Genomic DNA, 121896 nt, shown 5'->3' on the forward strand with positions numbered 1-121896 from the left:
AAGTCTTAAAGTATAATACCAATTGTTTAAAATGATTAAAGGCATGAAAGACTATATAGAAACCTTAAGAAAATGATATGTGAAGAACAGGTAGATATAAAAATCTATAAAACTACTTCCATAAAGGGAAAGTCACTGGAATACATTTAATGGATTAAGCGGCAGATTAGACACAGCTGAAGAGATTGCAAAGCAAACTGGAAGATAAACCTGAGGAAACTACCCAAAATGAAGCAGAGAAAAATTTATATTCTTAATGTATTTTGAGTAGTCTGAACCTTTGATTCCTTTCCGAAGATAAAGCAGTTTAGTTGAATATTTGAGCCATGGGTGTATAAAGCGGTGCTAGACCCATTTCATGTAATATGGTAGCCATTAGCCGCAGGTCGCTACTGAGCACTTAGAATGTGGCTAATGTGACAGAGGAACTGAATTTTAAATTGTTTACTTTTAATTAACTTAATTTAGAAACATCTACCTGATTCAGTTACTAGAAAGCTCTGATATATTTGCAACAGCTCGGGCTTGGTACATCGACTTAGTGTGAAACAGGCAAAATTATCTGATGAATATTTAGTGTCTAATTGAGACATGCTGTTAATGTGTGAAATACATACCAGGTTTCAAAGACTTTAGTATGAGGAAAGTAAAATATTTATTTAAAAAATAATTGAGGGGCACCTGGGTGTCTCAGTTGGTTAAGCTTCTGACTCTTGATTTCAGCTCAGGTCATGATCTCAGAATCTTGGTATCGAGTCCCACATTAGGCTCCATGCTCGGTGGGAAGTCCGCTTGAGATTCTCCTTCCCCCTCTTCCTCTGGCCCTCCCTCCCAGCTTGCGCTAAAATAAAATAAATAAATATTTTTTAAAAAAAGATTTTATTTCCAGAGAGAGAGAGAGGGAAAGAAGGCAAGAGTACAAACAGGGGGAGTAGCAGCCAGAGGGAGAAGCAGGGGCCCTGCTGAGCAAGAGAAGTGGAGTCCCTGATGCAGGACTTGATCCCAGGACCCTGAGATCATGACCTGAGCTGAAGGCAGATGTTCACTGACTTGAGCCACCCAGGCATCCCTAAATCGATCTTTTAAAAAGATAACTGAATGTTGAACTAATACTTTGGATATATTATATTAGATGAAATGTATTATTAAAATTAATATCCCATTTTTTTAATGTGGCCATTAGAAAGTTAAAAATTGTACACATGAAAAAAAATTACACAAATGGCTCACATTTTCTATTAGCACTATCCTGGAATGTGTACTTAAAAAATGTTTGAGATTTGAGTCAGTCCCTCAGATCGCAAATGCTGAAGAGTGAAGAATAGGATGTGGGGAGCTAGAAAATTCCCCTAAAGATTGTGATTGCAGTTACAGGAAGCTGTACAGGCAGAGGAGTTTGCTCTTTCTTTGTCACTAAAACTAAAGCTCCTCTAAGGACTCTGGTTCCAAGCTGCAACTTTTTTTCCTTTAAGTTCCAGATAAAATGACAGTGTTTAGGTTGAGAAAGCTGTTTCCACAATTATTAAAATGATTACGAACATATAAATACAGAAAATGTGTATACATATCTTTACATGCATATATATACACATACCTAAATGTACACGCACACTACGCATGTATTTATGTCTGGCTAACAAAATTTCTCTTACATGTACCAAACAGTGCCATTTCTGAAATACTTAAGACAAACTCAGACTCTGCTGCACTGGTTCTCCTCCTTAGTGTGAAGGTCAACTGGGGACCTTGCTAAAGTGCTGAGTTTGACCCAGTGAATGAACATACAGCTTTTTCGGTATATTCACATTAATATACATTCAAATATATATTAATATAAATATCTTTATATTTCCCAATGGTGTTCTTTTGTTGGTTCATTTGTTTTATTTACCCATTGATCAAAGCGAGAACATTTGAGAACATGGGTGTTCTCTGCAAATCTATGGGCTCTCACGAATTTGGAGCCACATGCTGTGATAGAAACGTCTTTCTACTGGATCATCTCTTCTTCATAGGTCCCCTCGCACCTGCCTTGTTTCTACTGTATTTCATCAGTTACTGTATGATCCACTAAGAGAGAACGCTGCCAATTAAACCATGACACAGCACTGATTTTAAGACACAGCCCTATTTCAGAGATGTCAGTATGTGGAAAACATGCATCTTTGATGGCACACAGCATCGGCGTTCCCTAGGTCTCACCCTGAAACCCACATTGACTGGATGGCACTTCGCATGTGCCTTCCTCATACCTCATTTCGTGATGGCTCTTCCAACTACTCTCTCTTCTCCTCTTCTGTATCTCAGCGAGCAACACCATCATCTCTAGGTGATTCTCATGTAGAGGGTTCTCAGTCTACACTGAGACTTCAAGGAAAGCTTTCTTTTTTTTTTTTTTTTTCTTTCAAGGAAAGCTTTCTATAATCATTGGTGGTGCTGCAGGCCTTACGGCTGTCATTCAAGAGTTTAATATTTCACTGTCAATTTCCTTCTGGTAATTTATAAATATGCCAATAAGGGCATCAACCAGCCTCACAATGCTTCGTCAAAAATCACTCTATACTTATTTACTTAGAGAAGTGCCTGTTTGATACTGTTTCCTGTTCCTTATCTTAAAACTGTCTCCTCATAAGGACAAAATATTCCCAGCTTCTGCTTCAATATTTAAATATTTATTTGATTAACACTTTCAGTAAAGCATCACTTTTATGCTAACCTTTAGGAGGGAAATCTGGGTGTGATCAAAAAGCTGCAGTGAGGAAAAAGGGCCAGAAGATAACCACTTAATTCCAATAACACAATCTTGAGACTTTTTTAAGCTGGAAAAGAACCTCACTTATTTGTATACTCTGAAATGGGTGCAGTCATAACTCAGTGCCACCACTGAGTGAACAAATACGGAATGTGTTAGACTTAATCTGTGTGCTGTCAGCGCGCCGCCCCGTATTTCTGATATTAACTAGAATAAATCCACTCATATACCATATTCATATATCATCCCCACTTCTAAAAGCATTTCTCCCCATAAAATAAAAATGACCATTTAAAATCTGCAGATGGTTTAAGCTGTTGTCTCAACAGTTAAGACTAAGAATGAAAATTTTGATAACACTTTCTAGAAAAAATGCTTTATTTAAAAATACGATTTTTTTTAAAAAGAGACAACTTTTATATACAGTTACTTAGTTTAGAAACAGTCAAAAACACAATAAAATAAACCCAGATTTAGAAATTATGATTTGTAACATATACAATACTGATGCTGAACAAGATTGCTTAAATGTATGATTAATTCTTTCTGTCCCATCACAATTCAATCATTCACATTTGTTAAAACCAGTGGTTTGGGACTAAAAAAAAGGTTTTGTGTGAATTCCTTCCTCTTTGGGAAGGGCAGCCACTCTTACTGGCAGATACACAAAGGCAGAGGCCGGGCAGTGTGTTCGTATTTCTTTGAGTGTCTGTGTGCCCCAAAATAACATGTCTTACCGTTTTTTATTCTCTTTTTCTATCTTCTTTGAAATTTATTTATATGTGGCCATAGTGCCGGGTCATCTATACCGGGCCTTTTTAAAAGTTAATTTTTTGAAAATGGAAGTCCTTAAGCACAAGGAGCATGAATTGTTCTCGAGAGCCCAGTGCCCTTAGGATATCAACATTCAACATGATTTTGGTCTCTAAGTCAGCACTCTGAGCAGCTATGAACCAATGTTTTTAAGCATGGTACTGAAATATTTCAAAGCACATTCAAATATTCACATATCTTACAGAGATTTGTAACAAAACAGGAGAAATGGCTTGTCAACCAAAGTGCTGTTAGCTACTCTATTCAAGAGGCTATCCTGATTTCACAATCCAAGTTCTTAAACATTTTTTTTTTTTAAACCAACTAGTTATTGCTTCTCAAACTGGGGAATGACAGCCATTTTCCTGGAGTGTCAATTTTATTCAAAGATTCGGAGAGAAGTTAAAAATTTTTCTACTCCTAAAAAGTTCTGTTGCATATATTCATAAGCAAAATCAGAATAATTTTAAAGATCAAACACACTACTTCAAAGAAATTACAAGTTGACATTTTAGACGACGCCCTCATACCCCATCTCCTATGAGGAGTATTTCAGTAGTAACATCTATGAATCGATGACCTAGGAGACCCTGATTTCTGGAAGTGTAGCCAGGTCCTTACAGATAGTAAATACAAATAAAACTCAAAGTCTTGACTCAATTCTCTTGAGTTTCACTTTCAAAAATAACATAATTCTCTTATAACATATAGTCCTGTCTATACTGACTGGGAAGAAAGCCAAGGAAAAAAACTCTGGACTGTTTATTTTCCATTGTTTAATAGTTAAAGAAACACTGCAGTCAGAGAAGATTGCTGCCTTACAAGTAAACATACGATATATGTCATAAAAAATAGAACTCTTGAATCCAAAGATCTGAACTTGACCCACCAAAAATAATGGAAACAGTAATTGTGCATGGTTTTACCTTCTTTCAGATTCACATTAAATTACATCGTCCCTGCTCCTACTTCCCTTTTTGTTGAAAAGGTAAACATGGTGCCTTTCAGAATTATCTGCCATTAATTATATTACCTCCTTTAAAACCCCCAATCCACCAGGGATTCTTCCTCAACCCCAAAGAGATCCTTTTGGTATGTCAAGGGGGGGGTGGTTAAACCCAGACTGCCTGCCAACAACTACTACTCACCACAATGAAAGCCAATGGTCATTTCTGTATAAATAACATCTATAAAGAACAAAATAAAGTTGCCAATGAAATTGTGTGAGCCAAATTTACCAAAAAAAATTTTTAAACAATGGGTCAATTTCATAAGGCCATGTAAGGAAATCCTAATTTGTAAATCAAGTTGTCATCCAACACATTTAATAATTAAATATAGTTAAATATGATATTGGATCAAAAATGACCCTAGATAAGGATTAGTCTCATTAATCCCACAACTTAATGAGACCATCCCAACCACACGTTATGACTTTAGAGGTTTCATGAGGATGCCACACTGCCCCTATACACACTTTATCATGAGCTTTAAATCGACTGTAGAGTTTTGTGGTCTTCCAGTCCCAGATGTTCAATTTTCCATTGCCATCTCCTGAAATCACATAGCTAGAATGGGAAGAGAAATAAATTCAAATTGTTAAATTCACCTTGATTAAATTGTTAAATTCACCTTAAACTGACAAAATGGATAAGAAACAGGGAGTTTATCTTTTTCATGGTAATATAAGTCAGTGTGAACACACAATGCTCAGTGAGAATAACAGAGTAGAGCTTAAAGCAGTCTATGATTTAAACTTCTACCCAAACACTCTCCCCATCGAGCTACCAATCTGTGAGTAAAAAATGGATTAACCTGGAAGGTTGGGAAACCCAGGGGCCACAAGAGAAGCAGTATCCAATCACTCTTTAGAGAGAAACAGTGCAGGGCAACCGGCCTCACATCGCGCAGGGGACACCTGTCCTACTGTAATTGGACTCAACCACCTTCATAATTACTTTTTGGCTTCAACACTTCTGAAAATGTTTAAGACTAACTCGGAGGCAGGAGTCTACGGCACAATCCCTATCCTAAATATACAAGGTTACACAGACTTCTGGATTACTTCTCCTTATATATTTTAGTTAAGAATGAGAGAATGAATGCAGAGTTTTACTCATAGAGAGACTTTCTCTGGGTTTCACAAACAGTGCAGCCTAGAAAGACTCAAGAGCTGGATTTGAGGTCTCACCATAGAAAAGCTGCAGGAAGTTTTTAATGACAACACTGCAGTACAGAATTAATTCTGCCAGCGTTTGATCACAGCCATCTAGTGATTACAGAAAAGCAGAGAGAAAATATGGCATAGACTGTATGGACAGCAACTTATGCTGTGGTTAAAGGGCACAAGACTAAGCAAGATAAAAAGACCCACTGAAGAACTTAAAAAAGCTAAATGTAGTTTTCATAACTTGTTCTTGTCCTTCCATCAGGCGTTGTGACAATCTGCATAGTAATCATGCGATTACGTATGGGACAGTGATTTTTAAACTGTTACTATTTGTACGACATTGGTTTATGTCATCACATTTGAATACGAGAATATAAAAGAAAATTTAAACTTACCTCATGTCTGGTGAAAAGTCCACCTGACAAGCATAACCTGCTACCATATGGCCCTTAAAAATTTTTTTCTTATTCAATCTAAATCTGTTCTGTGCTCCAAAAATTAAGATTTGGTTGTCCATCGATTGGCAGGCTAACCATTTCCCTGTGAATTCAATAAATGAGACATGTTAGACCAAGACTGAAAATTCTGAAAAGACTTTTTATTTTCAGTCTGTTCAGATGTTAATATTCTTTTGTTCCCAATTGCTTTATAATAATAGGAAAATGAATTTACCATACCAGCTATAAAGTGTTACAAATTTGTCACTGACAAGAGGGATTTATATATAAAGAAGTAATGGATTTCGCTCAAATAATCCCATATCATTGAGCACTCTTCATATAAAAGCCTTTTTTGTTTGAATAAGGATATGCAGAAATTCTGAGTTTAGCATGAACAACACTAAAGAAAATTTTATGAAATGAAATTAATTTTAGGAGTAAGCACAGACAAGAGAACCACGGGGGAAAAGAGACTTATCTGTGTTAATTATGGGAAAAGGAAAGATTAATGCTAGGTAAGAAAACCTAGGATTATTAAATAAAACCATACAAAAAAGAGGTATCGGAACTGTTCCTGAAAGGCCAAACTGCTTTTATCTACCCAAGATTCACCAAAGTCTCTAGAGCCCAAACTGCAGTTATCTTCTTGCATCCGACATACTCGCACACTTATTAAAGAAGGGAATGCTCTTAACAATATTTAGTCTGAGAGGGAAGATGATCTTGTTCAAGATGGGCACAATATTTGTAACAGGGAGTGTAAAAATTACTACATAAGGTGTAGAGAGAGACAAATGTGATGGTATACAACGTGGTGGTTATCAAAATCAGACCCAGTTAGGTGGCTCTTCTCATAAAAATCATAGGGTGCTTGACAAAAATGATCACTGATCTGCCTGTGGCAGACGCCTGGATGGAAGAGCAAAGGATTTCTTGCCGCCTCTTCCTTGCTCTACACTCACAGGAGCTATGGGAATTAACAGGGGCCTCGGGGACAGTGCTGCCCAGACATCAGACCGTCTCCTCCAACACCCTCATGGACAGGGCTGAGTCAGTACACGGTCAGGATATCTGCAGTATAAATTACTTCGTACTTAGAAGGCGATGCTCTATTGAACAGAAAACAGTCGTAGCTGGATTTATCTTTTTTATTGTGCCTGAGAACATCTTTTACAGTAAATTGCTAAAGTATTCTTATTATGGGGAACAAGATCAAAATTGTCTATCCTCTGAAAGAAAAAGAGCTCACAATAAAATCACTAAATGATTGAACATGATTCTGCTGGAAGGAGAATTATTTAAAAACAACAACAACAACAAAAAAAAAACCCCTGAGTCTCAGATGGAATGTTCCGTCAGCGTTAGCTGCAGTTCATTGTTTCTCCTCCTCCTCCTTCTTCTCTTTATTATTATTTTTAAAAACAAGAGAATGGGTGAGGTGACTCACAGATGAAAACCAGTGACTATTTTTAATATCGAAAAGGTTTCCTTATACAAGTATGGCCCTGTGACAGACTTCCCCTAGGAGGAAACGGCCAAAGTTCTTTTGAATACAGAAATCACACTTTGTCTTAGAGGCTCTTTTAAAACCACTTTCTTCCTACTCACTCACCGTTTGGAGACAAAGTCACCGCAGGCATTGAGTGCATACTGGGCTCTGCTATATACTTGAAATCCACAGGGATGTCCCTAAAATTTAAAAAACAGCTTCTCAGAATTAAGTAATTTCTAAAAAAGTACCTTTGGAAGAGTTCTCTCTTAAACTAAAGAGATATTCTTGAGATTATATATTTAATTAACCTTTCATGAGACTTCCTGGGAGGAAGGAAAAAAAAAATCACAAAATGGCCCCCTGTTGCCTATTACCAGTCTTGTACTTCACATGTGCCTTTCCATGATAATTATAACAGTGTTAGTGACTTAGTTTTCCAACTCTATTTGACTTAAACTTTGGTCTTTATGTTAAAAAAAAAAAATGTCTGTGATTGAAGTTCTCTGACAATGAACTCATCCAAGAATGTACCATGGTAGGCAGCAGCAAGATGTCTGAGGCAAGCCTACAGGGAGGGAGGTGTTCTTAGTTTACCTGCCAGTCAGCCTTAACTTGTTAACTCTGCAAGCAGGTGAGAGGGTTAAAGAGGCTTCGGCAGTGCAAGGGGATAGTGGGCAAAGCTGTACAGGGATCTGCAGGCAGGCAGAGCCCATCTGGAAGTAATGAGATTTCTGAATGGGTAAGGGAGATTTCCTTCCCTGGGTACCTCGTACCCAGGCACCGGGGCATCTTCTATTATTCTACATGTATATGGTGCAGGAGAAAAGTGCATTAAAGAAATTCTTATATGAGTGACACAAAGAATAAAACAAAGACAACAAAAATCCAAAATTAGTCACCTAGAACCGTGAAAAGTTCCAAATGCCTTTTTGTTTTTAATATTCTCCATGATTTAAAAAAAAAAATTTCTTTAGTAATTCTGAAGGATCTTGGTCTTGTTGCTTTTCGTGAGTGACCAGAAATGTTTTTTCACAGAGTAACATGTGGAAATCTGCTCAATAACAGAATATCAAGCAGCACTAACAGAATATCAAGCAGCACTATCACTTTCTAACTATGGTTCAAGTTCCAAAGCTTTGATTAGTTAGAATAACAATAATTATAATAATAATTTGCCTTTACATAAGGATATTTTCTATCCATCTATCTACCCATCCAGAAGAAGCAAATGATTAGAAAAAACTTCTATGAGGCTGTTGGTTAGAACAAAGTATTTTTAGGTGTAACCTGGGGAACAGGATCATTGATCAAATTTCCAACCCTTTATTCCTCTCTAAAATACCAAAGAGAAGTGACATTCAAAATAACCCACATGTACTGAAAAGAACCTCAGTATGAAAAAGGTTCAACTGTTTTTTCCTCATATAAAATTATTTTCCAATAATAATCAATAACATAGATTAAAACAGAAGAGCATTTCTAAATTAACCAGAGTCTAGGTTCAGATCAATCAATGTTTTCCTAAAAGTAAACAAACAAACAAAAGACTATACACAGATCCCTTATTTCAAGGACTTGATACAGTGAGGTCTAGAACAAGAAATGGGTCTGAACACTCTGTGAACATTGTTAACTGCTAGTGAAAATGTCTGCTGGGCATAGTTACATTTAATAAACACAACACTATTTTCTCATTAGAAACTAATTCAGTATAATAAGCTAGTAATTTATATCTTACATATAATCTTCAATCTGGAAATGAACACTTTGAAAAAAAACCTTAATAAAAATCTGTGAAATTTTAGGGCACCAGGGTGGATCAGTGGGTTAAAGCCTCTGCCTTCGGCTCAGATCATGATCTCGGGGTCCTGGGATCGAGGCCCGCTTCAAGCTCAGTGAGGAGCCTGCTTCCCCCAACCTCTCTCTGCCTGCCTCTCTGCCTACTTGTGATCTCTCTGTCAAATAAATAAATAAGATCTTTTAAAAAAATCTATGAAACTTGAAAGATACAAGATAAACAGTAGGATCAACATCTGTCAAAATTTCTTCTAAAAATATTTTTATATAATAAATACCTTTGGGAAAAAACATGTCTATGATATCTCATGAATCCAGCCAATTAGCATACCGGGCTGTTCAATAGCTAATGTTAATCTCTCATTCTCCTTTAAAATTGTCTAATAATCTTAATAATATAGCATTGTTTATGAAAACCAGGTTTCCCTTAGTTTGTTTTCTTGTATCATTGTGCTACTCTTAGCAGGCATAGGGTGTGAAAGTTTGGCAAACATCATCCATCTGAGGGTCCTAGTAATAAGAATTTTCCTACTGTTGGGGTCAGTTTTCACTTTGAGGTGGTCAGGGCCTCCCTTTCTGTAAGCTGCCAGTAACACTAGGAATCATCTTCACGGACGGATATATGTGGTCAGCTCTAGGGATCCCGAGGTGATTTTGCTTCCTATTTGGCTCTGTAGCAAGACTGATGCTCACGTTTCCTTCTGACTCACTAAACTGGATGCAAGTTACCTTCTCTCCCCACCAGACCCTTCAACATCTAACTAACCAGCCATATGATTAAGAATGCAAGACCTGCATATTTTATGTAAGCCTCATGGTATGCATGAAGCAAAAACCTACTGATACACAAAAGAGAAACAGAAGAAAATCAAAGCATACTACTATAGAAAAATCATCAAATCACAAAGGAAGAGAGGAAGAAAGAAAGGAACAAAGGAACTACAAACAAGCAGAAAACAATGAACAAAATGGCACTAGTAGAAGTCCAGACCTCTCAGTAATTACCTCAAACGTAAATGGACTAAATTTACAAAAGACTCAAGTTAGGTGAATGGAAAAAAAAAGACCCAACTATATACTGTGTATAAGAGACTCACTTCAGTTTGAAGGACTGATAGTGAAAGGATAGAAACCATATCCCATGAAAATGGAAACTAAAAGCCAGGGTAGTTGCTATGCTTGTATCAAACAAAATAGACTTTAAGCCAAAAACTACAATAAGAGACAAAGAAGGCCATCAATTCATGAAGAAGATATAACAAATACACGTATTTATACACCCAACATCAGACCACCTAAACACATAAAGCAAATGTTAACAGATCTGAAGGGAGAAATAGATAGCCAGCAATACAATAATACCAGGGGACATCCATATTCCATTGTCAACAACAGACAGGGCATCCAGACAGAAAATCAATAAGGAAACATTGCACTTAAATGACACATTAAACCAGGTGGTCCTAACTGATGTATATAGAACATTCCACCAAACAGAGCAGAAGAGACATTCTTCTCAAGTGCGTATGAAATATTCTCCAGGATAGATCATATATGATGCCACAAGACTATCTTTAATATAGTTAAGACTGAAATCATATCAAGCATCTTTTCTGACCACAAAGGTAGGAAACTGGACATCAATTACAAGACAACTGGAAAATGTACAAGTATGTGGAGATTAACAACACACTACTAAACAAAACATGGGTCAAAGATGAAAACAAAAGGGAAATCAAAACCTATCTTGACACAAATGAAACAGAAACACAACATACCAAAACTTATGGGTGCAGCAAAAGCCAGTGGAAGTTTATACTGATAAATACTTACATTAAAGAAGAAGAATTTCAAATAAACAACTTAACTTTACACTTCAAAGAGCCAGGAAAAGAAGAACAATCTAAGACCCAAGTTAGCAGAAAGAAAAAAAATACAAATGTCAGGGAGAAAACACATGAAATAGGGACTAGAGATAATAGAAAAGATCAATGAAACTAAGAGCTGGTTTTCTGAAAAAGAAAATTAATAAACATTTAGCTAAACTAAGAAAAAAAGAGAAAAACTCAAAAACAGAAATGAAAGAGACATTATGACTGATAACAGTGAAGCACTAATGGTCACAAGAAACTACTATGAACAATTATATACCAACAAATTAGAAAACCTAGAAGAAATGAATAAATTCCTAGAAACATGCAACTTACCAAGACAGACTCATAAAGATATAGAAAATCTGAACAGACCAATGATAACTAAGGAGATTGAAACAGTAATCAAAAACCACAAAAAATGCCCAGGACCAGATGGCTTCACTGGTAAGGTACAATAAACACTTAAAGAAGAATTAACAGTAATCCTTCTCAAACTCTTCCCCCCAAAAAAACAGAAGAGGAGGGAACACTTCCAAACTCATTTTACAAGGCCAGTATTACCCTGATGCCAAAGCCAGACAAAGACACTACAAGAAAACTATAGGCCAACATCCCTAATGAATATAGGTGCAAAAATACTCAGTACAGGGGCGCCTGGGTGGCTCAGTGGGTTAGGCCTCTGCCTTCAGCTCAGGTCATGATCTTGGGCTCTTGGGATTGATCCCCGCATCGGGCTCTCCGTTCAGCGGGGAGCCTGCTTCCCCTTCTCTCTCTGCCTGCCTGTGATCTGTCAAATAAATAAAATCTTAAAAAAAAAAAAGTACTCAGTACAATTTTAGGAAACTGAATTCCACAGTACATTAGAGGAATCACATACCATGATCAAGTGGGATTTATCCCTGGGATGCAAGGATGGTTCAATATATACAAACCCATGAAATACAGATGGGAATGATAAAAAACATCATACAATAATCTCAAAAAATGGACAACATTCAATATCTTTTCATGATAAAAAGTCTCAATAAACTGGGTACAGGGGGAACGTAGCCACATGTGACAAGCCCACAGCTAACATCATACTTAAATGTGAACAGGAAGGATGTCTGCTCTAACCATTTTTAGTCAACGTAGTACTGAGTGTCCTAGCCCGAGCAATCAGGCCAGAAGAAAAAGGCATCCAAATAACAAAGAAGTAAAACTGTCTCTGTTTGCGAATGACATAGTATTATATATAGAAAACCCTAATGATTTCACACGCGCGCGCACGCGCACACACACACACACACACTGTTAGAGCCAATAAATGATTCAGTGAAGTTGCAGAATACAAACTCAGTATTAAAAAATCAGTTGCATTTCTAGACACTAACAATGAACTCTTGGAAAGAGAAATTAAGAAAACAATCCCATTTGTAATAGCCTCAAAAAAACAAGAAAATACTTGGGAATAAATTTAACCAAGGTGAAAGATCTGTACTTTTTTTTTTGCTGGTCATATTTCGCTGACCAATGTTCTAATTTCGAAAGCACACGCAGGTGTTCTTAGAGCCCTGTAACTGCTGCTTCATTTAAATATTTACCAATTTTGTTTAAACCAGTCCACGTTTTAAAATGGAGCTGAAATATCATCTGAAGATAGAAACATCTGAAAGTTTAAGTATAATCAAACTGTGTATAAACAAAACAAGTACACGGATATGTTTATGCTTCAGACTATGGTGCAAGTAATGTAAGGCGGCTCATATAAAACTTGAGGTCCGTATGGGATTCTTGGCATGTAACATCATTTCTGAAGTAAAAAAGATCTTAGTTATGAGAAAGTTTCAAATCTTGGACTTTAAGGATGACATTAAAACTGTGGATAGAGTACACAGCTGGCTGTCCACGAGTGGGGGCAGTCTGAGGAGGTTTACTGGTGGTGAGCAGGGGACAAACTGCGGTTCAATCACACGAAACCTTCAATTACCCAAATTTTCCTGACGAGGGTTAGGGACCTGCTTAGTTTCCCAGAGAGACTCAGTTTCAGAAGCAAACTCCTGGCTTCCTACTTCTTAAAGCAGAGCATCTTCCGGGGTGGGAAGTCACACTTTTTAGGCCCTGCAAGGCTGTAACCACGGCTGAGCTGTGTTTCGTAACGGACTATAAAAACGAGCTGGGTGCCATCCAAACATTCCTTTGAACAAAAAGACTCTTACATATTTCTTCATAAATAAATGAAAAAACACTATCTATGATACTTAGTGAAACCAGTTTTAGTATTTCTTTAGGAAAGTTTTCCTTTCTCTCTCAAGGAAAGCAAAACTAACCAACATATTCTACAAATAAAACATTTGATTTTTACCATTATGTGTTACGAATGGCAGGACACAATGGGTGATGGCCTGGGGCCATTTTCGGTACTGAATAATCATAATGTAGACATTTAAAAACTTAAGAGATTTTTAAGTATTCTTTCTTTTTTGGGGTTGACTCTGAGGTCAGGGTTTAATGTTTAATTCCAATGGTGAATAACAGGGTCTATACATTTGTGGGTCCTACATCTCATCAGTCATTTTGCAAAGACAAAGTACCTAATAAACAACGAAAGGCAACACAATATAAACTTTTCACCAATGCAAGAAAAATGGCTCAAAATATATAACCTGCTTGAAGACTATGAAATATAGCATGTCTAAAGTTTTATTTCCATATTCTGGGTACTTAAATGTTTAAAATAGTTTGGTTGGCAAGCCAGATATCATAGTTGTGGAAATATTCACATGGTTGCCTATTAGCAGGCTTTTCTTTGGCTACAGATTTTTAAATTGCTTGATATAATTATATAAATCAGATATTCTACTGACAAAAACTCACCATTCCCAAACTCTTAGGCTCTTATCATCGGATGTGCTCACAAATCTCCTGTTCTCGTCAACAAAAACAATGGTGTTGACGGCCCCCAAGTGCCGGTCATACTCCTGGACAATTTCCCCACTTCGAATGTCCCACTGTAGATCAAACAAGAGAAAAGGTAAAGACAGAAGTCGAGCAGATGTGAAAATAAAGATCAGAACTATGGAAAGTGAAGAAAAAGATCTCTAACATAATGACTGTTTTCTACTAAAAATAGACCATTAGCAGCAAGCACTAAACAAGTGAACACTCCTTATTCCATCCCCTTAATACAACATAAACTATAGGAATCTTAATAAAAAATATTGTAAAAAAGATTTACCTGCACAATCTTTTTATCAGACATACCAGCTACAAAAAGATTTTGCTTATCTTCATCGGGATTAAATTTGACACAATAGGGCACTTTTCGGTTTGTAAATCTTGATATACACTGTCCTAAAACCAAAGACTCAAGTTAAAGTAGGGAAGAGAAATTTGACCACTTCAAAGACAGCCTGGGGATTAAAATCTAGAGATCATTTACTTAATACATTTTGGAGAAGGCAGACTGCTTGTTCCTTACTATAAACTCTTTTCACAGATTTCTTATGATTAAAAATATTTTTTTCAAAAATAAATCTGGATCATCGACTGCAGAAGAGAGAAAGTGATTATGATGTGGAGCCGGAGTTGAGAACTACTGTGGGGTAAGCGTAGGGGCTCTGGCATCAGAGAGACGTTGGTTTAAATCAGTTCAGCCACTTATGAGCTGTGTGGCTCTGGAAAAGCTCCCCCTTTAAGCCTCAATTTCTTCATCTGTAATAATAATAGTAATTATAGGGCTATTTTAAGAATTGGATGTGATGCTGGATACAAGTGCCTACCTAGTACAATGCCTGGTAAACAGTAAGTGTTCGATAAATATTAGCTATTATCTTTACCCTTAGAACTTGGTAAGATGAAAGATGGTCCTCTAATTATGCAAAATTATAGTAGCCACAATGTACTAAAATAATTAACGTCTGTGAATACATTAAACCACCTGACCCGTGGGTCTGTAGACAGACTTACTTTGTAATTAACAGGGGCAATTAAATTAATTCTGTTTGTCAGACATTTATTGTGCTTCTACTATGTGCAATGTAGAGTCCTGGGTGGTGGAGGGGAACAAGAAGATAATTAACTCATCTACGGAAGATTTCAAATTTGCTTGCCTATCAGGATGTTCGCTTTATAAGTTGCATTTGATGGAAACAAAGGTTCAGAGTGAAAGAGCTACTTATGTAGCTGTGTTTGAACTCTATGAACATTTCATGGTATTAGCTGACAGTCGATGATACGCGAATGAGCCGCTATAGAAGCACCGTTTTGCCACAGAAGAATGCTCGATGTTCTATGATTTATACATGCTAATTTGTAAGATAAATGCATACTGGCATTAGTATAAGTGAGTTCTTACCTGTCTCTGTGTCCCAGAGCTTAAGGTACCTGTCGTAAGCTGCGCTGAGGAACTGCGTCCCTGCAGTATTAAAGCAGATGTCCCTAACGGCTTTGCTGTGGCCTAAGGCAGGGACAACAGAAATGGAGGTGAGGGGAAAGATTTTCTCTTAAAACAGAAACACCATGAGAGAAATAGCATTTGCAAGCCACCCTGTGAGTCTGAATCCCTGGAATCCTATCCTGACTTACTGACGCAGAATATGGTAGGTGTGGGCTTGGGAACGTAAGTGGTTTTTTATTTCTCCTTCAGAAAGCTCCCTAGGTGTTTCTGATGCCTAACATTTAGGTAAGAGCCAAGAGAAAAGATCTAACATTTAGATCTTTGTCAGAGAAATCTTTTAATATGCAGTATACATAATTGATGACTAAGCAGCCAAGAATTTAAGGAAACATAACAGACCAATTATTGCTAACGAAAGAGGAAGGCCTAGTGACATTTGGGAGGTTTGTTCTCTAGATTATTCACTAAGTGAAACTAAGCGACCCAATCCTAAAGTACATGGAATCAAAGTTCTTCTCCAATACCTGCGGATTTCTGTGATCAAGTTACCAGGTTTCAGAGAAGTGACTTCAGAACCTCAAGAGACTAAACCTTTTGGAATCTAACATTAATGTCTATCTTGTTTTAAGATACCATCTCGACAATAAATTAACTTAAAGGTGCTTTGCTTGAAAACCAGTCTGCCAGACCAAGCCACTCTTGAAAGTTACAGGGACGAATAAAATGTGGCTAAATCAAAGCAGAAACTTCTGTTTTTTACCACCCCTCATGACCAAGACTGACGGAATATGGGTTGCACAAATCGTCAGCCACACACAGCAGCCCTGGACCGCCATCACCAGTGAATTCTAATCGGGCTACGTGTGACAGTAATTAGGCATTCTTTTCTACAGCAAGAGTCCCCTCTTCCAAAACTGGTCATTTCGTTTTCCACTGAAAAACTATCTGCTGGTTAGATAGTTTCTCCATCTGTCCGCTATGGAGACCAAGTCCATTATGCGTACAAGATGGAGACCAAGTTCACTATACGTACAAGATGGAGACCAAGTCCACCACATGTACAAGATGGAGACCAAATCCACCATATGTACAAGATGGAGACCAAGTCCACTATATATACAAGAGGCATTTTGTTCCCATCTGCTGCTTAGAGTCTCCCTGTAGAATGCTCTGGCACCTTGGGCAGTATTCATTTGTTCAGCAAGGCCCCAAAATTCTAACAAGGCATGCAGAATGGACTCCCACTTAAATCTAAAAACAGAGCCACTACAAATCATACAAAAATTCAGTAATGTACAGTTAAATTTGGAAACGTAACTGACCTTCACAAGAAATCTCACAAAGACAGTAAACTATCCTCTATCCAAAAGGCTAGTTGGCCACAAAGCTGTTCTCTTTTTGGCCTTGTTTTCTCCTTCAAGGAGTTCACTCAGTCTTATTCTTTTGTGTGCTTTAGCTGCTGATTCCTAACCTCTTTTCGAAGCTTAACACCTGGCTAACTGCTCACTGGACATGTGCAACTCCATACTCCAAAGGCAGTTCAGGTTTAACAAGTGACACGTCGTCATTGTCTTATGTCCCCTCTCATGGCCAATGGCACCCCGTTTAGTCAACCAGCTGGGAGTCACCCTAGATTTCTGTTTCACTCTTATTACTCATATCCAGTGACTAAGTCCTGCTGATTTTAACTCTTCACGGTTCTTTTCCTCTCCATCAGCTGCTTTAGGCCAGGCTCTCATGGTCTCTAATCCAGGCCAATGACATAACCCTGACATTTGTTTCCCTGCCTGCAGGCTTGCCCTCCCAGAACATCGTTGTACTGCCACTGTGACCTCTGTAAACTTCAGATTGGACCGAGTCAATTTCCTCAAGAGCAGTTTAATGGCAGGCTTTCCAAGGCCATCTGCATAGATTCTCCACTCCTCACTGATGGCACCCAAGGTCCGTCATGCTCTGCTTCTGGTTATACTGCTGTTCCCTCTTGGCACCTCTCACCATGTCCCCCCTGGCAATTCTGCATTATACCTGGCTGTCCCAAAGAGCATGCTTTCTCAGACCACTTTCGCTTCTGCTCTGCTCTCTTGTTTTGTCTATGCGTCGATGTGGAAGGAAGGACATCCTCTTCAAGACTCAGTTCGAGTCCTTGAAGACTTCCCTTCATTAGCAGTGTAGTAACATTATGGTCAATGATGGAGTTTAAAAAGTTTTTCCAAACAGATTATAGACAGAAAGGAAAGGAGTATTACCAATAAATGTTCGCAGACAGCGTCTGTCTCCATAAACCTCCCAGAGCTGGGGAAAAAAACACACAGAAATATTAAATTGAATACAAGACTTCCATAGAATGACAAGTTTCAATCAAGAGCAACAACCATTTGCCAGCTATGTGTGTGCATGTCTGCGGGTACTGGGGATTTAACCAAAGGCATCATACATTAAACACACACACACATACACACACACACACACACACACACACACACACACACACACTCCTGAGATCTGACAAAGATACAGCAAAATATCAAGAGCACTTAGGTGGAGCTGATACAAGTGATCTTCCCTTTCTTCTTATTCTTTTCTATATTTGACATATTTTCCATGATGAAAAGTTTCTATTTATGTAATACGAGCTACTTCCAGAAGAACTAAATGTATTAAAACTACCATGTTTATAACATTTTGGTACTGAAGATTTTTTTTGAACTTTCTAAAGTAACAAAATATTATAGAAGCTATATGAAAATGATGATCTAAAGTATAATAGGCTAATAATTCTCATCACACCTAAAGTGAATTAATACATACAATAGCTTCAAAACTCCCTTTCTTCTTTCTTCTTTTTTTAAAGATTTTATTTATTTATTTGTCAGGGAGAAAGAGCACAAGCAGGGGGAGTGGCAGGCAGAGGAAGAAGCAGGCTCCTCGCTGAGCAAGGACTCCATCCCATGCAAGATTCCATCCTAGGACCCTGTGACCGTGACCTGAGCTGAAGGCAGACGCTTAGCCAGCTGAGCTAACCAGGCACTCCTAAAACTACCTTTATTCTTGCGTGCCTCAAATCTAATCCTCAATAATGTTACAAGTGTTCTAAAAGAAACAGCACTCTGGCCACCCGTGCCAGTAGGATAAAGTCTCAGTCCCCACAGCATAGCAGGCAAGGACCTCTAGCACCTGATCCTTCGCTGATGCCTGTCACCATTCTGTATCTCTCAGATTGAAGACTCAGCAGCCACAAACTCATAGTGTTCAGGCCATGTCTATCTACTACTATTACCTACGCTCCCCTCACCCCCACCACTTTTTATTTAGTTACCTTTCTGCTGAAGGACGTTTCCTCTTAGAAACCAGAGCTTTCCACCTGACTCTATAACTATCACTTACATCATAATGAAATGATCACCCTGAGGGCAGGGACAGGGCCTTGATAAGTTTTCAGTCTCAGCCCCTTGCATGTAATGGATACCTAGTAAATGTTTATACATGTGAACAAAATTGAACACTAGGCTTTTTTAAGACCTTCATCTCAACTAACATAGCTTGTATTAAGTCAAAGTTAAAGGAAACATGGGCGGGGGGTGCCTGGGTGGCTCAGTGGGCTAAAGCCTCTGTCTTCAGCTCAGGTCATGATCCCAGGGTCCTGGGATGGAGCCCAGCAACAGGCTCCCTACTCCTCTCTTCTCTCTTCTGCCTGCCTCTCTACCTACTTGTGATTTCTGTCTGTCAAATAAATAAATAAAATCTTAAAAAAAAAAAAAAAAAGAAAGGAATAAAGGTTTTCACTCTAAACAGTTTGGCCTTTGATTTTTAAGCTACTGAGTAGAGACAAATGCCTAAATGATTGCTCTCATCAAGAAAAGCTACCTTCATATATTGTTAATATCCATGAATTGTTTACAAAGAGCAAAATTTTAATGATTCAACTTTCCAAGCCTCAAGAGTATTACAGAGTTGATATTTCTTGACCATCATAACAAAGTAGACACAGAAGACACACAAAAAGATAACTATTCTTTCAGATTTACGATTTTTTAAAAAAGCTTTCCCCATGTTCAAGCTGACATGCTGTGGCAAGTAAATTTTTCCCTACATACTCTATAGCAGAAATCTAACTTAAGGTGGAGCCTCCTGAGACGAAAGAAACTGAAAGAAGAAGCTAGGAGCGTTTCTGCTACTTGGTATCTACTTGCATTTATAAGAAAAAGTGTGAATTACATTATCTACTTTCTAAAATGGGATTTCTAATGCGTGTTCTCTCTAGCTCATATGGTTCTGAGGAAAAAATGAACTCAGTTACATATCCAAAACCTCTTAAAAAATGCATTACTAGTGGTTAAATATTTGTGTATCTAAAACCAAAGTGATTGATTACATTCTAATCAGTTATCTAGGCTTACAAAAGAGCCTAGCCAACTGGACCACAGAGCCACACATGTTTGGAAGGAATTCATAAATGGCTGTATTCACGGAGCCTAAGAGAAAATAATTAGGCTCTAATTGCCTATCAAACACAAATTTCTTTATAATTAACCAAACAGACTTCACCAAAGCACTAGCTCTGCAGCATTCCTACTCTGTTACTGAAAACTCACCTTAATTTTACAGTCCATGGAACAAGACAGCAATAAATGGCCAGAGAGAGGGAATAATCTGACGGCACTGACGCCCTATAAAAAGGTATTACAGTAATCAATCAACTGAAATGAAACATAAGGAAAGGACAGTATATTTTTAGGCCATCTAATTTACTTTTTTCTTCATTCCAAAAATCATGCCCCAGAATAAGCTTTGTTAGTATTCCAAGAACAGCCTTTTTGACACTAAACTTTTGAAGATATGTTCTTTAACCTTTAATACCAACTTTCTCACCCAAGGGAATTCTTAAGTCAATCAAGTTGCTAATGCTCTCTCTCCCTTCTTTTACTCAGTTCCTTTGCTCTTTGCTAAAAGCTGGGAATTATCAGTTGGAATAGTGCAGATGACAAGGAATATCAACATCAGAAGTTTCAAGTCTCCTGCCTCTGCCTTAGTCTCAATATGATCATAGTTTATAAACCAGAAACCATCTAATCTTCTCTTAAGCATGGTAATCCCAAGAGCTAAGGTAAAATTACTGATGTTTGATGCTACTACCAACCCATTATTCACTGACATTGCACCCTAGAAAAAGCAGAATGTGGCAGGAATTTCTAGGGAAAGGCTTGGGCTACCAGAACACTGAATTCTGAATGGTATGTCATGGCCAATCCCTATGACAAACCTGCTTACCTTAGTATGTCCAGACCACACATGAATTTGCTTTTTGGGAAGGTAACACTTCTCAGGTGGCACAGTCGACCGAAGATTAACACCAACATCCTGAGGTATGTGAAGATAGGATCTACCTTGGTAGTCATACATTTCTTTAACTGAAACAAGACAAAGGAAAGCAGTGAACAAATACAAGCTAAACCAGATAAACCTGTATCCTTAAGGATACAGATAACACCTACTGTATCCTTAGGGATACAGATAACACCTGTATCCTTAAATGATAACAATTTACTCACAGGGCTATTGTTCCTTATTAAGGCTTAGGTAACAACACTCTGAAGTTAAGTCTAAGAGTCAGCTAAAATTGAGCTGTTTGAAATCCCTGCTATTATTTACAATTAGAAGTAGTATTTTGGAATTTCTAAATACCCAGAGAATATCAGTCCTTTAAATAAGATGTATAGTTCTTTTACTTAGTTACACATTTTAATGATATTTAAAGAAGATTTCACTGCAGCATAATTATATCAAGGGAAGAAGAGAAAATGCTTGGGCCTTGTGAGTCACTGGCAAAGGCCCAGAAGCAAAACAGGATAGAAAAGAAGTTAAAACAAAAATATCAACCATCCTTTTCCCCGGACTTGCTCTTTTGTGCCCTTCCAGGTTCCTTTTCCATTCTCTTTTCCACTTTGAACACAAAGTTTGCAGTGAAGTCACTAGTGGGACTTAAATTGCATAGTGTGCATAAAGCATTTAGTAACCTGCCTGCCACACAGTAAGTCCTGAGTAGCTGTTGGCTGTTAATTTGATTACGGCTGCAAGCACCCTAGTATTAAATTGCGTCCTTGGAGAGAAAACTGGAATTTGAGAAACCAAATATGGACTCATCAAACCTAAATATTTGATATTTGTGATCTAACTTTAGAATAATCAATACAATGGCACTAAATTATTCTTTACAGTTTGATAATCACTACATAATTTTCCAAATATAACTGGTTATGAATGAACCAGGAACATTCTAGAATATTTATAAATCCTTTTGGAGTACCATTTCCTGAATATGCATTTTCTTCCACACATCAAAATTAGTCTGAGAATCTGAATCTCCAGTCTATTCACATGAAAAACAAAGTTTTTCTTTTAAAGTATAACTTAGTTATGAATGATATATATATCTGGAGATAAGAGTTAAAAAATTAAAAACAAAAGGGTAAAGTGACTGAGGGAAGAGTCTGTTCTTAGGAAAGAACAGATTATGGACAATTCAGATTTCTTCTTTACTATTTTAAAAAATTCACTAGCACTTCAAAGAATCATCCGTGGTGATCATTAATCATGTTATTTTCTCTCCTTTATTAGAATATGAAGACTCTGCTGTAATTTCTTTGAGAAGCAAATTGTCAAATATAATTATTCTTAATATAGTGAAGTACAGCAGCTGATTAGTAAGGGCAGTTGATACATATGAACAGATAACAGACCGAATATATGAAAGTTTATCAAGAAAATGAAGAGGCATGGGACGCCTGGGTGGCTCAGTTGGTTGGACGACTGCCTTCGGCTCAGGTCATGATCCTGGAGTCCCGGGATCGAGTCCCGCATCAGGCTCCCAGCTCCATGGGGAGTCTGCTTCTCTCTCTGACCTCCTCGTTCATGCTCTCTCTCACTCAAGTAAATAAATAAAATCTTAAAAAAAAAAAAAAAAAAAAGAAAATGAAGAGGCATAACAAATACATTACCATGTAGGATTGTCTTCTCCTCCCCAGGTTTCTCTTCTTCCTGTTTGCCTTTTTTCTGCCTCTTTGCTGTAATTTCATCCAATTCTTTTTGTTCTTCCTAAGGAAATTAAGGAGTGAACTTTGAAATGGATGTTCTGGAACCCCACTGTGCCCAAAGCTGCTTATAAATACTTTATACTGAGCTCCAATTTTGCATGAAACAATAACTGTTACGTATGTCTCCAGGGATAATAGTCTCAACTCTCTGACTGATTACAAATGACATGAAACACATAATGGGTACCAGTTAATACTTTTAAACTCATTTTATACAAAACCCACCTTTCTGGAACACCTAGAAACAAATTTATTGTAGTATGCTAATTATGTAAGCAAAAAAAAAGAAAAAACAAAGTAGCTAGAAAATCTGGTATTGGAAAGGAAACTCAATTTTTGTACACAATGCTGTTCTCCAGTAAACAGCTTTTACTAAGTCATAAGGATCTAAGCAACCACCACAGATTTGTGACACAGCTTTTATGGGAGGAGCAGTGCAAAACAGATGGTCTAATGTAAATAAAAAGCGGCACATGTATATGACTGAGATACATGGATAAAAGATACAGCTAGAATACAAGCTTCACGAGGACAGGATTTTCTTGATCTTGTCCACTGCTATATCCCTAAGACCTAGGACAGTCACTGGCTCATAGAGACAGTAGGATTAGGAGATGGAGAAGGACAGGTAGAGTTCTATGGTTTTACCTTATAAAACTTCATAGTATTATTATTTTTTCAAATATAGATTATTCTTTGTTAAAAATTTTTTTGAAATTTTTTCAGTGTTCCAAGATTCATTGCTTATGCACCGCACCCAGTGCTCCATGCAATACATGCCCTCCTTAATACCCACCACCAGGCTCACGTATTCCCCCACTCCTTTCCTTTCCAAAACCCCCAGTCTATTTCTCAGAGTCCACAGTCTCTCATGCTTCATCTCCCCCTCCAATTTATCCCAATTCACTTTTCCTTCTCCTTCTCCTAATGTCCTCTATGTTATTCCTTATGCTCTACAGGTAAGTGAAACCATATGCTAATCGACTTTCTCTGCTTGACTTATTTCACTCAGCATAATCTCCAGTCCCGTCCATATGGATACAAAAGTTGGGTATTCATCCTTTCTGATGGCTGTGTAATACTCCATTGTATATATGGACCACATCTTCTTTATCCATTCATCTGTTGAAGGGCATCTTTGCTCTTTCCAGTTTGGCAATTGTGGACATTGCTGCTATGAACAATGGGGTACAGATGGCCCCTTTTTTTCACTACATCTGTATCTTTGGGGTAAATACCCAGTAGTGCAATTGCAGAGTCATATAGAAGCTCTATTTTTAATTTTTTGAGGAATCTCCACACTGTTTTCCAGAGTAGCTGCATCAACTTGCATTCCCACCAACAGTGTGAAAGGGTTCCCCTTTCTCCACATCCTCTCCAACACTTGCTGTTTACTGTTTTGTTAGTTTTGGCTGTTCTAACTGGTGTAAGGTGGTATCTCAATGTGGTTTTGATTTGAATCTCCCTGATGGCTAATGATAATGAACATTTTTTCATGTGTTTGTTAGCCACTTGTATGTCTTCTTTGGAGAAGTATCTAGTCATGTCTTCTGCCCATTTTTTGACATCAGCTTTTCTATAATTTTAGAATTGGTGGTGGGTTTTATTTGTTTGTTAAAATTTTCATAGCAGCTAACAAATAAAACTCACCACCAATTCTAAAACAATAGAAAGGCTGATTCTGTGGTTACTATTGGAGTACGTAGTATCAAGAGCAGCTACCAAGGTAGCTTAATAGCATTATCAATTTTTACTAAATTTAAATTATTAAAAATTGTTCAATGTTGTATTTTAATTAAAAATATAGAAGAAAATAAATCAGAAAAGGATAAATTAAAAATATTCCCAAGAAAAATAAGAAAATCTGACTCTATTTTTTCAACCACAGCAGAGAAATATTGATGAGTCCTCATTTGGTTCTCTAAAGAAATCTCAAGTTTATTAATACAGTTCTCTTTCACAGCATCTACCTGAACTGGCAATGAAAAACATCAGAACTTACTTCTGAGGGTTTGGCTACATCTTTTTCATCCACATATTTTGCCCATGGTCCCAAGAAACCATCAATATTAGATGCATCATTTTCTTTGAACTTTTTCCTCTTCTCTATCTTTTTCTGACCAGTTTCAAACACGGTTAAACCTACATTAAAAAAAAATGGATATTTTCTAAAGAAACAGTAGCATATATATAATTTTTACTTTATGTGGTTAAAGAAAAGTGATTGTTCAAGTGACCAAAGATTCCTTAAAGAACAAAAAATAAAGTCTGTATGAATCTGCCAGGTATACTAACTCATGCCATACAAAGAGAAACTCAACCTTCTGGGAAGAGAAGCTTTCTACTACTGCAATGTTTTGAGAGTCCTAATATACTTAAAGAAAAGACCTGATTATATAATCCTACAAGGTACACAATCCTTTTTAATGAATCAAGGACCTAGATCAGTGGATTTTACCACTTTCTGAAAGGAATCCAGCAACTTAGTATCACTAAATAATGATAAAACTACTTTTTTGTTGTTGTTGTTTCAAGAGAGAGTGTATATACACGGACAGAGGGAGAGGGTGAGAGAGAATCTTTAACAGGCTCCATGCTCAGCGTGCAACCCAACATAGGGCTTGATCTCACGACCCTGAGATCATGACCTGGGCTGAAATCAAGAGTGGGGTGCTCAACCGACTGAACCACCCAGGTGCCCAGATAAGGCTACTTTTGAAAGCAAGAATAAATTAAAATTTATCATTTAAAAACTGAATTATAGTAAGGAATTAGTAACTTAAAAATTAACAATATATATATTAAGCAAGGTTTCACAAGAATCTGGTATTCTTCTAAGTGATCGAAATCTAAATTGGACTTCTCATACCATAAATCTTAGATTAAAAAGAAAACAGGAAAGAGGATGTTTCTGGTTGAGATTCTGATTTGATCACTAGGAGGCCGCAAGTTGCGTGTAGTCATTAAATTGGAAAAGAAAGGTTTATGGGAGTCATAATCACAATTTAACTGTTAACAGAAAATTTAACTACATAAAGACATGGCTTGTAGACGTCTAACTTATACAAAAAAGCTTGTCTATATTAATTCAAATGAGTTTCCTTTAGGTTGTGTGCTACAACAAAAGCTTGTCAAATTCTGTTTTAACAATAATATAGCTCATACACTGAAGGTTGCTGGATGATACAGGGTCTTCTAAGTAGAAGTATCCTCGTACAAGCAGCATATTCTTTTTCTTTTTAAGATTTTATTTATTTGACAGACAGAGATCACAAGTAGGCAGAGAGGCAGGCAGAGGGGAGGGGAGGGGAGGGGAGCCTGATACAGGGCTTGATCCCAGGACCCTGAGATCATGACCTGAGCCGAAGGCAGAGGCTGAACCCAATGAGCACCCCCCAGCTGCCCAGCATATTCTTTTACTTATGAGCATATTTTATGGATAAGATTCCAGTGATGAGCTTTGTGACAAGTCAGCATTTAGAGTATGATACTTTGTCTTGTAAGTACAAAATGAATATGAGCACAGACACATATTCTAAAACATATTTGAACTTAGCCTTCAAAGCAACCCTAAGACAATCTCCATAGACAATATATAATAAAACTTGTTCACTCTGTAAAAATGTAGCTTGACATCTGTGCTGAGAAATAAACTGCAAACATTTGCTACACATTAATTATAATTTATTGAATGATTTCTACATGGTTGGCACTGTGCCCAGTACTCATAACTACACGAATGATAGGTACCAACACCTTCCCTACAAGGTTGCATTCCTCATAAGTGGCAAAAACAAGCTTTAAACTATAATAGTTCTAAACTATATTGCTCTATATTACTTGTCTCAACTTAAAAATGAAATCAATCTAATAAAATACTAGTTTTTCCTACTGTCTCAGGTCAATCTGCAAGACAGCAGTTGTATGTGTGTGTGTATATATACATATATTTGATATGAAATATTTCAAATAAATTTGAATAAATTACCTTGATTTTTTTCAGCTTCTTCTACTGAACCAATATATTTAGTAGACACTTGATGGTTATCTAATGAAGGGTCTAATGCATAACCTGTAAGGAAAAAGTCCATATTACTGATCCCATCATTGCCATTTAAAATTCATTTTCTTACATACAGATACACTCATCTCACGTTTTCCTTCCCAGATGCTGAAATGGTCTCTCAGCATCTCAGGATGGACCATGAAGGACTTCAGCTGAGTAAGAAGTATCTTCTAGAATAAATCTAGCATGCTGACCTTACATTATTAACAGTCTCTCTGGCCAAGCCAACATTAGTCTAATTTCTAAGATCTTACAAATATATGTACATCACACATTTGGAAGTTTAGAAACCATTCCTTTTTGGTTTTGATACTAGATAATACAGGGCTGTAGCTTATCAAATTATATAAACTATTAAATACTTTTAAAAAGAACAGAGTAAGAAGAATTATATAAAATCTAGCTATTATTTTGAAAATGCTATTCTCTGTAAAGACACCCGTTCCTCTCGGTTTTAAAATAATACATTTCTACTTCATAAATCATCATGTATGTTTCCTTGGTAAGAAAAGTAAGTATGAATATCAACTGGCATGTGAATAACTCCTTCAATAAGTGATGAAAGTATGTCGCTACTATCGATATAAAAGTAGTCTGCCATGGTGTCTGGGGACTTAATTAAGGAAAGAAAGTCTGTATTAACTCAAATCAATTTTTCTTAAGTGGGGGTGCTATAACATGATATATGTTTGGTAAAATTACTTCTAGTAATCAGCATATTTACAAAAGAGACCCAGTCACTAATCAGTTTATGGTCTATGACTCATGTGAATGATCACAAAATACATTAAAGTACTGGCCACTTTTTTAAGGGGTACATCCTAATGGATAAAGTTGACACTTTAATATTCCAGCTAAAGATTAAGGAGAACTTCCTTTGGGAAACAGAAAAAGATTTGTCATCGAACACACTTTCCAAATAAGCTAAGGATATAGGTAGGTATTCAACGCACCCTCATGATAGACTAGACTAGAACCAACCACCTGGCTATGAACTCAACTGCATGTAGTTTTTTTAGTATTAAAATATGTTCTTGGCCAGTGGAGAGTGCTTGATGGCAGAAAAGCAGCTTTGGAGTAAACTCTTTGAAATCACAGATCCAAATCCCATGAGTTACTTTATCTTTTGTCTCTTTGAGGTACAGAGCAGTCTTCTGTAAAGGCTTTTTTAAATGAGCTTTTATAAGGCTCATACAAAATTGAGACCAACATATCTGATGTTAAAAATCCCCATCTCAGTCATAAGAATTGATCTACAATGTAATTCTATCTTGGGAGAGATTTATGTCTATACAGATGACACTGTGTTATTTTTGTTTGGAGGGATGGATTGGGAGACAGAGAGGAAAGGGAGATCCCTGGCACTTCCTGTGATACCTACAGAAGCACCAATCCCCAGCTCATCTGGCCACAGCCTTGTTTCTGAGCACAGGAATTCATGCTCTCTTCCTTCTCCCCATCATCTACAGTAAAATAAATCTTTACTGCCAGTATCACCATGACTACTGCTACTGCCTCCCACCTCAGGTAGTTAAGGGACAGCAATATTTTCCCTTCACAAATGAGAGAAGTTAAATATTTAGCTATATGCCCTACTAGAAGTCAGCTAGACACAGAAGAAGACACAATTCTAACACTACAGAATTTTAGTCCAATTAGTTTTCTAATATCCTATGTTTCAAGAAAGTGACTATGTCTGCATTTTAGTTCTGAGGTAGCTCATCTATCTTGCTGAAGTTTATTTTCCTTACTATATTTTTAATATAGTTAATACCTACTTTCTTCCTTTGTAGTCTTATTTGAAATGGCTCTATTTCTTAAAATTTTTTATTTCAATTCAATTCAATTTTATTTAAATTCAATTCAATTCAAAGTACGCCAACAGAGTGTATTATTAGTTTCAGAGGTAGAATTCAGGTGATTCATCAGTTGCATCTACCGCCCAGCGCTCATTCCATCGTGTGCCCTCCTTAATGCCCATCCCCCAGTTACCCCATCCCCCACCCACCTCCCCATCCCAGCAACTCTCAGTTTGTTTCCTCAAGTTAAGAGTGTCCAATAATACCACTTTTATTATTAGATCTGAGAAAAACAATCCGCAAAGAATGGTCACAAATACAGGGAAAAACCTTCAACCTCACTAGTGGTCCAAATGAAACAAATTAAAGAGATTAAATATTACATATTTTTGTTATCATACAAATAAAGGAAAAACGATCAACCAGATCTTGGGTAAAGAGAAAGAGGGCTTGCGCAGGACTTGCACATGGTGGTGGCCATGTAAGGTGGGAGAATTCTTTTGACAAGATGTAACAAAACCTTCAAAAACATTTATATTCAGTTAACATGCAGGAAACCGTAACACCACCACTTGGACCATGTTTGCTGGCTCCTGCCAGCATTCCAACCCTTGCCTCTGGTGCACAAGAAAGATCCAGAACCATGACCGACTCCAAGTATTTCACAATTGATAAACATGGAGAAATCTTTGAATTTGAAGGCTGAACTCAACAATGAAAAGAGGAAGGGGGCTGTGAAGAAAGTGACTGCTACCGTGGCTGTGGGGAAGGATGTCAGCTCTCTCTTTCCAGATGGAAACTGACAACTGGAATTAAAGAAGCTTGGGTATCTCTGTTTGATGAACTATGCCATGAGTCAGCCAGACATGGCCATCATGGCTATCAACGGCTTTGTGAAGGACCGTGAAGATCCCAGTCCTCTCATTTGGGCCTTGGCCATCAGGACTGTGGGAGTGCATCTGGGTGGACAAGGTAACGGATGATCTCTGTGAACCCCTCTGCAAACGCTTGGTGGAGGAGGAAGCTATCCCTGTGTGTGGAAAACAGCAGCACTCTGTGTGGCAAAGCTCCATGATATCAATGCCCAAATGGCGGAAGATCATTTCGAGATTCTCTGTGGGATCTCAGAGCAGATTCAAACCCAACTGGCTAATGCTGTAGGAGCATGCTCTAAAATCAGCGAATCTTGCCCAAACAGCAACCTACTTAATCTGAACCAAAGAACATTAATCAGCTGCTGACAGCCCTGAATGAGTGGGCTGGATGGGCTCAGATTTTCATCTTGGACCTTCTGTCTCATTACAACCCTAAAGATGAGCGCCAGGCTCAGAGCACCTGTGAGCCTGTAACTCACTAGCGGTTTCTTGCCAACTGAACCGCGGAGCTTTCAGCAGTAAGAGTCCTAGTGAAGTTTCTAGAGTTGTTATTCAAGGACTGGGAATACTGCAATATGCTGCTGAAGGAACTGCCCCTGTGCTTGTCACTGTGCTGCCCAGGGAGCCGGAGGTATAGTATGTTACCCTGAAGAGTATCAGTGTAATTTTCCAGAAAGGCCCCAAATCTTGAAGCAGAAAATCGAAGTCTTCTTTGTGAACCACAGTGATCCCATCTATTCTAAACTAGAGCAGTTGGACATTGTGATTCGTTTGGTGTTCCGAGCCAACACCGCTCAGGTTCTGGCAGAATTAGAGGAATACACCACAGAGGTGGATGCTGGCTTTGCTTGTGAAGCTGTGCAGGCCACTGGCCGGTGAGCCATCAAAGTGAGCTATCTGCAGGGTGCCGTGTGTGCACGCTGTTTGAGCTCCTCCAGACCAGAGGAAATTATGTGATCCAAGAGGTAACTGTTGTTATCAGGGAGAGCTTTCACAAATATGCATCAAGTAGGAAAGCACCATGTCACTCGGTCTGAGAACTTAGACTCGCTGGATGCACCAGACGCTCGAGCAGCTATGATCTGGACTGGGGGAGAACATGCGGAGAGAACGGACAGTGCTTCAAGTCACTGGAGAGCTTTCTGGAGGGTTTTCCCGACGAAAGCCCAGGTGTAGCTCATTCTTCTTACTGCCTTTGTGAAACTGTTTCTCAAGAAACCATGAGAAACACAGGAGCTGCCATAGTGAGTCTTGAGTTTGGCAACACAGGATTCTGCTAATTCTGACTTTCGAGGCTGGGGCTGGATTTATTGGTTCCTTTTCTCAACAGACCCTGTCACAGCCAGAGAAGCAATCTTGTTTGAGAAGCCACTGGTGTCTGAGGAGGCAGATCTTAGTAAGATCAACTCTGCTGGAGGGACTAATCTGCCACATGGGTTCTTTGGCCTCCATGTACCATAGCCACCCAATACTTTTATAGAAGGGAGTCATGCAATCCAACACAAACACTCGCCAGTACAACATGGGAGCACTGATACAGGTGACAGCCCTTCCCACACCACCACTGCCACCAACCTAAAACAGGCTCAGGTTAGCCGCTCCCAAGGTGACCTTCTAGGAGACCTTTTAAACCATGACCTTGGCCCCCAGTCAATGTGCTACTGGCGTCCTCCATTCAGATGGGAGCAGTGGGTCTCTTGGGAGGAGGACTAGATGGTCTGGTGAGACAATCCTTTGTCCCTTCATCAGTGCCTGCAAACTTTGCTCCTTTACCTACTCCTACTGTGGTCAGCAGTGGTCTGAATGACCTGCCTGAACTCTCTATGGGGATAGGCATGGCACCTGGTGAATGTCTGGCTGCCTGTAGTAAAAGCTAAAGGCCTGGAGATCTCTGGAACATTAAGTCACTGCAAATGGCACATCTATATGGAAATGAACTTCACCAACAAAGCTCTCTAGCACATGACAGACTCTGCAGTCCAGTTTAACAAGAATAGCTTTGGGGTCACCCCAAGCACTCCTTTGACCCTCCATGCATCAGTGATGCCAAACCACAGCATTGATGTCTCCCTGATTCTCAACACCTTGGGCCCAGCCATGAATATGGAACCTATGAATAAACTGCAGATAGCTGTGAAAAGTAATACTGATGTCTTCTCATCCCACTCAATGTACTTTCTGTAGAAGATGGCAAAATGCAGCACCAGGTCTTCCTTGCAACGTGGAAGGATATTCCCGAAGAAAATGAGCTTCAGTTTCAGATTAAGAAATGTCATTTAAATGCTGACACTGTTTCTCAACAAATTGCAAAACAACAGTGTTTATAACTATTGCCAAGAGGAATGTGGAAGGGCAGGACATGCTGTACCAATCCCTGAAGCTCACTAATGGCATTTGGATTTTGGCTGAGCTATACAGACAGCCAGGAAGCCCAAATTATATGCTGTCACTAAGTGTAGAGCTCCTGAAGTCTCTCAGTACATCTATCAGGCCTACGACAGCATTTCTGAAAAATGAACAGACCGGTCTGGTGCCCTCTGGCCCCCCTGTGATTGGTACAAACCAAAAACTCTTATCTGAAAATACTAAGAAATTGTATTACTGCGTAAAATTTGAACCCCCAAAACACTGAGGCCACCCACCAAGGCAGTGACCAGTCTAACCTGTGCTAACACTAAGGCACAATCTGTTGGATAGTTTTAGCTTTCATTTTTTAAGTCTTTAACTCACTAAATAGTTCAATCTGTGTTTTAGCCCACCACTCCCTAATGGGAGAGGCAAAAACAACTGGCTATTTAAAACAAAAAACAAAACAGGCCTATTTTTGAAACCAGGTCTAAAGCCAACTGAGTAGTTTTTTCTTTTTTTCTTTTATATTTATTTGACCCACAGAGTGAGTGAGCATATGCAGGTGGGGTAGCAGACAGGAGAGGGAGAAGCAGGCTTCCTGCTGAGCAAGGAGCCTAATGCCAGGCTCTATACCAGGATCCTGGGATCATGACCTGAGCCCAAGGCAATCCCTTAACCAACTAAGCCACCCAGGAGCCCCAAACTGAGTAGTTTTAAATGCTTATTCTTACTATAGGATAATTTAAGAAAGAAAATAGATATCAGATAAACTTAAGCCTTTTCTTTTCTGTTTTGTTTTAAAGTAGTCATAGCTCTCTAAATTATTGCTTAAGTCCTTTACAAGCAAAGTCTTTAAAAGTCTGTTTCATTATAGACTAATATAACAAACTCATGATTCAATAAAGTTGATTTTTGTGTGCCTCATATATACTTGATATTTACATGTGATCCCTCTCCAAGTTACTCTGTACTATAATCATTCTATACTGAAAAATTTGTCTTACCTTTTTATTGGTGTTCTATTATAAGCATTTTCTAGTGTTAATATGTAATCTCAGTTCGTCATTTTTAAGCACTATGTCGTGACTGTACCATAATTTACATAATTATTCTTATGTTGGAAAGTTACTTTTTTTCTAATTTTTAGAGAATAATGTAAACTGATTCACTGTAAAGTAGTTTAAAGTTTTAGTACAGATAGTCTTAGTGATTTATCACAATATAGTCTTGGAAATTGGTTGTAAAGATTGTCATATTTCATTGATCATATTTCACCATGACAAAGTTATAATTGACAGTGTGCCAAAAGCTAAGACTATATACCTCTGAAATCACCTAGAAGGGTTGGACACTTCCAGTCCAAAAAATGGTTATCCTGCATTGTACGCATCACAATGCGTTATAAAGACCATCTTCTTTTAAAGGAGATTCCCAATCTTGTGTGCATGTTAACTTTCTTAAATTTTACCACTGATAGGATATGATTATTCTACACAATGAATCTGTAGCCATTCTATTTCCTGATGTCCTTTAGTGAACAAAAGAAAACATTTCAGAGATAAGATCTGAGAATAAATAAAGAATAAAGTCCATCACTAAATAACACGATAAAAAGAGTGTGCCAAAAAAACAAATAATCTGATGAAAAATGGGCAGAAGACATGAACAGACGTTTCTCCAAAGACGACATCCAGATGGCCAACAGACACATGGAGACATGCCTGACATCACTAATCAACAGGGAAATGCAAATCAAAACCACAATGAGTATCACGTCACACCTGTCAGAATGGCTAAAATCAAAAACACAAGAAACAACTGGGGTTGGCAAGGATCCAGAAAAAAAGGAACCATTATGCACCACTGGTGGGAATATAAACTGGTGCAGCGCCTATGGAAAACAGTAGGGAGGTTCCTCAAAAAGTTAAAAATAGAATTACCATAGGATCCAGTAATTCTACTACTATTTACCCAAAGAATATGAAAACAGTAATTCAAAAAGATATATGTAACCCTATGTTTATTGCAGCATTATTTACAATAGGCAAGTTACGGAAGCTGGCCAAGGTCCATTGGCGGATAATGGATAAAGAAGATGTAATACATATGCACTGGACTATTACTCAGCCATAAAAGACAATGAAATCTTCCTATATGCAGCAACGTGGATGGATCTAGGGGGTATAAAGTCAAGTGAAATAGGCCAGTCAGAGAAAGACAAATACCATATGATTTCACTCATATGCAGAATTTAAGAAATAAATGACCAAAGAAGAGACAAAGCAAAAAACAGACTCTCAACTAGAGGAAACAAACTGGTGGTTACCAGGAGGGAGGGAGGTGGGGGAATGGGAGAGATAGGTGAAGGGCATTAAGAGTACACTTATCATGATGAGCACTGAGTAATGTACAGAACTGTTGAATCACTATACTGTATATACTATACTGCAAATTAATATAACGTTGCATGTTCACCATACTGGAATTAAAAATAAAAGTAACCTCTTAACACTATCTGGTCATTTACCAACTTCAACAGCAATCTGCATATGATGGGCATTCAATAACAAGTGTTCATTATCAAGTACAACAGAGAATATTCTGTTTTTAAGGCCATAGAATATTTCTAGTACTCAGAAATAACAGCATATTTAGAATGATAGCTAAAAACATGAGTTCATCTTCCCATTTGTATAAATATAGATGCATTTAAGGAAATACACTACCTTAAAAGGAAACTGGATTAGTAAATTTAAAAAGAAGATAAAACAGATTATTCACACAAAAGTGTGTCAAACTGGAAACTGTAAATCTTAATCACCTTACCGTATGTGGCAAACGTTCTTCTTTGCTGTTCAAACATAAAGTCATTGATATGAGCTGGTTCAGCATATCCAGAAAGCATATTCCTAGGGGCAGCCATTTGCTGTGTCCTAAAGGGATTTTCTGGTCCAAACTGCAATGTTATAAGAAAAAAAATAAACTTAAGTTCTGATATATAAAGCTAAAATTACTAGAATTATTCTACAATATATTATCAACTCTAAATCATTAGGGGCTATTGGGGGATATACTGGGTTCCTATTGAGGAACATGTTCCCCACACATGGTTCGGTGCAGCGGGGCAATGAGTGATTAGCACTGTTTGTCAGCCCCTAGGTCAGAAAGAGAGGAATCCAGCTCTCCTAAGTCTATGGGGGTGGGGGTGGGGGCTATTTAAATTTAAATTAAGTAAATTAAATTAAGTAAAAATTCAGTTCCTCAGTCACACTAGCCAAACTAAGACTTCAAGAGTCACATGTGGTTATTGGCTAATACATTTCCACCATTGCAGGAAGTTCTATTTGACAGTGCTGCTCTTGATAATTGAAAGTAACTGTATTTTTATCTAAATCCTGAATTGGGATTTTTTTGTGGCGACTTTTTTTTTTTTTTTTTTAATTTGTAAAGATGATTTTTGGTGACTTTATTTCAATAATGGCACCATGATGTAATTTTAAAAGATACATGTTTCTTCTCCACTAGATTATGAGTTCCTCAAAAGTAGAGACTTAAAATCTTCAATATTTACCATAATGCCTGGCATATAGAAAGCACTAATGAAGTAAAGATTACTCAGAATCCCACTGGGGGCAGAGTATAGGAAATAGAAAATAAAAGTAAAATGCTTGAAAAAGTCCCCAGAAAAGACATTATAAATGAAAATAAAATTTCTCTACTGTGAAAAGCCACACTAACAAGTCTTATATAAATTAGTACATTATTCTCTGTTTGGTTTATAAATGCTTCCACAACAGTTTCTAAATGTTATTTACTTTGATCTATAAAAGATCTATAAAAAGCCTATAAAAAACACACAAAACTGACTTCCAGTTTTTTAAAAAATCCTGGAAAGTTAAAGCGGTATTCTCCTTTTCATGTTAGAAATGAAGGAAAAAAACTAAAGATGATGTATTTTATCTGTCCTCATGTCAGGAGTTTTAGTCTTAATTGGTAGAACCAGGTTAGAAGAAACCCTAGTCTAGGATTCCACTGCATTGTAACATTCTTTAAATGTCAATCATAGTAGCTTTTTAAAAAATTGGGTAAAAAAGTACCAGATTATATCAAGCACTATTAACTTAAAAATATTTATTTAATGGTAATGGAAAAATCCCACTTTGTATTTTTTTTTTAAGATTTTATTTATTTATTTGAGAGAGAGGGAGAGAGAGGGAAAAGTGCAAAGGGAGAGTGAGAGGGAGAAGCAGACTCCCAGCTGAGCGGAGCGCCTGACATGGGACTCAATCCCAGGACCCTGAGATCATAACCTGAGCCACAGGCAGATGCTTAACAGACTAAGCCACCCAGGCATCCCTGTATTTTCTTTTTAAATGAAGAATAAAGTGAACTTCCCACTTTGGAAATTGTGGAATTAGACAAGGTATTTTTATTTGAGCTCTGTAGGTATATTGTCATGATGAAGTATTTCGAAGTTAGAACATCTTTAGTCACTACCATTAGAAACCATCTTTCCTATGATTCATTTCAAAGAGCCATAAATATAACTTATTGATCCTCTCTTAAGCAGAACGCTGCCTTCTCCAGATACCAACATTATATTATGCACAAAAATCTGAAATTAATTGTTACATGTGCCTTATGGTTTTTTGCTTCAGAAGAAAATAAATTACTATAATACTTTTATATTGACAGCTTCGACTTCTATATTTAAAATGATTCAATTTAAAAATATCCAATTTTCATTAACTTTCATTACTATTTATTCTGAATTATAAACTTTCACTACTATTTATTCTGAATTATAATAAAGGACAGTGCTAAGACTTCATAGCCCACATTAGTCCCTCCTTGTTGCTGGGCGGAAATGTAGGGGAGAAAAACACTTAAACTGCTGAATGCTGGCAATTACAGTCACTTCTTCAGTCATGAAATTTATTACAAATTTATTACATTTTACAGATATTTAAGCTGTGACAACAAAAAGATCTTCTAATGGGAAGCTGGGTTGGGGGAGGATCTCCGTACTTTTGGCTCACCTTAACTGCCTGGTTACCAGCAGCTATTGGAACTGATCTCAGAGACATTAAATAAACGCCAACAAAGAAAGGGAGAGAATGTTACTCAGCAGAACTCAGCTCTTCCGAATTACTTAAAAATTATGTGTCCCAGATGTTCCTGGTCTCTGTGAATATGCACTTTTTAAAATTCTGGGTTAACCATTAAAAAACAAAACAAAGCATAGGAGTGCCTAGCTGACTCAGTAAATCATGCGACATTTGATCTTAGGGTTGTAAGTCTGAGCCCCATTTTGGGTGCAGAGATTACATAAAAATAAATCTTAAAAAAAAATAAAAACAAAGCCTATAAAAAACACACAAAGCTGACTTTCAGTTTTTTTAAACTGCTGGTAATTAACTAAGTTTAAAGTAAATTTGCATTCAAGGGATTTTAAAAATACATATTTAAGTTAATTAGGTATGAGTATTTAACAGTTTTTAGTTAAGACCATACTGAAATACACCACAGTCAATTATAATCTTAATCTCCCATATAAAATATACGTATTTAAGTTTCATAATTCAGACTCAGGATATTCCTGAGTCTGAATGAGTATGTTTACATCTTTCACCTGAGTGAAGTAGTGATTTATTTATAAAGTAGGAGGAAAGCATTTTATTTATTTGACAGAAAGAGAGAGACAGTGAGAGAGGAAACAAAAGCAGGGGGAGTGGGAGAGGGAGAAGCAGGCTTCCTGTGGAGCCTGTGCTCAATCCTAGCACCCTAGGATCATGACCTGAGCCAAAGGCAGATGCTTAAGTGATTTAAGCGTCCAGAGAAAAGCATTTTTTTAAAAAACTCACTTATTTGTGTATTTGAGAGAGAGTGAGGGCATGCGTGTGTGGGGAGAAGGGCAAAGGGAGAGAATCCCAAGCAGATCCCCCACGGTTCCTGGAGCCCCACACAGATCCCACGGCCGCTGACATCACGACCCATGCTGAAACCAAGAGTCCAAGGCTCAACCGACTGAGCCACCCAGGGACCCTGAGGAAAGCATTTTTAATTTGTTAAGACACTGGTAGATAAATCTAAGAAACCTGTGTATTGTAAAGCTGTGGCTCTCAAAAGTCTTCAGAAGGTAGAATGCTTGAGGGTCAGTGTCTTAGTAGTAAAACATTAGAGGAATTAAGAAAACTTACACTGGTAAAAACTGACTGTATGAAATCATAATAATAAGTTTACATATAGAATGCCCCCCCCAAGTTACTGAACTAATAGTCATATAATACTTAGATTGCTGGTAAGTTTTTCATTAATATTTATTGTAGTCATCAATGTTTAAATACTTATAAACAGACTTTAAGGTAAGAAGGGCCTTTTGATAACTTAATTATTTTCCACAAATTTGGAAAAGATCACCACCATTCAATTTAATTGGCAGAACACCTTGATCTTTTAAGACATAAGAGCACAGTTTAAATATTATTAATATAAGAATATTTTATTAGTGTGGGTTTTATGACCTTGGGCCTCAGTTTCCTCATCTACAAAATAAAAGAACTGAACTATCTGATTTCTAAAGTTCACTCTAACATTAGTATTTACAACAGCCCTCTGGCCAAAAAAAAAAAAAAATCTTTGGCCAGATTTTTAACAAAAAATAAGATTTTTTTCTTTCAATTTTGGTATTTTTTTCCATTCCTAAAAGTACTATTATTTTAAATCTGAAAATCTCCCCGAGGCTTATGGGTTTTATATGAGTCTACAAAAGCTGGCAAATACACATTTCTCTAAGTAAATCCAAAAAGGATGGAGTGAAAGGAAGAAAAGCAGTGGACTAAAACAATGGCTAGTATCCTTCAAGTTCTGTCTGTAATTTGAGAAAGCTTATCTGGATACTAAGTTAGACCATTTTGGAAAAGTCCTTGGTTGGGAGGGAAAAACATATTTTATAAAATGAAATAGTCAATTCAGTTAATTTACTGAACTGGCAAAGTCAAAGTACGTGCATAGCAGTGTGACATGTAAACCCCGTAACAGTCTGCAAACTGCTCTTCCAGACACAGAGCAATCGTTAGGAGTGACATGAACTCACATTCTCAAATATGTTACTGAGACATGGTTTCCTCGAAACAAAACAGGTATTAGAATACTTATTGCACAGGATTATTGTGAAGACTAAAAGAGATAAGGTACACAAATACATAAATTCCTCCGTATGCTACCTGGTATACAGTAATAAATGACAGTTTCATTTTATTAGTTTCTGTTCCTGTTCTTTTCCACCATGCAAACCCTTAATCAAATTAGCCTTCCTACAAATTCAGCTCTGATTATGCCACTCTTTAATAAGAATTTTAAAAATCTATTTATCACCTATTTTTTTAAAAAGATTTTATTTATTTATTTGACAGAGAGTGTGATCACAAGTAGGCAGAGAGGCAGGCCGAGGGAGAGGGGGAAGCAGGCTCCCTGCTGAGCAGAGCCGGATGTGGGGACCCTGGGATCATGACCAGAGCCTAAGGCAGAGGCTTTAACCCACTGAACTACCCAGGTGCCCCAATATTCCTTATTTTAAATAGTTCTTCCTCTGTGCAACTTTTTCTTATCTTCACAATCAGATACAATCTCTCCCTTAACTTGAATACCACTTCAGGCATATACAAAACAGTCTGCTCTCTATCTTTTTTTAAAAACAACACTGAACGTATCATCTCTGGTAAACAGTAGCTTGAGGAGAAGGACTGTATCTTTTTTCCAACAATGGATTCTCAACATATGGGAACGTAAATTTCATCAAGCAAAGTTCCTGCTAACACCTTTCCACACTTTGTCAAATTATACAGATCCTAGTCATAAAATTCAAAGGTAGTAAGCTCATTTAGCAACCAGGAAAAATAGTAATGTTTTTCTCATTTGACCACCTCATCTTTCTTTTCTTAAACTGATGACAAGCATTAGTGTTCTAACATAAATTAATTTATATTTTGAATGCGAGGCTCCCTAACATGAGAAAAAAAACTCAGAATACTAAAAGGATTGGTAATCTCACAAAGAGGATGATAGGCCTAATGCCACACCAGTATCACCAAAAAAATCTTAAATCTCCTAAATTTCAAAAACTCTAGTCACACAGCAATATATTGGTTATGCAAAAGTCTAAAAATGGAAGAGAAAGAGACTTCATATAAAATGCACTGACATGAGAATGTCACACACCACACTACTTCCAAATTTTCTTTTTCTGCATTTAGTGGCCCTATTTTATGTAGGCACTTTTCATTTGAAAAATCACGAAGCATATATGTAATATACAACCTTTCGTCACTGTGCCAGCTAAAATGGTACCAAGGGTTATGAAACAGTCCATAGGTTCAGCAGGCTAGAAGGATTTAAGAAAAATAAAATAAGATTTAAAATGTGCTGCAGTACGAGAAAGAGATCTCTGCTTACTAGACACCCTGGGAACTGCCGGAGCCCTGTCTAAATACTACCACTGACATCGTTGGCCATATTCTAAGTAACTACAGAAACCTGAGCAGGCAAATTATACAGAACAGCTTTATGACTCTGCTTTATCAAAAAAAAAAAAAAAAAAAAAAAAAAAGGACAAGTGACTACAAGCCAGAAAACCAAAAAATTAAAAAGTACCTCTTTATCCAGTTGCAATAACATATGACCCCATACCCCATTTTTAAAGTATTTCTTAAAGACCCTACTACTGAAGGCCTATTTTGTTTTATAATGACCATTTTTTGGCATCTCTATTTCTCAATCAGGCCTTCTTTCCTTTATAAAAATGAAATAGCTAGGAATTTATTTTTTTACACTAAGACTTTCCTAAATGGACAATTTTCACTGTTTTTTGGCCTTTCTTCCTTCCTCATTTTCTTTATGCTTCCATCACCATTTATCACCATCATTTTCACCATCACCACCATCTTCATCATCACCACCATCATTATCATCACCATCATTAAGATATCTTACCCAGAGCAGGCAATACACACTGTGACCACTACCGAGCAGCAAACACGTTAGCATGGCATTTCTTCCCAGCATTTAGCACAGGACCATTTGTAACCAGATGTTTCACAACACACTACGCACTGATGATGCTAATAATAAATTCTTTTTCCCTTATGGGCAATTTGTAATACTCCCTAAACAAAACTGAGGAAGATGTTAACTACATTCTTGTCTAAGAATCAGATATTTTAAAATTTCTTTTTTCGAAAGGCACTGTTCCATTCTGTCAGATGTTGTATGTTGGTAGATGAACAGTAGTGGATTTTTAAAAGTACATTTTCTTGGGGTGCCTGGGTGGCTCAGTGGGTTAAGCCTCTGCCTTCCACTTGGGTCATGATCTCAGGGTCCTGGGATCAAGCCCTGAATCGGGCTCTCTGCTCAGCAGGGAGCCTGCTTCCCCCTCTCTCTCTGCCTGCCTCTCTGCTTACTTGTGATCTCTCTCTCTGTCAAATAAATAAATAAATAAATAAAATCTTTTTTTTTAAAAGTACATTTTTCTTTTCCTTTTATTTAAAAATTGAGATATAACTGGCATATAATAGGACATATTTTTTCAAAATTTAAATAGCATACTCTCTTGAGAAAACTCTGAAAAATTCACCAACTGTTTATCTACTTATGTATAATTCAAATGCTTTAGCAAAAGGCCGAATCTTGAATAGAATGTCTTCTTACCTCAGGAGCAAACATGGTCTCATAGGTAGGATTATACTGAACTTCTTTGACAGCAGGGTCAAGGTGAACTCCAGTCTCCAAATCTTCCTAAAAGAAAACCAAACGAACATTAAAGATCTGACAAGTAATCATTTTATTCGGGAAACTATATTAAGGTCACACTAGCTATTTTAATACCAATTTTATGATTATTGTACTAACACCATATGATTAATAACTCTAATACTCAAAGACTAATAAAATTAATGTATGTAGGTTTAAAGGTTAGAATGCATAACAATATTTTTTTCCTTCCAAAATGCTGATTTGGGGCACCTGGGTGGCTCAGTGGGTTAAGCCGCTGCCTTCGGCTTGGGTCATGATCTCAGGGTCCTGGGATCGAGTCCTGCATTGGGCTCTCTGCTCAGCAGGGAGCCTGCTTCCTCCTCTCTCTCTCTCTCTGCCTGCCTCTCTGCCTACTTGTGATCTCTGTCAAATAAATAAATAAAATCTTTAAAAAAAAATGCTGATTTTATCCCACCTGAACAAATTAAAAATTTCTAAATAGGCTAATAAGCTACTCAAAGCTTTAAATTAAGAGAGCCCAAGTCCTCTTTTTTATGAATTCAAAAGACCTAACCTCTGGTTCCAAATTCAGGACAACTACTTCCTTATTCAGCAAACCTGAATGGCACAGGTTCTGGGCTACAGAAGTTGTCAGGGCCCTAATATTCTAAATCTATATCTTACATTCTATGCCAATGTTTCAACCTTCTGAAATTCACCCCCCAGTTTAATGAACATAAAAATCTCCTGTCCACTACAGAATCACTGGTGATCTCTATTTTGTGTAACTACACCACCTGCTATAAATATAATAAATTCCAAATTGGTATCTCTAGCCTGGGCCTCTGCTCTGAATTCTAAAGACTTGTGTATTTAACTTTTAGCTTGACATCTTTTCTCCCAGGATGCCTAACAGACATCTCAAATTTGCTATATCTCACTTCCCGTTCCCCCCTTCTCCAGTGCCTTCATCCAGCCTTACATTTGCTTACGCAGAAACTCCCAGAGCTATCCTCGCTTCCTCTATCTTTCCTGTTGTATCTCCAATCCATCAGCAAAGCCTCTACCTTCTACATACATCCAAAGTTCAACCACTTCTCAAGTCCTCTTTCATGGTCATCTCACAGTCTAATTTACCATCTCACACCTGATTACCAGGATCCCTGCTTTACTCTTGTCCACCCACAGCTTCACTTCATACAGGAAGCTGTGTGACTTTAAAATATTGTATTATGTCTGGGTTATGAACATTGGGGAGGATATGTGATATGGTGAGTGCTGAGAAGTGTGTAAGCCTGACGATTCACAGACCTGTACCCCTGGGGCAAATAATACATTATATGTTAATCAAAATAATTAATAAAAAATATTCTAATAATATCCTGTTCTAAACCCTCGAGTAACTTCTCCACTCAGAGTAAAAGCCTAATGAAGGCCAAAGGCTCATTATCAGTTGTTCTCAGAGAGTAAGTATGGCTCCCCGGGGAGTGCTATAGGGGATTTTATCTTCCTTTATTGTCCTGCCTGAGAATTTACATATTAAAAACATGTTATTCATACATGTTTAATTCACATATGAAGCAGGTTATATATATTTTTCCTTTAATTAGGGCAGTCAAGTTATATTTTGAAAATTTTAAGGAAGTTACATATCATCTCTGAATTACATTACGGTCAAGTAGAATTACAGAACTGCTATTACAAAATGAGGATGTTTGAATCTATCTGGTTGAGAATTAGCCTCCTCTTCTGAGATTTCAGAATGATCGCCCCCTGTGAAACTTGCCCCCACAAACTTCCATCTTCACGAAGTGCTGTGCCAGTCAGTGCTCATTAACTCAGGCCTCACTGGCTCACTTGCTATTCCTAGAATTCACCAAAGGTTGATCCTGCCTCAAGGTCTCTGCATATACTATTTCCTTTTCCTGGAATGTTCTTTCCCTACATAGCCACATGATTGCTTTCTTTCCTTTATCAGGTCTCAGTTTTTCTACTTTCCTCTTACCTTGTTTTATTTTTGTCCATTATATTTATCATCATCCGCCACAGATGTACTTACTGTCTACATCCCTTACTAAAGATTGGATTTCAAATGCACACATGTATCCTCGACCCCTAGAATCAACCCTACCATATCACCTTCTTTATTCTGTTGGCCTTTTGCTAATGTAACATACATCTGTCTACATAATACAAAACACAATTCAAAGCAATATCAAATAATTTTTTTTAAAGGTGAGATATCATGAAGTTGATAGTGATGGTGGAGAAGAAGCAATGTCACTGACCAGTGAAGACCTGGTAGACTCAGAACAACGAATGACCAAAGACTAGAAAACAACAACAAAAAATAGTACTAGAGGCACACAGTGAGTATTCCAAAATTTTACCATTTGTAAACCATCCATCACCCAAAGCAGGCAACTTAATTTCTCTACTTCTCAAAGATAGGGTTCCTCAGGTATGACTCCCTTGGACTTCCATCCTCTCTAGTTTTAGAACTGTCCATATTTTTACCTTATCTTTTCTGTCTCAGGACTTCAATCTCCTCCTCAAATTTTTATCTGCAACCTTGACCACAATCCTGGCCTCTGGATCCATATTATCTAACTGCCCATTGAACTACATGATATGGATGTTCTACCACATCAAACACTTTGCTATGTCTCATTCCATGACTCCACCTTTACTCAGTAACAAATAAGGCACTGAGTCTTACTGATTCTATCTCTGAAATAGTTCTCCAGCAACCCTACTTCTACTGGCCTTCTCATCCTTGTCCCCATTATCCGAGTAAAGACTGCATCATATCTTGTCTCATCCATTAAAATACCTCCTTATCTGGTAGTACACTCCCACCTTTGCCTTATTAGATAAATCTCTGATTTTTAAAAATATCAAGCACTTTCACCCTAGCTGTGCTATTGGCGATATTACTGTCTTTGTTTCTTATGCATTTCCCTTTATTGTCTGATAATACGTCATCTTCTTATTTTCTCTTTTACCTTCCCTTCTCTTGACTCAGGAAAACTGCTCTTCTACAATCATTTTACATAATTCCTTATAGCAACTGTGATATTGTATCACTTGTTGCACATGGTTTTTACTAACATTTTAATCCTCCCTGCCTAGTAAAATGCAGTGTAATCAGTGCCTGTTCAATAAGTATTTGTTAAATTGAAAAAAAAAAAAAGAAAGAGTCAAATCCATTGAGAAAGAGGATGAAGGTTGACTAAAGATCATTGAATTTGGCAATTACATCACATGAAACCTTTGCCAGAGCGATTCTGGTAGTGGGGTAGAAAATGGAAAAGCAGTCGTAAGAGACAGAACTATAACTAAGGATTTAGAAAAACAAGACAGTAATCATTTCTACTCTCTCAAGACATTTGGCAATAAAGAAAAGAAGATATGGGGTGCCAGATTGAAGAATTTTTGAGGTAAAATTAAGTTTGTTTTTTCCCTCCTTAAGGAAAGACTAAGCCAAGATTTAGTCAATTATAAGCTACAGGATAAGAGAAAGTAGGGAGAAACCCAGGAAAAAAGCCAGCACAGTTGGAAGGTTATCCTCTGAGAAGAGGCGAGTCCTCTCTGAGATGAAACAGAGAGGACAAAGACAAGGATAGATGTTCGGAGTTGGTGGGAGATGTTGGAACTCACAACTGATGTTATTTTCTTTGTGCAGTTGAGGGCACAGGCCTCTTCACAAAACAAGTGTTGCAACTTCAAATTCATTTATACATTTAACAAATATCGACTGGGTGCCTACTGTGTGTCAGGCATTGTTCTAGGCCCACAGAAACAGATATCACTCCCCGTCCTTGTGGAGCTTATATTCTTGTGGGGGAGACATACAATAAACAATATACCAAGTGAATTATATAGTTTGCTAGAAGAGGGTACGCACTATGAAAAATAGTGCTTAACGACTTTACTGTCGTCTCATATTGTCTCATATAATTCCTATAGCACTTCTATGAAATAAGCACTAGCAACATTAAGTCACGACCCCAAGAAGCTAACAGAATAAATGAGAAGGGGCAAAAATTTCAAGTAACCACAAAGAACGATGTTAAAGACACCCCAATTAGCAATAAACCAAAAAATCACTGACAGACTCTGAGTCAGAGTTCTTCACTGCAAACAGGCGAAAAACCCTTACAGACCAATTAAATAGCACGGAATCCTTTTGAGTATCTCATCTTTTCTCTTGGAATTGCCAAGAAGGGTAGAGACTCAGTTTGGGAAAATAGGGTGGGTATACAGAAGGAATCCCAACCAAAAATCAAGCACGTCACAGAAGCAGTCTGCTGAGGACGAGAGTTCACCATTCCTGAACATCATCACTAAACCACTGTGGCTGTCACTGGATGCTGTTGAGACTACTGGCCTAATTGGGAAACTAGACGTTGGCCACCACTGCCACTCAACATATTCTCTTTTCTTGCTTCTTTGTGGGTTGGTTTTAGATTAGAATTTAGGTGCGTGCCTTTATCTGCTCAGCCTAAGTTACTGTCCTGAGCCTTAGCTGAAAGGGAGCTGGGGGAATGAGAATCTGGGCTTTTCACCACTGAAGGCTGGGGGCAGCAAGGGCTGTTCCTCACATTAAGACTCTTAGGAAGGGGATTCAGATGCGAGGCCATCTAAAATATGATCCGTGTACAGTTAACCCCTGCACAACACGGGTTTGAATTTGTAGGCAGATTTTTTTCAATAAATACGGTACGGTACTATAAATGTATTTTCTTTTATGGTTTTCTTAATAACATTTTCTTTTCTCTAGCTTCCTTTAGGTAAGAATACAGTATATAATACACATGACAAAGTATGTTTTAATTGACTATTCATGTTATCAGTAAGGCTTCTGTCACCAGTAGGCAATTTGTAGTTAGGTTTTTGAGTAGTCAAAAGTGATACTCGGGGAGGAGGGGGGGAAGGGAGAGGGTTGCTGTCTCTAACCTCTCATTGTTCGAGGGTGAACTGTTTACTACCCTAGAATGCACACTAGAATCTCCAACGATTAGAGACAGTATCTGCGGAATGTTGAGTAGAAAAATTCTAGGATCATAAAATTAAAATGTCATATACAAATGGCTTCAACTGCATAAAAATTAAATTAAATGCATTTCTCAATATTCAATTCTAGAGTAAACTGCTTAAACTAACAAGGCTTAGCCACATTCAGACCTCCCCAGTAGATTTCACAGAATATGTTTGCTAGAACCACTTTAAAATGTGGTTTATCAGATCTTTCCGATTAGGAGTATTTTGAATTTGAATTATTTTGAACAGAGAGCCATGAGATACCAAATTTTAAGGGCAAAGTATAATTTAAAAAGAATTACTCTTATATACACATCAGTGGCAACTAATAAAAAATATATATAGGTCCCAGTCTCTGGTTCCTGCTAAAATTGTAGAACAAATTGAACAACCCTCCAGAAAATGAAGAGTTTTTAATTAATTATACATTTAATTAGAAAAACTTGGACAATATCACAACCTTGTTTTAATACCCAAGAGGAGTTTAATAATAATTAAGCATGCAATTGAAATTACCACAGAATTACAGAGGACTTCCATTCAGTTTTAATTATCCAAAAAATTAAAGTGCAGTGAGTGAAGGGTACCCTATGGGTCAAATAAGTTTGAACGGGTTATCTTCTGTTGAATCAAACTAATTTGCGGATAATGAGATAATATTTACTTTTGAGACCTTTTCCCATGTTTTACTCATGTACATGATAGATGGAAAAGCACTCTGTAAACTAAAAGCAGAAAAAAATATTAATCATTATGAGGTGTTAATTTATAGTCCCCCCCCCCCCAAGAAAGTAGAAATGAATAAACTTCCTACAATGGACATTTACATGGATGAGATAAAAGAAGAGAAATTCACATAAAGATATCCTTTGGGTTTGGCCTTTAATAAATGCAGAGGAAAAAAGTGATCTAGTTGAAGTTCATAAGTATAAGAAAGATCACCCATAAAGAAATTAGAGGCCGAATTCTCATTTTACTCAAGTTGGCTATGTTAAAGCAGGGAATGCATGTGGGAAAAGTAACATTCATGGACTACAATGAGAGACAGCCAGGCCTGCTTTTACTTTTTTAACTTTAAAGTCAATCAACAAGCAACTCTTGCAACCCAATAGGGTTCATTACATGATTCCAAAGTGCCAAATCTGACAGTGTTGCATTAAAATACATTTTTAACCAGAAAATAACTGTTCTCATACACTGGAGTAAACAAATATGTTTGATTGGAGTCCTAGCAGAAAAGAAGTGAGAACAGGACTAAAATTATACATGAAGAGATAAGAACTGAGAACTTTCCAGAAACACTGAAGATCCACACACTCCAAAGCCATCAATTCCCAATTAAAGAAACCCCACAGATTCTGAGCAGGACAAACAAAAAGAAATCCATATCAGGGTATCCCATAATGAACGTGAAGACTGAAACCACACTCCCCACAAAGGGGGCAGAGGGTAAGCGTCTTAAAAGCAGTCTGAAGAAAAAAGAAAAATATTTTAAATATGCTGAGAGAAAAAACTGCCCGTTAAGTAAACTAAACCTGGTGAAAAGATCGTCAAAGAGGGTTAAATAAAATCATTTTAAAACAAACTGAGGGAGCATGTAGTTGATGGCTCAGTCAGCTGAGAGGCCAAATCTAGATTTCAGCTCAGGTCGGGGTCATGGGATCCAGCTCCTGTGGGGCTCTATGCTCAGTGGGGAGTCTGCTTGGGATTCTTTCACTCTACCCTCCGCCCACCCTGCCTCGCTCAATCACTCTCTCTCTCTCTAATAAATTATAACTCTTAACAAAAAAAAAAAAAAAGACAAACTAAAACTACAAGCATTTGCCACCAGTTAGCCCTCACAAGAGGACATGAAGTATGTATGCACTGTAAGGAGAAAAAAGCAATCTCTTGCATACAAGATGCAAGAATCAGCTTGGCTTATGGTCATCTTCTGAAGTTTAAATATATGTGAAAAATACAGGATGCTAATAGCTAAAGCAGGGGTAGGGCAATATTAATAAAACTGAAATATTCTAAGGCTTTTGTACTGTTCAGTAAGAGACAAAGTACTGATTAATTCAGGTTTTAATGTCTACAGGTAACCACCGGAAGAGCAGAAACTGAGGGCATAATTTACAAATCAGCACTGGAAAAGGATGGAATGATAAAAAAAAAAAAAAATCAATCCAAGCATGGATGCCTAGCATACTAACTTCCTGTGAAGTCTGTCTTCTTTCCCATTACCTGTATTTAAGACTATACTTAAAAAAAATATTGCTATGGCTGCACCTCACAAGTTCTGATTAGTATGATTTTCCTTATTGCTCTGTTCAAAGTATTTTCCCTTATCATTATTTTTTTATTTTGGCCCCTGGGTTATTGAGAAGTACAATTTCATAATTTTCAAATACGGGAATTTTACAGTTAACTGGTTAGCTTAGAAGCATCATGGTCAGAGAATGCGATAACATGATTTAAAATTTATTGAGGCTTGGGGCACCTGGGTGGCTCAGTCAGTTAAGCTTCTGCCTTCAGCTCAGGTCGTGATCATGGGGTCCTGGTGATCAAGCCCTGAATGGGGCCTCTCTGCTCAGCAGAGACCCTGCTTCTCCCTCTCCCTCTGCTGCTCTCCCTGCTTGTGTTTGCACTTTCCTCTCTGTCAAATGAATAAATGAGATCTTTAAAAAAAATTATTGAGACTTATTTTATGATTTAGAGGGGTTGCCAAACTAGTTTATGGGGAAAATCTAGCCTACAGTCTGTTTTTGTACCAACAAGCTAAGTATGGCATTTATTTTAAAGGCTTGTTCAAAAAAGACAAATAGAAGGTATGACACAAAGACTGTATGTGGCCAGCACGGCCTCAAATCTTATTTGGCCTTTTACTGAAGTTCACCAGTGCCTGGCCTAGTGTATAGTCAGCTTTTAAAAAACGCTTTATTAGTGCTTGAGAAAAATATTCTGCTTTGAGTGCAAGTTCTTCATACCCTTTACATAGTTTGTTAATTTTGTTGTTCAAATTCACCATTTAATAATTTTTCTTTTTTGCTTGTTCTATCAATTATCGAAAGGAATAGTAAAATCTCTGCTGTGATGGTAGATTTGTCGGTTTTTTGTTGTAGTTCTATCAATATTTACTTGAATATTTTCAGGTTACATTATTAGATGCACGTGAATTTAAAACTGCCATATACCTCTTTGTGAAATGAACCTGTATCATTATGAAGTCTACTTTATTGATCTTAATACAACCAATGGCACTTATTTTTGTTGTTGTTGTTCAGTACTTGCTGGATATATTCTTTTTCCACCTTCTTACTTTTGATCATTCTGGAAAACTTAGCAAGCATGGCAAGAAAAAAAAATGAAAGAAATAGAGTCAAAGAAAGATATTGTCATACTTGCAGCAGATATAACTATGTAAGTAGTGAGACCAGTTAAATTAATAAGTAGAAAAAATAATGCTATTTATTAATATATTAGCATAAAAATAAGACACACTTAGAAATACTGGCAGCAAAACTGCAAGATATTGATGGAGAAAATTAAACACTTCGGAAGAAATTAAAAATCTAAAGAAAACCTAAAGAAATGAATAGATACAATATTGTCTCCGAATTGATCTGTGGTTCACTATAATCAAACAAAATCCCACCTGGATGTTAGTAAAACTCCACAAGTCAATTCTGAACTGTATATAGAATTACAGGGGATAAGAATAGCTGCAACATTCTTGACTAACAACAACAATAAGGGGTGAGGGAAAAAGTCCTACCAAAAGATCAAGCTATAATATTAAAAATGTTCACACCATGGGGCACCTGGGTGGCTCAGTGAGTTAAGCCTCTGCCTTCAGCTCGGGTCATGGTCCCAGGGTCCTGGGATCGAGCCCCGCGTCGGGCTCTCTGCTCAGCGGGGAGCCTGCTTCCTCCTCTCTCTCTCTGCCTGCCTCTCTGCCTACTTGTGATCTCTCTCTGTCAAATAAATAAATAAAATCTTAAAAAAAAATAAAAATGGATGGTTAACAGACTTCACAGACTGAAGTTGAAGGCATGAGAGAATATGAGGAGTGAAAGGGGGACTAAGGGCAGAGTCAAAGGAAACATACAAGGGAGCACAGAAGAGCAGGGTTTCGGAAAACTGAGCATGGCTCTACGGAAGCCACGGGAGAGAAAGTTTCAAGAAACAAGACCTATTTAATAGTGTCACTTGATACAGATATTCAAGTCAGATGGCAGAACCTGACAAGTTCTCAACATTTCTCAGGGAGAGTAAGTAGTTTCCTAAGAGGCTAGATTGCACTTGGTTGAGAAAATGAGATGAACTGAGAGCTCTAAAAAGCTAAGCTGTGCAAAGAATGACAACTCGGGAGGCTGCTGGAGTGGGTGAAACAAGTTTGGAGAGTTTATTTTGTCATAAAGATAGGAGGATCCTAAGCATTCTTTCATACCATTCTATTAATAACAAGTAAAATTCATAAAAACTTGCGGAAGACTTGCCTTGGGAACATTTCTTTTTGTCTGATTTTTCTTTTATTGAAAAAAAATTTATTGTATTCGCATATAATGTTCTATTAGTTTCAGGTATACAACATACTGATTTGACAATTCTATAGGAAACATCTTAAGTACAAAGTAATTTTTGCATACTGCCTCCCATCACCCTATCTTGAACTTCTGATCACCCCCATTAGGCTCTACTGGGCATACACTACCAATTGGTAGATGCTTTCCTCTGGCTCTAGACACACCAGCCTTTCCTCAGATCTTCAAACCCACTAGGCTCTTTGTCATCTCCAAGCTTGCTATCTTCTTTGGAAACTCTTGCCTTGTCTTGCACATGGCTGGTTTCTCCTCCTCCTTCAAAGCTACTCTTTCAGAAAGGACTTCCCTGACCAATCTATGGAAGTCATAATCCTATCTTCTTCCCTATCACAGAACTCTTATTTTTTCCTTCATACTATTTAATTCAATCTGTAACCACTTTATTTGCTCACATTTTATGGGCTGCCTCTTCCACTAGCATGTATGCAAAGATGTCTGGCTTGTGGACCTCTGCATCTTCAGCCCCTAGGATAGTTCCTGGCAAATAACATGTCTTCGGTAAATATTTGTTAAATGATCCATACAACCAATGTCTCCTTCTATCACTTTCCTCAACTGGGATCAAGCACACTGTTTCTTAAACCTAAGGGCTTTTGTCACTCTTTGACACATACAATCACGAGGGTTAAACTAACTAGCATTTACTGTACTTTCATTAGATACTAGGTTCTGTACTATAACCTACATCTGTATCAGTTCACTTAAGTTTTACATAACCCTCTCGTATAGATAGTACTTCTAAAATGATCTCCACTGTACAGGCGATGAAACAGAGAAGGTTGTTAAGTTCACAGAGGTGGTCGAGCATCAGAATTGAGTTCTGACTTCAGAAACAGAACAAAGCCGGGCCATTACTCACTTCAAGTGAGGATACACACTCTAGTTTGGGAAGTTCTAATTGAAACCTGCTCTACCCGGGCACATCCCAATCACAATAAATTCAAATTTCACAACCCGACTCCCCTTCCCCACTTGCTTGCTGGCGGGAGGCGAGAGCGGGGAGCCGGGGAGAGCTGTCCCGAACTTCCAAGTCCCGGCTTCTCCCGAGGAAGACGCATGTAGGAAGAAGAGATCCGAGCGTCAGCAACTTAAGTCCCCTCACCGAGGAAGAGGGAACCCGGGGGCTAATGAGAGACTGCCGGATTTTGGAGTAGAAGCAGACAAGTCCCGCACTGCATCAGTGACCAAAGAGCTTACCTTAACTGCCACCTCCGGAGCGGAGTCCACCGCCACTGCCAGAGAGGGTTTGGTCGAAGCTGATTTCGTCAAGTGCATGAGGGAGTCGGCGGCTGGCAGCGAACACTGACCACCCTCACTGTCCGAGTCCGATTCGGACCCTGAACCCGAACCATAGGACGCAGCCAGAGCTGCAATCGCAGCCGACATGACGGCACCAGATCCTCTGCGGAGACCAGGCCCGGGCGGAAGGAGCGGCTTCCAGGTCCTGACAGATGACCATAACACACAGTATTTACTTCCTTGGTAAGAATTCACTTACGGAATTTTAAAGTGTACACTAATTAGCACTTGAATACGTAGAAGAGAACCGAGAATATGAAAGCATTGATCTAGGGAAAGAGAATTATAATACCTTTTTAACTTTCAGGACCTTTGTGGACTGATTAAAGACTACGAGTTCCGAAATACTTTGAGGCCGTAAAGTCCCACACTCCCGGCGTGCAGCGCGGCGGGAAGTTGGAGAGGTACAATGGGAAATGTAGTTTGGAGCGAGGGGCGGGGCGGAGTGGGCAGGCCTCTCTTTGACCCCTCCCCTGAATGGATGGTTCATTCAATTGGCTATCATCTTCCCTCACTCCCCGGCCAAGCACTGTTCTCTCCGTCCCCTTCCCCCAAATTGAGGATTGGGCAATACCAAACAGCCTCAGGAAATGGGGGGGAAGCCGTATTCATTCCCTCTGTTGGGTGGGTGGGCGGAGGCTGAGTTTTCCACCACGGCTGCACCTGGGCACTGGGAGCTGAAGAGGAAAGCCAGAATCTTAAGCTGGAAGACCCTGAGTTGTGGAGAATAGCTCCTGTTGGGAAGGATGGGAGATTAGGTGGCGAGGGTCAGCGGTCCCCCCTCCTTCAGGCGCGGATCCCGGCGCCCGGTTGTGGAGCGTCGCGCGCGGGGAGGGGGCGGGCGGGGGGCGGCGGCGGCGGCGGCTCTCGGTGTTGTTCGCTCGCGCGTCGAGCACACGGTGGGTCCGGCGACCGGCGGGCGCCGCAGGCGGCGTTCCCAGTAGTCCGGTGCCTCGGCCGCTGCCCAGAGACGATTCCACGCCGGAGCCTGTCGCTCCTGGAGGCTCTAGGTGGAGTCCCGGGAGCTGAGGGGGGACCGGCGGCCGCCACCGAAGCATGAAGACGGGGTAAGGCAAGACCCCCATGATTTCACGGTGAGCGCGAATCTCTCAGGAATTGGTATTTGGTACGGAGAGGGTGCTGGGAGAGGAACTCTTTCTCACCGGCCAGAACCGAGAGAGGTGTGTGTGGCGCTCTTGCCCGGCAAAGGTGACGGGGATGGGCGCGCCTCCCCCGCGACGGCCCCCACCCCCATTCGCGGGTTTCCGGAGCTCCGGCCGCCCACCCGCCAGCCGGGCTGGGCTGCCGAGGGGAGACGGGTCTCGGTTGCAGGGACCGCCCGAGGCTGCTCGAGGTGGGGGACACTGCGGGGCTCACCTGGAGGTGCCACCGTCTGAGCGCCCCTGCCCTGGCCGGGCACCCCCTTGCCTGCTCGCTCTGGAGGCGGCTGCAGCACCGGGTGGTAGAGAAGCCCCCGCTGGCGCTACGTGCGGGAGGCTCCGTAAAGCCGGCTGGTGCGTTTGCGTGTTTGCGCCGCGCGTCTTTATATTACAGACATAAAGGTAAAGCGAGTGCGGGGATCCCTTTCTTCCCCCGAAGAGGGGGCGAGGCGGGGAGGTCGCTCGCCTCCGATGCGTGGTCATGGAGGAGTGCCTCGAGCAGAGTTAGGGAGCCGCTTACTCAGCTCCGATGTCGGCAGGACTCGCCCATTGTGCCACCCAGATAATTATTCAACTATGCAGCATCCATTGCACCTTTCCCATTTTTCTCTTCCCCTTGCTACAGCATGCCCCCTAGCTTCGGTACTCTGACGCCTTCTCTTGCATGCGCTTGGGTGCTGAACTGGAATAATGATGAAAAGAAAGCACCTCTGACCTGAACATTCACAACCTGTTTTACAGCCGATTAATTAACTAATCTCTAGCTAGACTAGATACTTTAATGTGACTCAGTCTAATCCTGACCCTTTCTGTGTACGGTGCGCTTTGGATGAAAATTTAATTTTTTTCTTTGGTGTTAAGATTCACGTATGAAGTCTTATTTCTTGTGCGGTAATTGGTTTATTGGTTATTCAACCCATCTAATGGTCTTAAATGCAATATGTTTGATAGGTAACTTTCATCTAATTGTTGATAGTGCTATCTCGTCATTATAAATGCAGTCTGTCTTTGAACTCTCCGGCACAGCTTTTCCCATATGTTCTAAGTTTCTGTTAGCGAAGTATTTTTATTTATGGCGAATATTTGAATAAAGTACTTGATAGAAAATTTCTCAAGTTTTGGATAAAAAAAAAAGTTTTGTATTTTGTTATCTTTCGGTAATATTTTATTGCTATTCATAGCTTTCAGTTGAATGAAAGGCAGCATTTAATAAGGCATTTAAGGTGGGGTTTCAACTGCCATAATGAGCATTCGCAAATTTCTCTAAATTTTATTTTTCGTTCAGTTCTTTGCAATACCATGTATTTAATTACTTGTTGTGGATTTTTTTTCTTATTTTTTTTTCTAACTTCTCTCTCCAAGGATGGACAGGCTCCAGTTTTGCACGAACTACCTGAAAGATGGAATATTTTTTTGAAAACGGAAGAAACAACTGTTGGTTACTTGATTTTTGTGTTAAAAACTGTTTACCTCTCCTTACCTAAAAATAAATGATTCACTGCCAAAAATAAGTGTTTCTTTTTTTTTTTTTTTTTTTTCTTGTAAACCTCCCCTTTGGCTTTTCTCCTTTAAGCTTGTTGCCATAACCCTCTTGATAAAACAGAATTGCACATAGGCATTGCAGAGGCAGTTGTTTTAAGGTACAGTAATTGTTTTACGGCGTTTGGAAGTGGCGCACTTATAACTTGATGGTGTAGAATCAGTGCTTGGTTAGGAAATGACCTTGCAATTTACAAAATGGACACCTCTGTGCCTTGGTTTCCTTATATGTAAGTGGAGACAGTACCCATTTATGTCATTGAGTAGTATGCATAAATTCAATAAAGATGTTTTCGTAATGCTTTTAAATTTTTAGATATTTTAACTGATGGATAATGAAAGTATTTCAGGGTAAAATACAAGATAAAAACGTCATTAGAATATCACCTGGCGTGTTAGAATGGCTGATTTATATTGAATTTTGCCTTGGAGATACAGGGCTATAAATTGAAAAATGTTTCTCATCCATAAAGAGTTTTTAATGATTGCAAATTTAATAGGTATTGTAGTTAATACCTATATGTAGATATAACTATGGATATAGTTCATATTCATGAAAAAAGTTATATGACTTGATAATAAACAAGTAGAACCTTGAATTCAGTTTGTAAAAATAAAATTTTTTTCCTAAAAAACATTAAGGCTTTTTTCATTGAAAAATTTACAGATGACATGATCCGAAATACATTTACACCTTACATTTGTAAGGTGTGGTATGGAGTTTTGCTTAGGTTTATAAATAATTCCATATTCAGATGCAGTGTATTAATGTTGTATAATACTATATTACACTTTTTTTTTTTCATTTTCAGAATAGTTTAAGGTATCCATTTCCAAGTGTTTGGTTTTCATTATCACAGAGATAGTAATAGTAACTTTTGATCTCCTTATTGGAATATTATTAACTCAGTTAATTTTCATAGCAAAAGTTACTATTAAAATATATTATTAGAACTTTTACCAAAGCTGTATTTTTGGTTACTTTGTGGGGAAACTTCATATAGATGATGAGTTTATTCAAACGTCTTTAAAATTACTAATGTGTAGTTTCTTTTTTTGAGAATGAATTTGATTAAATTTTTAATGTTTTCTCAAATGATCAACTTAAAATTCAGCTGTAATTTTCACTTGGGTAAATACAGTTAATTAAAGGTTTTTCTAAGATTCTTGAGGACAGAAACTACCCTGAATCTTACTGTCAAAAATCTAAAATGGCTAGCATAGTGTTTAGCCAATAGTAGGGCCTCATTTTTGTTGTTATGAGACAAATAGAATGAGTGAAGAATATCCATTTATTTAATGGATTGAATAGAAATTTTTAAAAACACATTTATCAATAAATTTTAAATCATGAAATACAGCTTTATTTCAGGAGAAAAGAGAAAAATGCTTTGGAGTTTCTTTGAACTTTATTTACCTGCTCAATTAGAATTCCTTTACTCCCATTTTTTGGAAGAGTACTAAATATCTGTATACAATAATGTGAGGGATTGTCAACCTTTCATTCATAAAATGATTAATTTTCTTACCTCTTCTAGGTCACTTCATGAAAATATGCATTAAAGGTTTTTTGTTGTTTTTCCTAAATTAGATAAGTATAGAAATGTTTTGGTTCTTTTTTGCTTACTTCAGTTTTCCAGTGAAATATTATTAAAATGATGTATGTTAATTATCTCCTGTGAGAAATGTGCCTGAATACCAAGTTTTAAAAATAAGTGACCCTGAGGTAGAGCTTTTTATGAAGTGAAGAATCTTTGAATTTTTAATTTATCACATTCAGTTTATAATTTTGAGTCTTTGTGTATTGCTGTTTCCTAATTTAGCATTTTTAGATCTTTATTTTAATTTAGATCTTTATTTTAAAATTTGTAAATAGTTTGGAATTGGGAACTTCCTCAAAAACAATATTCTTGGTGGTTAGATTCGCAGGCAGCCCACCAAATTTAACCCATAATATACCTAAATTATAAGATTTATAATATTAGAGAATTATATTACTAATAATTAGGATAAATATATTGAAAATAACTACAGTTGTGTACAACACTTTTTCTTTCAGAAAATCCATTCAGAATTTTCTTTGAAATTCTAAGAATACATTTCTATTGTGTTAGACATGACAACATTATTAGGAACTTGTTCTCTAATACCCAGTGGATGTGAAGAGGAGGATCTTCCTCAGTTCAGTGAGCCTTCCATTATATGGGGCAAGAGGTGAGAGAATGAGAGAAATTGGAAGGAGCTAGGGTCTTCTGTGTGATGTTTGATAAGTCATAAGATTCCACTAAGAGCTAAATACTTTTCAGGGTCTTTGGTTTTCTGGATTGTAAAATGAAAAAGTTGAAGTAGGTAATCTCTGAGGTTCCTTTTAGTTACAAATAAAATTCAGAGGCATTTCAATGCTCAGTGTAACCACTTGTTTATGAGAGCTGATTTTTCCTTTTTACTCTTACTGCCTCTGTACTTCGTCCTCTCAGGGAATTTCTTCTCTCTGGATCTACCCCTGAAAAGATTATAGTCTTAATCTTTTTCTCACATGCCTGTTCTTGGAAGCAAGACTTTTTAGGGTTTTTAAAGGAGTTTTTTATAATATTGGTTGTTTTGTCTGCTTTTATTTTTATTCTTTTTTATTTTTTAACTCCTGGTTCCACCAAGAAACAAAGATTATTTGATTTGTTCTATTCTTTTGAGTTTTTTACTGATAGCTGTTAAATAAAGTCAAGGTAGATTTTATTTATACTTTGGAGGAAGATCATACCCAGTGAATCTTCAGAGAAATTTTTTTTATAAGGAAAAATATTGGAACTAGGGTTTTGGAATGGGTTTATGAAGGTAAAGTGATGAAATATGGCCCGAGAATAGGGTTGCCACATACTGTATGGGATATCCTGCATTTTTATTTGTTAAATCTGACCCGTCTTGCATTGGGTGCTGTGGAGCTTTGGGCATGGCCGGAGGATGAGTGTGGTGGGGTTGGAGGCAGAGTGAGAAAGTATGTTCATGGATCCATTGAGAATAGAGACAGGTTTGTTTTTGTCTTAGTTGGTGGTTTTGTTTTGTTTTGCTTCATTTTTGTGTTTCTAGAACTCGTTCTGTAGGTTAAATAGATATTTGAGTGGGTACTTAAATTACTACAGAATAGTAGGTAAGTAATTCCCTTAGGTGGAAAGATCAGGATGCTGTGAGAAAAGGGGTTATGAAACATAGCTATGTTAGTCATACACATTGGAGTATTTTGCAGATTTTTAATTAACTTCTTATTTGGAGGTTAATAATATTACAAAAAACAAAAAATGTTTTCCTAAGTAGATAAAAAATAACATTGCATGCTTGCTATATATATAAGTCACTGTATACCTACCATTGTATTTGTTACTTTATTTCATTGGTATCATAATCCTATTAGAATTTAATGGAAGAAGAGGGTTAACTGAAATAAACATGTTGTTTATTGGCTCAACAGAAGCACAGGTTGTCTGGAAACCACTTTCTCTTTCCTTTCCTCAGTAAGTTAATGTGGAGCAACTATTTTAATAACTTGATAACAGTAATTCTGCTGCCTGCTACCCTTCCCCTCATCTGTAATTGGTCAGTCTAGTGGTGGTTACCACTTGTCCTAGGCTAAACCAATTATTCATTCAGCACATAATTATTGAAGGCCAGCTGGGTGCTAGAAGTATATAATGGAGAGCAAAATAGAGGTCTCAGTTCTCTTGGAGTTAACAGTATAGTAAGAGAGACAGATACTGAACAAATACATGAGTCTGTAATTAGAAATTGTGGTGAATGCTATAAAGAAAAAGAACAGGGAACTAAATTTACCTTGGGAGTCAGGGAAGGTGCTTTGAGGAAAAATTAGTGGAAGTTAGCTATGTGAAAAAGGAAGAGAATGCAAACAATACATATTCAACAGTTTTGAAGTGGGAAAGAGCTTGTTAGATTCCACTAAGAGCTAAGAAAAGGCCAAAGTAGATAAAACTCAACGATATAGTGAGCAAGAGGGATTGTGGCGTAATGTAATAAGGTTGTTAAAGGTAAACAGGGGTCAACCATGTAAGGCCCACATAAGTTATTTCAGTTAGGGTTGTGGATTTTATTGTAAGTGTATTGGGGAAAGCCAGGAAGGGTTTTTAATCAGGTTAACAACTGGACCAGATCCATCTTTTAAAAAGATCACTCTGGGAGATGAGTCACAGTTCTGCCCATTTCTGTAGTTTATAGGTGCAGTTCTATACACCTACACTAAGCCAGGAGGACACTCAGAGCTTTTCCTGAATTCTAAGTGCCCAGAGGGTTTTGCTCTAGTGAAACTGGAAGATACAAAACCCAGAAACTGTTAGTGGTGGTATTTCTTGTCATGTGAACTAGGTAAATGGGCATCTGGAAGAAAGAACAAGAGCAGATACAGTCCTGGCTATCTATAGTCACCTGTCCATGGTCCTGAGATTGGGTTCCAAGAGACACCCAAGTGTAATACCACTACTACTGCTATATTTTTGTAATAAGTTTTCTTTTTTTTTTTTTTTTAAATAAACTAGTTGGAATTGTATTTCTGGTACTTAGCAGCCAACCAGCCAAGTCCTATCATAGATTAATTTGTATTCATAAAAATGATAAAAGTAAAATTGAACACAGATTTTAAAATCCCATTTTTTCTCTAACTGCCCCGTGCTGGTAAAGTACCACTTCTTAAACTACTGGTTCTAATGGAATTCTAAGGAGGTGGAGGTTGGGTGTGGTTAACATCTATTAGGTGATGTTGGCAGCAGTGCTTTATTTGGGGTATGTTTGACAATGCTAGAGCTTTCTGCCATTCTTTCCCCTTGAGTAACCGTTATTCAGGTCTGCTCTAATTAAAGTAAATGTTTCTATACTGACTAACTCATTTGAAAAGGAAAAAGAAAAGCTTGCATGTCAGTAGATTAACTTATTTGATTTCTCTACCAAAAATATGAACTTTCTCATTTTTTCAGATTATGCTACAAAAGTAAGTCTTTGTTTTCCACCTTTTAATAAGACTCTATTGTCTCACATGTGTCATATTTTTGGGAGGGCTGTGATAAATTTTGTAACATACATGTGCTAGAAATGATGTTAGAAAATTGTGGAAAGGTTAAGGAAAAAAGGAACAGGAGAAGCATTTTATATTTTAGTTGAGGATGAAGACTAGTACTTATTTATTCTAAAAACCAAATTAAAGCTTTGTGTGATACATCATAATGTCCGGCTAGAAATTTATCAATTTTGTTGATATTTAAAAAAATCATTTGGTTTCATTTGTTTTCTCTGTTGATTTCCTGTTTTTAATTTTGTTGATTTCTTTGCCAATGCTTGCTGTTTCTGTAGTTTGTTAAGATGGAACCCAAGATTATTGATTTTAGATCTTCTTTCCTACTGTATGCATTCAGGGCTATTAATTTCCCTCTAAGCACTACTTTTGATGGATTCCACACATTTTGATAAGTGGTATTTTTCATTTTCACTTATTTCAAAATATTTTTAAATCTCTCAAGTCTTCTTTGACCCATGTGTTATTTAGAAGTGTGGTGTTTAATCTCCAAATATTTTGGGATTTTCTGGCTATCTTTCTGCTGATGCGTTCTATTTTAATTGTTTATAGTCTGAGATCATACATTATATGATATATGTATTCTTTTAAATTTTGGAAGGTGTGTTTTATGGCCCAGAATGTGGTTTGGGTGAATGGTCTATATGAACTTGAGAAGAATGTGGTTTCTGCTGGTGTTGGGTGAAATACTGTATAAATGTCAATTAGATCCAGTTGATTGATGGTGTTGTTCAGTTCAACCCTATCCTTACTAATTTTCTGCCTGTTGGATCTGTCAGTTATTTATAGAGGGGTGTTGAAGTCTCTATAATCATGAATTCATCTATTTCTCCTTGCAGTTCTGTCAGATTTTGCCTCACATATTTTGGTTCTCTGTTGTTAAGTGTTTACACATTAAGGAATGTTATGTCCTCTGCTTCATGAATTTACCCGTTTAGATTATGTTATGCCCTTCTTTATCCCTGAAAAATCCTCCTGCTCAGAAGTCTGCTTTCTCTGAAATTAATATAGCTACTCCTGCTTTCTTTTGATTAGTCTTAGCATGTCTCTATCCATTTATTTTTCATCTATCTGTATCTTTATATTTAAAGTGGTATCTTGTAGGCAACACATAGTTGGGTTTTTTTCATCCACTCTGGAATTGTCTTTTAATTGGTGTATTTGAACCATTCATATCTAAAGTGGTTTTGATATAGTCAGATTAATATCAATCATTTTTATAACTTTTCATTACAGTTTTTTTTTCTCTTTTTCAGCCTTCTCTGGTTTTATTTGTGCTTTTTATATGGTTCCTTGTTCTCTCTTCTCTTAGAGTACCAATTATACTTCTTTTTGGAATATTTTTAGTTATTGTCCTAGAGGTTGCCTGCCACTTCACAGGTATTGCAGATTTCTTATAATGGAGAATTCCCAATTTCTCTTTCCCATCTGTCGTAACAGTGCTGCCATTTATTTTGCTTATCCATATGCTATAATCAACTGGAATTTTGTGACTACTATCACTTTGAACCAACAATTATCTGTTAGATTCAGGAATAAAATATTTTTTAAATCTGTCCTTCATTTATTCTTCTGTGTAGCTCTTTATACAGATTGGAGTTGCTAACCTATATCATTTTCCTTTTCTCTAGAGAACATTTTTCTTGCAAAGCAGGTCTATTGGTGACAAATTCATTTTTTATTTGGCTGAGAAAGTATTTCTTTTCATTTTTGAGATAATTTCTCAATGACAAATTCTAGGTTGGTGGTTTTTTATTGAAATATTTTACTCCACTCTTGTTTGCATGGTTATGGATGAGAAGTCCAACATAATTCCTATCATTGTTCCTCTATAGATAAAGCATTTTTTTTTCCTGATTTCTTTCAATGTTTTTCTCTTTGGTTTTCTTCAGTTTGAATGTTATATACTTAGGTATAGACATTTTGGTGTTTTTCTTTGCTTGATATTTTCTGAGCTTTGTGGATTTATAGTTTGGCTTCTGTCATTAGTTTTGGAAAATTCTCAGGCATTATTACCTCCACCAGTGCTTCTCAGCTTTTCTTCCCCACACTATAGGTATGTCAGTAAGGCAAAGGTGGGCAGGAATTGGGTAGTTTTCCTTTCTCCAAGTTGGATAAAGCTCTGATGAAGTCTTTTTTCTTTGCTAGTGTGGAGAATTCTATGGACTTGTTTCAAAATGTTATTTTTTCCTTTCCCCCAGTGAAGCAGAAGGGGATTTTTCTTTGATTTTAACTAGAGAAACTTGTGGGGCATAAAACCTTGGAAAGTGTTATCAGCGCCCCCCCACCCCGCCCGCCCCACTAGACCTCCAGGAGTTTTAAAGTCTCAAACTAGTCCACAATCAGCCTCCAGCAACTTCTTCAAGTTACCATTTAAATGTTCATTTCAGTTCCTGACTTCTGTACCTTCTGCTTCTGTTGGCTAATCTGTATTCTCTGTATCATTCTTTCTAGTTTCTTGGGTGAGTGTCCTCTGGTCTCAGTATCTCAAGATCTAGGAAAAGTCCATTATTTTTCAAGTTGTTCAACTTTTATTTTGTTGTGAGTGAAGAGTAATGACTTCCAAGTGTTTTACATGTCAGAGGGGAACCTGGAAGTAACCAAATAGGAAAAAAAATGTGTAATATTCCACTGTATGAATATACCAAAATTTATTTCATTTGTCCCCCCCGTTAGATGCTTAGGTTGCTTCCTTTCTTTTATATGGCAAGCCATGCTCTAGTAATTCTCCTTGGATAAACTGCAAAATTTTTAGTTTAATGGATATTAAATTCAGATATCTATATCTCCTCCTTTAATTACCCAGAGATTAATCAGGAATTGGCGTACCTAAACCAGAAGACTGGGTTTAATTCTTAGTCCTTTCTCTTAGTCCTTTATCTTGGATCATTTTACTTCTGATCATTTGTAAAATTTGTAAAATGTGTATGATAACCACCACATGGAAGAGCTATTGTAAGGATTAAAAATACCTAGAAGGTGTTTGTGAACTATAAAGCACTATGTAAAAGTTAGGTAACTTAGGTATATTGAATTGTGATATAAACTATGAGGCTCAATTATAATCAAGCACCTTGGTAATTAACTAGCTTGAGACCAGGCTGCCTAGGACAATGTTTTGAAAGAAGATATTATGATTAAATGATAATTCTGAGAAAGGAGGCATAGTTGGTTCTGAGGGAGATAGCTAAGTAACAGGTACACCTTAAAAACTTGATGAAATGATATGTTGATAGGGAATATTGTTTCACTTATGATATGCTGGTGTACATTGTTATGTTTGATACTTTGAACTTCCTTTAAAAAAAAAAAAGATTTATTTATTTGGGAGAGAGGAAGAGCATGAATGGGGCAAGAGGCAGAGGGAGAGGGAGGAGCAGACTTCCCCTTGAGCACGGGAGCTCTATGCAGAGCTCCACAAGGACTTTACCTGGAACTCAGTCCAGGACCCTGAGATCATGACCTGAGGCCAAGTCAGATGCTTAACTGACTGAGGCACCTAAGTGCCCTTGAACTTTCTTAATATTTCACTGTCAATGTTATATGCCTGCTTCTAGTAGCTTCCCCCTCTAAATTGTCACATCTGATCTACTGCATTCTAGGAAACCAAATGAAATTATACATCAAAGGAGGGCCTTGTCCTCTCTGTTAATTAATATTATATTTATTGAACAGGTGTTAGGTGCCAGATTCTGCTGAGTGCTAGGTATTCATTGGAGAAAAAAACCAAAATCCTTGCTCAAATGGGGCTTGCATTCTAGTGAGTGAAGTAGGCAATAAACAAATACCAATATGGTATGATCAGTGGCAGTGAGTGCTATGAAGTAAAGTACAGCAGGGCAAAGATACAGAAAGTAATAGGAGGAGCCACTACTTTAAATAGGGTTGTTAGGGAGAGAGAGGGGAGCAGACCTGAATGAAGTAAAATGAGATGTAATAGTTTTTAAAAGAAAAGTACAAAAATTATTGCATAGACGGAGGCTTCCTCTGCCTGGAGTCCTTAGGTGTTTATTTAAGGTATACATTTTAAGTATTTCTACAGTTTTGATTTTGTTACATAACACAGAAACTAAAAGTATGCATCACACCATCTAAAAATTTTTATGCTAACTTCTGGGATGAAAGGCAGGCTGAAAGATGAAGTTTAGATGACAAAATGTTGAAACTTTAGGAACTTTGAAAGGTTTAAAAGAACCATTGTAATACAGTCATCTAAATTAGAGTTGCCTTAGAAAATGTAGGACATAGATTGATTCAAAATAACACTGTAACAAATGTGTGCTGTAAGCAGTGGCCTGGAGGAACAGAATGCCTTCCCATTTGGCTGTATTGCTTCTGACCTCATAGTGACATCAGTAATAACAGTAGTACCATTTTTTTGAGCCCTTATTATATGCTAGGCACAGTGCTAGGCATATGTGATAATACAGGCTGACAACAACCCTGTGAAAAGGTGTAGTTCTAATTTTTATGAGGTACAGACTAAGCTTTAAGCTGCAGAATCTTTCAGCAGTAGCCAAAATTTAATTGCCCATTCTCGTAATGCTTATGCCTGACTCAAGCTTTCTCTAGATGTAAGGGAAAAATGGAATTATTTTGATTTACTTGTTAGGTTGTAAAAATGGAGGTATGTGTTGGAGATTGGTTCCAGAGTTTAAGCCATGCACAACGTAAAAATCCTGTTCCAATTAGTGTTAGAAATAAATGAAATTAATTAGAATTAAATGAAAATGACTATATCATATTCCTTTGAGCTTGCAGTTATTTTTGCCAATAATTCATACACAATCAAAGAATTAGCAAATTGATTAGTAAGGAATATAGTACTTGGCTTTATCTTAGAGGTGATCTCATATTCTAAGTGATTTGGTGCTGTTAACCGGAAATAGAGAAGTCCAAAGGATGAGTACATTTTCTTTCTTTTTTGAAGAGTCATGGAAAATGACTTTGAATTTGGATGTGTTGAATTTGGATTAATGAGACATTTTGTGGTATTGTCTGGTAGACTGATAGCACAGGATTAAATATTTATAGGGATGTTGTTTGTATAAGTGATTTTGAGGTGATAATTCAAGATTTGAAAACAGATGGATTTATGAAGAAGAGAGTGTAGAAGGAATGGGGTGTAACAAAACTCCTGACTTAGTATTGACAAGGTAAGAATTAAAAGGAGAACCAGAAGAGAAATGCTGAAGGTGTGCTCAGAAGGTATATAATATGTTACATTCTGATACGGCGGTTTTTTGGGACCAGAAGGTAAGGTCTTGTGGTCTGGGGCCCTTTTCCTTTGAGGAGGCATCTGAAATACTAGTGAGGTGGGAGGGGAAGCAAAGCCAAAAAGTTGACGGTTTTGAAAATAGAGGATTGTGAAAGGATTACAAGGACCGTCTAAGGTTAAAAATTTATAATGAGGAATTGAAGAGGTAGGATAGACTGTTTAAATCAGAAAGGAACATTTCAGAAATGGAGGTTTTGGAGGTAGAACTGTGTAAGAATGTGTACACAGACACTTCATATAGTTTGTAGAAGGGAAGGTGCTGACTCCTCAATCCTCAGGTCTGGAATGGAGCCCTCGAGAGAAGAGTGGTATGCTTTGGAATGCCTGGCTTTAGTCTACATGCTTCTAACACTTGATTTGGAGTTGGCAAGCAGTACGTGCCATGTCATCTGAGGTGGAAATCTTGGAGGGAGGAAAGGAGTCATGGGCTACTAGTGAGTGCTCAATTACAAATGCATTCTACTTCTTGCTTGCTAAAGCAAATCTTTTTCATTGGAATAGAGGCAGCTAACCAACATTCATGTACCTTATATCTTAGTGCTAATATCATAAAAATCATATTTTCATTGTCAGTCTAGTCATGGAAGTAAATGAAATAAAGCATGTTTCTACGGATTTTTCTATAAAGGACTTAGTTTCATTCATTAGCATTAAAAAGAAAATGTAAATTTCCTTTTTGTAATGTTATACTAAATACAGAAGGATGACATTAATGACCTGCCATCCGTTGAGCATGAATTTTAATATATATTCCTTGTAGTGGGGATGGATTTATGATTCTCCAACTAATTTTAAATTCATTAAATTCACTCATTTAAAGTCTTACTGTTATGTGAGAGGTCATGTTAGGAGCAGAAACTGCTGGTTAAAACAGTATTTACTGTAATATCCTTGTGGAGTCTTTTGTAGGGTAAAATGAGATGATTGTTGTAAAAGGGCTTTTGAAACAAGTCTATATTAATATAGGATGTTACTGTTAACATAATAGGCCCACAGGACTAGGACTGTAGATAAGGCCATGATTGACGTTTTTAATGAAATATTTAGTGTAATATTTAAGTGTTTCTAATTTAATAAATGACTAGACTACTAAATTATTTGTTTTGGTACTCATTAATTTAACTTTATTTTTAATTTTAAAGTAACTCCCTATCAGTTATAAGTAAAACTAAAGAAAAGATGGTGGTGACATATTGAAAATTAAGTCACTTACTCTACTTAAGATTTTGTTTCTATTTGAATCTGTTTTTATAGATAGCTGCATCAGCAAATAATGGTAGCTATATCTATAGTTTATTTGGGGATGACAGTAAAGTGTACAAATTCTTCAAGTTAAATATAGATATATCTCACTTTAAGAAAATTTAATATGAAATCACTAATGAAGTGAGTGTAAATAAAAATAAGAAAATAGGTCTAGGGACTAAGTCCTGCCTGCCTGATTTACTTAGTATGTGTATTAGTAAGTAAGATTTAGACGTACAGAAGAGGAGAAGGTGGTAGGAAGCAAGACAGGAGTTGAGGTTTCTAGAAAGCCCAATTTAAAAAGCATTTTCAAGGAGTGAACACCTGTGTCAGATGTGGTTAATAGGTTGAGTGAGAAGAGGCCTGAGAATTAGAGCAGATCACTGATCATGGTGAGTGGTTTGGTACGCTGCTGGAAATGAAAGCCTGCATGGGACAGATTTAAGTAAGAATTGGTGGAGAGAATCCGAGAACTCAAGGAATATTGCCATAAAGGAGCACAGAGAAATGGGAGAGGGGTTAAAGTTGCTAGAGGGAGAAGTGAGACCAAGAGAGGTCTGTTTTTGTTTTTGATCTTTTTTACAGAACAGTGAAATTATAGCATGTCTCTATGTTGATGGCAGTGATCCAGTAGAGGGGAAAACAGTGATGCAGAAGAAGGAGAGGCTAATTAATCCCTACTGCTTAAGTAAGATTTGGGAACTGGTCTGGAACTTTATCACCATATGAAATGGTTTCTGTAGAAAAATATTTGACTTTGACATAGACAAATTGTAAATTTCTAGTAATCCAACTCATCATCTATTTTATAGTTGTTTGGATTATTTTAAGTGATGGGGTGGGAATTGTTAAAGTTGTACGCTTAACCAGTTTTCCATGGTGATTTCTGTATTTATTTTCATATGTGGACAGAGGATAGCAAAGCTCACTGATCTACCTGAGCCTGTCCGATTTTGTTAGTCCTTAAGATTTTTTAGTCCTTAAGATTTTTTGCTAGCATATTTCCAGAAAAATTTTTATGAAAAACCATATCCTCTTGTACATTGAAGTTGATCTCCAATATTACGATTTTAAGTTTACATCATCTATTTTTTTGTTTATAGGTAGTAGAAAATAAGCATTGTATAGCGTGATATGAGTATTGACTATATTGGAATAAGTAATTAATAAATGCTATTTGATTAAATGGATTTTTGATAGCTTTATTTAAATATTATTGACATATAATTACACAATTGGATAAGTTTTGACTTACGGATACTTTATTGAAACTATCATAAGATAATGAATCCTCCCAGATTTCCTAGTCTTCCTTTATATTTTCTGCATCCTACCTCTCCCTGCACCTTCCACCAACCTCACCAACCCCACCAAACCTAACCCTCACCCTTGGCAACCGCTAATCTACTTTTTGTCACTATAGGTTAGCTTGCATTTTTCTTGAACTTTACATGAATGGAATAATGTAGTATATAGTCTTTTCTTTGGCTCCTTTTGCTCAACATAATGATTTTTTAAATTCACACAAGTTGTTTCATCCATAATTAGTTCTTTTTTTTTTTTTTAAGATTTTATTTATTTGACAGAGAGATCACAAGTAGTCAGAGAGGCAGGCAGAGAGAGGGGGAAGCAGACTCCCTGCTGAGCAGAGAGCCCAATGTGGGGCTTGATCCCAGGACCCTGAGACCATGACCTGGGCTGAAGGCAGAGGCTTAATCTGAGCCACCCAGGTGCCCCCATAATTAGTTCATTTTATTATTGAATGCTCTTTTATTGTATAAACACTATTTCAGTGATAAGAGTTTGCTATTCATTCATCTGTTGATGGACATTTGGGTTGTTTTCAGGTTTTGGCTACAAATACAGCTGCTATGACCATTCATGTAGAAGTCATTATTTGGACATGTGCTTTCATTTCTCCTGAGTAAATACATAGAAGTGGAATGGCTGGGTCATATAGTAGGCATTTCTTTATCTTATAAGAAAGTCCCAGAGTGTTTTTCCAAGTGATTGTGCCGTTTTATATTTATGTATTTATTGTTTTAGATTTTAGATTTGAAAGAGAGAGAGCAAGCACAAGTCAGGGAGAGGGCAGGAGCAGAGGCAGAGGGAGAAGCAGACACCCTGCTGAGTGCAGAGCCCCGTGCAGGCTGATCCCAGGCCCCTGAGATCATGATCTGAACCAAAGTCAGAGGCTTAATCAGCCAAACCACCCACGTCCCCAACTGTGCCATTTTTCTACAAGCAACTTACAAGTTCAGTTGCTCTACATCCTTACCATTCTGCTTTTAGCCATCTTAATAGGTCTGTAGTAGTATCTCATTGTGGCTTAAATTTGCATTTCCCTAATGACTAATGATCTTGATCCATTTTTCATGTGTCATCTGTATGTTTTCTTTTATAAATTATGTGTTCAAATCTTTGGTTATTTATTTATTGGGTTGTTTTCTAATTGAATTTGCAGAGTTTTTTATTCTGAATGCATGTACTTCATCAGATCAGTGACTTGCAAATATTTTCTCTTAATCTGTGCATTGTTTTTCCATTCTCTTAACAATATCTTTCAAAGAGCAGAAGTTCTTAATTTTGATGGATTCTAGTTTACTAGTGATTCATTTTATAGATTGTACTTTTGGTGTTATATGTAGGAAATCTTTACCTAACCTAAGGTCACAAAGATTTGGGTTTTTTTCTAAGAATTTTTATCATTCTATATTCTACATTTAGGTCTGCAACCCATTTGTACATGGTGTGAGGTAAAGATAAAAGGTTTTTTTGGGCACCTGGGTGGCTCAGTGGGTTAAGCCGCTGCCTTCAGCTCAGGTCATGATCTCAGGGTCCTGGGATCGAGTCCCGCATCGGGCTCTCTGCTCAGCGGGGAGCCTGCTTCCTTCTCTCACTCTCTATCTGCCTGCCTCTCTGCCTACTTGTGATCTCGGTCTGTCAAATAAATAAAATCTTTTAAAAAAAAATCTTGAAAAAAAAAGATAAAAGGTTTTTTTGATGTGAAAAATTAATTGAATATATATATATATATATATATATATATATATACACACACACATACATACATATGGTGCTATTTTTATAATAAGTATGAAGTCCAGTAGTATAAATCCTTTGCTAGTATTTTCTTTTTTCAGTGGGCTATGTAAGTTAATTATTTCTTCTTGAGTGAGTTTTAGTAGTTGTTTCAAGGAATTTGTTCATTTCACTGAAGATGTTGAATTTATTAGGATAGGTTGTTTATAACATTCCCTAACTATTCTTTTTTAAAAAATATTTATTTAAGTAAACTCAATTTACACTTGAGTGGTTGGGGCTTGAGCTCATGACCCTGATGAGATAAAGAGTTGCATGTTCTTGGGACTGAGCCGGTCAGACGCCCCTCCCTAAGTATTTAATATCTATAGAATCTCTAGTTATATATGATATAGTTATCACACTGTTCATTCCAGGTATTGGCAATTTGTATCTTTTTTTTTTCTTCCTTGATCAGTCTGGCTAATTGTCAGTTTTACTGATGTTCTCAAAGAACCAGCTTGTGGTTTCATTTTTTTTTTCTTCCATTGTTTTTCTGTTTCTGTTCCATTGATTTCTGCTCTCATCTTTGTTATTTCCTCTCTTTTGTTTATTTTGAGGTTAATTTGCTCTATTTTTTCTGTTTCTTGAGATGAGTGTAGTTGAGGCCATTCATTTGAGACTTCTTTGCTAATACAGACACTTTAGTGCTAAATTCCCCCTCTGTGCACTATTTTAGCTCCTTCCTTCAAATTTTAATATGTGGTTTCCATTTTCAGTTAGTTCAAAATAACTTTTTTTCATTTCATTTCTTCTTTGATTTGGGATTATGTAGAAATATATTTTCTAGTTTCCAAATATTTTTGTATTTTCCAGGTATCTTTCTGTTACTGATTTCTAATCAGACTGGTCAGAAAACACATTTTGTAGGACTTGAATCCTTAAAAATTATTCTTACATGTTTTACATTACAGAATATGGTCTCTCTTGGTAAATGTTACTTGTACTCTTGAAGGAACATGTATCTGCTGTTTTGAAATAGGACATTCTATAAAATTCAAGTAGGTTGGGGTACCTGGATGGCTCAGTTGGTTAAGCACCTGTTTTCCACTCAGGTCATGATCCTGGGGTCCTGGGATGGAGCCCCCCTCAGTCTCCCTTTATTTCTGCCCCTCCCACCTGCTTGTGCTCTTTCTCTCACACGCTCTCTCTCTAAAATAAATACTATAAAAAATTCAATTAGGTCTTGTTGGTTAATGGTGTTCTTCAACCTCTATATTCTTATTTTCTGTCTACTTGTTTTATCAGTTATTGAAAGAGATGTTGAAATTTCTGACTACAGCTGTGCACTTTATTTCTCCTTGAAGTTCTATTTTTGCTGTACTTTAAGGCTATTTTTATTAATTTTTAAAGATTTTATTTATTTGAGAGAGAGAGAGCAGGGGGAGGAGCAGGAGAGAGACAGGCAGACTCCACACCAAGTGCAGAAATGAATGTGGGGCCCAGTCCTATCCCGGGACCATGAGGGATGCCAAAACCAAGTTGGATGCGCAACCGACTGAGCCACCAGGTGCCTCCAAAGTTGCATAAACATTGTAGATTTGTGTGTCTTTTGATGAATTGACTTTTATTATTACAAATGATCCTCTTTATTTCTAGTAATATTATTTGACTTTTTGTCTGATGTTAATATAGTTGCTCCAGCTTTTTATTCATTAGCATTAGCATGAAATGTCATCTTCCATTCTTTGACTTTTAACCTATCTGTACCTTCATATTTAAAGCAGATTTCTTGTAGACAGTATATGGATGGGCCTTACTTACTCTTTTAATCCAGTCTCACAGTCTCTACCTTTTTATTGGCATGTTCAGATAATCTATGGGTAATGTGATTATTGATATAACGGAGTTTAAATCTATCATTTTGTTATTTGTTTTCTTGCTCTCTTGACTCTTCATCAATCCTATATATCTCCTTGTTTGTCTTTTCTTAGATTGAATGGTTTTGGGTTGTTTTTTTTTTTTTTTACCTGCTTCCTTAATGATTCCATTTTGTCTCCTTTGTTGGCTTAATAGTTATAAACTCCTGTGATATTTTAATCTTTGTTTTATAGTTTATAGTATACATTTCTAACTTACTGTTTATTGTCAAGTGGAATGGTGAGTTTTTCACAAATTAATTTATCCAGTTTTCAGATTAATGTTATGTCATTTTGCATTCATATTCCTTTAAATTTTGAAGTCATATCTACCTGATTCAAATCCTAGCCATGCTACTTACTCATTTTAGGATCACTTATACTTTCTGTGTCTTAATCTTCTCATCTATAAAGTGTTAAATTCTTTCATACTCTTTTGTGAGATAGAAAGCATTTAGAATAGTACCTGACATGCAGCTCTAGAATTGGTAGCTACTTTTACTAAAAATCATGTTGATGAAACTGTCTTGGGAATTTTAGTTATCTTATCTTGCTTCTCAACCACCCTACTTACGATACTTAGGACTTCTTTAAATGAGTCACTGGTCTGCTACTCTTCTCCTTTCTCCATTTTGAATCAATCCTGCCAAATTAATCTTTCTCCAGGGTAATACCAATCATATCATGTCATTTCTCTGTTCAAAATATTTCTAGCTAACTACTCACTCTCTCCAGGATTAAGGACAAACTCTTCATCCTGACAAGCAACATAACCTATTGTATCTGTACTTCAACTTTCTTTAACTACTCTTTTAATTTAACTTGATATAGTTTAGTCAAACTGCAATTCTCTTTCTTCCTTCAGTGTGTACTGTATGGGTGATTCTTGAACAACATGGGTTTGAACTGCATAGGTTCACTTACATATGTATTTTTTTTACAGTATACTGTAAATATTTTTTCTCTAGCTTACACTAAGAATACAGTATATGATACATAATAACATACAATGTATGTGTTAATTGACTATATTTTGGTAAGGCATCTGGTCAACAATATAATATTAGTGGTTAAGTTTGGGGTAGTTAAACATTACAGGTGGATTTTCGACAGTACAGGGGCTTAGCACCTCTAACCTCTGCATTTTTCAAGGGTAGTTTTCTCTGAATTTGCTGTTTTGGGGAGCAATTATGTCTGAAAATCACCTTTTGTAAGGTTTTCCTGTGTTCATTTGTCACAGTCCTTTGCATCTTTGAAGGCTCTCATCAAATGCTATTTCATGAAGCTTTTAATGGTTGTGGTCTCTCCATTCATTATGTTTTTACAATTATCCTGTGCTTTTCTTATATCACTGCCCTTACACTCCCTTGTACAGGCCCCAAATTCCTTATCTGTATTTCTGAAGTCCGAAAGACTCTGAAGGCTGGGAGTATTTTTTTTTTTTTTTTTTTTTTAACTTACTTGGTGGCTGTGGTGTACAGGGTAACGTACCCTCAAAGATGTCTGCGTCCTAATCCCTGGAGCCTGTGACTGTGGTGCCTTACTTGACAAAAGGGACTTTGCAGAGGTGATTTAATTAAGAATCTTAGAATGGGGAGATTAGCCTGGGTTATTGAGACAGGCTCAATATAATCATGGAAAGAAAGAAGCAAGAGAGTCAGAGAATGAGATGTGATAGCAGAAGCTGGGGTCAGTGTGATGAGATAACTGCTCTGAAGATGAAAGAAGGCCAGGAGCCAAGGAGCACTGACAGCCTGTAGAGACTGGAAGGGGTAAAGAACAGATTCTCTCATAGATTTTCTAGAAGGGACCTAGCCCTGCAGACATCTTGGCTTTAGCTCAGGGAGATGTCTGACTTCCAAAACTGTAAGATAGTAAATTTGTATTGTCGAAGACACTAAGTTTGTGGTAATTTGTTACAGCAGCAGTTAGAAACATACAGTGATAAAACCTTACCTGAACTGATGTGAGGCTATTTGTAGTCTTCATTTATACCAGTTAATATAAATGTTCATACATTTTATTATATACACAATAAAGTTAGAAGTATATATATTGTATTACCTTTCTAAAATTTGAGAAATTCTAAATTCTGAAACACATTAGTCCCCAAGGGTTTCAGAAAAAGAATTTGTGGATCTAGAGTCATTTACACTAAATGACATCTTTTTCAACTACAAGATTATAAACTATGCGAGGGCAGAAATTGAGACTTATTGCTCATCTCTGTCTCTCAGTTTAATGATTTACAGGTAAAGTTTGAAAAAATTATTGAATTGGCCATAATTCTATATATACTAAAAATGTGGGAAACCTGGGAACTGTGCAGATCATCTCAGATCCTAGTAAGGGAGATAAGACCTATATTGGCCCATGATGAGGAACCATAATGTAAGTGACATACAAATAGTAAAGGACTGAAATGGTCTGTGGAAGTCCGACCAAAGAGGGGACATTTAGCCGTAACAGTGACTATCATTTGTATAGCACCTACAGTACTAAGCTCCTAATGTGTATCATTATTATTATTTTAATTGAAGTAGAGTTGACACACCATGTTACATTAGTTTCAGGTGAACAACAGCAATTCAGCAACTCTGTACGTTATGCTTACCACAAGTGTAGCTACCATCTGTTACCATCCAATGTTATTACAATATGACCTACATTGTATAACATTGACTATATTCCCTAATTCTATGATTTATTCACTTAGAACTGGAAGCCTGTAAATCCCACAAAAATCTTGTAAAACAGATGCTCAGAGTTGTTAAATAGCTCTGTCTTAAAGGTGAGTAGATTAACTTGGGCTCGTTCATTGAGGAGGGAATTGCATGAACAAAAATCTGTAAATGAATAGGCACAGAATATATAGAATTAGATTCTCTTTCAGAGTGTGTCTACTTAATACTGTAGTAAGTCTGAACTATGGTTATTTGTTGAGTAAGATGTTAACTGTTCTCTACTAATGAATGATTTTTATTTTTATGTATGTGAATATTTCCCAAATTTCCTTCAAGAAACATATTGATTATATTAAAAGCAGAAGTAAATGTTCTTTCACAAAATTAAAAGATAGGTTTGTTTCTGAATATATTTGGAACACTTTGTTTGATGCTAACTACTATTTGATAAAAATTTTTTAAATTAGTGACCTACTTAAATTTAGCTCATTATACTGATTTACATGCCATACAGACATGTTTTTCCCCTTTAAAATAACTGACCTTAGAAATTCTCTCTTCTCGGGCGCCTGGGTGGCTCAGTGGGTTAAGCCGCTGCCTTCGGCTCGGGTCATGATCTCAGGGTCCTGGGATCGAGTCCCGCATCAGGCTCTCTGCTCAGCAGGGAGCCTGCTTCCTCCTCTCTCTCTCTCTGCTTGCCTCTCTGCCTACTTGTGATTTCTCTCTGTCAAATAAATAAATAAAATCTTTAAAAAAAAAAAAAAAGAAATTTTCTCTTCTCAACAGCCTGAAAACAACCATTATTTAAAAGTCTGTTTCAACACAGTTACTGCTTTTTTACTAGAAACAGTGTGATCCTGTCTTGGGAATTGCACTAAGCTGTGTTTGGGAATTACTATATAAATTTCATTTCTGTATGTTTCAACAACCTGGTATTTAACCTGGTAAATGCTCTTATAGTGAAATAGGAGAAGTGGAAAGCCTATTGTGAAGTCACAAAGTCACACTAGCAGTGATATGATTATCCCTGTGTTTCTAAGTAGCAAGATGCTTATCCTAGATACTCCAGGCACATTGGAACTAGGTTTTATTTGTCAATTAATAATTTAGGTGTTGGTAACAGGTATACATTTTTAGGTAACAAATTTTATTTTCAGGTTGGGTGTTGACCCTGGAGACTTTCTCATTTTAATTCCCTTTGGTGAATTTAGTTTTGTCCCTTCTTTCACTATCTGCTCTTGGAGAATAAACCAATATGGTGCCATACAGAAAGTAAACATTGTTTATTTTTAAAATACTTATTGAATACTTACTTTGTAACAAGCATTATGCTAAGTATTGGGACAGTAATGAATGAAACATAGTTTCTACTCTAAAGGAGGACTTTATAGCCTAGTAGGAAAGATATAACATTAAACAAGTAAATACACATTTATAAATTGAAAACATGCTATGAAGGAAATAAATAGGACACTATAATAGGATAACAAGGGGATCTATTTAAGAGGAATTAGAAAAGGCTTTCTGAGCCTTGAGAGGAAAAGGAGCCAGCAATGCTAAGGGGAAACTGTGCATACAAAGGTCCTACAGTGGCAAAGAGTTGTGTGCCAGGAGACAGTGTTTTATACGACCACTAGGATCTTGTAATCAATTTCCAGACAAATAGGGATACAGTAGGGGGGGGGCATTGAACCTGATTTTTAATTTTGATTCAGCTGTATATAAGTAAGTATTTTGGGCTAGTTACTAGCTTCCTAAACTTCAATTTCCCTTCATGTAAAGTAGGAATAGCCTCTCTCTCCCCTAAGGACTTTGTAATGACTTAATATGATGGTTAAATACATAAAAACCTGTACATCTACATGTATATAGCATTTAGCAAAGTACCTGACACAAAGTAAGAGTTTCATTTCTCTAAAAGACCTTAGCACAATACCCAGTATGTAGGTCTGTGGTAGATCCCAAAAATGACCAAATGAGCAGCTTGGCTTGGTATATCACCTATTTTTCTCATGAATGTTTCTTTTTTTCCAACTATACCCCATATATCTAATTTTGCATTACTGTATCCCTATTCCTTTTCCTTTGATAAAACCTTGGCCTATGCCTTTGTCTTTTGTACCTTGCTCCCTTTATTTCTTTATTTCTAGAATTCATGCCCCTTGAGAGGAACCTACAAGATGAAATAGAGGGGTGCTAAGTCTTCTAGAATACTGTACTCAAACTTTACCATGCATCCTGATTACCTGGGGATCTTGATCAGAAGCTCCACGGTGGGACTAAAATTCTGTAGTTCTTACACGTTCCTGGGTGATGTTAATGTTACTGCTGCTAGTTTTAGGACATACTTTGAATGAGCAATGCTATAGAAGGTCTAAATCAGAAGGAAGTTGTTTAAAAAAAAAAATTGCCTTAAAGGAGACTTAAATGATAATTTTTTTAAAAGATTTTATTTATTGATTTATTTATTTGACAGAGATCACAAGTAGGCAGAGAGGCAGGCAGAGAGAGAGGAGGAAGCAGGCTCCCTGCTGAGCAGAGAGCCGGATGTGGGCCTCCCTTCCAGGACCCCGGGATCATGACTTGAGCCATAGGCAGAGCCACCCAGGCACCCCATTAAATGATAATTTTTAAAAAATAAAAGCTCCCTTTCTTTTTCCATCATGTGAAGACACAGTAAGAATACAACCATCTATAGATTAGGAAGGAGGGCTCTGATCAAACATCTTGGTCTTGGACAGCCGTGATCTGCGTTGATATTAGACTTCTGAGTCTCCAGAACTCTGAGAAATAAATTTCTATTGTTTATAAGCCGACCAGTATGTGTTATTTTTTTACAGAAGCTCAAATGGACTAAGTAGTTTGAGTAAGAAGAGATGGAAAGGAAACAGACATCTAAATAAAATATCTTCTTGGTTCCTAATGTGGCTAGAACCCTCTTACGACTTTTTGAAAATGGTGGTAAAGTATACGTAACAAAATTTATCATTTTAACCATTTTGAAAGTGTACAGTTGCATGGCATTACATACATTCACATTTTTTTATGACTTAAATTTTATTTTTTTAGAGCAGTTTTAGGATTACAGCAAAATTGAGCACAAAGTACAGAGACTTCCCACATTCGCCTTCAGGTCACATGTGTACCTCCTCCCGGGCTATCTAACTTCTTTACATCCTGCACCACAGTGGCACATTTGTTACAGTCAGTGAACCTACACTGACATATTGCTATGACTTGGAGTCCATAATTTACTTCAAGGTTCACTCTTGGTGTTATATATTCTGTAGATTTGACAAATGTATGATAACTTGTATCCACCATTTTAGTATGATACAGAATGCTCTAAAAATCCTCTGTGTTCTGCCTGTTCACCTCTGCTTTTCTCCCTAACCCTTGACAACCACTGATTTTTTTTTTCTTTTTACTGTCTCCATAGATTTTCCTTCAGCCTTTTCAGATTGGCTTCTTTCTCTTAGTAATACACATTTAGGTTTCCTCCATATCTTTTCATGTCTTGTAAGCTCATTTCTTTTTAGCATTAATATTCTATTTGGATATACCATGTCTGTTTATCCACTCACCTGTTGAAGGACAGTTTGGTTCCTTCCAAGTTTTGCAATTACGAATAAAGCTGCTATAAACATCTATGTGCAGGTTTTTATGTGGACTTAAGGTTTCAACTCATTGGATGTGATTGCTAGGTTATATGGTCAGGGTTTGTTTAGTTTTGTAAGAAACTGCCAAACTGTCACCCAGAATGGCTATATCAGTGTGTATCCTCTCCAACAAAGAGATTTCCTGTTCTTCCACATTCTTATCAGCATTTGGATTTTGTCATTGTTTCAGGCTTGGGCTGTTCTAATAGGTATGTAGTAGTATCTCATTTTAATTTGCACTTCTCTGTTGACTTACGATGTTTTGCATCTTTGCATATGTTGATTTGCTATCTGTGTATCTTTTTTTGGAACTGTTTAGGTCTTTTGCCCAGTTTTAACTAGGTTGCTTTCTTACTGTTGAGTTTTAAAAGTTATCTGTATAGTTTGGATAACAGTCCTTTATCAGTGTTTTGTGAATATCTTCTCCCAGTCTATGGCTTGTCTTCTCATTTTCTTGGCAGTGGCTTTCACAGAGCAGAAGTTTTTTAATTTTGTAAAGTCCAGTTTATTATTTTTTATGGATCTGGGGTTATATCTAAAAAGTTATTGCCAAACTCATGGGTATCTAGATTTTCTTCTGTGTTATCTTCTAGGAGTTTTATGGTTTTACATTTTACATATAGGTCTGCAATCCATTTGGAGTTAATTTTTGTGAAAGGTATAAAGTCTATGTCTAGGGCTGCCCCGGTGGCTCAGTTGGTCAAACATTTGCCTTTGGCTCGGGTCATAATCTCAGGGTTCTGGGATCAAGCACCATGTTAGGCTCCCTGCTCAAGGCAGAGCCTGCTTCTCCCTCTCCTCCTGGCTTGTGCTCTCTTGCTGTCTCTCTCTCAAATAAATAAATAAAATCTTTTTTTAAAAAAGGTTGTGTTTACTTTTTTTTTTTTTTTTAATGCGTGAGGATGTTCAATTGTTCCAGCATCATTTAGTGAAAAGACTATCATTGCTCTATTGTATTGCTTCTACTCCTTTGTCAAGATCATATATTTATGTGAATCTATTTCTGGGTTCTTTGTTTGTTCCACTGATCTGTTTGTCTGTTCTGACATCAGTACCACACTGTCTTGATTACTGTAGCTTTATAGTAAATTTTGAAGTCAGATATATCAGTTCTCTAACTTTGTTCTTCGATATTGCGTTGGTTTTTCTGGTTCTCTTGCTTTTCTGTGTAAACTTTATAATCAATAGCCATTGATTATATTAATAGCTACATAAAGTAATGTGCTTTATATTTATAGTCAGTAGTCATTAAATGATGTGCTAAGTTTTTATTAGGATTTGCATTGAATCTAAAGATCAAGCTGGCAAGAAGTGATGTTTGACAGCATTGAGTCTTCCTATTGATGAACATTGAAATTTTTCTCCATTTACTTAGTTCTTTGATTTTTTCAAAATCAGAATTTTGAGGTTCCTCCTACAGATCTTACGTGTATTTTATTAGATTTATAGTTAAGTATTTTGGGGTTTGGGGTACTAATATCAGTGTGCTTTTAATTTCACATTTTAATTGCTTACTGTTGATATATAGAAAAACAATTTGAGTTTTGTGTATTAACCTTATATCCTGGAACCTTGCTGTAATAGCTTATTATCCAGGAGGGTTTTTTGTTTATTCTTTTGTATTTTCTTTATAAACAGTTGTGTCATCTATGAATAAAGACAGTTCTGTTTCTTCCTTCTCAATCGTGTAATTTTTTCTGTTTTTGTCTTAATTGCATTAGCTAACACTTTCAGTATAAGGTAATGAGAGAGGACATTTTTTCCTTTGTCCTGATCTTGGCAGGAAGGCTTCTAGTTTCTTACCATTAAGTGTGATGTGAGCTATAGGTTTTATGTAGATGTTCTTTGTCAAGTTGAGCAAGTTACCTTCTGTTCCTAGTTTGCTGAGTTTATCATGAATGGGTACTGGATTTTGTCAAAACTTTTTTCTGTATCTACTGATGTAATCATGTGATTTTTATTTAGACTGTAGATGTGATGGATGTAGATGTGACGGATTACAGTAATTGTGTTTTTGGGTTTTTTTTTAGTAATTTATTTTTTTTAAGATTTTATTTATTTGACAGAGATCACAAGTAGGCAGAGAGAGAGGAGGAAGCAGGCTCCCTGCTAAGTAGAGAGCTCGATGTGAGCTCCATCACAGGACCCTGAGACGATGACTTGAGCCGAAGGCAGAGGCTTAATCTGAGCCACCCAGGTGCCCCCATAATTAGTTCATTTTATTACTGAATGCTATTTTATTGTATAAACACTATTTCAGTGGATAACAGTTTGCTATTCATTCATCTGTTGATGGACATTTGGGTTGTTTTAAGGTTTTGGCTACAAATACAGCTGCTGTGACCATTCATGTAAAAGTCATTAATTGAATTTTGAATATTGAATTAGCCTTTTGTAACTGGAATGAATCCCACTTGGTTGTGGTGTATAATTTTTTATACATTGTTGAATTCACTTTGCTAATTCTATTAAGGATTTTTGCATCGGTGTTTATGAGAGATACTGGTGTGTAGTTTTCTTGAAATGTTATTTTCTGCTTTTGTTTTAGTGTAACACTGGCTTCATAAAGTTAGGGAGTAGTCCCTGTACTTCTGTCTTTATTTTATGGCTTTTGAAAAAGAAATATGCTGTCTTCCTGGCAGTATCTTAGTTTATATCTTGCTTGTCATGAGAATACTGTACAATGAAAAAGCAAAAAAGTGATTAGGTCAGAGTGGACTCTCACAGAAGAGTCATCATGGAAAAAATAGGGGAAGTAAAGTCCCTAAAAAAGAAAAAAATTTTTCATACATATCTAATCATTCTTGATGTGTTGACATCACTTTTATTCTTCAAAAACATTTTGAATTAGTTTTCTGAAATACACTCACATAAGTTCCCTGTAATCACTTCAGATATGTCTGTGAGACAGAATTCTGAATTTCACCACTTACTTTTATTCTTTCAGAATTGCCTAACAATAAACTCTGGATTTATTAAGTTCAGGTGGTGGTAAACAGGTCCCTTCATTGCATGTTTTGTTTTGGATCCCTTTTCTTTATTTGCTTTTATGTGTAAAAAAAAATTAACTTAGGTCTTCCCATATGGGCTAGGTTCTTGCTAAAATGCGTCCTTCCATTGTGGTTATGTTAAGGCAGTGCCATGGTTCTTGCTGTAATATAGCCTGTTCATAGAAGATAAGTAATATTGTTCATCATAGTAAATGAGAAATCTGGAATGCAGACATCTTTGTAATAGTGCATTGAATGCATTAAATGTAATCAATATGATACTGTATTTTATCAGGCATATAAGCAACAGAATCAAAACATTGAAAAATATGTTGGAGGGAAAAAATAGAATTTAGAAAGAAGGGACTTGTGTCTTTGCCTGTCAACTCATCTTCTTTGCTATTATTCGGCCAGTTTGTAGACTTCTTGAACATTTCTTCAGATACAGGAGAGGTCATAACTTCTCCTGAAATTTACTTTTGGAAGTCAAAAGAATCCCTCTCATTTTTCACTTCAGAAGGACCCTTAATTCTTCTCCCACCTCTCTCCCCCCAGGTCCTTAAAACGAACTTACGTGTATTACCCATGAAAAACAAAAATACATGGCCACACACAACCTTGTACAAAATGCTCATAGTAACCTTTTTTGCAGTAACTTTAAACTGAAAATAATCCTAATGTCCATCAACAGATGAACAAACTATTTATCCATACAGTGAAATACTATTCAATAAAATGAATGAATGATTGATACATGGGACAACACTGATGAATATCAAAATAACTAGGCTGAATGAAAAGAAGGCAGGAAAAAAGAAAAACCTTTATAGTTCCATTTTTATAGACTTCTACAACAAGCAAATAAATCTGTAGTGACAGAAGGGAAGTCAGTGATTGCTTGTGGTTATGGGTGGAGTGAGGTATTAAAAGGGACACAAAATTAAAGGGGTGACTGGTGATTTCACAGTGTTAAATGGTGTTAAAACTGTTTAAAAACTGATCAAACTGGGCGCCTGGATGGCTCAGTGGTTAAGCCGCTGCCTTCAGCTCAGGTCATGATCTCAGGGTCCTGGGATCGAGTCCCGCATCGGGCTCTCTGCTCAGCAGGGAGCCTGCTTCCTCCTCTCTCTCTCTCTGCCTGCCTCTCTGCCTACTTGTGATTTCTCTCTGTCAAATAAATAAGTAAAATCTTTAAAAAAAAAAAAACTGATCAAACTGTACACTCTGTGTGCAGTGTATTAATTTTCTGTTGCTGCTTAATGAATTACCAGAAATTTAGCAGATTAAAATAACCACTATTATCTAACAGTTTCATAGGTCAGAAATCTGGCTGGGCATGTCTGTTTTTCTGCTTAGAGTGTCTCACAAGGCCAAAATCAGGGTGTAAACTGAGTTATGTTCCTTTCTGGAGACTTTGGGGAAACATCAGCTTAATTTAAACTCATTGAGGTTGTCAGAATCCATTTCCTGCTGTTACCGAGTTCAAGTTCCTGTTTTATTCCTGCCTGTCAGGTTGCTCTTAGCTCCTGGAAGCCACACTCAGGTCCTTTCAAGTGGTCCCCTCCCTCTTCAGGCTAGCCGTGGCACAGTGAATCTCCTTCATGCTTTGAATCTGACTTCCTCTTCTGCTATCAGTTGGAAAAAACTCTGCTTTTAAATGGTTCATGTGATTAGAGTAAGCCCACACATTTAATCTCCCTATACTGAGTTAGCTAATGAATGGCTATAATTCCATCTTCAAAAATCTCTCTTAACATGCAATATAGCAATCATAGAAGTAGCACTAGGGGCAGATTTGGGGGCCATCGTAGAGTTCTGTCTACTACATGTAGTATATCAAGCCTCAGTTATACCTCATTAAAGTTTATATGTTTTTTTCCTAAAAATAGGACAAAAGACCAAAAGTAATAGTAATGATAGTAATAATAAATACTTGCAAATGGATGATTGTGAGACTCAAATAGAATGCAGATTGATTATTCTCATTGATTTGATTCAGCATAGCATTTCTATGTCCAAGTTGGGATAACTAAAAGGTTAATAATATTTGTATTCTCTTTCACCTGTCAAGAGAGAAAACACTACAAAAGTGAGGATGTAACTAAGAATTGAATATGATAGAAGTGATTTTGTAAGTTTCACAAGTTCTTGACTCAAAATTGTGATTAATATTGTGACTCAATGTGTGTCTATAAATATAAATTCAATATTTTAAAACCTCAACTTTTAATTAAATTCATATAATAGATGACTTAGTGTAGCTTTGTGCATTTTGTTGATCTTGTTATTAGTTAGGCCAGTCATAAAATTCTTGAGTATACAGAAATCTTACAGAATGTAGGGAATAGTGTTTCTATAGCATGGGAGAGGTTTTATGTACTGATTGTTTACTTCACAGGAAAGATTTAATCAAGAATAATACATTTAATATTTTATTATAATAATGGCAAAAGACTTTAGATATTAAACTCTTTGATAGATTAGATGAAAGTTCAGAATAAAATGTGATTCGTCTTGCTTGGGTCATCAAATTATTAAAGTTTACGGGCACCTGGGTGTCTCAGTTGAGCATCCAACTCTTGGTTTTGGCTCAGATCATGGTATCTTGGGTTGCAGGGTGGAGGCTAGTATCAGGCTCCACTCAGCAGGGAATCTGCTTGAAGATTTTCTCCCCCAACTTGCCCTCCACTCACTTTCTCTCTCTCTAAAATAAGTAAATCTTTAAAAAGTTATTAGTGTATAATACCAAGTGTTAGCAGGGATGTCAAATTGCTGGAATTATGATAAATTGCTGGTGGGGGTATAAATTGGATCAAACACTTTGGGAAACCATTTAACGATACTTGCTAAAGCTATACATACATATGTGTATATATACCACTTATATGATGCACTGGTTTACTGCCTCATCCTTTCACATTTAGTCCAGAAGAAACAGTAAAATCTCTTTAAAATTCTCTAAAATCGAATGTTTGTGATCTTTTACTCCTTAAGAAGAATCATGTGTTCTTCCTTAAATATCAAAAAGTTCAAAATCTACAATTTGATGACATTTTTTATCTTGTGTTTCCATCTCCATGTACATTTCAGGCAAGTTTCCTTATATTTCAGGCAAGTTTCCTTATATATCTTTCCTTATGCCTGACTTAACCTATCTTCTTACTATTTTATCCATTTTGGGCTTCAGTGCTATCCAACAGACCTTTCTGCAATAATGGTGTAATGTTCTGTAGCTGTGTTGTCATATGTGGCTAGTGGATTGAAGAACTGATTTTTAAATAATTTATTTGTTTTTAAATTAGCTACATGGGGTTAGCAGTGAAATATAGCACACAGGTCTATTATCACTATCATGTTGCCTTAACCTCTTTAGCTTGTTTTGATTTCATTCTCTTTGATCACCCAATAATGTGTTTTATCCTACTTTTAAACCTTAGTCATCCATATGTTCAATTTTAATACTTTTGAGTTTTTGGAATATATCTTTGCTCCTCATTATCTTGTAAGCTTTTGGGTGGTAAGGCATTTTACTTCTTTTGTGTCTCTTTTGCCACCAAATTTTGATCATCATGCATAATGTGGAAGTAATATTTAAGGAGGTAGTCATCTGAGAATTGGGGAACTTCAAAATAACCACTGGAAAATTTTTAAGGTATTGTGAAATTTGGGAGACTGTTTTCTCAAGAATATAAAATGGATTTAAAAAAAATTTTTAAGATTTTATTTATTTATTTGACAGATACAGATCACAAGTAGGCAGAGAGGCAGGCAGAGAGAGAGAGAAGAGGAAGCAGGCTCCCTGCAGAGCAGAGAGCCAGTTGTGGGGCTCAATCCCAGGACCCTAGGATCATGACCGGAGCCGAAGGCAGAGGCTTTAACCCACTGAGCCATCCAGGTGCCCCTATAAAATGGATTTTTAAAATGCATTTTAAAAATGGATTTTATAGGAGAAGGAAAGAAGAAATGAATTGGGGGAAATTGGAGGGGAAGACGAAGCATGAGAGACTGTGGATTCTGAGAAATAAACAGGGTTTGGGAAGGGAGGATGTGGGGGATGCATGAGCCTAGTGGTGGGTATTAAGGAGCTCACATATTGCAGGGAGCACTGGGTGTGGTCCATAAACAATGAATCTTGGAACACTGAAAAAATAAAATTAAATTAAAAAAATAAATAGGGGCCCCTAGGTGGCTCAGTGGGTTAAAGCCTCTGCCTTCGGCTCAGGTCATGATCTCAGGGTCCTGGGATTGAGTCCCGCGTCGGGCTCTCTGCTCAGTGGAGAGCCTGCTTCCTCCTCTCTCTCTCTCTGCCTGCCTCTCTGCCTACTTGTGATCTCTCTCTGTCAAATAAATAAATAAAATCTTTAAAATAAATAAAAATGGATTTTAAGATGCATTTTTAAACAGATTAAGAGAAGAAGAGTGGGTAAAAACCTGGAAACCTAAAATATAATCATAGCTCTGCTGCCAATTTTGTTAATAACTCAGACAAGTTTCTTAACTGTTTCAGGTAAATTTGTTCATCTACAAAAATGAAAGATGAATTAGTTGGCTTCCAATATATGTTCCAGCTTATGAGTCTTAAAAATAGCTGGGTTTTCTGAATTGAAAACTATTAAGAGTGGGAATTAATGTTGGTACTAGTTTTATTTTGTATTTTTAAAAATGTTCAGGAAGAGAAGTACATGTTGAAATGCTCAGGTTTGAAAAGCCAGAACACTCCTCTCTGTAGTGAAAAGCCAAGATAAAAAGTTACGTGAAGATCTCATGAGACTAACGAGTGGGCAGGAAAATAGCAAATCACCTTTCTTGTAGCAAATAGTAAATGCAACTAAAGAAAAATAAAACTATATATGATTATTTTTCCCAAGTAATTAGTTGCAAATTCAGGAATGAAATTTAGGAGAAAATGACAGCGTGTTATAATGAAGGAAGCAACTGAACTGGAAGTCTGAGTGAGAGGATTATCCCTCCAATGCCAGTAATTATCTGTAGGACGGTATGTGGTAAACTTTGAAAACATACTTACTTTTGCATGCTGTAGCATTGTCTCTTGACACCTTTAGGACCATAGCATAAACCAAAGAGAATGCCCATATTCTTTTCAAAAGACCTAGAAATAATTCCATTATGTTTCATCTGACTGTTTTTCTGAGTCAGCTGGCAGAAGTACAAGCTGCCTTTGTTTTCTGTTATCCTCTGAACTCACATCTTACACTGCTTTGAACAGTTCCTCATTTGACCCATTTCTCCATCTTTCCCAAATCCTTCCACTGTGCTCCAGAGAGCTTCTGCTTCTGTGACTTGCAGACTTCCCTGTGTATAGTTATTTTTGTCCTCTTTTCCAAACTTAAACCTTCATTCTCCTTGCCTTAACTGATAACTAGCTAGTCCCTAAAATTAGTTTCATCCGTACCCTCTTGTGTGAGAGTGCTACCTATATTCATAAATCCCACATATATTAAACTTGGAAAAGATGTGGGTCAGTATTTTCTTTGCTCTCTGATGTTGCTTCTGTATCGTTTTCTTCTCTTTAAAATGAGTCAAAGAGGGGTGACTGTGTGGCTCAGTTGGTTGAGCACCAAGTTTTGGCTTCCACTCAGGTCAGGATCTCACGGTCGTGAGATTAAATTCCAGGTGGGGCTCCGTGCTCAGAGCAGTCTGCTTGAGATATTCTCTCTCCCTCCACCCTACTCTCTCTCACTCACAGACATTATCTTTAAATAAATCTTTGAAAAAATGAATCATAGAGTACTGTCAATTCTATCTCTTAGTGATTAATGTTGGTGAGAAACTACAATAGTAGTAATATTTACTGTGCACTGATCATGTAAGAGAGACTCCCCTCTAAGCTTTCTTGAGATGTAAGTAATATCTAACAATGTGATAATTTGAAATACATATATTGTGAAATGTTTACAATAGCACACCCTTCATGTCACATAATTACCATTTATTGTTGTGAGCACATTTAAGATCTCTTTTAGCAGTTTTTAAGTATATAATACAATATTGTTAACTATAGTCTTCCTGTAATTACATTCCCAGAACTTACTTGTCTTATGCTGTAAGTTTGTTTGTACCCTTTGACTAACATTTCCTCATTTCTCCCAACCCCCAGCCCCTAACAAGCACCATTCTGCTCTGTTTTCTATGAGTTCAGCTTTTTTATTTTTATTTTGTTCAGCTTTTTTAGATTTCACATATAAGTGAGATCATACTGTATTTTTCATTCTCTGACTTATTTTACTTAGCATAATGCCCTCAGGGTTCAGCCATGTTCTTGTAAGTGACAGGATGTCATTTTTTATGGCTGAATAAAATTTCATTGTATGTATTTACCACAACTTTTTTATCCATTCATTCCCCAGTGGCCACTTTGGTTGTTTCCATGTCTTGACTATTGTGAATAATGCTGCCGTGAACATAGGGATGCAGATATATCTTCAATCTAATGATTGCATTTTGGAGAATATATACCCAGAAGTGAGATTGCTGCATCATATTGTAATTGTATTTTTGATTTTTTTTTTTTTTGAGCAACTTCCATACTGGTTCTCAGTGGCTGTGCCATTTTATAAACCCACCAGCAATGTACAAGGTTTCCCTTTTCTTCTTATCCTCACCAGCACTTGTTATCTCTTGTATTTTAGTAATAGCCATTCAAACATAGGTGAGGTCATACCTCATTATGATTTCGATCTGCATTTCCCTGAGATTAGTGATGTTGAGCATCTTCATGTACCCATTGGCCATTTGTACATTGTCTTAGAAAAATGTTTGTCTATTCATTCCTCTTCCTGTTTTTTAATTGGATTGTTAGTGGTTTTTGCTGTTGAGTTGTATAAGCTCCTTAGGTGTTTTGGATAGTAACCCCTTATCATTTAAATGGTTTGCAAGTATTTTTTTCCATTCTGTAGGTTGCCTCTTGATTTTGTTGATTTTTTTCTTTATCTGTGCAGAAGCGTATTAGTTTGCTGTAGTCACACTTGTTTATTTTTGCTTTTGTTCCTTGTGTTCACCATATCTCATTCATAAACTCATTGCCAAGAGCTATGTTAAGGAGATTTTTCCCTGTGTTTTCTTCTAAGAGTTTTATGGGTTTTGTTCTTACACTTAAACTTAACTTTAATTCATTTTGAGGTAATTTTTTTTAAAGATTTTATTTATTTGTCAGAGAGAGCGAGCACAGGCAGAGAGAGTGGCAGGCAGAGTCAGAGGGAGAAGCAGGCTCCCTGCGGAGCAAGGAGCCCGATGTGGGACTCGATCCCAGGACGCTGGGATCATGATCTGAGCCGAAGGCAGCTGCTTAACCAACTGAGCCACCAAGGCATCCCCATTTTGAGTTAATTTTTGTGAGTGGTGTAAGATAGGGGTCCAGTTTCATTTTCTTGCATGTGAATATCCAGTTTTCCCAGCACTGTTTATTGAAAGGACTATCTTTTCCCCATTGAGAATTCTTGGCTTCCTTGTCAGGTATTAACTGACCACGTATGCATTGTTTATTTCTTGTCTCTCACTTCTGTTCCATTGACCTGTGTGTTTATTTTCATGCCAGTACAATACTATTTTAATTATTATAGCTTCCCAGTGTTGTTTAAAACCAGTAAATGTGATGCTTCCATCTTTGTTCTTCTTCGGTATTGCTTTGGTTCTTGGGGTCTTTTGTGGCTTCATAAAAATGTTAGGTTGCTTTTTCTATTCTTGTGAAAAATGCCATTAGAATTTTGATGGGGATTGCATTGAATCTGTAGTTTCCCATTTATTTGTGTCTTTAGTTTCTCTCATCAGTGTCTTATGATTTTCATCATACAGTTCTTTCACCTCCTTGGTTAAATTTATTCCTAAGAATTTTATGGTTTTTGATGCTATCATATATAGGGTTGTTTCCTTTATTTCTTTCTCAGATGGTTTGTTGTTTCTGTATAGAAATACAACTGATTTTTGGTATATTAATTTGATTCTGCAACTTTATTGAATTTATTAGGTTTTTTTTTTTTTTTAAGATTTTATTTATTTGAGAGAGAGAGCATGAAGGGGGGAGGAAGAAGCAGAATCCCCACTGAGTAGGGAGCTGGTGCTGGACTCAATCCCAGGACTCTGGGATCATGACCTGAGCCAAAGGCAGACGATTAACTGACTAAGCCACCCAGGTACCCCAGCCTATAGTTTTCTTGTAGTCTATCTGGCTTTGATAAGGATTATGCTAGCTTCATCGTTTGGGAGTATTATTTACTCTTCAATATTTGGGAAGAGTTTAAGAAGGATTGGCTTTAATTCTTCTTTAAATGTTTGGTAGAGGGGCACCTATGTGGCTCATTTGATTGACTGACTGACTGACTGCCTTCCACTCAGGTCATGATCCTAGAGCCCTGGGACCAAGTCCTGCATCAGGCTCCCTGCTCGTGGGGAGTCTGCTTCTCTCTCTGATCCTCTCCCCGCTCGTGTTCTCTCTCTCAAATACATAGATAAAACCTTTTTTAAAAGTTTTTAAAAATAAATGTTTGGTAGAAATCACCAGTGAAACCATCTGGTCCTGGGCTTTTCTTTTTTGGGAAGTTTTCGATTACTGATTTGATCTCCTTACTGGTTTATTTTCTCTTTCTTCCTAATAATGTCATAGGTTGTATATTTCTAGGCATTTACCCATTTTTTTCTAGGTTATCTAATTTGTTGGTATATAATTGTTCTTAGTAGCTGAATATGAAATTTGTATTTCTGGTATCAATTGTGATGTCTTCTTTTTCAGTTATGATTTTGTGTATTTGAGTCTACTCTTTTTTCTTGGTTAGTCTAGCTAAAGTTTTCTCAGTTTTTATCTTTTCAAAAACCAACTCATAATTTCATTGCTTTTTTTTTCTGTTGTCTTTCCCTATTTCATTTATTTCTGCTCTAAGCTTTATTATTTTCTTCCTTCTCCTGACTTTGAGCTTAGCATATTCTTTAATTTCTTGAAGTATAAATTAAGGTTATTTATTTGAAATCTTTTTTTTCCCCCTTAATGTAGGCATTTACCACTATCAGATTCCCTCTTAGAACTGCTTTTGCTACATCCCATAAGGACTGCTTTTGCTACATCCCATTTTTGTCTCCAGATATTTTCTGATTTTCCTTTTGATTTCTTTTTTAACCTGTTGGTTGTCCAGGAGTGCCAAGGACTTTTCTGAAGACTCTTCATGTAACAACCATTTTAACTTCCATAAAATACCCTTGAGTTAGGTGGTCTTATTCTCCCTACTTAAGGGAAGGAAACTGAAATATAAGAGGTCTCATAGACAATAAATAATGGAGTTGAAAAAGTATTAAAATAGTCTCATGTGTGGTAAAAATGAAAATGGAATCATTTTTAAAAAAATTTTTTTAAAGATTTTTATTTATTTGACAGAGAGAGAAGGGAGAGAGGAAGAGAACAAGCACAGGCAGGGGAGAAGCAGGCTCCTGGCTCAGCAAGGAGCCCGATGTGGGGCTCGATCCCAGGACCCTGGGATCATGACCTGAGCCGAAGGCAGTGGCTTAACTGACTGAGCCACTCAGGTGCCCCGAAAATGGAATAATTTTATTGGAAGCAATTTGGAAATAAATATTTAAGAGTCTTGAATTTTTCATACTTCAAGAAAATAACCAGGAACTTGTATAAAGACTTATATAATGTAAGTTTATCAAGTATTATTTATTATAATAAAAATTTAGAAGTAACCAAAATGTCCAGAATTAGGAGAATGTCAGATAAATTATGGCGTATTTTACAGAGTGTAACATGGGTATTAGAAAGCCCACATGTTTGTGAGGATATGGAAATACAAATTTATACAAAAATTTTGGAAGTTTTTCAAAAATTTTGAGGAAAATACCAGTAGTTGGATACCAATAGATGATCTCCTAGGAATTGAATAGATGTTCTTGTACAGATTAGATTTGTTAAGATTGAAAGAAGTCAAAGAAGATTCTATCTAACTAAGCTATACTTTGATGGCACTGTTAATTAATATAAGAAATAAAGAGCGAGGTTTCTGCTGGGGAAAAATAATGACTTTAGTTTGGGCCTTGTTATTTTAAGGTTTTATTCATGGGGATATCCAGAAAGAGATAGTCAGTATTTGGAATTATGTGTGTGGTGATAAACAAAGAAAACATGAAGGAAAGATAGTGGGAAAGGGGTAAAATGTTCCATATTTTGGGTTAAATCAAGTACAGAAGGAGTCTGTTGGTGGGCTTGTTATCATCCATGATACATAACTGATGTGTTTCCTACTCTTTAAAAATAGGAAAAAACAGTGTTCATCTGTTTTGGTTTGTGAAAGAATCATTTTGTTTCTCCTCTTATGTGAAATTTTGTTCAGTCCATGAATAGTGAATTGTTAGAATGGTTTTTTAAAGTACAAGTTGTATAAATACATCTTACTATGAAGAAACAGTAGAGTTTGATTAAACTTGCATGTACACAAATAGATTCTGTTCCTAACCCTGCTTCTTGAACAACTCATTGCACCTCCTTAAATGATGTCTTTGGTTTGACCTAGAATATTTCTCAGCCTGGACCTATTTTTGGATGTTTATGAGTTTTCTGTGTGAATTTTAAAATTTTAAGAATTCTTTATTTAAACTTTTTTGAATATAGTTGACAGTGCTACATTAATTTCAGGTGTACAGCATTCAGTATCTCAATACATTATGCTAACCTCACCACATGTAGAGTTACTATCTGCCACTATACAATGCTATTACAATATCATTGACTATATTCTCTATGCTGTACCTTTTATTCCCATGATTTATTCATTCTATAACCAGAAGCTTGTATCTCCTACTGTTCTTTACTCATTTTACCCCCCTTCCCTTAGGCAATCTTTAGTTCTCTGTATTTGTATGTCTGATTCTGCTTTTTGTTTGTTTATTCATTTGTTTTGTTATAAAAATTCTTTACTTTGAGGGGTGCCTGGGTGGCCAGTGGGTTAAAGCCTCTGCCTTTGGCTCAGGTCATGATCCCAGGGTCCTGGGATTGAGCCCCCACATTGGGCCCTCTGCTCAGCAGGGAGCCTACTTCCTCCTCCTCTCTCTCTCTGCCTGCCTCTCTGCCTACTTGTTATCTCCGTCTGTCAAATTTAAAAAAAAAAAAAAAAAAAACCTTAAAAAATTAAAAAATTTTAAAAAACTCTTTACTTTGAAAGGACTTACTGAAAGCGTATTCTGAATCATTTAGTTGTCTACTTTATATGAATCCTGGGAAGTAATTTTAGTATCTCTGTTTATGATTGTGTTTATCATAACTTTAGTGCAACTAGTACTACTTTAAATGGTTCAGTCTAAATGGTGATACTGCAGGGAAACACTTGAGCCTAACTGTTGTATTTGAACATAATAAAGCCCAATATTGTCAGTGAGGTAACAAATAAATAAAATTTCACAGTAGTTCAAATAAAGGAAAGGCTGTTACATAGCAGAATAGGCATGAACAAAATAAAGCAGATTTTTGGAGCAGTCAGTACAAGATTCATATGGCAAGCAATGATTGAGTTAAAGTGATTTTGTCATATTAAATAATATTATTTTGAATTGTATTAGATTTGTATTTTTGTATTTAATTTTAAATCTAGTTTGTGTTTAGGGGTGCCTGGGTGGCTCAGGAGGTTGAACAGCAAGGTCTGGATTTTGGCTCAGGTCATGGTCTCTGGGTTGTAAGATTGAGCCTTGCATCAGGCTCTGTGCTCAGTGCAGAGTCTGCTTCTTCCGCGCCCTCTCCTCCTCCCCCTGCTCACATCCTTTCTCTCTCTCTCTCTCTCTCTCTCAAATAGAGGAGTGGAATCTTTTAGAAAATAAATAAACATGATGCCTTTAGCAGTATTGTAGCTAATTTTATTTTTAATTTTACTGTTTATATCAGGATTTAAAATTAAACCCATAAGAAATGTTCTTTGAATTAAGAAACAGATTTATTAAAATGAATTATTTTATTTTAAGAAATAATTTAAAAATCCTTAGGGGATGTAGACTTCAGTTTGCATTCTCTCAATCTCTTGATGTTTGCTTCAATAATTGGAAGTTTAATTGCTAAGAACCCAGGAAAATAGATGAGGAAGCCTAGGAATTTTTTAGCAAACAATTACTTTTAGAACCACATGGGTTATATAATAGTTGGGAAATTTTTGTTTGTTGAATTTAGTCATGGCCTAAGAAAATAGATTAACAATTTTTAGAGTTAGTTATTTTATGTCTTAGCACAATACACTTTAGCTTTTTTTTTTATTATTAAATGAAAGATTTTTACCCTTAAATAGGCAAGTTAGTCAATGGTGGATCAAAAGATGTTAAAATATATGTTATTGGTCATCCTGTGCAGTATTTTTTATTGTTTTTAAAGAGGAAATAGATCATTTGCAGTGTTTTATTATTTTAACTTGATTTTATTTTTTCAGTGTTCCAAGATTGTTTATTCACCACACCCAGTGTTCCATGCAGTACGTACGTGCCCTCCTTAATACCCACCACAAGGCTTACCGAACCCCCCACCCTTCCAGAACCCTTAGTTTGTTTCTCAGAGTCCACAGTCTCTCATGGTTCATCTCCCCTCAGATTCCCCCCAACTCACTTCTCCTTTCCTCCCAGTGCCCTCCCATGTTCTTGCTTACGCTCCACAAGCAAGTGAAGCCATATGATAATTGACTCTCTCTGCTTGATTTATTTCACTCAGCATAATCTCCTCCAGTCCTGTCCATGTTGATAGAAAAGTTGGGTATTCATCCTTTCTGATGGAGGCATAATACTCAATAGTATATATGGACCATAACTTCTTTACTCATTCGTCTGTTGAAGGGCAACTTGGCTCTTTACACAGTGTGGTGACTGTGGCCATTGCTGCTATGAACATTGACGTACATATGGCCCTTCTTTTCACTACATCTGTATCTTTGGGGTAAAGACCTAGTAGTGCAAATGCAGGGTCATAGGAAAGCTCTATTTTTTTTTTTTTAAGATTTTATTTATTTATTTGACAGAGATCATAAGTAGGCAGAGAGCACAGGCAGAGATGGAGAAGCAGCTCCATGCTGAGCAGAGAGCCCGATGAAGGATTCGATCCCAGTACCCTGGGGATCATGACCTGAGCTGAAGACAGAAGCTTTAACCCACTGAGCCACCCAAGAGCCCTATTTTTAATTTCTTAAGGAACCTCCACACTGTTTTCCAAAGTGGCTGCACCAACTTGGATTCCTACCAACAGTGTAAGAGGGTTCTCCTTTTTCCACATCCTCTCCAACACTTGTTTACTGTCTTGTTAATTTTGGCTATTCTCACTGGTGTAAGGTGGTATTTCAATGTGGTTTTGATTTGAATCTCCCTGATGACTAATGATGATGAACATCTTTTCATGTGTCTGTTGGCCATTTGTATGTCATCTTTGAAGAAATGTCTGTTCATGTCTTCTGCCCATTTTTCTATGTGATTTTCTCTTTTTTGAGTGTTGAGTTTGAGGAGTTCTTTATAGATATTGGATATTAGTCCTTTGTCTGCAGTGTCTTTCATTTGCAGTAAAAATACCGAAATGAATTTGATTTTAGTTTTGCTTGCTAATTAAATTAAACCTTCTAACATTTAGGATTTTTTTCACCCTTTCCCAGTATGACAAAAGATCCTACATTAAAGATACTGTTATAAATTCTCTAAAACAGAAATTAGGCAGTTTCCTCAGAATTTAGGATATTAAGTTCTTAGGCTTTATTTTACTTTTGCCACCAAGATTTTGATATTTGAGTTAGATAAGTGAGTTAGATAATAAGTTACCATTAAAATCACCAAGGAGTAAGACAGAAAAATATGAAAAGAATATAATAACTGAAACTGAAGTAAAAGATGAGGGAGAGAGTTTTTCTCAACAAAATGAGATGAGGAAGAGAGTTTTTCTCAACAAAATGATTTTGAAGTTTACCTAAAGGCACTATTCTAATCACAACAAAAGCTGTCCAACCTTTTTTGGATTAGGGTAATATTTTGAAACAACTTTCTTCATAAACATTATTTATCAGTGGGTGAGTATAGGCAGTCCTCATTTTGCATGGTAGTGTGGGACTAAAAAAGTGACCATACAAAATAAAACTGCACATAAGGATCTTAATCAGTGGAAAATATTACCATCGTTCTATGATCTTTAAAAAAATTTTGTCGGGGTGCCTGGGTGGCTCAGTGGGTTAGGCCTCTGCCTTGGGTTCAGGTCATGATCTCAGAGTCCTGGGATCAAGACCCACATCAGGTTCTCTGCTCAGCAGGGAGCCTCCTTCCCTCTGCCTCTCTGCCTACTTTTGATCTCTCTCTCTGTGTCAGATAAATAGAATCTTTAAAAAAAAAAATTAAAATTAAAAAAAATTAAAAAATTTTGTCAAGATGTTAAAACTCTTATATTATAAATGTATATAGGGAAATGAAAAAGTAAAACCATATTAATTTAATAGTGTTCTATAAAACATTAAAAACAATTAGAATTAAAGTGTTTTATTTCTTTGTAAAAAACTTATCAAGAGTAGCTTGAACAGTACTTTGCCATCTCCTTGTAAGAATTAGAATAGTAGATCTAGCCAGAGTGAGCATCTTTTCTGTGCCTTGGCAAATTGTCCGTTTGGATCAGCTCCCAACATTTTACTTTTGCATTTTTAATGTTGGGAAATATCTCCAAGAGTTTCTTTAATGCAAAGTTTTTTGCTTGCTTCACTTCCCAAGGGACATCATCTTTTTTGTCTCAGCCATTTTCCTTATTTATGTCAATAAGTTACCTTTGCTACATTCTTCTGACTGCAGATCTAGAGTCTCATAATGGCAACATTCCCACAATTAGCTGTTTCTTCTATTACTCCATTTAGATTTAAATTCAGTTTCACTTCCAGCTTTATCATTTTTTTTTCATTTCTTTGCTGTACTTTTATCTTTGTTGGCCAATTCCTTCTCTTAGTTACCCGTTTTGTAAAATTTCAGATGGGTGTAGGAGGCAAGAAGGTAACCCAGAGCTGCATGCTTTGCTGTCTGTAGACAGGTGAATTGGATGGCCAGTCACCAACGAACTTTGGAAGGAAATGATCAGACACTGATCATGATATACATGTCTTATTAACATAGTGCCTTGTAGACTAAAGTGCTAACAAGGAAATTTGTATTTGTGCAGTTGTACTTAATATAATGTGGTAAGTGAAATTGGAACCATGTTGTTGGAAACTGGTATTCTTGAACTAAACCAATGGTAGCTGTAATTTGTGCAGATGTGAGACCTGGGAAATAAGGGCTTCCCATAATTGTAATAAAGTTAAACTATTTGATCAATTAAAGCTATGGTCGGTGTTGATAAGATTGGAGATATAGGACTGTTGGACCTCTGAGCCATTGAACTTCAGCCTGATACATTTTATGTGAAAGTGTAAATTTGATCCATTCTTCCAGCCTCTTTAATTCTCTTTAAGCGCTTCCTTAGAGAGGACCTTTCACACCATTTCTAAAAAAACAAAAAACAATAAACAAAAAAACAAAACCAAAAAATACCCCCCTAGTTGTAGTAAGTAAAAACTGTGGTTTTAGGAGAGTAATAGTGATAGTGATTTATGAGTTCATTATGAAGCAACTGACATTGAAAGTTGGTTTTTTTTTTCATTTTTTATAGAATGTTAAAATTCTAATAATTAAAGATGAAAAGGTGGTTAATAAATAAGTTTTGATTCATTTAGCCAGTAACTCCATTTTCATTGTCTTCCTACTAGCAAATATTGTATTATTAAATGTGAAAGATGAGGTCTTACTCTGTTTTGGGTTGAATTGAATAATGTTAATTTATTGTTTGATTTCCTACAGGTGACCTGGCACAGACGTTGATCTCAAGATGCCATTAGTGAAAAGAAACATCGATCCTAGGCACTTGTGCCACACAGCACTGCCTAGAGGCATTAAGAATGAACTAGAATGTGTAACCAATATTTCCTTGGCAAATATAATTAGACAATTAAGTAGCCTAAGTAAGTATTTTTATATCAGTGAAACACATTTCTTGCAAACCACAATGTTACACTTAAGAGTATAAATACTAAGAAGATGTTCTTATGATTAATTTGGGGGGATGTTTTGTGAGAAGAATACAATGTTGTCTTGAAAAATGTACCCATTTAAATTAACGAGTTTTAGAATCATTTTTTTTTCTGCGTGTTTCCTCTGGTAAAGAGAAATAAGGACAGTTTTAGGAACAGGATCACATGATGGACAAGAATTACTGAAATTATATTTAAAATATGATTTGATCTATGAAAGATAATGCCAGAGTTGTACTTTTGCTTGCTTATTATCATTGTTGCTTTTTTAGAGGCTTCAACTATTCACTAGTGTCTCTTTCTTTACATATATTTTATTAGCCTAAGGAAATATTTTTATATTATCAAATATCTAAAATTAAGAGGTGTGAGGTAGTCACTAAGAGAATCAGTTAGTCGGGTGAGTTGTCTAAAGGACATTAGTAGTGTGACGTGCAGAACGCTGTGAAGATAGCAAGTGAGCTTGGCCTCTTGCAGACGAAAGGCAGGAAGGTTGGCCCGAGAGTAAAGGCCAATGGGAGAGACAGGTATTGGAGGAGACAGGCAGTGTGCTCCCATGATAAGACCACAGGAGAGAATTGCTGAGTTAAGGAATTAAGTAAATCATTCGAAATTTAAAATCTAGAAAATTTTAAAAAGTAAATCCAATCTGTCTTTTGAAGTGATGGCTTAGATTTTTAATGAGACATTTATATTTCATTTTAAAGAAAGAACAAGATGTTCTTGGCCTTAAGTATATTCTCTAAGTGGTCCTAGATATATCTTAGCCTCACATGCATTGTCCTTACAGGCAAGATTGACTCTTTTCTTTTCCTTTTTTGTTCTTTCTTTTGAGTACCTAGCACAAGCTAAAGAGAGGTTGTTAATGTGTTTCAAGTGAGAACAGTTGGACATACACATACATAGCTAGAGCAACATAAAAATTACTTTTGAATGCTCTTGGTGAGAGCAATAAATTTCTACATTGCCTGTAAAATAGTTTTAAAAATAAAAGGATATTTATTTGATTTTAAGTATATTCCTTGCCTCTTTCGGTGGTTATTTTTTCAAGTTAGTTATTGGCAGTGAGTCACTAACATACTATATTATTTACCTATTTTTTTCCTTGGGGAAGTCAATATGGAATGTACTTTAGAGACAAATCAAAAGAAGAGTCCTAAGTATCATACTGATATATGATTAACCATATTTTTACAGATATTTGCTGACCTTTTTTGTGACATAGCACTAATTGAATCTAACATAACTTCATATAAAATTTGTATTACTACATGTACATGAGTATATAGGTTAATATTAAAATACATATTAATAGCATAGAAATGACAATAAATCTTAGCATATTTCTTAAAGTGAATTTTGGATCTAATACAGGCATATTGTTTTAGGTGTATTCCCAATGTCAAATTTAGAGCTAATATAATGATTAAGAGTGTTAATTTGCTGTACTAACCCATATTTTATATGACCTAAAGATGGAAACTTAAGGAATGTTCAGATCTGGTATAATGCATGTAAGTGACATCTAACAGCAGGGACATGGTCATGTTGTAGCCAAACTCTGAAAATAGAAATACCTTGTAAAATATAGCTGGTGCTTCAGATTTGGAATCCGAGACTATTGTAGACATTTTCTAAGCGGTCTGTAGAGATTCAAAAACAAAAGAAACCCCATTAATACTGTAGCAAGGTGTAACAATAATTTACTGCACTGGAATTAAACTCTCTGGCAGCTTTCCCACTGACATAGTTGGGAATCCGGAATCAAACCTAAAAAGCCCCTAGCTAGCCAAAATAAACAAGCCCATGCACTAAAAACTATGTACATAAAATACTCAACTGATCCTTCTCTCAGAGTCTGTTTACTTTGATATTTCATACAGGTTTGATGATCTGATTTCCAAACATTTATGCTTCAGAACATTAAAAGAGGGAGGCATTGAGGAGATAAAAATAGAAGCAGGTATTACCTAAGCCAGTCAAAAGTAGTAGTTTACAGCAAAGGAAGAAGTGACATAGGGAAAAAGCAATATAAAAACCGGAAAGAGGCCATTTCATGTAAAAGCAGATAATCTTATGCATTTCAAGGCTGCTTTCTCACTGAGAACATTTTGATTTCATAATCAACTCATTATTGAGTCCTCAAGAAAAGGTTAAATTGGGTTTAATTTTGTATTTCTACTTAAGTCAGGGAAGCTTAAAATAGATTTTACATCAGTATTTATCCAAAGTAGTTAAAATAAGTAATGCATTAAATAATCTCTGAATTACTTAGTGAACTTGGCTATCCAAAATGGTTCTAGGTAATTGAAATGTTGACTTTGGTGCTATCATTAGCACCAAAAGTGTTAAGAGAGCACCAAAATAAAGGTCAATTGCAAGGGACATCCTCCTGTCGTCTTCCTCACAAAAATATTTTTCCTAGTAGAACACAGTTCTGTTTTCTACTAGATAAAAACTGAAAACATAGAATTCACTTTCTATAAATTTATTCTGTTCTACCAAAATTCTTTCCCATTTTATTATTGTCTTATTTAATGATCATTGAGACTCCAACTACCTGAGGGATCTTTTTTTTCTCTCTTTTTTTTTTTTTTAAGATTTTATTTATTTATTTGACAGAGAGAGATCACAAGTAGGCAGAGAGGCAGGCAGAGAGAGAGGAGGAAGCAGGCTCCCTGCCGAGCAGAGAGCCCAATGCGGGACTCGATCTCAGGACCCTGAGATCATGACCTGAGCTGAAGGCAGCGGCCTAACCCACTGAGCCACCCAGGCGCCCATACCTGAGGGATCTTTAACCATTCTCTCTTCCCAAGGCCACCCTTCTGTTGAATACAGTCAGTTCATGCTGCCGAGATGAGCTGATAGAGCCTAAATTTGACAGATAGATAGCAAGGTAGGAGGGAGGATAAATAGATTGGCCTGATAACTCTAATTAGAAACATAGACAATAGACAACACTGAACACTTTGCTGTGTGATAAAGCTATGTGGTTCTTGTCTGAAAAGAGTATATACCCCATTTGAATTGAAGAATCAAGTATGATTAATACTGAAATCATTCTGAATAGTGTGAGCATGTATATAATTAAAATCATGAGTTTTAGATTACAGGAACTGAGAAAAGATGAAAAACAAGGTGAAGCCATTACAAGAGGCTTGCTGAACGAAATCTAAATTGAATTGGGGGACGCCTGGGTGGCTCAGTTGGTTAAGCAGCTGCCTTCGGCTCAGGTCATGATCCCAGCGTCCTGGGATCGAGTCCCACATCAGGCTCCTTGCTCCGCAGGGAGCCTGCTTCTCCCTCTGCCTCTGCCTGCCACTCTGTCTGCCTGTGCTCGCTCTCACTCGCTCTCTCTCTGACAAATAAATAAATAAAATCTTTAAAAAAAAAAATAAATAAATTGAATTGGACCTTTAAGAAACAAAAGAAATTTAGAAAATGGAGAGGAAATAGGAAGGAAGGCATTTTTATCTTGCAAGAAGAATAGTCAAATGAATAGAGTCAAAAATAAATACATAGTGGGGGTTAAAGGGACAGATGGTATTGGATAAATATGGCAGACCCTGATTTTGGAAAACATAGAATGTTAGCTGAGAGGATTTTGATTTAGATTTTTAACATCATAGATGGTAAGACAGTAAGGAGACCAAGTAGGTTTTTGAAGGGTAATAAATAAGTACAGTATTTCTAATAATTCAAATTCAGATACATGCCCAATCTGTTTTACATTACAAACTTTATTCCTTTTACCTCAAAGAGAAAGAGGAGGTAGATTTGGAAAGGAAGAAGGGATATGAAAAGAGAACAGATGGGATGTTTATTTTATCCACTGAAGTACTTTAGTAGTTAAACCTCTAGTGAGGGGGAACGTAGACTCTTTTAAAAAATTTTTCGAGAAACTCTCTCCAGAAAAATGCAAATACATTTAAAAACCTGTGTATAATTTTCCGTTGGTTTACAGCTTGTAAATTAAGGAACCCTGTGTTAAACAAAGCTCTTTAAAGGACAGAATTGTCTCTTCTATCTCCGTGTTCCTAACATTTGTATCCTTAACATTAGATGAATAAATGAATGATCTTATACCTGCCTTTTTTTACCTTGGGACTTGGGGTGCTTTCCTTATCTGCTGAAGGAGCTGTGTCTCTGGAAGTGTCTCCGACACCACCCCACACTCAAAAGTTAGGGGCTTTTTTCTCTATGTTCTGTGGCTTTTACCTTATATTATAGTAAGGGATGCCCCTTGCTACCCTGTATGTGGAATTCTGCGAGGTTCTTTGCTCACTGTCTCCTTTTCTTATAAATTCTTTTTGAAGCAGATATTTTTATCCCTATTTTAGAGGTGAGGAAATTGATACCAAGGCCTCAAAGTGAATGGAATAAAAATTTGGACTTACTTATTAAATTGCTTTTCATATTTATTTAGATGTCTCTTTCTCCCTCTGTTCAAAACTCATCAATGGCAGAGACCTTGTTCAATCATTTTTATATACCCAGGGTCTGGTACAATGTCTGGTACATATAAGACCCTTTCAGTCAATTTGGTTTAAAGATATATGTGAGTAAATGAATATATACAAAACAATTCTTTTTTATTATATTATTGTAGACATTAAAGTTCTTAGTTTATTATTGAGACTTTAAAGTTTTGATTTTTTTTCTTAAACATTATAGAATCTTCTAGGACAGGAATTTTGTGTTTTACTTTTTGGTGCCTTCAGAAGGTCATACATCTGCCTGGCACAGGGCGAGCCCTCATTAAATGCTTGTTGATTTAACAGGTAGTGTATTGGCATACCTTGGAAAAGTGCAATATTACTCAAATATAAACTAGTGAGATTAATGAATTCATTTAATAAATATTTATTATCTCTGTCTCAGGAACTGTCTCAATAGAACTTACTGTTGAACTAGATTTAACCTACACAGTATCCTTGGGTCTAAAATGTCTTAATTTAGGAAGACTATCAATTTTTTTTATTCAAAGGTGCACATAATAATGACTCACCTTTATATCATGATAGGTTGCCTAAACTTCTCCCTGGCTTATTTACTAGATAGAAATTTCTCTTTTTTTTCTCCTTTTATAATGGGATTATTTTTGCTTATTCTTTTCAGTAAGAGAAATGTATATGACTAGAGAAAATACAGTGATTTTAGATTTATGATGCTTTTTTGAGAAAATAGAACAAGAAGATATTTTATCTCATAAATTTTCAGAATCTATGTTTTGGGTCTATCTGAGACTGGTCTTCAGTTGGGTTTATGAAGACTCTTAGATTCTGCCATTTCGCCTGAAAATCAGTTCTATTAAAGAGTTTATTTATGAATGCTGATTTAAAAGAGGTATTATTTGTATATACTTTAACATCATAATGTTCTCTAACCTCAACAACAGGGCAGGTATGGATAAAGCAGATGATTTCCATTTTAGGCACAAGACACCTACGAAGTGGCAGATATCTATTTAAAATCAGATATCCCAGGGTTTATGTTGTGTTCCCACTCTGTCTCATTTGGTCACTGTAGGGTTTAAAGTATAAACTAGTTCCAAATAAATGCCAAATTTCAGGACAGCACTTTTAAAATGCCAAATTGTTTGGTATTTATCTCTGGTCACATTACATTTTACGGCATATGTTTCATTTTTGTCTAGGTAAATACGCTGAAGATATTTTTGGAGAATTGTTCAATGAAGCACATAGTTTTTCCTTCAGAGTTAACTCATTACAAGAACGTGTGGACCGTTTATCTGTTAGTGTTACACAGCTTGACCCTAAAGAGGAAGAATGTAAGTTTATTCATATTATATTTTCTTTCTCATGTACCCTAGGTTTGGTGAGATGAGCATTTAATTTAAGAACAGTATTAAACACGAGTTTATTACGGTCTTTTTTACCCATGGCCTTTGATGTATATATGTTGCAATAAATTATGGGGTACATTAGAGAAGGACTCAGAATCTAAAAGCTGAACTGCTTAATTTGTTACCATTTTGGGGATGTTGGAAAGAAGACATTTCCAAAGTTACTTATATAACTATAACCTAGATTTTTAAACTCAGAGTTCACATGAAATAACAGTATGAATATGATACAAAATTACAGAGTGTAGTACCAGTATTTTTGTTTTCTAAATTACTATTAAATAATTTAAGTAATGGTGAGAACTATGAATATAATTTAGAAACTGTATAAAAAATGATCTTTTAAACAAAGACCTATATAATTATATTTAATTACATTTACAAATACTGTGTTGACTTACTGTGTTACATAAAACTGTTTAAATATCAGATGTCATGTTGGCAGCTGGAAGGGCTTTTAGCACAGCGGCATGTTAATAAGACAAATGGTAAATGAGAGCAGTTGAAGATGTAAAAGTGCTTATTAATGGGGCACCTGGGTGGCACAGTTGGTTAAGCATCTGACTCTTGGTTTCAGCTCAGGTCATTGTCTCAGGGTCCTGTGATCGAGTCTAGTGTTGAGCTCCATGCTTCGTGCAGAGTCTGCTTAGAGTTTCTCTCTCTTCCTCCCTCTGCCCCTCCCCCTGCTCTCTCTCACTCAAATCAATCAATCAATCTTTTTTTTTTTTTTTTAAACTGCTTATTACTTTATACATTCTTTATATCCTTGACTAAGAAAGGTTGGGGAGATTAAACACTAGTTTCCATCCTGGTTATATACTTACAGTAAATAAGTGGGGTGGGGGAGTGGCAAGAATTGATCCATTTTGATTATAGAAAAGGGGCCATATCTGACAGGAGCCAGAGAACAGTGTGTGGTGTTAGGGCTAAAAGGATCAGCCTCGGTGGCAGACAGATTGGGGTTTTCTCTTCTGGCTCCATTGCTTATTAACCATTTTGCCTTGGGCCAGTTTTATCATGTTTCCTAGCCTTGGTTTTCTTATGTTTAAATGGAGTAATAATTTCTCTTCTCGTTGAATTGTTGCAAAAATTAAGTGAAATAAACATTAGTGAGAACATCAAACACATATAGTCTGTTCTCATTAAATACCTCTTGTATTTAATGAGAACCTCTTTAGCGATAGTGAGAAAAAAATTTTTTTCCTTCTCTGAATTTTATTTTGGTGTTTTTGAGTGTGTTACAAATCATGTAGCAGTGGAGTTGCTGGAATGACAGTTGTGATGTAGCCATCCAGAGCCACGTTGCTCCAGCCAGTCCATAGATCCAGACTCAGCTCACGCTGAGTGAATTTTACTTGTGAAGATGATAGAGATACTGTTTTAGGGAGAAGAATTAATTTAAGAATTGTGTAGTACTGGCCTTGCTATGGTATTTACCTACATACTTAAACCCATATTAAATATTTAAGAAATCACCTACTTTCTTAACATCAGAAAATCATTCTAAGAATTAAGAATGTACAAATCTGGTTCATTTATTTTAACATGCTGCATAGTCCAAAAAAAAATGAGTAAATGAAGTTATTTTAGATTATCATGTATGTGATGGAGCTCTGCTAGTTACTGGAGATACTGATGTAGGAGACAGGGTCAGTCTTCAAGAGCTTATAGCTATATAGAGATCCTTAGAGTGTAAGATAAGTAATAAGTGAAATAGATAATGATATAGATTGCCTGGCACTTGAAAATATTTTCTTTATGGTAAATTTTGTTTTAAGTTTAAAGCGTATGTATAATATTTATAGTCTAGATAGCATAGACGTCAACAGTATGTTTAGCCAAGAGTGCCACTGAGGACTAAGTAATTCAGTGTTGTTGGTGTAAGCTAAATAAAAGTAAGAAGGGGAAATGGGAAAAAATATTATTTTAAAAAAGAAAGAAGAAAAATGTGGGTTAGTCGGGGCTAGGGATGGCAAGTAGGAAAAAGATGTTTGATGAGAAATGTAGATGATGCTTCAGGCTATCATTAGAGCCTTTTGAGCCTTAGAAATCACAGGTGCCTTCAAACTTACCTGGTTGGAGCAATGCTGTGATATAATGGTAGAGCATTTAAAATGTGCTTCCTGATTCATAAGCCTCTACAGTCACAACTTCCTGAGCTGTGCTAACTCTTAAATACGGTATGTGAATTTCTGTACTATGTTAAATCCACTTAGAAAAAGAAATAAAATAGATTTTTGATTTTTCTTTTAGTATCTTTGCAAGATATAACAATGAGGAAAGCTTTCCGAAGTTCCACAATTCAAGATCAGCAGCTCTTTGACCGCAAGACTTTGCCTATTCCGTTACAGGAGACGTATGATGTTTGCGAACAGCCTCCACCTCTCAATATACTCACTCCTTACAGGTCAGTGGGGTAATAAATGTGAAGGCTGGCTATTTAGCGCAGACTTTCCATCCAGATCAGTAGCACTCCACCCTTAAACGCTGAATCCCCGAACATTTTTTTATGTTACTGAGCGTTTCACCAACACATAGAACCCTCCTCATCTACCACCTTTAGAAAACTTTTGCTTTATACACTAGGTGGGTTCCCAAGGTTCTGGCATACAAAAGACAAAACTTACTCAAGGAAGTTGTTTTGAAAAGTATTATTAATCAAAGCCAGTGGCAAACTTATTAATACGAAGGGGCAAAGAGTTACTATCTTTTTAATGTAATAGCTGGTCAGGTGAAAAATAAAAAATGAAGAGCTCAAAATTCCACCACACTAACAAAATGTAGAAATATCATTTTTGCTTGCTTATGCCTACTCTTGATCTATATGCATTAAGTTTTTACAAAATGCATGTGTAGTATCTTTTAAAGATCTTTTGTGCCATTTAAAATAAAATCTGGAATTCATCAGGCTTTCTTAGGGGGTACTTTCACATAATTTGTTCAATTGGTAATATACATAACACATTTCCTGCATAAAATGGTATTCAGATATTTATCTGAAACTGTTTTGTCAGTATCAAGTCATTGGCTAAAAATAACTGTTGCTACTAGAATAAGTTGTAAAGGATATTTTTGGGGTTTGGTGAGATAATAAGCAAATTAGAGTAATTGGCAGAAACCTGTGTAATTTCTCTATTCTAATGATATTATTGTCTTTTCAGGCTTTTATCTTTGGCAGAACCTTTTGTAACTATTGGAATTTCCCAAAGGACTTTTAGAAAAGTTGGTATTCAGCACAAGTTAGGGATGAAAATCGTCCAGCTGTTCTTCAGATTAGTAACACCAACTCTGAAAAACACCTGGTTTTCCATTTTCCTTAAGTTTTTTGTCTGATTCATAAGAAATATTTTATTGATGCAGCATTCTAATATATTTTGTCAGTATTTTTACGCACGCTTTATTTCATTAATGTAAGAGAAGCATTTTAGTAAAATTATTCTGATTGCCTCTGTAAGTCTTACTGGTATATGTTTTAATTGATATTTTTACATTTCAGAGATGATGGTAAAGAAGGTTTGAAGTTTTATACCAACCCTTCGTATTTCTTTGATCTATGGAAAGAAAAGATGTTGCAAGATACAGAGGATAAGAGGAAGGAAAAGAGGAAACAGAAGGTATTACAAGAGATTCAAAAAATTAAAGTTAGTTTTCGTGTTTGTGTTTTGTTGCATGCAGGGAACTTGATTAGGCTTCTATGTTGACAGTTTTATACTGTAGTCTTTATAACCACACAGGAAGATCACAGTCTAATGGGGGAACAGATGAACAATCAGTAGTATAATGTGGTATAACTGCCATACCAGAGGTATGCATGGAGGGTTTAGGTAGCACAAAATGGCATCTGTTTTAGCCAAAGGACAGGGTTGGTAAATACTTCCAACAAAGCTTATAATACTGTAGAACAAATAGGAATTAAGCGGACCAGGGAAGAGAAGGGCATTCTGGTAAGAAGGGACAAAGGAATATTGTGCAGATGTTGGCAAAGTAGATTAAGCTATATTTTCTTACCACAGATCATATCCTAAATGTTTTGGAAAGATTATATTCTCACTAAATTCCTATTATCTGTCTCGTATGTTGCTATTTTCTGCTTTGTAATAAAATGTTCTTGGATCTGCTTTATTATATGTTGATAATAACTGGAATAAAGAAGGAAGCAAAATTGGGATTTAGACAGAATTATGAAGGAGGCAAAATCTGTTTCTTTTCATCCGTTTTTCTCCTGTAGCTATCTCTCCTCTCCTCCCTTTTCTCCATAATGCCTTCATGTTACTATTTTCTGTACTAGACAGTATCCCAGCATTCTAGCCAGAGTTTACAGACTGGTGACTGGCAGCTCAGATTATGCCTGCAGTCAGTGTTTTGTTTGACAAACACAGTGGTTTTAAAATTCTTGAAGTGGAAAGCCTTGAATGGACATGCCTATTTTTTCATTGCAATCCCCATCTTACACCTGATTTTCTTCATTCATGTATGTGATCTGCTTCGCCCCTTTGGGCATTTGTCTTTGTTACACCAACTCTTGACCTCTCTCTGCGTTCTCCCACAATTTGAATCATTCTGTGTTTCATTTTTTGAATACCCTGTTTCTGTTGAGTGACACATTGATATGGGTTAATTGAATAATTTTACTGGCTAGCTAATTGGTCACTTTCCAGATTACATAGCCTTAATAAATTTAAGATTTTGGTTAGAGTTAGTGCCATTACTGGTAGAAATTTCACTCATTATAGCAAAAACTAATAGATTTGGGAGGAGAGTTGGTGAATCTTTTTTCATCTGAAAGGACTTTGTGACCTCAAATTTTATTATTTAGGCATACTATTTTTTTAATTAATTATTTTATTAACATATAATGTATCATTTGCCTCAGGGGTACAGGGGTACAGGTCTGAATCGTCAGGCTTACACGCTTCACAGCACTCACCATAGCACATACCCTTCCCAATGTCCACAACCCAACTACCCTCTCCATAACCCCCCTCCCTCCAGCAACCCTCAGTTTGTTTTGTGAGATTAAGAGTCTCTTATGGTTTGTCTCCCTCCTGATCCCATCTTTTTAGGTATACTGTTTTTATCTGGTACATCAGTTAAAATTAGAGGTTAAAGAAACGTGACCAGAAACTAGGATTGCAAGCAAGCTAGCTAAGATTTAATTCTGAATGTACAAATGAACTGTCTCTGTGTTACTTTAACTATATTATGATGGCATTGTCTTTTTCAGTATTAATGTTAGAATTTTATTTTGATTGTTAATAACATCTTTTTAAAAACTTAGTACTTCAGCATTTGGCTTTGTTTCAATACATCTGTTATAGCAGAAAAATCTAGATCGTCCTCATGAACCAGAAAAAGTGCCAAGAGCACCTCATGACAGGCGGAGAGAATGGCAGAAACTGGCCCAAGGTCCAGAGCTGGCTGAAGATGATGCTAATCTCTTACATAAGCATATTGAAGTTGCTAATGGCCCAGCCTCTCATTTTGAAACAAGGTTTCTTTTCTTTTGTTTGTTTTTTAACAAAACTAATGATAAAATACTGGCTTTGTTTCTGATATCTATGCCTCTAAGTCTTAGGTCCCGAATTGTTGAACCAGCAGACCTTCTTCAGCTATAGAAATAATTTTGAAACCCTGACTTTTGTGAACCTACTAAAGTCTGGTCTTGGGCAGGTCATTTTCATACCTGGATTTTAGTTTTATCATCTGTAGAAAGAGGTGGTTGAAATAGATGATCTTTAAGGTTGTCTAAGCTTTCATATGAAGTCTCAGTCTCTCTCTCAATTTTTCAGGTAGAGTCTGCTAGAATTTCATAATAGAGGAATGGGGTCTGGAATTTTTTTGAAATATTACTGTTTCACTACATATAAAATAGGAGCTAAGAAAGGGTAATATTTTGTTCCTTTTCTTTCTCCTCTGACTCCCTTTCTGTGCCACATCTCCCACCTCAGTCACATCAGGACTTTAAAACAGAATTACTCATCCCCTTTTGTGGAACTATAGAATAGGTCTCTTTCCTTTCTCAGTCACCGTGGCCCCATCTAAGTAACATGCTACCCTAACTAAACATTATACTAGCATATCTCTGTAAAGGAATTTGTTAACTTTAGTTGAATGAGTATAGTCATTATTATATATATATTGTAGGTATTTTTGAATGGAAAAGAGTTTCAAGTTTTCTTAGGAATAATACGTGTAAATTATTAGGCTAATATCTTTGCCAAGTTTAGAAGTAACATACATGTAAGATACTATTAATATACGCATTGAAAGAAAAAGGCCTAAAGAATTGAGATTTATTTGAAAAAGCAATCTATAGATAAACACTTTTTCTTCTACTGTTAAGTAATTATGGTATTACCTTACCCAGTAGTGTTAAGTTCAGTACAGTTAATCCTTGAACAACGAGAGAGTTAGGGACACCAATTCCTTGTGCAGTCAGAAATCCACATGTGACTTTTGACTCCCCCAAAAGTTTCAGTACTGATAGCCTCCTGTTGACCAGGAGCCTTACTGAGAACATAAATAGTCATTTAACACGTATTTTGTATGTTATGTGTATTATGTACTGTACTTTTATAATACAGTAAGCCACAGAAAAAAATGTTAAGAAAATTATAAAGAGAGGTGCCTGGGTGGCCCAGTTCTTAAGTGTCTGCCTTCAGCTTGGGTCGTGATCCCAGGGAGCTGGGATCAAGCCCCACACTGGGCTCCCTGCTCTGCAAGAAGCCTGCTTCTCCCTTTCCCACTCCCCCTGCTTGTTTTCCCGCTCTTGCTGTGTCTTTCTCTGTCAAATAAATAAATAAAATCTTAAAAAAAAAAAAAAAGAAAATCATAAAGAAAATACATCAACAGTGCTGTACTATAAAAAAAAACAACCCCTCATATAAGTGGGTATGCTCAGTTCAAACCGGTGTTCATATAGCCACTTGTATTTTCTAACTCACTTTGTGTACATTCATCCCCAGCATGCACTACAATCAGTAAATTTTTTTTTAAGATTTATTTATTTATTTATTTGACAGAGAGATCACAAGTAGACAGAGAGGCAGGCAGAGAGAGAGAGAAGCAGGCTCCCTGCTGAGCAGAGAGCCCGACATGGGACTCGATCCCAGGACCCCGAGATCATGACCCGAGCCGAAGGCAGCGGCTTAACCCACTGAGCCACCCAGGCGCCCACAATCAGTAAATATTTATAAGTCTAAAGTTCTGCTTAAATCTGATCTTAAGTCCTGTGTTGCTTTGTTACTCAGTTATTTTCTGAGTACCCTGCCACCTTTGAAAACACCAAAAAGACAAAACAATATAGTTTGCCATCTCTGTGGTATCATGGAGGCCTTTCTCACTAATACAGACATTTAGAAGTCATTTAAGCTTGAGAGAGCAACAAGATATCCTGATGGTGGAAAATTCCAGTTTTCATATTCTGGCTTTTTGTCATTGACATCATATTTTGAAGGAAAAAAATGAAATAGAGGCAGATAGCTTTGAACACAATTTGCCAAAAGCTAATTACTTTCTTGCTTATAAGATTCTATATGTGATACTTTCTATCCTTGTGAATTGAATTAGTATTATAATATAGTAAAATAACTGCAAGGAAAGGTTACATTGTGAGCAGCATTCTTTGTTTTAAAAGCAATAATAAATTTCTGAAGTTTCTTAGTAGTGGTTAAATATTAGCAATCAAAGGATACATGTTAAATATCTCCTGTAGAACACTGTACTCCACCTGTAATTCAAGAAAAACACACTGATACTGTATTTTTTTTTTTTAGACCTCAAACATATGTGGACCATATGGATGGATCTTACTCACTTTCTGCCTTGCCATTTAGTCAGATGAGTGAGCTTCTGACTAGAGCTGAGGAAAGGGTCTTAGTCAGACCACACGAACCTCCTCCACCTCCACCAATGCATGGAGCAGGGGATGCCAAACCCATCCCCACCTGTATCAGGTACGCTGGGGTGGGCAAGTGATACTTGTTCTCAGGGGCTGGTAACCTTTTTTCTTGAAAGGATCAGTTAGTATTTTAGGCTTTGTGGGCATAAGTTCTCTGTCACAGCTACTCAGCTTTGCCGTTGGTGACTACACATAAATAAATGCTTGTTTGTGTTTCAATGAAACCTTACTTGTAAAAACAGCAGTTCAGGTTTGACTGTGGAACGTCATCTGCCAGCCTTTGATAAAAGCTGATGTGTTCTCGGGGAAAATTTAGTGAATGAGAATTTACTTTAAAGCTTAAAGTGTGTTTTATTTTATTATAGCTTTATTATCAAGCCCATAATGTGCAGTATATTAATAAAAATGAAAAATTTTTGGAATGTGGTAAGGGACTAAGAAATGGGAACCAAAGAATGTGATTCTAAGTGTTAATTTGATATTATGGGGAATACTCTGAGAATTTGAGAGAAAAGAGGCAATAAATAGTCTTGCAGTAAAGTGGTTTTGAAGTTTAATTTTACCCATTGTTATCCAGCTTATAAAATTTTTAATAGGTAAATAGAGACCAGCTTTATAATTTTCAGTTTAAAAAAATCAGTCTTCTATCACTGAGTCATTTATTTGATGTTCCATCCTCAGGAAGGAAGAGAGCCATAAATTTCCTTTTGTGGCTTATAATTAGTTGTTATTGATTTAACTGAAATGGCATATGATGAGTCTTAATAGCTTCAGTATCAATGCAGCATTGTAATGGCCACAAGTATTGCTGCAAATAATGTCCTATGATAAATGTTGAGTCATTATAAAGACTCCTATCACAGCATAAAATTGAATATTTTATTTATCAAAGTAAGCATAAAATGCTTGAGTGCATATGACAGGTGCATGAAGGATGAGACCGTTTAGAATATTACAAATGAAAGCACCGCCTCTTAATTTTCTTGTTGGTGTTTTCCCTTCATCCTAAATACTGAAGAATTTTTAATTTCTTTAGGAACATGTCAATGCATCTGCCCTGATAAAATTACTGGTCGTTCTATCTTTCCTGTGGTTAGTTCTTTCTCTTTTAATAACTTGCTAGGATTTCTTTTTCATTTCAGTTCTGCTACAGGTTTGATAGAAAATCGCCCTCAGTCACCAGCTACAGGCAGGACACCTGTGTTTGTGAGCCCCACCCCCCCACCTCCTCCACCACCTCTTCCATCTGCCTTGTCAACTTCTTCATTAAGAGCTTCAATGACTTCAACTCCTCCCCCGCCAGTACCTCCCCCCCCACCACCTCCAGCCACTGCTTTGCAAGCTCCAGCAGTACCTCCACCTCCAGCTCCTCTCCAGATTGCCCCTGGAGTCCTCCACCCAGCTCCTCCTCCAATCGCACCTCCTCTAGTACAGCCCTCTCCACCAGTAGCTAGAGCTGCCCCAGTATGCGAGACTGTACCAGTTCATCCACTCCCGCAAGGTGAAGTCCAGGGACTGCCTCCACCCCCACCACCGCCTCCTCTGCCTCCACCTGGCATTCGACCATCATCACCTGTCACAGTCGCAGCTCTTACTCATCCTCCCTCTGGGCTACATCCAGCTCCATCTACTGCCCCAGGTCCCCATGTTCCATTAATGCCTCCATCTCCTCCATCACAAGTTATACCTGCTTCTGAGCCAAAGCGTCATCCATCAACTCTACCTGTCATCAGTGACGCCAGGAGTGTACTTCTGGAAGCAATACGAAAAGGTAATTTCCTTGTGGCCTTTAAAAGCATTGCTATGGTATCATTAGAATCTTCCTAAATATTTGACAGAATAATGTTTTCCTCACTTAAAAAATTTTTAAGTATCTTTGCACTCATGGTTCTTAGAAAGGAAAGCTGTGTTCAACGTGTATTTTAAATCATTTTCCAGAGAACAAATCACATTTAATTATTTTATTTTCATACTTTAGTAGGGATTCTTAAAATGTTCATTAAATAATGAGAAGTTGAAAGTGTCAGACTTACAAGTTATAGAAAATTTAGTTAAAACCCTTTATATTATGTTTAATGTGTATATTAACTCCTTTAAAAACGATGTTTTCTTCAGTATTAAGGCTGTCCATTTGGTGGATCAGTGACACTTGCTCTACCAGATGCCTTTATAGGATTAAATTTCCTCCCTTAGTAACAAAGGAAAGGCCTCTCATACTCATTCATTTATTCAGCCTGCTTTTCCTAGGCACCTACTATAAGCCAGGCACCAGCAGCAGAGAATAAATAATACTGCCTTTCCCTCAAGCACTGGAGAGAATAAAGTCCAGAAGATACACTCAACAACATTTACTTGACCACCAGTTGACTTTTTGGGGGGAGGTGCTGAGTAGGGAGGCACAGTAGACCATCATGGCTGAATAAGCTGTAGATATTCACTGGGATAGCTGCTAAGTTTGACCAGTTAGTTTTACAGATAATGAAAGAATTAATTGACCAAATTAATACGATTCTAAATATGATCCCTTCAAATTCTTTTTAATAGATCTTACTTTCCATTTTCCAGTTAGTATTACTCACATGTATTTGATTTAACTCCAGAAAGATTAATAATATGTAGTAATGTAGTATATGGTATTTTGGTTTACAATGAATGCTTTGGTTTTTCTGTATCAGGTATTCAGCTACGCAAAGTAGAAGAGCAGCGTGAACAGGAAGCTAAACATGAACGCATTGAAAATGACGTTGCCACCATCCTGTCTCGCCGTATTGCTGTGGAATATAGTGATTCAGAAGATGATTCAGAATTTGATGAAGTAGATTGGTTGGAGTAAGAAAAATTCATTGATAAATATTACAAAACTGAATGCAAATGTCCTTTGTGGTGCTTGTTCTCTGAAAATGTTTGGTCATTCCAGTGTTTTGCTTTCTTTTCCTTATGATAAATAACCTTTTCCTCCATAATTTTTGATTTCTAAGAAAAATATTAGCATACATTTCAAACTAAATGTTTTACAGTGGCTTATCTTTTTTTTTTTTCCCTGAAAAGATAATTTGGTCAAATAAACCACTAAGTATTAAGCATGGACAGCTGTTGTTAGAGTAGCAGATTCAGTTTTTTGATATATCTTAATTGTGCACTTTGTGAATTTTAATTTAAAGAAAGCAACTGAGGTTGAAATCTTGAGGGCAGCTGTATCTATTAATGAGCCTTATTCCATTTCCTGATGTTTTAAAAGAAGAAACACTGCCTTGATTATATGAATACACTCAGAAAGTATGTTTAGCTAGTAGTATTGAATTCTCTTAAAGGAATGCTTGAATTTTTTTTAATTATTGTTTTACTGTTTTTAAATACTTGCCTTATTTGAATGTTTAGCAGTACCCCCTTCCCACTTATATATTGTGTGGTACGATTTTGCTTGCCTATAAGAGTTTAAAAAATTTCCATGTGAAATACTCTGACATAAACATACATGTAACTTACATTAACTGTTAAGAATAACAGTCTGATTTAATAAATGGTTCATTTTAAAGGTTCATGGGTGTTGCTCTTTGAATAAAACTATTTCTGATAATTTATTAAATATATATAAAGTAGGATTTTAATACATACACAGTAAGCAAAAAACTTTAAAATCACTTAAACTGTATAATTTCTTCTAAATTATACAGATTCATGTTGTCTAGTATGTAAGGTAGCTTTTAAATCATTTTTTTCAAAATCAGTATTTTTCAACTCCTTAGGCTCTTAAATTAAAATCTCAATTTGCTGTCTAATTTCAACACACTATGACTTGACACCCTAACAACATTCTTGAAATTATATTTTGCAGTGATAGTCTTGTTAATGTTTACCCAATCCAGATTTAAGGCTGGAGGGAAAGCAGTGTTAATATTAGATTGTTTAATGTGAAGTTCTCCAGTTGGACTGTGAAAGTATCTGCAGTCCTCATCCTTTTACAGTACAATCTCTAGCTCCTCTCATCAAGACATATGGGTTCTTTTCCCACCCACCTTGGATCTGATTGTTGCTGAGACCTGTTCTGGCCAATAGCATTGTCTCAGGTTAAGCTCAGGATACCCTGCTAGAAGATCAGAAACCTCATACAGAGGGCTGTGCCAGGTGAGACCATCTTACACCAGCCCAGCACAAGCTCACCCGCTGGCCTGCTATAAACTGATGAGCAAGGCTAGCTACGATTAGGCCAGCTCAGAAGAATTGTTCAACTGACCTATACATTTATGAGCAAAAATTAATGCCTATTGTCTTACACCTGAGTCTTGAGATGGATTATTTCACACAGCATTAGTCCACAATAATAGAGAGCTGATAGATGAGGTCATTGGTTACTTGATAATTTGGGGATTATTTAGGTAAATAACTAATGACCCGTACTCTGTGGAGTAACAATGAGGAACTAAGTGGCAAACTATCATGGCAATAGTTTGGACATTAAAAAAATTTCCTTATAGCTCTGATTAACAAAGGATGTGCTTTGTTCTTTTGGGTAACTTTGCCTAGAACAGGAGATTAGATAGTGAGGGCACCTGTGTGGCTCATTCAGGTAAGTGTCTGACTCTTAGTTTCGGCTCAGGTCATGATCTCCGGTTCAGGCTCTGTGCTGAGCGTGGAGCCTGCTTAAGATTCTCGCTCTGCCCCTCCACCCACCTGCTCACATGCACATATGTGCTCTCTCTCTCTCTCTCTCTCTCTCTCTCTCTCTAAAAAAAAAAAAAGAAAAAAAAAGCTTAGATATTGATTTGAGGTTTCTTTCAACTTTACAAAAGTATGTCGAATTCAACTCAAGAAAATATGACACAATTTAAAAGTTTATCTTCCTAAGTGTGTAGAAGGCAATGGCAGTATGTAGTTTTTATAAAGCTCAGTTGTGGCCAGTAACCAAAATGCAATGGTACTGGCATTGGAGTAGTTAAAGGTAATAATAAAGGAAATAGTGGAAATTTCTTAATAATAGAAGTGGATCTGTTTTAAAGCCTGGCAGTACATATCCTAAATAGCTCTTGAGATGATTTTGTTTTTCAGAACATTTCTGAAAGATAAGAAAGTGCCAGTAGAAAGCAAAATAACCTTTCAGTCTAGATAATTCAGCTTAATTTGGTGAGAGAATTTTAGAACAGTCATTCAGTGGTCAATTTTAATACCTAAGAAGAATAAAAGTTACTGGACGATTATTGTCTTCTTATGAATTAGCTCGCTATTTGTGGAGCCTAGAGGCAGAAAAAATGAATTGTCTATCATGGAGGAATAATTAGCTTCACTTTTTTGGTCAAAATTCTTACCCATTTACCTCCATATTGCCAAATTCAACAAATACTTTTTAGTCCTTAAGTTATTTGACCATTAGTCTGTGACTTTTAGTCTTTAAAAAATATATACAGAATATATTCTGTGTATATTTTTCATTTTCACTCCACTGTTCCTTGAAGCTGTCTCTGGCTTTTTTGTGTGTGATGCTGAAGGGGAACTTCACAATCATGGTAAGATGAAAGAGGAGGGGAATATTTAGATACAGTGGAGTTTAGGATGATATTCAGTCATTACAGAGGGAGAGTGTGTCTAACTTTTCCTAAGGAATATTTGTAAGCTCCGTATTTTTAACTAATCTTAAGCTAGAACCACTGCTTTCCATTTATTTAGGCAGATGAGATGACTTCTGAAGCATTTTCGTGTTATAAATACTTATTAAAAGACAATTAAGGAAAATGTTCATTTGGATTGTGTTCTGTAAATTATGAAATACTTTTATTTCCACTTTCAGAAAGCCCTACCCTTCCTTCAACATCCATCTCACATCCCATATTCTCATGAAGTCTTCAGATCACCAACTGGAGTTTAATATGTATTCCTTTTAAATTTCTCTAGTTCTTTTATTATAAGCTTTCTTCAAGTATACTTAAATGCCATTTTGCATTACAGTTATTACCTATTTGAGCTTGCAAATAGGTTACTCACAAGAGAGCAGGGGCCTCATCTTAAATAGGCAACTCATAATTATCTCTTGTAAACAGATTCAGAAATACCTTTGTTTCTTCTGTCCACTAGAGCTCTTAAAATCATATCTTCCTAGGCACTGCTCTTATGTGGAAAAATTTCCTCCACTAATCTCAGTAACACAGTTGAGCCTAAACCAGTCCTAACTTCATCAAAACCATGAGTGTGTGTAATTTAAGAAATAGAAAGCATAAGATTGACTCTTCTGGCCAAAAGTTAAAAGTTACTAATATTAGTGAAGTCTTTTCTTAAGGCAGAGACCAAAATTGATAGTGTTTTTTATTTAATGGGAATACCATGAATTACTTTCAAAAGCTCTAACTTTGCCCTTAGTAAACATACTACTGCTCTTTATTTTTTCATTTTCACTCTACTGCATTTACCTTGACCCCAGCTTTTTTTTTTTTTTATTAACATATAATGTATTATTTATTTCAGGGGTACAGGTCTGTGAATCATCATCAGTCTTACACAATTCACAGCACTCACTGTAGCGCATACCCTCCCCAATTTCCATCACCCAACCCCAGCTATTTTAAAAACTACCTCCCAGAAAATACTGAAGTAGGTATAAAATAAATTACTTAAAGCTCCTAAATAGCTTAAGAAATTCCTTTTTGGAATTCATGATCTATGTAGTGCCTACATAGTAAAAAAATGTAAATTAACCAATGCAGGATATTAATCATGCAGTAGCAGAATTTGAAGATGGCTTTGCTCCATTGAAATAATGAAAATGAAATATCAAAGTATGATATTTCTAAGTTGTATCTTTTAACTTTAATAAGCTAATCATCTTACTAAAGCCAAACAATGCATAGGAGACCCTTATAATACAAAGAATAAGTCTTTTTCCTCCCTTTATTCATTGCTGTATGAAGAACAAATTTATTTATCATTATCCATGACTTGGCTGTAGAATGCATCAGTAATCTCTTGCCTTTCAAGCCTGACAGCCAGGCTCTGAATAAAGATGAATACCAGCCCTGAATGAACATTTCAGGCACTTTTTTTTTTTTTTTTTAGCAGACAAGTTATCAATACCTTTTTCTCATTATTGTAAGGCCAGCTGCTCTGACTTTTTTTTCCTTTAGACAAAAAATTTAAACCACTGACCACGTATTGAAGTCCTCTTTCTCAGGATATTTATAGTTTCTCCTTTTTCTTACTATAGGTAAATTTGCTTAGTGGTAATGATTTTGAATATTTTATAGTATCTGTATAAATATGTTCCTTATGTTTATGTGTGTGTTATACTCAAAGACTTCTTAATAAATTTCTTATTTATCCATCCTGCCTTTAGGCTAGCCTTTTCAGTGCTACTCTTTTGATATAGGACAGTGATGTCTCCAGGGGTAATAAAATTTCCCATCCATCTTTTTGGCCTGGAAACAACATAAAAGACATAACAACCAGCAAATCACAATCTATCTTCTATTGTAATAGCTTCCACTATAACTTAAAAGTATCTGTTTTATTCTTACCTTTGAAATCCATGAAGTGTTGCACTTCAAACTTTAAAGGAAATCTATAGGAACTGTATCTAGACCATTCCAAATGAAGGAGCACATCTCCTATCATTAATGCTTTATTTTTATTTTTTAAAATTTTATATTTATGATATTTCTTTTCACTTGTTTAATAGACATTTTTGATGCCTAGAGTTACTTTGCTGGGTATTGGCGCCACAGCAGTGAATAGACAGAGCCCTACTTTCTGAGCATACAGATAAATTAACAAAGAACAATGAGTGTTATGTTAGGGGAGCACATAGCACAGAGACCAAACCTAGTCTAGGAAGTCCAGAAAGGCCTCCCAAAGGAAATGACATTTAAATAATGAGGTAGACCTAGGCAGATAAATATTAGAAATATATAATAAATATATTATAAATAAATAAGGTGAGGGTGAACAGTCTACCAGGCAAAAGAAATAGGTATATGAATGTCTGGGAATGCTTAATGCAAAGCATGCATGGATGGAGTAGTAAAACTAGAAATAAATGAGAAAGGTAAGCCAGGGCAAATCATGAGAGGGTTAGGAGCCATGTTAAGGAGTTCGCATTTATTTCGTGGACAGTAAAATTGAAGAAGTGACCTATCAGAAGAGCATATTGGGAAGATCATTGGCAGCTGCAATGTAGTAAATAAATTAGAGACTAGTAAGCTTGGAGGTCAAGAGTTCAGTCAGGCTTTGTAAGAGATGACAGACAATATTTAGGGATAGTGGTGAGAGAGGAGATATATGATGAGATAGATTCAAGAGAAATTCAGGATGTGGAATACACTGGATTTGGTAATTAGGAGTTGAGGATAACTTCGGAGTCCTGGTTTATAGGCCATTAGAGATGAGCAGTTTGGGACATAAGGTAGGGAAAGGATCCACCTACATGGTTGGAGGAAAGAATTAGTCTTGGATTTGTAAAGGGAAAGCTCTTTTCAGGAAGGAAAGGATAGATGGGTAAGCCATTAGGTTTAAAGGTCTGGTCCCAAAAAGTTGAGAAAGTTTCCTTCTAATGGGATGTTTCCTGTTTGAAGTAGATGGCAGTGCTGCTGAGGGTCATTGGGGAGATGTGAAGAATGTCAACATTTTTAAGAAAAGTCCTTTAAAATGACTTTTAATGAAATAGTCATTATGATAAATGGGAGAGCTTTCCAGGGAAATAGGAAATTGTCAGACCATATTGAAAACATTGTTGACATTGGTGCATGAATTTATAGAGGCTCCAGGCTATAAAAGGAAGTTGCCAGAAGGAAAACCATTGGATTCTTCCAGCTTCGGGTTTTGATTGTACTGTGAGATGGAAGGACCAACTCTAGGAAAGACTGACTGATCTCCTTGCTATCTGAACCCCATGATTAGGCTCCCATGTTGGAGTTCTGCTCTATTTTGCCATAATGCTAATTTGATCTCCTTTTCTCATTAAGTACCTCCATAGGCTCTTCTAGATTGTCAAATCATGCAGCTGAGTCTTCTCTTGTTTTGAGACTTTATATTCCACCTTCCCTATGTGCGACATCATTGTGGTTTTCTTTTATTATGAGGCTCCTCCTTTCTATCCTGTCACATCTCCAGAATTCCTGCTCTATTCCCATTTTAACGTGCTCAGCTCCCCTTTATTCTGTTAACTTTCAGATCTAGAAATCATCTTCTCAGGATTCTGTCAAAGATAATTCTGCCACAAAGATTATGTAATTGAAAACAAAGAAGTAGCAAGGGATTTGACTTTTTATCTATCCCTTTCAAGTCCAAGCTGTCTCATCTGCCTCATTTATTTGGTCGGCGGGAATCCACCTTCCTTTGAAGATACTTCCCTCAGCTCAAAAAAATAAATTCTATGCTTGATTCTACTGATTTTGTTTTTTGGAGCATATAAGATGAGGTCAAACTTTTACATTTGATTCTTGGATTGGTTAATAGCCAACCATCTCAGAAATGTCTGGCATAGGGTCTCAGTGAAACAATCTAGATAATTCAATGTGATTACCATTATCCAAAAAATTAAAAAATGGGGCCTATTAACCAAGCACTAAGCCTTCATTTTGATATCAAAGACCAGCTTATTTCTTTTGCTTGGTTGTTTAATCTTTTTTATTGTAAAACATGCATAACAGAAAAGTGCATAAAATTTTTGACTGTAATTACCACATTGTGAGTGCCAGTGCAGGTCAAAAAATAGACTATTACACTGTAGAAGGTGCGTGCCCCCTCCTGACTACTGGCCCTTTCCTCATCTCCAACCCCAAGAGTAACCATCTTCATCACCAACCCCAAGAGTAATATATTGTACTCACTTCCTTGTTTCTATCTTAGACTTTCACTGACCACCTAAGCATGTGTTTCAACTATAATAGTTTAATTTTGCCTATATTTTGAACTTTACATCAGTGGTCATCTTTTAGTGTGCTTTTTTTGTGTCTGACTTAAAATTTTGTTTGTGAGTTTCAACCATGTTATATGTTAACTACTTTGTTCATTTCCATTGTTTTATAGTAAGTAGTCCATGCTATAAATATGTCACACTGTATCCATTCTACTGTTGATGGATTCAAGTTTGTAGTTTGGGGCTTGTACAAGAAGTACTGGTGTGAACATTTTTGCATATGGTTCTTGTTGTGTGGGCATTTCTGTTAAGTAGATACCTAGAAGTGGTATCACAAACTCACAGGACTTGAGAATCTTCTGCTTTAGTAGCTAATGCCAAATAGTTTTCCAAAGAAGTTGTACCAATTCATACTCCCACCAGCAACCTGAGAATTTCTATTCCTCCGCATCCTTGTCACAGCTTTTGGTATTACAATGTTTAGTTTTAGCTATTCTGGTGGGCTTATGACAGTGTCTGGTCGTGGTTTGTTTTCTTTTCCTGGATTACTAATGAGGTTGAATACCTTTCCTTATGTTTATTAGCTTTATCTTTTCCCCCTCTGTAGCTTCTCTTCTCACTTTATTGGTGCTCTTTGAAAATAAGTCATTAACTTTCAGGTAGTCCATTTTATCCATTTTTTTCATGGTTAGTGCATTTTGTGCCCTAAAAAATACTTCCCTATGCCAAGTTTATGTGATTGTTCTATACAGTCTAAAAAGTCCAGAGACTTCGTTGTGTTACCGTTCACAGCTGGATCTGTAATCCATCTGGAATTGATTTTTGTGTGCCATGTGAGGTCAGAGATAAGTTTCATTTTCTTTTCCTATGGATAGCAAATCAAGTTAACATCATTTGTTGAAAAGACTGCTCTTTCCTCTCTGTTCTGCAGGGCAAATTTATAAAAAGTTCATATGTGTTTATGCTGATACGATTGTGTAATCTGACTGTAGAATGATGACAGTACAGATATGCACAAATGAGTCTATTCGCAGACCTTATTCTGTTCTACCAGTCTATCCTTCCACCAGTATCACAGTTTTCTAAATGGTTTACAGCCATATAGA

General features: G+C 36.6%; 2 protein-coding genes and 1 pseudogene across 7 annotated transcripts; 2 read left to right on the forward strand and 1 right to left on the reverse strand.

Annotated features, from left to right (window-relative positions):
- Positions 1-3112: 3112 nt before the first annotated feature.
- On the reverse strand, positions 3113-52722 carry CDC40 (cell division cycle 40). The gene is made up of 15 exons (XM_013056703.2): positions 52473-52722; positions 41602-41688; positions 34723-34852; positions 26796-26879; positions 24810-24949; positions 22712-22808; positions 20985-21124; positions 20309-20383; positions 17963-18008; positions 15675-15776; positions 14556-14671; positions 14195-14328; positions 7788-7864; positions 6131-6275; positions 3113-5133 (listed from the first exon to the last, which is right to left on the reverse strand). The coding sequence occupies exons 1-15, from the start codon at positions 52659-52661 to the stop codon at positions 4956-4958; spliced, it is 1740 nt and encodes a 579-aa protein (XP_012912157.1). The 5' UTR covers positions 52662-52722; the 3' UTR covers positions 3113-4955.
- On the forward strand, positions 29316-31063 carry LOC106005886 (annotated as a pseudogene).
- A 477-nt stretch (positions 52723-53199) lies between the features above and the next one.
- On the forward strand, positions 53200-114491 carry WASF1 (WASP family member 1). Of its 6 annotated transcripts, XM_004753502.3 has the most exons (11): positions 53206-53668; positions 57333-57487; positions 77329-77449; positions 96957-97117; positions 102843-102977; positions 105306-105459; positions 106549-106666; positions 108371-108543; positions 110828-111007; positions 112095-112723; positions 113628-114491. In XM_004753502.3, the coding sequence occupies exons 4-11, from the start codon at positions 96985-96987 to the stop codon at positions 113783-113785; spliced, it is 1680 nt and encodes a 559-aa protein (XP_004753559.1). In that variant the 5' UTR covers positions 53206-53668; positions 57333-57487; positions 77329-77449; positions 96957-96984; the 3' UTR covers positions 113786-114491. The 6 variants fall into 6 exon arrangements, with proteins under 6 accessions (XP_004753561.1, XP_004753559.1, XP_004753558.1 ...); XM_004753501.3 differs by lacking the exon at positions 77329-77449; XM_045080209.1 differs by lacking the exon at positions 57333-57487.
- Positions 114492-121896: the final 7405 nt, after the last annotated feature.

Source organism: Mustela putorius, unplaced genomic scaffold (assembly GCF_011764305.1).
Source record: "Mustela putorius furo isolate JIRA1106 unplaced genomic scaffold, ASM1176430v1.1 tig00000450_pilon_pilon_pilon, whole genome shotgun sequence".
In the NCBI taxonomy this organism is placed as follows: Eukaryota; Metazoa; Chordata; class Mammalia; order Carnivora; family Mustelidae; genus Mustela; species Mustela putorius.

Coding starts and splice junctions, on each gene's coding strand:
- CDC40 (XM_013056703.2), bottom strand. CDS start 52,661: ATGTCGGCTGCGATTGCAGCTCTGGCTGCGTCCTATGGTTCGGGTTCA. Junction 41,689..52,472: donor CTCCGGAGGTGGCAGTTAAG/GTAAGCTCTTTG, acceptor GTTTTCTTTTAG/GAAGATTTGGAGACTGGAGT. Junction 22,809..24,809: donor ATGTAGCCAAACCCTCAGAA/GTAAGTTCTGAT, acceptor TAATTTCCTTAG/GAAGAACAAAAAGAATTGGA.
- WASF1 (XM_004753502.3), top strand. CDS start 96,985: ATGCCATTAGTGAAAAGAAACATCGATCCTAGGCACTTGTGCCACACA. Junction 105,460..106,548: donor AATATACTCACTCCTTACAG/GTCAGTGGGGTA, acceptor TTTACATTTCAG/AGATGATGGTAAAGAAGGTT. Junction 106,667..108,370: donor AGGAAAAGAGGAAACAGAAG/GTATTACAAGAG, acceptor CATCTGTTATAG/CAGAAAAATCTAGATCGTCC.